This window comes from Abrus precatorius, unplaced genomic scaffold, assembly GCF_003935025.1.
Source record: "Abrus precatorius isolate BTA unplaced genomic scaffold, Abrus_2018 Scaffold5, whole genome shotgun sequence".
Lineage (NCBI taxonomy): Eukaryota > Viridiplantae > Streptophyta > Magnoliopsida > Fabales > Fabaceae > Abrus > Abrus precatorius.
The window spans coordinates 3,021,843-3,166,021 of record NW_020874395.1 but is presented as its reverse complement, the minus strand read 5'-3'; the positions used below and the strand labels follow the sequence as shown (position 1 = coordinate 3,166,021).

The 144,179-nt window shown below is 31.1% G+C and overlaps 12 protein-coding genes, 1 non-coding gene and 1 pseudogene across 18 annotated transcripts; 6 read left to right on the top strand and 8 right to left on the bottom strand.

Annotated features, from left to right (window-relative positions):
- Nucleotides 1-13,133: 13,133 nt before the first annotated feature.
- Nucleotides 13,134-13,240, bottom strand: LOC113868222. The gene has a single exon (XR_003505248.1). It is a non-coding gene; the product is annotated as a small nucleolar RNA R71 (small nucleolar RNA).
- A 6,280-nt stretch (nucleotides 13,241-19,520) lies between these two features.
- LOC113867747 (receptor-like protein EIX1) lies at nucleotides 19,521-29,649 on the bottom strand. Its single transcript, XM_027503199.1, has 4 exons — nucleotides 26,514-29,649; nucleotides 26,316-26,366; nucleotides 25,908-26,076; nucleotides 19,521-20,069 (listed from the first exon to the last, which is right to left on the bottom strand). The coding sequence occupies exon 1, from the start codon at nucleotides 29,633-29,635 to the stop codon at nucleotides 27,074-27,076; it is 2,562 nt and encodes an 853-aa protein (XP_027359000.1). The 5' UTR covers nucleotides 29,636-29,649; the 3' UTR covers nucleotides 19,521-20,069; nucleotides 25,908-26,076; nucleotides 26,316-26,366; nucleotides 26,514-27,073.
- Nucleotides 26,517-27,071, bottom strand: LOC113867749 (receptor-like protein EIX2; the record flags this gene model as incomplete). Its single annotated transcript, XM_027503200.1, has 1 exon — nucleotides 26,517-27,071. A coding segment is annotated over one exon (555 nt), but the record flags the coding sequence as incomplete, so codon positions are not given.
- Nucleotides 29,650-47,160: 17,511 nt separating the features above from the next.
- Nucleotides 47,161-47,885, top strand: LOC113867667 (stress-induced protein KIN2-like). The gene is made up of 3 exons (XM_027503083.1): nucleotides 47,161-47,214; nucleotides 47,298-47,366; nucleotides 47,814-47,885. Exons 1-3 carry the CDS (start codon nucleotides 47,161-47,163, stop codon nucleotides 47,883-47,885), a joined length of 195 nt encoding a protein of 64 aa, XP_027358884.1.
- Nucleotides 47,886-55,233: 7,348 nt separating this feature from the next.
- Nucleotides 55,234-57,290, top strand: LOC113867666 (annotated as a pseudogene).
- A 15,099-nt stretch (nucleotides 57,291-72,389) lies between these two features.
- Nucleotides 72,390-73,625, bottom strand: LOC113868148 (receptor-like protein EIX2). The gene is made up of 3 exons (XM_027503716.1): nucleotides 73,397-73,625; nucleotides 72,804-73,327; nucleotides 72,390-72,749 (listed from the first exon to the last, which is right to left on the bottom strand). Exons 1-3 carry the CDS (start codon nucleotides 73,623-73,625, stop codon nucleotides 72,390-72,392), a joined length of 1,113 nt encoding a protein of 370 aa, XP_027359517.1.
- Nucleotide 73,626: 1 nt separating this feature from the next.
- LOC113867664 (receptor-like protein EIX1) lies at nucleotides 73,627-74,632 on the bottom strand. Its single transcript, XM_027503077.1, has 3 exons — nucleotides 74,491-74,632; nucleotides 73,693-74,368; nucleotides 73,627-73,654 (listed from the first exon to the last, which is right to left on the bottom strand). The coding sequence occupies exons 1-3, from the start codon at nucleotides 74,630-74,632 to the stop codon at nucleotides 73,627-73,629; spliced, it is 846 nt and encodes a 281-aa protein (XP_027358878.1).
- A 9,387-nt stretch (nucleotides 74,633-84,019) lies between these two features.
- Nucleotides 84,020-84,792, top strand: LOC113867947 (stress-induced protein KIN2-like). The gene is made up of 3 exons (XM_027503462.1): nucleotides 84,020-84,073; nucleotides 84,157-84,225; nucleotides 84,721-84,792. Exons 1-3 carry the CDS (start codon nucleotides 84,020-84,022, stop codon nucleotides 84,790-84,792), a joined length of 195 nt encoding a protein of 64 aa, XP_027359263.1.
- A 4,712-nt stretch (nucleotides 84,793-89,504) lies between these two features.
- On the top strand, nucleotides 89,505-90,330 carry LOC113867661 (stress-induced protein KIN2-like). Its single transcript, XM_027503074.1, has 3 exons — nucleotides 89,505-89,558; nucleotides 89,642-89,710; nucleotides 90,259-90,330. Exons 1-3 carry the CDS (start codon nucleotides 89,505-89,507, stop codon nucleotides 90,328-90,330), a joined length of 195 nt encoding a protein of 64 aa, XP_027358875.1.
- An 8,238-nt stretch (nucleotides 90,331-98,568) lies between these two features.
- On the top strand, nucleotides 98,569-101,059 carry LOC113867659 (putative disease resistance protein RGA3). Its single transcript, XM_027503071.1, is given in 7 exon segments — nucleotides 98,569-98,943; nucleotides 98,946-99,069; nucleotides 99,072-99,653; nucleotides 99,656-100,188; nucleotides 100,190-100,628; nucleotides 100,631-100,983; nucleotides 100,985-101,059. Coding segments are annotated over 7 exon segments (2,481 nt in total).
- A 1,690-nt stretch (nucleotides 101,060-102,749) lies between these two features.
- Nucleotides 102,750-105,780, bottom strand: LOC113867658 (receptor-like protein EIX2). The gene is made up of 3 exons (XM_027503070.1): nucleotides 104,211-105,780; nucleotides 103,201-104,141; nucleotides 102,750-102,781 (listed from the first exon to the last, which is right to left on the bottom strand). The coding sequence occupies exons 1-2, from the start codon at nucleotides 105,778-105,780 to the stop codon at nucleotides 103,204-103,206; spliced, it is 2,508 nt and encodes an 835-aa protein (XP_027358871.1). The 3' UTR covers nucleotides 102,750-102,781; nucleotides 103,201-103,203.
- Nucleotides 105,781-111,048: 5,268 nt separating this feature from the next.
- Nucleotides 111,049-116,491, bottom strand: LOC113867459. Of its 6 annotated transcripts, XM_027502807.1 has the most exons (8): nucleotides 116,422-116,491; nucleotides 116,083-116,177; nucleotides 114,041-114,177; nucleotides 113,257-113,330; nucleotides 113,066-113,169; nucleotides 112,855-112,920; nucleotides 111,343-111,642; nucleotides 111,183-111,309 (listed from the first exon to the last, which is right to left on the bottom strand). In XM_027502807.1, exons 3-7 carry the CDS (start codon nucleotides 114,103-114,105, stop codon nucleotides 111,379-111,381), a joined length of 573 nt encoding a protein of 190 aa, XP_027358608.1. In that variant the 5' UTR covers nucleotides 114,106-114,177; nucleotides 116,083-116,177; nucleotides 116,422-116,491; the 3' UTR covers nucleotides 111,183-111,309; nucleotides 111,343-111,378. The 6 variants fall into 6 exon arrangements, with proteins under 6 accessions (XP_027358611.1, XP_027358608.1, XP_027358607.1 ...); XM_027502806.1 differs by lacking the exon at nucleotides 116,083-116,177 and having other exon boundaries at nucleotides 116,422-116,485; XM_027502809.1 differs by lacking the exon at nucleotides 116,083-116,177 and having other exon boundaries at nucleotides 114,041-114,147; nucleotides 116,422-116,484.
- Nucleotides 116,492-117,628: 1,137 nt separating this feature from the next.
- On the bottom strand, nucleotides 117,629-121,139 carry LOC113867576 (alpha/beta hydrolase domain-containing protein 17B-like). Its single transcript, XM_027502970.1, has 6 exons — nucleotides 120,650-121,139; nucleotides 119,757-119,793; nucleotides 119,318-119,554; nucleotides 119,178-119,225; nucleotides 118,083-118,525; nucleotides 117,629-117,995 (listed from the first exon to the last, which is right to left on the bottom strand). The coding sequence occupies exons 1-6, from the start codon at nucleotides 120,952-120,954 to the stop codon at nucleotides 117,923-117,925; spliced, it is 1,143 nt and encodes a 380-aa protein (XP_027358771.1). The 5' UTR covers nucleotides 120,955-121,139; the 3' UTR covers nucleotides 117,629-117,922.
- Nucleotides 121,140-134,265: 13,126 nt separating this feature from the next.
- Nucleotides 134,266-143,509, top strand: LOC113867657 (calcium/calmodulin-regulated receptor-like kinase 2). The gene is made up of 8 exons (XM_027503069.1): nucleotides 134,266-134,688; nucleotides 135,815-136,210; nucleotides 136,554-136,707; nucleotides 137,090-137,216; nucleotides 141,907-141,989; nucleotides 142,067-142,138; nucleotides 142,913-143,116; nucleotides 143,201-143,509. Exons 2-8 carry the CDS (start codon nucleotides 135,882-135,884, stop codon nucleotides 143,507-143,509), a joined length of 1,278 nt encoding a protein of 425 aa, XP_027358870.1. The 5' UTR covers nucleotides 134,266-134,688; nucleotides 135,815-135,881.
- Nucleotides 143,510-144,179: the final 670 nt, after the last annotated feature.

The window sequence follows — 144,179 nt, the reverse complement described above, 5'->3', positions numbered from 1 at the left end:
AAATAGATGATTTATTAATTTTTCTCATTCTATTGATCAACATTTCAAACATGTAAATGTTTTCATTAATGTTGTCAAACAAAATGACCTTGCAGTCTCTAAATCAAAAATCAATCTTTTCCAAACTAACATTAGATTCCTTGGTCACAATATTTACCAGGGGACTATCATCCCTATTAGCAGATCTATTGATTTTGCTAATAAATTTCTACATAGAATCCTTGACAAAACTCAATTACAAAGGTTTTTAGGATGTCTCAACTATGTAGGAGATTTTGTTCCTCATCTTAATAATATTATTAAGCCTTTACATGATCGGGTTAGAAAGAATCCTTCTTCCTAGACCGATGTTCATACTAATGTCGTTAGGGAAATCAAAACCAAGGTAAAAGAGATAAAATGTCTCTATCTTCCTATTCCTCAAGCCTTCAAAATTGTCAAAACTAATGCCTCTGACATAGGTTATGGTGACATTCTCAAACAAAGAGTCGACTCTCATGATTATATCATTGCATATACTTCAAAGCATTGGAATTCCACACAACAAAATTACTCAACTGTTAGAAAAGAAGTTTTGGCTATTGTTTTATGCATTTCAAAATTCCAATTAGATTTACTAAACCAAAATTTTTTTATTAGAGTAGACTGTAAGTCTGCTAAAGAAATTTGACAAAAGGATGTTAAAAACCTTGCCTCCAAACAAATTTTTGCAAGATGGCAAGCAATATTAAGTATTTTTTATTTTGAAATTGAATATCTTAAAGGCACATCAAATTCCCTTCCTGATTACCTTACCCATGAATTCTTATAGGACAAATAACATGCCTATAAAGGCCACAGCCCCTTCAAGGGGTGGAGGATCTTCAAGAGGAAGAGTTAGGTTAGCCCTGACTCTTAATAAAGCAAAAACAAAGTCTACTTCTGCAAACTCTCAATCAGATTCTTCAGGATCATCCACTCTGACTGGGTCATCAACCCAGAAAGCTATCCAAATTGTTGAGTCATTTACCCAAAAATCTAGGACTCTTAAAAAGAAATCAACCAATAAGGTCGATTCTTCCTAATCAAAAATATCCAAACAAACAAAAGAAGATTATGCTCTACCTATTAGTACACTCTTAGCTATCCAACAAGGAAGTCTGAGTAGTCTACCTAAAAAATCCTAGGCAGATATTGCCTCTGAAGACGAAATAGAGTTAGACTTAACAAGCCTAAATACCATTGTCCAATCCTTAACCCAAACAGTTAACTTTTCTATAGAGACCAGTAAAGTTGTTTCTCTCCAAAAGGATAAACAGATTGAAACCTCTAAAAAAATCCCTCACATTATATTGCCAAGGGAAAATTTTCCTCAGTATTACAAATGGAGCCTAAATTTTGGGACAAAAATCCTTACAAAGCTATTTCTAAAGCTTTTCCTCCTGGTTTTCATTTCAGACCATATGCTTTGAATAAAACCAGACAATTTTATTAATTTATCTTAGTAGATTCAGATTATATTTCCATTAAACATTACAAAGATCAAAAAGATCTTTCAATCATTACACATTCAACCATCCAAATTCTCAAAGTATTAAGTCCAAAAAATTTTGGGAAAAATTTAAACTCTTACAAAAAATTCTGCTAACCCTTTGACCCAATAGGATATAGTTATTGGGATTATATTGATGCTTGGACCAGAATTTTTTGGTTTCAAAATAAGCTTAACCAACACTCTTGGTTAATCTACTTCAAAAAGAAGACAAATTATGATTTTTCAAATTGGTTCTTACAATGGTGGGACTTCTTTGGACCAATAGAAGAGATTTTTCCTTCTTCGGTAAAAGAAGGACACACTCAATTCAAGTGTAGATATTTGCAGGAGTCAAGAATCCCTGTGGATCTTAAATATTTCTCTATCTTTGCTCTAGCATGGGTATTCTCATGGCAATAAAAATACAACAAAATAGAAAAAGAAGAAGTTCTCCTCTTTCTTCACAGGTATTCCGTCATGAAATGGTGGAATCAATTTAAGGTAGACCATGCTAGACCTTCAAAAGTTAATGAGTTTTTTGGAGCTAATCCCAAATTGTTAAAACTTGCTCCAACAACATTCCAATTTCTAAATTAGGAATCAAGAATTGTAGCCTTACTATTAGGATGTGATTCAACAGAGAAGTTGAAAGACAATTTTAAAGATGTTCTTCTTCTCCTTCAAAGTCAAGATGAAGCTGAATCTTCTACAAAGAAAGATTCTCAATCCAAAATTACTGAAGACTATTATTAGAATGAGGATGATTGCTTCGGAATAAATATTAAAAAATTGTAACTGGTATTATAGCTAATAGTTCCTGTTAATAACCGGAACTGTAGAAATAGTATTTTAATTTTCTATATAAGGAGTCCTTGACCATGTTGTGAGGCACCTTTTCATTACTCAGTCTTAAAAAGATACTTTAGAGAAAAGTGCTTTGAGACACGATCTTTGTAAGCTTTTTTTTTTAAGTTTCAATAAAATCTTGTTTCTTGTATTTTCCTCTCTCTCTCTCTCTTTGCCGGTTCTATTCGGATGTTTTAAATTCAGTTATTTCATTTATGCATTTCATTTTCATTTAGTAGTCTTACTACTACCTAATTTCCTTTCAGTCTTTTAACTTCAGGGTTATCTGGTATATATATATATATATATATATATATATATATATATATATATATATATATCAGTTAAGCCTTTTACGAGGATATAGTATTGTTTTTAATTATATTGGTACCTATTAGATAAGATATAAATTTAATAAGTATTCTTATCCGTAATTATTTATATAACTAGTTTCCAACATTTGTTGCTTTAATTATTCAAATAGGAGATTCACAAGGAAATAATAAAGAGAAAGAAAACCATGAAGCTTGGATCAAGGAGGATTTCAATGAATTGTTACAGCTGATAATTGATGTTATAAAAAGTGGACTGCGTGATGCTAATGGGTCAATTAGCAAAATAAATCTGGAGAGAGTCATCCTTCCTCGTCTCAGTGCTAAAATTAAATTCCCTAAAATGTATAATCATTACTTAAGTAGAATAAAGTGATTTAAGAAACAATATAACAATATGTCAACACTTATGCGCAACAACTCTATCTTTGGGGGAGACCGAATTACAAAGGCATTCACTGCTAGTGATGAAGTATGGAAAGAGTACCTAAAGGTGAGATTACTTTGTAATCTTTTAAAAATATTAAAAGTTTACAAGTTTAGTATATTATATTATTTTCAAAATATTAATAATGGATTTCTTTTTCTAGTCTCACCCAAGTCACAAAAATCTTTGAGAAAAAGTATGGTTAAATATGAGGATTTAGAGATTGTTATTGGGGGTGGAACTGCTAGTGGGGACACTTCCATGTCATTAGACCTAATGAATGATACTGATGCTACAAATTTTGGAGAAGAAAATGTTGATTTTAGGATGGAAAACTTTTCATATGATCTTAACAATGATATATTCATAGCACAAAATCACTATGAACCACCTTACCAGCATCCATCACGTCGCCCAAGTATTTCACCACCTCAACCCCCTTTAGGCTCAGAGGTTCGAGTATTGAGGGAGTTCTAACTCAGTTGAGAACAACAGTCAAGTCAAAGTTCTAGAAAATCTATCTGTTAGCATTGAGACTATAGCCATCAATTTTGAAAAAATGTCTAACTTGATGGAGAAAAGAGAAAGATACAAAGAGACAAAGGAAAACATTTGAAGTGCTATAAAAGAGATCCCAAATTTAGATGATCGAACTCGCTACATGGCGGTTGATTTTCTTGATACTAATGCAAAAGAAGAGTTTTTTTTTTTTTTATGATGTCAATAGAAGAACGTTCAGATTAGATAAAGTACAAGCTAGGATGAACAATATTGTTTTGGTGTTATTTTGGTTACACTTGATTGGAGTATTTTCTTTATAATTTGGTTGTGTATGAACACATGTTGGATTTGTCAAACTATATTGTTTTGATATTATTGTGGTTGTACTTGATTGAAGTGTTTGCTTTATATTTTGGTTGTGTATGAACATATTTTTGAATGATATAATTATATTGTTTTGGTGTTATTTTGGTCGTACTTGATTGAAATATTTTAACATGTTTTATTTTTTATTATATTATTATTTTTAGTTATATTGTTTTATATAGGTAAAATGTCACATTCGAGCATGTATGAAGGTAGTGACATAAATGAAGAAGAAATGGGTGATGAAGAGATAGATGATGAAGAATTTTATAAAGCTAAGTACACATGTGTAATGGCAATTCATACATTAGTGCATGTATTGATTCAGTTTCTAGAACAAATTGAGCGTACATTAAATTGACAACGAATTACTAACATGGAAAATGACTATATACACCAAGCCTTAAACAATGATCCTGCAATATTTTGACTGTCACAATCCCTTTTTTTAAGGGATCAAGAACATTATTTCCACACCACTTACTTATTTAAAATGGATAACTAATGGAGAATATAAGTATAAAATTCACTTTTCATTCAAAATAAACAAAGTTACTTACAACAATATTCAACAAAGCAACATAATATTACATTTAGTTCGTAATGCTTAAAATACACAAAAATTATACTAAATAACTTCCTCTATATGAGGTCTCAAAATATAAAGAAAAGGACTTTATTGCAAAATTACTCGACTTCAGCTTTCTAACACTTCTCCACTGGCCCCTAAGCCTGTGAAGTAAATGCAACATCTGCTACATCTGCTCACGTATCATCGTACGATCATCGCAGTACACACGCATACAATAGCATAGACAGAAATGTAAGGGTGAACTTACAAAAGAAAAATCATATATATAGAGCAAAATATTCCTTACAGCAACATCCCTATGCATTCCCAGCCCATCTAATGCACAACATGAAAACGATTTTCAACTAGTTTCACAGCCTAAGTATTTTAGAAGGAACCGAGCCAGTCCAGAAGTAACCTATTCTGGTATCTGGATTCAGACATCACAGCATAACACAACTCAGTCTGCTCTATCGTTACACGTCTATCCACATAAACGTGTAACTCGACTTTATAATGATGCAAGACATATATCTTAGTATAATACAGCACAGACAAAATCATATTCTCAACAGCTCAGCTAACACAATTCATAATATCTCAATCAAATCTCAGCATTTTAAATCAATTAACAGCAATTACAGCATGAAAAATAGCTTTTATCCAAGAGATCTGACAAAATCTTCTCAAAACTTCTTGTAATATCATATCAAATTGTTTCAAACATCGTTTAATAGTTAAAGTAAGCTCCCCTTACCTTAGAACAACATCAGATCTACTAAATATGACTTGTTTTAAGGCAAGATTCACCGAAGATTTAGCTCTACAACGAAGTTTCTCCTAAGATATCATCAACTATCTATAAGAAAGAGAAGAAGAAGAGAAAAGAACGGTAAATCTAACTTCAAAGTTATAGAAACTTACTTCAAATTCTTCAGAATAGACGTAGAATCTCAGATCTAATAAGAAATCTAAGTTTATGAGGATTTAGTATGAGAGAAAATGGTGGTATATGGCCTTGGGTCTCTTTAGAACCTTTGAGAAGTGTAAAGAAATGAAAATTTCGTGCAAGGCCCCCTATTTATACGCAAAATTCCAAAAAAATATTTTGGTACTGTTCACATCAACTTTATTGCTCATGCTGAATTTACTGTTTACACTGACTTACTGTTCATACCGACTTACTGTTCATCTTTTTAAAAAAATTAATAATTTCAAACTCCATTTAAATTTATTTCAATACCAAATAATCCTTCAATTAACATTTAACAAGTACAAAATATTACTGATCACTTAATAATAAATTGCAGGTTTGACATCAACAAGTATATAGGATGTATCTAGATGTATTTCGAAAGTTATGTGCAATTCTTAGAGAAAAAACACCTCTAGAGGATACACGATATATTTATGTTGAAGAAATGCTTACATCATTCCTACAAATTGTTGGTCAAAATACTAGATATTGTGTAATTCGTAACACATTTGGCTAATCATAATTTGCTACAAGTGAAAATTTTCATAAGATTTTGAAGACTTTGAATACGATAGCACCTAATTTGATGGCTAAACCAGGATCAAATGTGCCATCTAAAATTAGAGAAAGCACAAGGTTCTCCCTTTCTTCAAGGGATGTACTAATTACCTTACAATAAAAAATATAATTAAATTTGGCACCACTATATTTATATTTTTCATACGATAAAGTGTTATATATGCTAAATTTTAGGATTCCATTAGAGTTATTGATAGGACACATATTCCAGCAATGGTGAAAGGGTGAGATGTAAGCAATTATCATAAACGTCGTGAAAAGATATCACAAAATGTATTAGTTGCTTGTAATTTTGATTTTGAGTTCATGTACGTTCTTAGTAAGTAGGAGGGTTTGGCTCATAATTCTAAGCAACTGAATAATGCTATAACAAGGGGGAATAGACTTAAAGTGATTCAAGGTAAGTGCTTATTTTTTAAATAATAATAATAATAATAATAATAATTATTATTATTATTATTATACTAATATTATATATATTGCATATGCAATTAGGTAAATATTTCTTGGTGGATTGTGGATTTCCTAACCAACACCAATTTTTAGCTCCATTTCGAGGTGTAAGATATCATCTACAAGATTTTGCAAGTCAGGTTAATAACCCTAAAAATGAGAAAGAATTGTTCAATCTTCATCATGTGTCTTTAAGAAATGTGATCGGGAGAATATTCACTACTAGAAAAGCGCTATTTACAGATGGAGAAAAATTCATCTAAAATACAGATGGATTTACAAACAAATTTTGGATTTTTATTTTTTTAAAATTTTCTGAAAAATTTGTCTGTAATAGCCATCTGTAATTTGAAAATGGGAGGGAAATTTGGAGCGGGAGTTTTCCCGTCTATAAATATTGCCATTTTTTACTGACTTTTCATCTGGCAATTTATAGACAGATTTTTTCGTCTATAACTTTAATTGACGAATTTAACCTTTAAAACGCATCATTTCATTAAAACATTTACAGACAAATTTTTTTGTCTATAATATGTGAAACACATAAAACTGTGCCTCCTTCTTCTTCTTCCTCATTTTGCATAATTTCCTCTCTCTTTCTCTCTCTTTGTCTCTCTCTTGGAGCTTCAGTTTTTTGGCCTTTGCGAGTGATTAGAGCATTCATTTGAAAGATAATTTGCATCATTGTGTTCTTGGTATGATACTCTAACTTTTCATCAGTTTAGTTTTTTATTTTTAATTTATTTTAGAGACTTAAAATTTCTAAGATAGAGTTGTAGGATTAAAGATTGTATGACTGGGGAGAAGAGCGTAGAGGTCCTTCTTCGAACCTGATTATTGTGTACTGTGGGATTGTTTGTGTTTGTGGAGTTTGTAGAATATGCATGTTGTGGAGTTACAAGGGGATGTGCTTTAGAACGGTTTAGGACTGTGATATGTTTGTGTTTTATGCATTGATTAATATATTGTTATATAATATATTAGTTATGTGTGGTGAAAATTTTGATTTTTGTAAAAAAGTGATAAACAAATGTAAGGAAATTGACATGTATTAGCAGAGATTATGCCAAAATTTATATTTGAAATTTGTGTAATGTATAATAAAAGGTTGATACAACATTGTGTATTTGTATTAGGTTTATATAGTTCTTGATCCAAATATTTCTCAGAAATTGACAGTGGATGTATGATAGGTTACACCCAAGTCGGGGGGAATAAAACTTGAATTTTTTGAGGGTGTAGAGGAATTCATATGTGTTTGTTGTAATTCGTAACAATTCATCACTGACCAAAAAGTTAGGTGTCCATGTTCTAAATGCAAGTGTAGAAAGTTTTTGGATATTGATTCAATTAGGTATAATTTGTATAAGTTTGGATTTAAACATGATTATTGGATATGGACTGATTATGGGGAAGTAGTTAATGTGTAAAATCAAGTAGGCAATTCAAATATAATGCAATCAGGTGAGGGTGTAGGTAATGTAAGTTGGGAAGAAAGCAATAGTCGTTATCAAGAAATGATTTATGATGTTGTTAGTCCTAAATTTGAAATTTTTCATGATTTTGAAGCTGAACAAGAACCTAATGGAGAGGCTAGAAAGTTTTATAATGTTTTAGAGGCAACAAACAAGCCTTTATGGGATGGGTGTGCACATTTAGAGTTATCTTTAGCAGTAACAATGTTAAGCATAAAGTCAGAAGGCAATCAAAGTTATAGTTCATTTGATCAATGGGCTACATTAATTAGTGAGCTTAGTCCCCAACCTGACGCAATCCCAAAAGACTTATACCAAGCAAAAAAAATTAGTTTCCAAACTTTGATTAAAAGAAGTCAAAATTGATTGTTGTTTGAAAGGCTGCATGCTGTATTACAAAGATGATGCTCTTTTGACTTATTGCAAATTCGGTGGAGAGCCTAAGTTTAAACTAAGAAGAGGTGGTAAACATAAAGATGTACCGCAAACTAGAATGCATTATTTTCCTTTAATTCCTAGGTTAGAAGGTTGTATGCGTCTATGAGTTTAGCTCCTTATATGACGTGGCATGCTGAAAATTAAAAGAGTGATGGGATAATGACTCATCCATCTCATGGTCAGGCTTGGCAACATTTTGATCAAATGTATCTTGAGTTTGTATCTGATCCTAGAAATGTAAGGTTAGGGTTATGTGCTGATAGTTCACTCTAAACAATCAATTTAATAAACCATATTCTTGTTGGTCTATTATGGTTACACCTTTTAATCTTCCTCCCGAAATGAGCATGAAAAATTCATATTTGTTCTTGACTTGTGTAATTCCTAGTCCAGAAAATCCAAAGGCTAAAATTGATGTATATCTTCAACCTTTGATTGATGAGTTGAAAGAATTATGGTATAAGGGTGTAGTAACTTATGACCTATCAAGGAAGCAAAATTTTAATACGAAAGCAGTACTGATGTGGACAATAAATGATTTTCCTACTTATGGAATATTGTCTGGATGGATAACTCAAGGGAAATTAGCATGCCCAATTTGTATGGAGGATACAAAGGCAATTACTTTGAAACATGGAGGGAAAAATTCATGGTTTCATTGCCATAGGAGATTTTTAGATATGGAATATCCTTATAGGCATCAAGCCTAAAAATTTAGAAAAGCAACTCTTAAGAATGAGGACCCTTCCATCCGTTTAAATGGTCATCAAGTATGGGATAGAGTTAGCCACTTGCCAAAAATAATAGAAGTAGGAAAATCCATTAGGTTACCTAGTTATGAGATGACACATAATTGGACCAAACAAAGTATATTATGGGAGCTCCTATATTGGAAGGATAACTTAGTTAGCCATTGTTTAGATATGATGCATGTGGAAAAAAATGTATTTGACAATATCATGAATACTATAATAGACACTGATCGAACTAAAGATAATGTAAATGCAAGGCAAGATTTAAAAGAATATTGTAGGCGTCTAGAATTGAGGTTACAACAACTTGTAGATAGTCGATGGTCAAAGCCAAAGGCAAGTTACACTCTGACTTTACCACAAAGACAAGATATGTGTAAGTGGGTGAAGGACTTAAAAATGCCTGACAGTTATGCTTCAAACCTCGATTGTTGTGTGAATGTTGAACAAGGAAGATTTTTTGGGATGAAAAGTCATGAGTACCACATATTCATGGAGTGTCTTCTACTTGCTGCATTTAGAGAACTACCTGACCATGTTTGGAAGCCATTGACTGAGTTAAGTAAGTACTTTAGGGACCTATGTTCACCTACTCTTAGGGTTGAAGGCCTATTAGTGATGGAGAATAATATTCCTGTGATTTTGTGTAAATTAGAGAGAATACTTCCCCCTGGTTTCTTTGACTCCATGGAGCACTTGCCTATACCCTTAGCATATGAAGCACGCGTATGTGGACCAGTACAATACAGGTGGATGTATCTGTTTGAACGAGAAATCGGAGGGTTCAAAAGGACTATGAAAAATAGAGCTCAAGTGGAAGGATCCATATGCCAGGCATATATATCAAAGGAGACATAAAATTTTTGCACATACTATTTTGAACCTTATGTTCAATCTAGGAGGACTCGGGTTGGTCAAAATAATGATGGGGGAGAAAGCAGTAATGAGTCAACTCTATCTATGTTCAACTAACCAGGTCGTGTATTTGGGAAATGCAAAGAACGATGGATCTTAAGTGATGAATCAAATGCTGCACACTTGCACACCTTATTAAATTGTGATGAAATTCAACCATTCAAAACGAAAGTGACTTATTGATTGCTTTAATGACTTTTCCTGATCATGGTTATTCAAATATAATTAATGATGTTGCAATGTTTATAGATATTTTGAACAATTATATGGTCACGAGGCTTAATCAATTTTCATCATGGTTCAAAAGTTATGTACGTCATGGAGTTTTCCTAACATTTTAGTTTATCAACTTTTTAATATTATTCTTATTCAATCAATTGACACATTTAATGGTATGTGTAGGTGCATGATCCCAGCAATAGTATCACAAATATTGACCTATATAAACTGTTAAGAAGTCCAAAAAATAAAGCATATTACTGGCCAATTTACTATGTCAACGGGTATAAACTTCAAACCATTGAATCATGTAAAGGGAGAAAAATAGATAATAGTAGGCTTAGTGTGAGAGAAAATTCAAGTAATGGTGACTATGATTAGTATGAAAAACTTAATGAAATAGTTGAGCTTTAATATGCTAGTGAAACCATAAAAAAGATTGTGTTATTCAAGTGTGAATAGTTTGATCCAACACGCCCAACAAGGACACGTAAACATAACTATTACAATATAATTGAGATTAACCATACCAAAAGATACAAAGGCTTTGACCCCCTTCATCATTGCACAAAATGCAAGACAAGTATATTTCTTATCTTACCCTGAAAAATGTAATAAAAGTTGGAATTTTGTAATAAAAACTAAACCAAGGGGTCGAATTGAAAGTGATGAAGTAGATGATGAAGATGCATATCAAATTGATGACTCAATCCTTTCATGTGTAGTAATAGACACTGATAAATGCTTTCTATACTTGATCCTACATTGTAATTCATGAATAATAATTGAGAGTTTTAAGCTATTCATTGAGAAAATTTACTATTATTAATTTCATTTTATTTATATTTCAGGAAAAAGGATAAAGAAGTGAAAGCTTTAAAAGATATTGGGAATTGAAACACACAAAGAACCAGAGATATACACGGGGAAAGTACACGACCGTGTATATGAGTGTGTATCTCACTGGTTGCATGAATCAAGAATACAATGAAACCAGACATGTACACGGCTAAAGTACATGGCCGTGTACATGGGCGTGTACTTTTCAAGAAAGCTGTGATGTGCAATTATTAGAGACCAGAGATGTACACAGCCAAAGTACATAGTCGTGTACTTTTATGAAAAGCTTTGAAGGGCGTCTTTTAGAAACCAGAGATGCACACAGCCAAAGTACATGGCCGTGTACTTGGGCATGTACTTTTAACGTATATCAGAATTTAAATTTCTGTGAGAAGATGAGCCCTTGGGCCACTCATATAAAAGGGAACTTGGCACAGAAACCTAGGGGAGATGGTTTTGAAGGGAAGAAAGACTCAGAGACGGCTGGGAGGATGGGATCAAGCATTTAATTTCATCTCTTTTGTAATTTTAATTTGAAGATGTTTAGGTTCTAATTTTCCTTTTAGTATCTAGATGTAATGAATCCTAATTGACCAAATTTTTTAGAATTCTTCTAATGCTATTTCATGTTTTTTTCTCTTGGGTTTAATTGAGTAGTATCAATTTTCTTCCATCTTGTTTTCTTGTTTGAATTTGAGTAAAATTCCTACATGAAATTAACATTACTCAATTAAAAAGACTTGAATGTATTTCTAGAGATAGAAAGATGTAAGTTTTCTGTATTAAGATTAACCTTAATTATGGAATTCATAATGAACTTAATGCAACCTAGGGGTATTAATTAAGGAAGAGATTCCGATTGATCAACCGAGGGTTAGGAATCATTATCCTTGAGAAAGATATTTATTTAATTCAGAATTTCCTGCAGCGATAAGGGTTTGGAACTAAGTAGTTGAAGAAGAATTTCAGTTACTTGGACACTTAGGAGGATTTACAGTCTAGATACTTGCCTATTTCCCTTGAATACCTTTAGTCATACTTTTCTATAATTTATTATTATAAGAAATCTTTTCCTTTCAATTTATTATTCTGTTATTTTTAGCAATTTTATCAACAAAATTTATTTTTCATATTCATTAACAATTGTGCAATTAAGGAAGTAATTCTTAACAACAGTCTCTGTGGATACGACACTTGGTACTCTATTTTTCATAATATTACTCTGACAACGGGTACACTTGCCCAGTAATCGATTTTTACACACCAAGTTTTTGGCGCCGTTGCCGGGGACTGATTAATTAGGATTCCCTTAATTACGTATTTACTAATTTTCTTTATTTCTTTAGTCTTGAATTAACTTTTCTATTTTGTTCTCATTCTTTTTAGGAGCTGATTCTTCTGGTGTATGATCAAAACTCGTTCTGCTGCACTTTTTGAAACATTATTTGAATTTGACCCAGAGATCAAAAGAAATTTGTGAAAGATTCAGAAAGAGAGGCGACTGCTAATACAAAGGGAAATCGCACAAACCCACATGGAAGGAATGACAAACAATGAAGAGCAACCAAAGACTATGTCTGATTATACTCGTCCATCATTAACGGGGACAGAGTCTAGCATTGTCCGTCCGGATGTGCAGGAAAATTTTGAAATAAAGCCCAATGTTATTCAAATGATTCAGCAGTTTGTCCAGTTTGATGGGTTGCAAGACGAAGACCCCAATGCTCACATTGCAAATTTCCTGGAAATTTATGATACTTTCAAGATCAATGGAGCTATTGATGATGCAATTCGCTTAAGGCTATTCCCATTTTCTCTCAAGAGCAGAGCAAAGCAATGGTTGAATTCTCTCCCACAAGGATCTATTACTTCATAGAAGGCTACGGCAGAAAAATTCTTGGCGAAATATTTTCCTCCCACTAAAACTGCCAAGATGAGGAATGATATCTCTTCTTTCTACCAGTTAGAGTCAGAGACTTTATACGATACGTGGGAGAGGTTTAAGGAATTACTGCGGAAGTGCCCACATCATGGGATTCCGGACTGGCTTCAAGTGCAAACCTTCTACAATGGTTTGAACCCAGCCATAAGACAAATGATAGATGTTGCAGCGGCGGGCACTTTGAATAGCAAGATACCAAAGGCTGCACAAAAATTGTTCGAAGAAATGGCAATGAATAGCTAGCTATCAATGGAGCTCCACTTGATCCAAACCTGCGAAATCTACGAGGATCTATAGTCTTGATGCAGTAACATCTTTGGCAATGCAAGTGGAAGCCTTAGGGAAGAAGATTGATGGTCTATCTGTTAACCATCAAGTTGCTCTAGTAATGAGATGTGATATTTGCGGAGGAGGCCACCCTAATCATGAGTGTCGAGCTACTCAGGAAGAACATGCTAATGTGATAGGAAACATACCACCTTACCAAAATTATAATGGCATGAATAATCTGGGCTGGAGGAACTATGCAAACTAACCATGGAACAACAACCAACAGCCAATGCGGAACAACACACTCACAGGATTTCAACAAGCTTCACATCCACCACCACCCCCAGCTGAAAAGAAGTCAAACCTTGAGGAGTTGATGACCAAATTCATTCAAACTTCAGAATCTCGGTTCCAATACACCGAAACAACACTAAGAAATAAACAAGCCTCTATCCATAATCTAGAAATTTAATTGGGTCAAATTTCTAGACTCCTCTCAGAAAGACCTCAAGGAAGCTTGTCTGGCAATACTGAGACTAATCCTAGGGAACAGGTCAATGCAGTAACATTAAGGAGTGGCAGAACATTACAAGAGAAGGGGAAGTAAGAAATAGAAAAAGATGCAGTTGAAGAGGAGGATAAATGTCAAGAGGAGACTGTGGAAAAGCCCCCTGTACTGAAAAAATTCATACCCCCACTTCCCTACCCAACAAGATTGAAGAAAGACAAGGATGATAAACAATTTGGTAAATTTCTGTCCTTATTTCGTCAACTTCATATTAATTTACCGTTTGTTGATGCCTTGGCACAAATTCCCAAGTACGCCAAATTTCTGAAGGATCTACTGTCCAACAAGAAGAAACTGGAGGAGTTGGCCACAGTAACTCTAAATGAAGAATGCTCGGCAATCCTGCAAAACAAGATGCCCGAATAATTAAAGGATCCAAGGAGTTTTACTCTTCCTTGTCTCATTAGTAGATTGATAGTTGATAGGGCTTTAGCTGATTTAGGTGCTAGCATTAATTTGATGCCATATTCTGTTTTTAAGAAATTGGGTTTAAGGGAACCGAGGCCAACTAGGATAAGTATTCAACTAACTGATAGGTCAATTAAATATCCTAGGGGTATCATTGAGGATATGCTTGTAAAAGTGGACAAATTTATTTTTCCTGTTGATTTTGTGATTCTTGATATGGACGAAGACACTGATGTCCCCTGATCTTAGGTCGTCCATTTTTAGCTACTACAGGGGCTATAATTGATGTGAGGGATGGAAAGTTAGCTTTGAGAGTTGGAAATGAAAAAGTCACTTTCAAAATTCCTGATGTAATAAAAGTCTTTGAAACAAGATGATTCTTGCTACTTTATTAATGTAATTGATGATTGTGTTTCTGATTGTGCACATGAATTCTTAATTTTAAACTCATTGGAAAGAAGCTTAGTTCATGAAGGAGGAAAATATGATATGAGCTTGCTAACTCAAGAACAGTGGTGTCATTTAGAAGCCACTAAGCCATTATGGTGAAAAAGGGACTTCAAAGTTTTGGAGTGGAAATCAGAGAAGCAACCCAACCCATCCATCAATGAACCACCAAATGTAGAATTGAAGGTCTACCATGATAAAAAATTCAAAGGAGGTAAACTATTTCAAAAAGGTGATTTAGTACTGTTGTATAATTCTCGCCTCAAATTATTTCCAGGTAAACTCAAATCCTGTTGGTTCGACTTTGTTTTCTCTCTCCTATGAAACAGGTAATTTAAGCAGAAAAACAAGCGTTTGATTAGTACCAGAAACTAAAAATCTGCATAACTATGAATCAGAAATTAAATCTAGTAACTCAAGATAAAAAAAAATTATATTCTAATTGAATGCAATCACTGAATTACAGGCTTCCTTTCCAACCACAAGCTCAGAGAACCAAACCAATTACAAGTTCTTATCAAAAGAAAGAAATACACACATGTGATTTAGAAATGAACGCACAAATTAACTAAAAATCATTTCAAGAAATCTCATCAGGATTACAATGTGAATAGTAAGAAGAAGAATCATAAATCAACACATCAAAAAGCTTAATTCTCATTAGCTTAATACAGAGCAATTGCAAGGATTAAGTAGAAAAACATGATTTATACTATTTCTACGTAATATTGAAGTCACACTGATTCTATAAAAATTCTCAACAAATCTACATACTTCCAAAGACTTCTTCAAGTGCCAAGTCTTCTACTTCCTCCAAGTAATCGTAGTATTCTTTTAAAGATGAGAAATCATGTTCACGTTTATTTTATCTATAAATTTACAATTGAAGTAGCATAATTAGACAATTAAATGAATTTTATATAACATGACCCTAGACAGTGAGAACTGAAATGCTAAAATAAAACCATGATCACCATACATTTTTTCTTTTTAAAATGTTTGTAATAAATGCCTTCAAAGTAATGACAAAATCCATATTCTTAATATATCTTTTCAATTATGTACTCAAAAAAAAGTTTATTTTATGACTGGGAGGCTTAGATCTTGGAAGAAAGACAAATTATATACAGATATTTAAATAAAGGGTCACAATAAGTATTATTCAAAGTTTCTATCTATACTCTTGAATTAAGAGCTAGCTCAGAGATTTTACTGTCACAATGAAAAGAAGCTCAGTAGTTTTGTTAGACCAAGAAAAAATGATATGTTTTAAATATAAAAAGCAATCAACTTAAAAAAAAAAAAGTTATGTATTGTACTTGTAACCTATTGCAAAGGATAAAAGAAAGAAATAATTGCGTTTCATAGTTGTAATTTTCCCTAAATATAAAAGAAGCTGAATCTACAAATTAATTAAACATTAGAAATTTTTTCTTTATAAACTACATTTGTTCTCTTGGGAGTGAAAACTGACTGTCGTTGACTTTTGTTAATATTCATTTCAAAACACAAACGAATAGGAAATTGGATAGACGTCACTTTATCAATCATGCTCATTAGTTCAAGTCAGCTAATCCTATAAACGGGCCAAGACTTGTGTGCTACAAAGCAACGTGTGATGTACATTAATTCAAAGTCAAGAAAAATATCAGCATAAAAGTACATGAAAAAATATGACAGGAAATTCACACTTACACAAAACACTTCAGTTTCATTTCTTTATGTGAAATATGGCAGTAAAGTGCAGTCATGTGATAAACTCCATTGACCATACTAAACACACAAAAAGAAAAAGAAAGAAATAACTAATGAAATACTACACACTAATTATCTATTATTTTTCCTAAAAAATAACAGGTAATTTATTACACGGATTATTGTAGCATAAATTAAAAGCATCTGTATTATTCTTTTATTACAAGTTGAGAATAAGAGAGATATATCATGCACATGCAAGGAAGATACAATATGAAAAGAGGGAAAATAGTTACATGCTAGCAATCCTCCTTCTGATGGCTATCTCCTTATTGTGAGCATTGGTACTGGAGACTACCATTTTACTGCTATCAACTTCTCCTTCCCTCTTTGCTTCTTCTCACAAGAATTTTAAGCATTACAAGAGTTACAACTGAAATAAGAAATACTTTTTTTCTGTTTATGAATCGTGAAGCTCAGTGATGTATAAATGCAACGAAAGCATACTCAAGAAAATAATATATAATAAATCTTAACTCTAAGTAGAAAAGATCCTAGCTACTTAAGAAAAAAGAGAGTGCAATTCACCAATAATTAAATCTGGCCACACAATCCCAAACAATGCCCCAATTCCCATGGATTCTATTGCCTTCTAAAAGCAAATTTGAAATGTTCAAAAGCTGAAGAGGAAATCTTTGGAATTGAGATAATCAAATTCACATGAGAATGAGGATAAGAGAGAGGATAGAAGAATTACCTTTTAAGGGGAGGACATATTTACAAATATTTAAATTAAAAGGATCAAAGTTAATGAAAAATGTTGAATAATGACTTTTTATTTTGTTTTATTTATTTATTTGTTAATGTAAATCTTTATTATAATAATTTTATTTGTTTTCAATTTTTTAAAAATAGTTTTTTTAAAATAAAATAAAATAAAATAAAATAAAATTTATTTGTAACATAAGTTTTATTTTCATTTTTTCTTAAAAACAATTTTTTAAAATTGTTTTAAAATATAATTTCTAAAAATTAAAAGAAAACCATAAACGAACAAGCCCATATATAAAGTGAATATGTGAAAAATAAAATTTTGGAAGAGAATTCTTTTTCCTTCTTTATCTGCTAATGTTATCCCATAAGTGAAGTTTTTACTAATTTTTTCGTAACAATTTTTTTTACTAATTATTTTACCAACTTAATTTCGTCACTCAAATTTAAAGTATAAATACCAAGTCTGTAAATATGTATATACGTTGGAAGGAAGAGAAGAAATAGAAGGAAAAATAAAGACTAAAAGTAAACATAAAACGAGCTATATTAAAAATGCCAATAAATTTAGATTTTATAATGAAAAAAAAAATTGGCAAAAAATTGAGATTAATTTGGTGCATGAAATTTCAATTGTCATTTAGAATTTTAGTTTTAAATATTACAATTAGAATCATAATTTTTATGTTTAAATTGCATAATAATTAGTGTAAATTATAATTTTAAACTAAATTTTCATTTCATTTTAATATCTTGGATTAAGGATATACATTCCATAAAATTAAACATTAGACTTGTAATTTTAATTCAAAAAAAAAAACTTACGAATACCATCATTAAAATTCTAAAGTTTAATTCCAATATCATACCTCAATTGCATGCAAAGGACATTTTTAATATGAAAATATCAACAGCTGTAAATTCACTATTTTTCTCACGGCTACATTAAGTTATTGAAGTTTAAAATATGCTATTTCTGTAACAATTCTTTATAACAAAACATAATAATAATTTTTTCTCTCTTTCTCTTTACTATATTACCCATTTAATCATTCCCTTCTTTGTCTTATCTTTCTATCTCTCTCTTTTGTAAGAACAAAACAATAATTTTGCTTTAATAATAAATAACATTATTCTTAAATTTTTATTTTAATCTTATGTGGTTTATATTATTTATAAGTATCATTGATTAATTTTAAAATTCGGTCTAATTATCATCTTAATATCTAAGTAGAATCAACTAGAATGCTTAGTATATTTAATATTTAATTTATTAATAGTCATTATAAATTATTAATTTCATATTACCATGACATTCTTCAAAATATTTTTTTCATATATACATTATGTTGTAAGTGAAAACAAATTTAAAGTATTTAGAGTGGAAAAGTTTACGCATTTTGAATATTTTCTAATTTAATTGGTAAGTTTTAGAATGTGTTTAAATGAAATATTTCAAGTGAGTAATTTATTTTTTGAAATAATTTATAATTTTATGGGTTAAATCAGTTTAGAATCATAATTTTTATTTTTAGATTGTGTAAATAATTACCGTAAGGACCTCTTGGTAGTCTATTTAGTGGTACATGAATACATTATCTATATGGGCGTACCAATGCAAATAAAATTCTGTATCTATAATTACAAGCGCAGCAAAATTCTGAATTGGTATTCTAGTCAAAAGATCTCTAGTTTATAAGGTCATGTTTTAGCTAAAATTGTCACCTATTTGCTGAGACTCAAGCCATTAGGAAATTAAATCTTTAGCAAATGAAAATTGACAAATATTTTTAGTAAGAATATACAAGCTAAGGCTTCAACCTCCTGTTTCAGCCCATAGTTGTTCTGTTTCCTCATCATCACCGTTGAATGCCAGCATGTAAAAGTTCTTAAAGAAATAACTAGGCTTCAAGTAAAAGTTTTGTGGGTTCTTATAGCATTTGATAAGAGAGGCTTCAAAGACCAACATTCGATAGAAGGCAACCTCTTCAGCCATAGACTACTACTTTTTGGCATTCCATCTGCTGCAAAATCCTCCTATACTTCACTTCCATTCTTAACATCCTAGATCTAGATAAGTAATGATAATATCAGTTCATTTTGTCTTTCTTATCCACATTGTTATCTTTTTTGTTTTCATAATAAAAAATCTAATTTTATATATTTATTTATCTGGGATTGGAAAGATTTATATTTTTTCTCCTGTCAACATAGAAAGCCAAAAGAATTCCCATATATTTAGGGATAAACAAATAATGATTTCACATATGAAATCAAGAAAATAGTTGTATAAAGAAAATGTAAACAATATTAAAATATAGATCAAGCTCATTTAACCTCTCACTGACAACTAAGAATATTAAAAATATTCTTACAAACATAATAGCAACCATAACTGCACACAATACCCTATGACAGTAACTAAGCATATGGTCCTATATGTTCCATGATTAGACCTGTCAGCAACGAAACAGCATGTTCTTTGCAAACTTCCTCTTTGTTAGCATTGCTTCATTTAGTTTCGAGTTGTGCCACTTCCTACACCCTTTCCTACTTGAATGGAAAACATTTAAGTAATTTGTAAGTTAATTATGAGCATTTTGATTTTTTGCTTCGACAGTCTCATCCTTGTTCTAATTTGTTGGTGTAGCAAACAGCTGCTAAACAGAGTGAACCTTTTTATTCACCAAAATTGTCCTGTTCAATTTTTACTCTTCCTCTAACTCTTCAAGACTCCTAGGTGATCCAGAGCATGAGATTCCCACCTAATGGGATCAAGAGAGCATAAATATACATAGAATTACCCTATCATGTTAGGATCAGAGTACCAGTATAATAACACACAACTAAAATAAAGATGAGAAAAATAAGAGCCAATAAAAACAATATAAAATTATCACAGAAGAAAATTACATTACTCATTCTCTATTAAAATTCACTCTTCAAAATAAGAAACTACCACTACTAAATACAAGTTAGTGTAGTACAAGAGTGAAAGGAAGAGAAGATTTGGGAATGATATGAATTGGTGGACCCCTAGCCCTTATATAGACAAAGAAGGGGTCCTACCTTTGAAGTTCCCACCTATGTGGGACTTCTTACATAACAATTCTCCCACTTGAAGATTATGATTAAGTTAATCATATCTTCACACATTACAGTTATATTCTAATAGGCCATACAAGGATCGACACCATGTAAACTTGTCAATGTTGACTGGCTTTGTCATTATGTCTGCTATGTTGTCTTTGGTATGAATCTTCTACATATCCACTCTTCCTTCCTCTACTACTTCACGAATAAAATGATATTGTATGTCTATGTGCTTTGTTCTGGAATGAAAGGCTAGATTCTTTGCAATATGCAAAGCACTTTGACTGTCACAATACACAGTAGTAGTCTGCTGTTTGTGCCCAAGTTCCTCCAATAGCCTTTAAATCCAGATTGCTTCCTTGCATGCCTCAGTAGCTGTCATGTATTCAGCTTCTGTAGTAGACAAAGTCACAACAGTCTGCAACTTAGATAACCAGCTTACTGTCCCTCCAGCAAGTGTAAACACATAACCAGTAGTAGATTTCCTTTTATCCAGATCTCCTGCAAAATCTGAATCAACATAGACTTTCACAATAAATTCTTATCCTTCAAAACATAATGCAACATTAGAGGTTCCTTTTATGTATCTAAGGATCCTCTTTGCAATATTCCAATGCTCTCTACCAGGATCTGCCATAAACCTACTGACTGCTCCCACTGCTTGTGCAATGTCTGGTCTAGTACAAATCATGGCATACATAAGACTTCCCACTGCTGATGCATACGACACTCGAGACATTTCCATCCTCTCTGCTTCATTACTAGGCTTCATACTTGAGGATAATTTGCAATTGACAAGAAGTGGGATATAAATTAGCTTACAGTCTTGCATGTTGAAGTACAGCAAGACTTTTAGTAAATAATTCTTCTGAGAAAGCCAAATCTTCCTATATTTTCTGTCTCGGTTAATTTGCATCCCTAAAATCTTGTTTGTTGATCCCAAATCCTTCATATCAAACTCCCTAGCCAATTGTGCCTTTAATTCTTAGATCTAATCTTTATTGGGGCCTATCACCAACATGTCATCCATATACAACAACAAAATGATGAAATCATTTTCATCAAACCTATTGTAATACATACAATGGTCTGACTTTAGTCTGTTGTAACCAAGGCTAATAATGAAGGAATCAAATCTCTTGTACCAACATCTCGACGCCTGTTTTAAACCGTACAGAGATTTGGTCAATCTGCAAACTAAGTTTTCTTTTCCTTGTTCTTTAAAACCTTTTGGTTGGAGCATATATATTTCCTCTTCAAGTTCTCCATGGAGAAAAGCAGTTTTTACATCAAGTTGCTCAAGATGTAAATCAAATGCAGTAGACATTGCGAGAACAATTCTGATTGTGGTTAATCGGACTACTGGAGAGAATATCTCATTAAAATCAATGCCTTCTTTCTGAGCATATCCTTTAACCACTAATCTTGCACGATACCGCTCCACTTGATCATTACCATCTCGTTTGATTTTGTAGACCCATTTACAACCAATGGCTTTTCGATCTTTTGGAAGCTCAACAAGTTCCCATGTCTTGTTTTTATGTAAGGTCTCAATTTTTTTCTGCATTGCTGTCATCCATAAAGAAGCATCTGAACTCGTCAAAGCCTCATGAAAGGTTGACGGTTCATCCTCTTCATTTAGAAGACAATATGCATCATAGCTTGTCATAACATAGTCTGAGTGCCAAGATGGTCTCCTTATCTCACGTCTTGTTTGTTGAGCTTCTCCATCATTGGTATCATTTGGTTCTTGTTCTCCGTGCTCTTGTTCTACTTCAGAGGTGTCATCTTCTTTAGACTTCCTTTCTATCACTACTGAAGTAGTGTCTTTGGTAGTACTGTCATTTTTCTGCTCCGTTTGCAGTTCATTTTCTTCAAAGACTACATCTCTGCTAACAACAACCTTGCGGGCAGTGGGATCCCACAAGCGATACCCCTTAACATTGTCAGCATAACCCAAGAATATACATTTTTTGGATTTTGGATCCAATTTTGTTCTTTCTTGGGAATTGTACATCACGTATACAGGACATCCAAACACATGTAATGAAGAATAATTAGGTGGCTTTCCATTCCATACCTCCATTGGGGTCTTCAAACCAATTGTTGTTGATGGTGATCGGTTTATCACATAACAGGAAATTTTCACTGCTTCTGCCAAGAAAGATTTGGCCACTCCTGCTGTTCCTAGCATAGTTCTTGTTCTTTCTAGAAGAGTTCTGTTAATCCGCTCTGCTACACCATTCTGCTAAGTTGTATAAGGCACTGTGAATTGCCTTGAAATACCCTCTTGCTTACAGAATGCCAGAAAATCACCATCTACATATTCTCCTCCATTGTCTGTCCTTAAGCACTTAATTCTTTTCCCAATTTCAAGTTCTACTAGTGCTTTGAATTCCTTGAACACTGGAAACACATCTGACTTCTTCTTGATTGGGTACACCCACAATCTCCTTGAGTGATCATCAATAAATGATACAAAATATTTTGCTCCTCCAATAGATACTTCCGGTGATTCCTATACATCAGAATGAATCAACTCCAGTATGTGTCTGCTTCTTGTAGTTACTTTGGCAAACTTTAATCTATGCTGCTTACTTGTCACACAGTGCTCACAAAATGGTAAGGTTAACATTTTGAGCCCTGGTAAGAGATTACGTTCTGCTAGAATTTTCAGGCCTCGTTCTGACATATGACCAAGTCTACAATGCCACATCATTGTTTCTTCTTCTTGACTAATTGCAACTGATGCATCTGCTTCTTGCAATGTATCTCCCAAAAGCATGTATAAATTAGTTGTGATCTTTTCTGCTTTTATCACCACCAAGTTGCCTTTAACCACTTTCAAGATTCCACCTTCAATGTGGATCTTACAATTGAGGTCATCCAATTGCCCAACGGACAATAGATTCTTTTTCAAGCCCTTCACATGTCATACTCCTTGAATTGTACGAACAGTACCATCATGCATTTTCAATTTGATAGTACCAATTCTAGCAATTTCTAGGGCATGATCATTTCCTATGAACACGGATCCTCCCGAGATTGATTCATAATTGTAAAACCAGTCTCGACATGGAGTCATGTGCCAGGTTGCACCTGAATCCAATATCCAACATTCATAGAGTTATCTTCCACCTCTAGAATTTATTACTGCTTCACTATATAAGATTTTACCATCATCTGAGGTACATGCAACACAACCTTGAGAGGTTGATGCTTCAGTATTCTTCCCTCCTCCACTCTTCTTGTTCCAACAATTTTTCTTCACGTGCCCTCTCTTGCCACAATTGTAGCATTTGAGGTTCTTCCTTCTCTGAGATTTTGATCTACCATGATTCTGAGTCCCACTGGAACCACGTTCCATTAATCTTCCTCTCATCATCGTTAATGCTTCTGCTTGTTTAGAATTTTCCAGTCTATCTTCCTTATTCTTTCGCTTGGATTCTTCTTCAAGAACTGCTCCAACAACATCATCAAAGGATAGACGACCGATAATGTTGTTGTTTGTTATATTGATGATAAGTTGATCATATGAATCTGGTAGACTTTGGAGTAGAAGCTTCGCACGTTCATTTTCTACTATGTTGAAATCTGCGGCTGTAAGTTGAGCAAACAGCGTATTCAGATTGTTGATGTGGTACGTTACTAATGTGGACTCACTCATTCGAAGAGTGTAGAGTTTCCTCTTCAAGAATATTCTAGTGTGAAGTGACTTGACCTCATACAACTTGATCAGTGTGTCCCAAATCTTTTTTGCAGTCTTCTTTTTTGCAACACTGGAAAACACTGAATCTGCCAAGCCAAGTGCAAATTGGCAACAGTATTGTTATCCGTTTCTCTCAATTTTTCTTTTGAAATATCTGCAAGTCTACCTTCAATTGCATCAAGACAATTGTCTTTCCTCAAAATTGCTCTTATCTTCAATTTCCACAAGGAGAAATTACTCCCATGAAATTTCTCTATCTTATACTTTGCTGCCATAATTTCTCTCTTAATTATACTGACTTATGTAACTTTCACTGTGAATAGTACTACCTACTGGAACAATAATAATGGTAGACTGTGAATAAGTACACACTATATCTACACTTTTACACTACCAAAATTGTATGCCCAGTAACAAGAATAATTCTTTTCTGATGTGGCAGATCAGACAATACTGAATAATTCTTTTCTGATGTGGCAGATCAAACAATACTTCAACCACAAAGCATACTAAGAATTTTCTCTAACACTATACTAATGTACACTACAGCAGAATAATATAAAACTTAGAAGTTCTGATACCACTGTTAGGACAAAATACTAGTATAATAACACACAACTAAAATAAAGATGAGAAAAATAAAAGCCAATAAAGATAATATAAAATTATCACAAAAGAAAAATTACATTACTCCTTTTCTATTAAAATTCACTCTTCAAAATAAAAAAAACTACTACTACTAAATACAAGTTAGTGTAGTACAAGAGTGAAAAGGAGAGAAGATTTGGGAATGATATGAATTGGTGGGCCCCTAGCCCTTATATAGACAAAGAAGGGGGGTCCTACCTTTGAAGTTCCCACCGATGTGGGACTTCTTACTTAACATATCATGTGGAGAGGCTATTTCCAATATTTGAACCCTTGACCTCCTAGTCACAATGTAGAGTAGTGTGGTTCCTCAAGACTTAATTTTGCAAATAAATTTCAAATAGATGAAGAAACAATGGAGACTTATGGTTGTGCTTACTTACAATATAGCGTTATAGCAAAAACCATAAAACTGTGGCATGCCATGCTGGAACCAAATCAAATTATCCCAGAATTTCACATCAAATGTTATTCCTATCTTATATATCTTGTAAAATATATTATTCGTGCTAAACAAGTAATATCATATTAAAGATATAAACAAATAATATAATCAATCTCCTTTGGCAGTACTTAATTATATGAAATTTTTTTATTGCTTTATTTGTTTATTACATATCGACTGTTTCTATTCCTCTAAAATACTTTTACCTGAGATAGACATAACTAATTACTCCGTTATCGCTAAAAAAATGACACCATTCTTATCTTCTTCTTTTTTTTCTTTAATTTCATTTCACGATTTGTGCAATTTAAATTACGCATAATGAATACACAGTTCAGTTGATGCAGGTTATTCTAACTTAAATAGGTGTCTAGCAACGTCTAAAACACAAAAGGGAAGTTTTTTCACCTAAAATTGTATTTTCTAGCATGGTTCAGATTAGTTAGATGACAATGTGTAGTATTTGGATACTGGTAGCACTGTACCAAAAAAAATAATTCACAATCTCCTCAATTTTAGCTAATACACTTTAATATATTTTCTTTTTTACATTTTAGCTAAACATAGAAAACTCGTGCAATATATTTAATAATGAAACACAAATTACAAAGAAACATTTAGGCTAATCTTTTTACTTTTTATCAAAAAGGCAATTTCAAAAAGATCAAGAAAACACAAAGGACTACAAGTGGAAGTGGAGTAACATACATCTAACTTGTAAGATGAACCATCAGCACAGTCTTCCATCCTTCTCAAGAACCAGGAACCATTATTACTCTCTATGTAAATTAAAAAAATCTGAAATTCTGAAATTTATTGCTCAGCTCTAATAGTTTCTCAACGAACCAACTAATAGATTTTAACAAAGTGCTTCCTTCTGCAAAATAATAATCATACCTCAGCGTCACTTTCTATTTTGCATGTAAGCTAATATTGAAAATTTGAGCAATTTACATGTTAATAATAAATAAATAAATATAAATAAACTTTTGATATTATATTTATGAAAAAAATCAAATAAAATAATAAAAAATAACTCAAAAAATTATATTACATGTGAGTAAAAAAATATAAACGATGCCTGGAGAGAAAAAAAAATAGCACAAAATCACTCACCAAATTAATCAAGGCATTACAACGTATCACTTTCTGAAATGGAGCTTCTCCCTACAAAATATTGAAGAAGGAAAGACATCATCTCCACTAGCATTATTGTGTGCAAGTTATTAATTGACATTAATTTTATATAGACAAATTTGCATGGTAAATCATAATTGATATTGGTGCAAACAGGCAATGAATGAAATGCTTTACCGTTTAGTCTTGAACTTGGAATCTCCTTTTCATTCGAGCCATAAAGACAATGAGTGTCACACATATCCAGTCATTCATGTTGTTGAAAAACTGAAAATAGGCATGTCTCCATGAACTTTTTATAATTAAAGTTCCACACACACCCCAGGATCCAACGCAAAATCCAAATCCGAGAGAGATGTAAAACCCAACGCTTATGAGTTCATCTTCTCCATCTTTTTCAGCACTGTTTTTGTCGGTGCTTACATTTGGCGAAACAGCATCCCCTGGGCAATGATTTGGGAGTGGTGGGCTACAAAGCCCAGTATTCCCTTTATATACAGAGGCATCAAAGGTTTGTAATTGAGTGCTTTGTAGAATTTTCCCTGACAAGTTGTTGAAAGACAAGTTCATGTAACTGATAAAAGTCAAATTTGAGAAGCTTGCGGGCATTCTACCGTAAAGATGGTTTCTTGACAAGTCAAGTGATTCCAACATTTTCATATGACCAATGTTGTAGGGAATAAATCCTGTGAGATTATTTCTTGAGAGATTCAAGCCAGCTAATGCTGCAAGTGTTGTTATTGTGGAATTTTCCCAGTAATATTATTTTCAGAGAGATCCAATACTTGAAGATATAAAAGATTACATAGACTCGTAGGTATGTTTCCATGGAATTTATTTGCCTCTAGACTCAACACCGTCAATTTGCGCAAGTTATGACCTATCCATGCTGGCAAGGTGCCTTGGAGATTGTTTTTCCCGAAATCAATTAGTCGTAATTCAGTACAAAAGGTCAAAGATGGAATTTCCCCAGAAAAGTTGTTACTATTTAAATTAATCGACACAATTTGTTGTAAAGTGCCAAATGACTTGGGTATGCTACCTGATAAATTATTTTTTGCCAGATTTAGAACACTTAATCTTTCAAATTTCCTCCCACAGTCTGAAAGTGTGCCCGACAGTAGGTTACTAGACAAGTCGAGAACAGTTAATCTCCTTGGTGACGTTGCGCAAAAAGAAGTAATGGACCCTGAGAACATATTATTCGAAAGAATCAGAGCATCTAGTTCTGGAAAAGGAGGCAATGGACCGGACAAATTGTTGAAACTAAAATCCCATGCATTATAGTATTTTCCCTTTGTACTTGGTAACAATAGTGGCAATGCTCCACTAATTTTGTTATGTGAAACATTCAAGTACAGCCATCTAGAAGGCAGGTTCCAAAACCAATTAGGAAATGAATCTGAAATGCCACTATTAGAGATCTGCAAGTACCTAAGTTTTCTTTGCTGTTTGAGCCATGTTGGAAATTTAGGACCCAAAATGCATGATGATGCAGCTAATTCATCGAGTTGGAATGGTGGAACCCAATTCGAATTAAAGTTGAATGCAAGTGCATTCTGAGCTACATTCAAATATTGCAATTGAGACAGATTTGATAGATGTGATTCTTTGACGACACCATTAAACTTGTTTGAGTTGAGATACAGTCTTTTAAGACTACAAAGTTGCCCAATAGTAGAAGGAAATGTCCCATTTAACTGATTATTGGAAAGATACAATTCCTCAAGCGAGACAAGTTTACTAATCTCAAGCAATGGTTGTGATCCACTTAACTGATTATTCATAAGATCAAGAAATGATAAGTTTGACGCATGCAATTCACGGATGACATCTACACCGTTCAACTTGTTTGAAGAGAGAAGTAATGTCCGAAGACTAGAAAGTTGCCAAACAGTAGAAGGAAGTGTCCCATTTAACTGATTATCGGAAAGATCCAATTCCTCTAGCGAGGCAAGTTTACTAATCTCAAACAACGGTTGTGATCCACTTAGTTGGTTATCACGGAGATCTAGATGTGATAGATTTGACAGATGCGCTTCACGAATGACATCGACACCATTCAACTCATTTGAAGAGAGAACCAACGTCCGAAGACTAGAAAGTTGCCAAACAATCGAAGGAAGTGTCCCATTCAATGAATTATTGGAAAGAACCAATTCCTCTAGCGAGACAAGTTTACTAACCGACTGTGGTAACGACCCAACAATATTGGCACCACGAAGTGATAATGCCTTCAAGGATGAAAGACATGAAAAATCAGGAAGTGGTGCACTGCTAAATGGGTTATTGCCGAGATACAAAACCTCTAATCCATATCGTGCAGAGCAAAACTGTCTTATGTAGTCAACGGGTTTGCCAGACAATTTGTTTTGATCCAATCGCAACTCTTTAAGCTGAATCAGAGTGTGAATATATTTTAGTATGTTACCCTCGAGCTCGTTACCCGAGAGATTTAGATATCGTAGATGGGAAAGCGAAACCATGTTTACAAATCCATCTGGAGTATTATGTTGCAAAGAGTTATAGGAGAGATCAAGATATGTGAGGACTTTGCTGGCTTTCAGAACCAGTGACAGAGTTGAAGAGTTTAACTGATTCTGTGAAAGACTGAGAGTTTTGAGAGAAGTGGAAGAATTAATATGGGGAATAGATTTAGGAATGACTTGACTAATCACACAATCATCTAAACGAAGCTCCAATAGAGATGGGATTTTGCTAATTGATGATAGCCAATTAGCACTTTGACTAAGATTCACATGCGAAAGATCGAGGTATTTCATAGTAGAAAGATGAGAAACCCACTCAAGGTCATTCGCAAGCAAATGATTACCGTGAAGGTCAAGAGTTTGCAAGTTGGAAAGGTTACCCAGAGTTGGAGGAATGTCACCAACCAGATCATTCCTCGCAAGATTCAACTCTATCAATTGAGCAAGTGAACCGATGCACTTTGGGATCACTCCTTCTACTTCATTAAGACTGATATCAAAGAAAGTGAGATGTTTCAGTTCACATATTGAAGAATCCATCTTACCTCTGAGCCAGGAATCCCATAGATTCAAGGTTGTTACATGAGCAGTTAAATTATCGCATGAAATTCCTTCCCATTCGCAGCAATCTTCACCTTTCCACGAGTCAAGAGAGTTCCGTTCATCAATGAAACCGTCTTTCAATTTAAGAAGAGCTTGCCTGTCCGTCTCAGCACACTTGTTTGCATGGGAACTTCCAACGTAGAAACAAATGCAGAGAAAGGTCACCAGAGAAAAGAGAGAGATCTTGCTGCTAAGCATGGTGATCATCTCAATCTCAAACTCTGAATGTTTTTGGATATTGAAACTGAGGAATGTGTAAGAAATGTGTGTAGTCAATTGTGAACTCAAAACCATGTTAGGTCCATAATTAATAGACAACAATTAAAACATTAAATTTCTCCGTGGACTTGTAGTCAACTGAGACATTCTATTACATAATTCCATAAAACAGATTTTGGACACCAAAAGTATTTCTTTGGTTACAGTAGCGCGTGTCCCATGCCATGGGTTTACAGGAGGATTCTTTGGTTACTTCTTTATTAAAAAAATGTGTTATTTATTTTTAATATTTAGAAAAAAATAAACATCTATTAATAATAAACAGAAATCAAATAAATACTATTTTGTGTTAATACAATAATCATAAGAATATTTTTTACATTCACACCGTGTAAGCATCAACATTTCCTGCAATAGTTTTGCAAGACCAAGAAAAAAATACATTTTAAACATAAAAAGCAATGAAGTAAATAAAATGTTATGTATTCTACTATAACCTATTGCAACGGATAATAAATAAATAATTATGTTTCATAGTTACAATTTTCCCCAAATAGAAAAGAAATTGAATCTACAAATTGATTAAACATCAGAAAAATTTTCTTTATAAACTACTACATTTGTTGTCTGGGTGTGAAAACGGGTTGGAAGGACAAGCATGATAAGTGACTGTCGTTGACTTATGTTAATAAAACACAAACTATGTTAGCCATTGACGAAAATCCCATGTGCATAGATGTCTCTTTATCAACCATGCTCAATAGTTCAAGTCATCTGAACGTAAAAATGGGTCAAGACTTGTGTGCTACAAAGAAATGTGTGGTGTACGTTAATTCAAAGTCAACTAAACTTGAGCAAAGGGCAAGACTTGTATGCAACAAACCAACTTTTGATAAATCACGTACTATAAGCTACTTCCCTTGACATGAATAAAAAGTCTTCCCAGTGTCACTTTGTGGTAAAGTACTTAAGTTTGTAGCGGCATATGTACGTACTACAATTATACAAGTGATGCCACATGAATTTTTGCCCCATTTTAAATGATTTAGTAAATGTTTACATCAAGAAAGATGCTAAATCTACCTTTAGCAATTCATATACTTGAGACAGAATTAAGGCAAATATATCATATATACATAATGACCCATTTGTGCACATAGACATTTTGAACACTACAAAAGATAATGCATGTCCCATCCTCTACACGTAAATAGCTTAGCTTCAATAATAATTTCGTTCCAAAAATAAGGAAAATATGTAACTTGACGAGAAAAACATATTTTTAGATTTAAAAAAAGAAATTAATTATAAATTAATTACAGTATATCACTATAAACCATTGATGGTTGTCCTTTGGAAATAGATGCCTCATCAACAATCTTGTTCAATATGTCAACTAAACTTATGTGAAGGGCAAGACTTTGAGCAAATAAAAAAATGTGTGGAGCACCACAGCTCCTAGTCAACTAAACTTGAATGTTGGGCAAGACTTGTGTGCAATAAGGTACTGTGTGATGTACCATTTTATGTTTCTCTTTTTATCTAGCATAAAGATAAAAATGCATTTCAAGTTCAAATTCAATAAAATTGATAGTTCATAACAGAATGAAGTAGTTTAGATTAATCAGAATTACCAATACAATATAATAAGAGTGATAAAAAAGGCAAAACCAATATAAGAAGTCGTGGAAGATCAAGCAATTGGTTCAGTATTCGATTTGAATTTTTCACCTTTTCTAAATGCAGATCAATCAAGATTGGTAAATAATAAGGATTCAATATGAATTTTTCACCTTTTCTAAATGTTTATCTTGTAAAGTAAAATTTGTACATTTTGGTTTTGTTCGAAGATTGCACTCTTAAATTGCACTCTTAATAACAAAGTCACACGTTTATCAAGCATAGAGACCACACCTTCATATTCAACAATTTGCTCCTCGATTTTATTTGGGGGAAGTGTAACATGCCCTTTGAACAATGGCATTAGGGATATGCAATGTAATGATTGATTTGTGTACATATTTGCAACACCTAAAGACACTGCAAAGTCTATTTTTTACACATGAAATGTTAGAATTTTTTTTTTATCCATTATGTAATTTCTATTATGCAATGACTATTATGAAATTACCTTTTCCCTTCGAGATCTTAAATTAAGTTGCCCTCACAACACAATATATGGTTCTCATACAATTAAGGATTTAAAGAGCACTAACCTAAATTTATTGTTCTTTGATGTTACTTCTCTCTTTGATATCGCTGATTCTTGCGTTTACTGTGAAAGTTCCTTGATATATTTGTCGTTGAATTAAGTTCCTTGATGTTCCTTTCTTGCGTTTACCGTGAACTCACTCAAAGACTCAAAGACCGTGAAAGTGAAAGAATGTTTGAGTAAAAGTGAAAGAATAGAAAATACCGTAACCTCTATTTAGTAACCGCTCTTTTATTTATATGAAGGGAGAATGGAGGGTTTCCTTATAATTGTATTTATAATTATACCTTCAATGACTCTATATTTTATATTTAACCATCATCACATTAAATCATTAATTAGAATCATGCTATAAGTTACATAGACCACTATAATAAAATTATTAAAATAATCTAAGACGAAAAACATGGTTTTGATCTTATAATTTGATTCAGGATATCTAAGATTTATGATTTGGTTATGCAACGGATTTGACATGGGGATTTTGCTATGATAACACATGACAACCAAAATTAAATAAAAAAAAAAGGGTAAAATATAAGGAGAATGGAAAGGGAAAATAGAATAGGAGCATCTACTGACAGTTGATTGGTAAACTTGAAAACTTACATAATTTTATAACTTCTTATATAATATGAAAATGATGAATCCAATCATTAGTTTAATAATTTTTATTAAGTAAATAAATTTTATAAAATTTTATAAAAAAATAAAATTAATAAGTACTTCATTGCATACTTCATTTTAAGGTGTCTTGTATTTTAAAATATAAGTAAATATCAAATTTCAGATGATATACTTATTAATGTTTAAATTATTTAAAATTTGATATAAATAATTATAAAGATAATATAACATGATTTAATAATTGAATTAGTTAATCTTATATTTTATGAGAAGTTACTAAGCAGTGCAATAATCTATGTTTGACACTCATGTCAATGGATATGAATTCATTTGAGTTTTAAAAAAATATTAAATTAATTTACTTTCTGAATCTAAGACCACAAGGTCCCAGAGCCATATTATTAGAGGATAACGTTAGGCTGAAATTCAATCCATTAGCAAATTGCATTCAAGAAAAGAAGAGAGAAATATACTGTTGAAAAAGAAAAATGAGACAAATCTCCTTGCTATAAAATATACATTGGAATATCCATGAAAAAATAGGCTGTGAAATTGAAATTTGCACGTCCTTAAAAATGATCTTAACACATGAATATTCTCGACAAAGCCAAATGCTTCCAAAGGCTTATTAAAGAGCTCATTTCTGACTTATATCAAGACTCTATCCTCTAGTCCTTGCTCCTCCCTTAGCTCTTAGCCTCATTGTTTCCTCATCAGCTGCATAGCAGTGGATCTCACCCCCCTCCTACTGGTATCAAGCTTGAGAGCCTTGGCTGAGGAACACCACCAAAATAATCCTTGTAAATCACTATTGTTGGGGTATCAACGCAATGCGAAAGACTGGATCGAATTTAATTGGAAATAAAGAGAAGTAAGAGAATAATGGAGACAAAATTTTAACGTGGGAAAAACTCTAAATCGGAGAAAAAAACCCACGGACAACGACGAGCAAAATAATTCCACTATGTAAAAGGGAGAGTACAAAAAGTCCTCTAAAATTATGAGGACAAAGAGTAATAAATTACTCTATTTTTTCTCTCAATAAATATTCTCTCAAAATGGAATAAGAGCTACAAAATAACACTCTTAAATTTCTTGTTCTGATCAGTGAATGATCGTTTTCTGGTGTGTCATTCAATCGTTCCTACACTGAGTATTTATAGGCAAAGTTTTGTGAAGATTTTCAATATTGCTACAGTAAATTACTGTAGCAATTTTGACAAAATATGATCGGTGCCTACCAAATGCAAAAATCAAAATCGGTGCCTAACTTTGCAGGAAGGAACGAAAACTGAGACACCCTTTTTGACTAACAATCTCCACCTTGGATCAGTTTTGATAAATTGCTCAACGTCATTTTTTCCCGAAGGGTGTTCAAGTGCTGTAGAGACCAACCAAGTCCAAAAAATGTTGGAACTTGGCCTTTGGAAGAGGCTTAGTAAGCATATCAGCTGGATTCTCAGATGTATGAATCTTCTGAACAACGACTTCACCCTTAGCAACAATTTCTCAGATAAAATGATGTCTCACATCAATATGTTTTGTCCTGTCATGGTAGCGGTTATTCTTGGTCAAGTAAATAGCACTCTGACTATCACAAAACACAGTAAGAACATCCTGTGTAAGACCAAGTTCATTAATCAGACCTTTAAGCCAAAGAGCCTCTTTCACACCCTCTGTTGCTACAACATATTCAGCTTTAGTCGTAGATAATGATGGAAGAGACTGAAGCTGAGCTTTCCAACTAATAGCACAGTTACAGAGAGTAAATATGTAACTAGAAAGAGATCTTCTTTTGTCAAGATCGCCACCATTATCTAAATCAACAAAACCTGTAACTTTAGTTGTTGCATGATTTCTATTGAATACCAAGCCAATATCATAAGTACCTTTGAGATACCGAAAAATCCACTTTACACCACTCCAATGATCCTTTCCAGGATTATGCATATACCGACTCACCATGTTAACGGCATATGCTAAATCAGGTCTAGTGCATACCATAGCATACATAAGACTGCCAACAGCACTAGCATAAGGAACGCGTGACATACACTCCATGTCTTCCTCTGTCTCAGGACAAAGGTCAGATGATAACTTGAAATGTGCAGCAAGTGGAGTAGAAACAGGTTTGCAATTAGACATATTAAACCTGTCAAGCACTTTCTCAACGTATTTTTGTTGAGATAGGAACAATTTACCAGCTTAACGATCCCTGCAAATCTCCATACCAAGAATCTTCTTAGCTGCACCCAATTCTTTCATCTCAAACTCATTATTGAGTTGAGTTTTTAATTTTCTGATCAGAGACTTGTCACGTGATGCAATCAACATATCATCAACATATAGTAACAAGTATATGTAAGATTCATCAGGAAGTTTTTGAAAATAAATACAGTCGTCATATTGACTTCTGCAATAACCTTGCCCAATCATAAAGGAATCAAACCTTTTATACCATTGTATCGGAGCTTGTTTGAGTCCATATAAAGATTTCTTCAATCGGCAGATAAGATGCTCCTTACCAGGAACAATAAATCCCTCAGGTTGCTCCATATAAATTTCCTCTTCCAGCTCTCCATGCAGAAAAGCTGTCTTAACATCAAGTTGCTCCAATTCCAAGTCAAATAAAGCAACAAAAGCAAGCAAAACACGTATGGAGGTATGACGAACAACAGGTGAGAAAATTTCATTAAAGTCAACACCTTCCTTTTGGCTGAAGCCTTTAACAACCAATCGTGCCTTGCATCTAGGATCTTCAACCCCGGGAATGTCGTCTTTCTTCTTATAGACCCATTTGCATTTCAAAGGCCGTTTGCCCTTGGGAAGTTCTGTTAAACTCCAAGTACCATTCTTATGAAGACTTTTAATTTCTTCATTCATAGCCATTAGCCATTTTGAAGAATCAGCACAAGAAACAGCATCAGTATAACTGGCTGGTTCAATGTCATTATTTATTTCTTGTGCAACAGATAATGCATATGCAATTAAATTATCATCATAAGCATAATTTGCATATCTAGCTGGCTTAGTAATCGTCCTTCTTGGTCTGTTTTGAGTAATGGAATACTCCTCTTCCTGCGGCTGAATTGGAGAAGTGGTAATCTCATCAACATCATCATCACCACAAATATCAGCGCTAGACTCATTGATAGAAGAAGATGGAACATCAACATTAGGAGTTGTAGATTTCAACTCCAGCTCCAACTCCACCTTCTCGTTAGTACCCTGCAGATTATTAGTACTAGTAGAAGAAATCACAGAAGTTTGTTTTCCAGAAGATAATAAAGCATCCTCATTAAAAGTCACATCTCTACTGAGAATTAATTTTTGTGACTTAGGATTCCATAAACGATATCCTTTAGATTCAGATGCATAACCAAGAAATATGCACTTGACAGCTCTTGGAGCTAATTTGCCATCATTGACATGTGCATAAACAGGACATCCAAAGATTCTCAAATTGGAATAATTAACAGGATTACCTGACCAAATTTCTTCTGGAATTTTGAAATTAAGTGACGAGTGTGGAGAACGATTGACCAAGTAACAAGCAGTTGATACTGCCTCGGCCCAAAATTCACGTCGATGCCATAACCCAGCATTTGAGAGCATACAACGAGCTCTCTCAAGTAGAGTCCTGTTCATTCGTTCTGCAACACCATTTTGCTGGGGTGTTCTTGGAATGGTTTTATGTCTAGCAATTCCATGATTTGCGCAAAACTCATTAAATTCACCGTCACAAAACTCCAATCCATTATTCGTTCTGAGCTTCTTGATTTTTCTCCCTGTCTGGGTTTCAACAAGAGTTTTTCACTTCTTAAAAGTGGGGAAGGTCTCATTTTTATACCTGAGAAAATAAACCTAAACTTTGCGATAAAAATCATCAATAATAGTCATCATATAACGGCGTCCTCCATAAGAGGAAACTTTAGAAGGCCCCCAGAGATCAGAATGAATATAATCAAAAATACCCTTTGTACGGTGAGTTACAGTAGAGAAACTTACTTTTTTCTGTTTCCCAAAGACACAATGTTCACAAAACTCCAACTTACTGATACCTTGATTACCAAGGAGACCTTGCTTGCTCAAAAGATGCATGCCTTTTTCACTCATATGGCCCAAGCGCATGTGCCATAATTTGGTGACATCATTATCAAGCATAGAAGAAGATACAGTTGCTGAACCTTTCACAACAGAACCTTGCAAGAAATATAAAGTACCAACTCGGTTACCTTTCAACAAAACAAGGGCACCTTTTGATACCTTTAAGACTCCACCTTCAGATGAAAATTTGCACCCAAGAGATTCAAAGGTGCCAAGAGAGATAAGATTCCGCTTTAATTCAGGAATAAAACGAACATTAGTCAGAGTCCTGACAACACCATCATGAGCCTTAATCTGAATAGTACCTATTCCTTCAACTTTGCATTGGGTATCATTAGGCATTAAGACAATACCACCATTAATTGGTTCAAAAGTGGTAAATAGATCCCTATAAGCACACATGTGGTATGTGCATGCAGAGTCAAGAAGCCATTTATCTTTACTTCTCTTGTCAGAAGAGACAACAGATGTCATAACATCTCCATCAGAATCAGTCTCAATATTAGCAGCTTCAACAGGTTGTTTACCTTTTTCTTTCTTTTGTTTATTTTCTTCTTTTTTCTTTAAGATAAAACAATCAGAAATATCATGCCCATATTTTTTGCAATAACGACAGGTAGTGTTGGATTTTCGTCCCCTAGATTTGGATCTACTCTTTTTGTGACTAGTACTCCCTTTGACTTGAGTTCTACCTCTAACACTTAGACCCTCACCCTTGTCCTCAGAATGAATTTCAAGATCAAATTTTTCTTTAGACAATAAATTAGATTTAACATCTTCAAAGGATAAGGTGTCATTATTACCATACAACATAATTTCTTTGAAGTGTTTGTAGGTAGAAGGTAAAGTGACAACCAACAAAACAGATTTATCTTCATCATCGATTTTAATATCGATATTTTGTAGATCCATAATAATAGAATTAAACTCATCAAGATGAGATTGAATGGGAGTACCTTATATCATACGGAACGTATATAATCGCTCCTTGAGATGAAGCTTGTTGGCGAGGCTTTTAGTCATATACAAAGTTTCCAACCTTAACCACAATTCCGCAGCGGTGGTTACGTCGGCCACTTCACGTAGAACCTCCTTGGACAAGCAAAGTTGGATTGCTGAAAGCGCCTTTTCATCCAACTCATCCCATTGCTCATCGGTCATGGAAGCCGGTTTTTTTAACTTTCCATCTAAAGCTTTCTTTAATCCGTTCTGAGTACGAACGGCTCTCATTTGGACTTTCCAAATAGAAAAGCTAATCTTGCCATCAAACTTCTCAATGTCAAATTTTGTAACAGTAGACATTTCCAATTAAATAACAGCTCTGATACCACTTGTTGGGGTATCAACGCAATGCGGAAGACTGGATCGAATTTAATTGGAAATAAAGAGAAGTAAGAGAATAATGGAGACAATTTTAACGTGGGAAAAACTCCAAATCGGAGAAAAAAACCTACGAACAACGACGAGCAAAATAATTCCACTATGTAAAAGGGAGAGTACAAAAAGTCCTCTAAAATTATGAGGACAAAGAGTAATAAATTACTCTATTTTTTCTCTCAATAAATACTCTCTCAGAATGGAATAAGAGCTACAAAATAACACTATCAAATTTCTTGTTCTGATCAGTGAATCGTTTTCTGGTGTGTCATTCAATCGTTCTTACACTGAGTATTTATAGGCAAAGTTTTGTGAAGATTTTCAATATTGCTACAGTAAATTACTGTAGCAATTTTGACAAAATATGATCGGTGCCTACCAAATGCAAAAATCAAAATCGGTGCCTAACTTTGCAGGAAGGAACGAAAACTGAGACACCCTTTTTGACTAACAACTATGTCCCACTTTTTCTCATTTAAAGTGTCCCTGCTAGTAGTATAAGCTATTTCCCTTGACAGATTTATTTACTAGTTTTCCCCCCACTTTTTCTGCAATTCTTGCTTATTTTTCTTAAAGAATGAAAATATGATGAATGAAAAATCTTCCCAGTGTCACTTTGTGGTAAAAGTTTGCAGTGGCATTCGTATTATACAAGTGAATAAAATTATGATTTTTAAGTATACGAAATAAACAAAATTTGAACTCTCTGCATCATAATATACACAGGCGTGAACTATTAATAGTAAGTTTATAAAACTTCAATTTAACTCATTATATGATCAAATTTAAGTTAAACTTATTTAGTTTATAAATAATATTGATCAAACATTTACCAATCTAAGTGAAATAACTCAAAAAAAAATTTAATTTATCTACACCCTTAATTCTTATGATTCACACCAAATAATGATTTCAATGTTATTTTTCACTATTGAAGTTTTGTTATAAAAAATAATTTTTAAGAGAAAACCATGGTTTATTCTACATCTTTCAAGGGTCTCAAATAAACACACATAAAAACTTTTATACCAGTAAATCAATTTATACAAAGCATTTTTACTTTTGTCAATCAAGTTTCAAATTTATTTATTTTTTGGTAATGCAATTAAGTTTTATTCTTGTTATTACATTTTCCAACACGGTTTTCTATTGGGCATATGTTAAGAAACCTTTCACGTAAGTAAAGAATAATATATCAATAGTTTTATTTGGAACATATTTCAAATAGGATCAAAATTTATTCTATCAAAATTAATTTTACTATATTTTAAAAAATACGGGTTCACAATTTATTTTTACAATTACATTGTTTGAGCATAAAAAGACAATATCTTAAATATGTGAAAATAATTACCTAATAAAATATTATATATATATATATATATATAAGGCATATAAAATTATACTCTAAAATTAAAAGAATAATTTATTTTATTTTATTTTATAAAGAAAAAAAATATTTTTCTATCCTTATAATCTTTAACAAATCAGAACCCCCTAAAGGTTATTTGTATGTCATGTATAGGCCGGGCAGCAATTGAAGGCTAAAGCACAAAGAGCTGCTGATGCTGTAAAGAATGCAACAGTCTTAAGAATATGGCAAATGAGACGTTGTGTAAAAAGAATGAAAGTCTTAAGAATTTAAAATACCTTCAACGGTCTTTAGAATATCTTTTATCCATTAATTAGTTCCTGACATTATTCATAATTAGAGAAGAGTGATAAATGTTATTAAATGACATGTAAAAAAAGAAATTGTGTAACACAAACATTCTAATTATTTTTCACATTGTCCAATATGAATTCCCCATCTCTTGTCAAATTCTTCTTAAGAAATTGAATTCATTTCAAAAAATATTACTTTAAAAATTCGTTTCACCTCAATATTACTAATCCATTGGAATTATCTCTATCCACCGCTCTCTTGCCAACCTTTCCCCTATGCAAAATTTCACTCCTAAGTTCACAAATAGAATGAGACATTGAAGTTGCAATTTTAGTTGAGGTCCGTGAATGAAACTCTAAATCAAATTAAATATGATGGTTATTATGAAAATTTTGAAAGATAAAAAATGGGAAAGTTTTGAAGTTGGTAAAGCTAAATTGATTCATTGAATTCTCTCAATGATAACATAATTTCTACATGTTTTAATTTATTGACAATGTAAAAAATTTTATACAAATAATATATCAAAATTAAATTCATTTTATAATCATATATATATATATATATATATATATATATATTAAGAAATCAATAAATAAAAAAGCGTAAAAAAAATTACCACATAAATAACTGTTACATCTAAGCATTTATAGCGACTTTGCTTTCTATCCTTCGATATCAGCTCTTCTTATTATTGTTTAAGTTTTTATTAAAAATTATAGTATTTTAATGTTATTAATTCATTAAATTAATTAACATCATGTGACTTCACTATGCATGTACTTGTATTGACATACTTTAAAAAAAGTTATATTTTACATAAATGACCATAATTTTTTTAAAAATTAAACAAACTATAAACAAGATAATAAATCTAACCAAATCTATGAAATTTTTAATTGAAGTCAAACTCAAGCTTTAATTTTTATTCATTTAAATAAATGACTTGGTTAAAAGTCTTTCTTTTTTAAATCTGAGGTTGAAATTCAAATAATAGATTGAATTTGCCTCATTTACATCTCTAAATGCTACTTATTTTGTACTGTTAATTTGACAGTAGCACGTACTCATGCTTCTATGATATACCTTGGATAGATTAATTTACACTACATGGTTCATTCATAATCTTCACACGTGTACTGCAACAAAGATTTCAGCCATAACATCAATCAAAATTGCTCTATTATTAGAAAAAAAATATATAAGATACCATCTAAGCTAATCTTAGCCACTTTCCAAGAATGGCATGACATGTGTCCTTGAAAACGGACGTGAAGGAGAAAACGTGAATCGAAATTTGTGAAGCTAAACATGAGAAAAATGTCAGATTACTTATACTCCATCATATAACATGTAACATTTACGATACATCTTACGGATCTTAGAATTTATCATTCCCACAAAATTCAATGACAAGAGAGACATACATTTGTCCATTAAGTCCAATGAGAGTAAATCTTATGTTCCCAGTACTCAATCTATCTCTTTGCCAATTTTAATTCTTTCTTTCTCACACACTCGATGGTTAACAAAAATGAGAGACATTCTTAGCAGAGACAGGACCTCTTTATATATTTTGTTCAACCTCCATCAAGTTGATAACCGTAAGTAACTTCCCATAATAACCAATAAGCTCTTTTATAGGCCCATAATGATATTTCATATGAGTCACATTATTTAATTAATTTATTTATTTTTCTAACATTCTCCCACTTGACTCATGTGATGCCATAACATGTCATGATTTAATAATTACATAAATCACAATGCGCATTAAAAGACCTTGAATAAATTGGTTATGTCATTAATCATAATTAAAGATACGGAAATAATAAGAGTCATGGCGGTTACATGTCATTTAATCAACATGTTGCCTTCCATGTACTACTATATTATCCTTCTCTTTAATATGACTTTAAAATGAGAAATCTATAATGGGTTCAAACATAAGGTCATTTTCATTAACAATAACATGATTTGTTTTCCACATCATAACTTTCATGCATATACATAAAGGTAGAAAACAGAAATTTCAGAAACTTGTACTTTAATGAGCTCAGAATGTCAAATAGGCATTAATAATAATATTAACATTCAATATTCACTAGTAAACATAATGCCCATATTCTTTACATGGCCAGCAAATATCTTGGGCGGTAACCCTTTTGTTAAAGGGTCAGCTATCATGAGATTAGTGCTAACATGTTATATTGACACTCTATATTTCTGAACTTCTTCTTTAACGGCAAAGTATTTCAATTCCATATGCTTAGCACCTTTGGAATACTTGTCGTTTTTAGAACAGAAGACAGCTGCAGAATTATCACAATAAATTTTCAACGGCTTGGCAATACTGTCAACTATTCCAAGTCCTGAAATAAAATTTCGCAACCAATTAGCCTGAACTGTGGCCTCAAAACATGCCACAAATTCAGCCTCCATAGTCGATGCAGCAATGACTGACTGCTTCACACTTTTCCATGAAATCGCTCCTCCGGCTAAAAGATACACATAACCAAATGTAGACTTTCTTGTATCCATACAACCAGCAAAGTCTGAATCTGTATATCCAATCACCTCAAGATAATCAGATCTCCTATAAGTAAGCATGTGATTCTTTATTCCTTGCAAGTATCTTAAGACTTTATTTGCAGCTTTCCAATGATCCAATCCTGGATTACTCTGGTATCTACCAAGCATACCAACTGCAAAGCTAATATCTGGCCTCGTACAAGTTTGAGCATACATCAAACTCTCAACAACAGATGCATAAGGGATATTTTTCATCTGTTTCCGTTCCAGATCATTCTTTGGACATTGTGTGAGACTAAATTTGTCTTCTTTTTGTATTGGAACGGGAGATGTTGAACACTTATCCATTCTAAATCTCTCTAAAACTTTGTCAATATATGCTTTCTGAGACAAGCCTAAAATTCATTGTGATCTATCACAGAATATTTCTATTCCTATCACATAGCCTGCCTCACCCATATCTTTCATTTCAAAGTTGTTAGAGAGAAACTTCTTAGTCTCACTTAATAGACCAAGATCATTAGTTGCAAGCAAGATGTCATCAACATACCGAATCAGAAATATAAACTTGCTCCCACTGACCTTCAGATATATACACCGATCAATAGTGTTTTCTTTAAACCCAAAAGACATAATAGTATCATTGAACTTAAGATATCATTGCTGGGAAGCCTGTTTAAGTCCGTATATTGATTTCTTAAGTTTACACACCATGTGTTCCTTTCCTTCTTCAAAGAACCCCACCGGTTGGTCCATATAAACATCCTTTTCTAAATTCCCATTCAGAAAGGCAGTTTTAACATCCATTTGATGCAACTCCATATCATAATGAGCTACAAGAGCCATGATAATTCTGAAAGAATCTTTCCTTGAAACTGGAGAAAAAGTTTCCTTGTAGTCAATGCCATCTTTTTTAGTAAAACCTTTGGCAACAAGTCGAGCCTTGTAACGTTCGATATTGCCATGAGAGTCACGTTTAGTCTTAAAGACCCATTTACATCCAACTCTCTTGCTTCCTTCTGGAAATTCCACAAGGTCCCAAACATCATTTTGTGCCATTGATTTAAGCTCATCTTTCATGGCATCTAACCACTTATCAGAATTATCACCATTAATGGCTTCTGAAAATGAAACTGGATCATTATCAATGCCTAAGTCATTTTCTAACTCTTGTAGATAAACCACATAATCATTTAAAATAACAGATTTTCTTTCTCTTTGCGATATTCTCAATGCTATTTCTTGTGGTTGTTCTACTGCATGTTCATTATTGACCTCGGGATCATTAATTTGTTGTTCTTCTTGATTGTTGTATGGTTCAACAACATGAGGAACAACAGTTCTTGAAGTAAAAGCTAGTTAAGGGAACTTGTACTCTGACTTCCTAAATCTCCACATTTCGTGAAGCTTCACTCCCATTAGTTTCACCATTTTCAATGAACCGGGCATTTCCTGTTTCAACAATTCGTGTACTATGGATAAGACAGTAAAATATATACCCTTTTGATTTTTCTGGATAACCAATGAAATATCCACTGATTGTTCTTGCATCCAGTTTCTTTTCTTGCGGATTGTATATTCTAACTTCTGCCTGACAACCCCAAACATGCAGGTGTCTCAAACTGGGTTTCCTACCTGTCCACAGCTCAAAATGTGTCTTTTGAACTGCCTTACTAGGAACCCTATTCAACAAATACATAGCAGTTTTTAAAGCATACATCCACAATGATACAGGTAAAGATGAATTACTTAACATACTCCTAACCATATCCATTAAGGTCCGATTACACCTTTCTGACACACCATTTTGTTATGGTGTACCTGGCATTGTGTATTGAGCACAAATACCACGTCTCTCAAGGAACTTAGCAAATGGACCAGGATGTTGTCCACTTTCATCGTATCTTCCATAATACTCACCACCTCTATCTGACCTAACAATTTTCACCTTTCTGTCTAATTGCCTTTCCACTTCATTTATATAAATTTCTAAGGCATTCACTGCTTTAGACTTGTCATGCAGTAAGTAGACATATCCATAACGTGAAAAATCGTCAATAAAAGTGATAAAGTACTTTTCTTTATTGAAAGAATTTACATCAAAAGGTCCACATATATCAGTATGTATAATTCCAAGAAGCTAAGTGCTTCTTGTGGCTCCTTTCTTTGTGTGTTTTGTTTGTTTGCCTTTAATACAATCCACACATATATTTAGATCAGTAAAATCTAAATCCAGAAGGATTTCATTCTTCACTAACCTTTGCATCCTTTTTTTGGAAATGTGTCCAAACGCTTATGCCACAAGTAAGCAGAACATTCATTCACTAAGCTACGTTTAGTACCAATATTATGATGCAAGGTCATAAGAGTTTCAGCATATAAATTTTCAAGATTCAATTTATATAAACCATCATAAAGTGTACCAGATCCAATCATACAAGTACGCTTAAACAAACTGAAACAACCATTCCCAAACCTAAAAAAGTATCCAGCAACATTAAGTTTAGACAAAGAAACCAAATTCCTAGAAATATTAGGTACATAAAAAGTATCAAATAAGTCTAAATGAAATCCAGTGTCAAGGATTAAACGGTAAGTCCCGACGACTTTCACTGGAACCTTCACTCTATTCCCCATGAAGACAAACTTCTCATTTGGGTTTATGGTTCGGGTTGTAAGGAATCCCTGCATCATATTAGAAACATGAGTTGTACATCCAGAATCAATCCACCAAGTATTATGGGAAACTTCAGTTAAATTTGATTCAAAACATACATAAGCATTATGCTCACCTTTCTTTTCGAACCAAGCTTTACGTTTTGGGCAATCCTTTTGGAAATGTCCAGACTTTCCACAAAAATGACATTTGTCATTTTTCTTCTGGATTTTAGTAGAGGACTCACCAATCTTTAATGGTCCACTTCCCTTTCCATGTTTCTTATCAGCTTTCTTTCCAGCTCCCTGATTATTCACATAATGAATAGAGTGATTTCCTTGATTCTTAAGTCCAGTTTCCTCTTGAACTAACATATTGTGCAATTCATGCACATTCCATTTGTCTTTCATGGTATTATAGTTCATTTGGAAAGGACCATACTTAGACGGTAATGAGTTCAAAATGAACTGCATAAGGAAACTATCATCCACTGCCATTCCAAGAGATTTAAGTCTTACTGCAATATTTGTCATTTCAATGACATGTTCATGCATAGTACGAGACCCATCAAACTTCATAGTGGTTAAAGTACTCATTAATGTCCCAGCAAGAGACTTATCAGCAGTTTGGGAGCGTTTTTCCACATTTTTCATAAATTCTATTGCAACATCAGTTTTAGGAAGAGCTGATTTGATGTTACTTGCTACACTCATTCGCATAAACATCAGGCTAAGTCTGTTCGACCTTTCCCAAGCCTTAAAATGGGCTTTCTCTTCATTACTACTAGTAGCTGTAATATCAGTAGGTCTTTCAACTTGAAGAGCCAAATCAAGATCCACAACACCTAAGTGAAATTGGACTTGTTCGTTCCAATCAGAGAAATTCAACCCATTAAAGACTGGAACAGACGTAGCAAGCGAGTGTAAAGATATAGGAACAGATACTGCAATTAACACATGCCTAACATTAACACTTTGAGTCATAAATTAAACATATAGTACAAATTCAAACAACAAACAATCATTCTATGCATATCAATGTTCTCCTTTGGGTGATACATTAATACACAAAATATAATGATGCTAGTAATATTAACATTATTTGGTAAGATTTATGCATTAATTAGAAACACTTATTATCTTTGGATATATAAATAAAGCTAATAATGCATACTGACTACCAACGCTTATACCCATTAATTATAAGAACAACTAATCAACCTTTGGGTGATTCATAAATGTCTTATAATAATAGATTTCAATTAACCCATAAACAAATTATTTATAATTTAGCATCCATCCTATGGGTAATTGAAATAAAGTTCATCATTAATTTTAGAATTAAATAAAATTACAGACTTGATCACTTTGGTGATTAACAAATCTATCATACATTTAATCCCAAAATTATAAGCATTCGTAAAACAATTCACATTTTTTTATACATAATTTGCATTACTTTCAGAATAATTCTATAAAAAAAAAAATATAATGATGAAATCTAAAACCGTGCCCAAAAGTTACACATTACGTAGGCAATTCTCTTTATCCCTGTTCAGAAGGCAGTATATACATATAATGTAATACGGTTCTCACCAAAATTCAATTTGAAATTGACATGACGGGAAGATATCCAACCACAGGGAAAGTATTCGGCATGTGATTTTATATGAATTTAATGTTTCTAATTGAAACACATAGCACGAATTCACTCATATCATGGGCAACTAGGGTTCATAAAATTGGGAAAATTCATTCACGGAGAATCACAAATTCAAAAACCTGGCTCTAATACCACATGTCAGATTACTTATAGTGCATCATATAACATGTAACATTTACGGTATATCATACGAATCTTAAAATTTATCATTCCCACAAAATTCAATGACAAGAGAGACATACCTTTGTCCATTAAGTCCAATGAGAGTAAATCTTATGTTCCCAGTACTCAATCTATCTCTTTGCCAATTTTGGTTCTTTCTTTCTCACACGCTCGATGGTTAACAAAATTGAGAGACATTCTTGGCAGAGACAGAATCTCTTTATATATTTTGTTCAACCTCCATCAAGTTGATAATCGTAAGTAACTTTCCATAATAACCAATAAGTCCTTTTATAGGCCCATAATGATATTTTATATGAGTCACATTATTTAATTAATTAATTTATTTTTCCAAAAAAAAAACACCTTTTGAATGATGTAGTGTATCAAGAAACTATATAAGTTATGACAGAAAGTGAGAAATATGAATCAGAAAAACTAAAGCAACACTTCATTTTCACAACATTTGGTTTGGTTTGGTTTCATTGCAAAAGTTTAACAGAAGAATAAAGATGGACTTCCAAAACATGAGCTACCAAGTAGGACAAGCCAAGGGCCAAGCTCAGGTCTTTGACATAACTTTCTCTTTGCTATGGTCTCTTCATTTGCTCAATTTTAAAAACTCAACCAAGTTTTTGCGCCAATGCAGGAAAAGGCTAACAACTTGATGGACAAGGCTAGCAAAGCTGCTCAATCCGCACAAGACTCCATGCAAGAGGTTTTTACTTTTATTTCTCAATATTTCTCCTAATCAATGAATAATATAATTACTAATCAAGACACAAGAAAACATGCATGTTCTGTGTCTGGTTTGCTAACAGTTAAAAAACCAATTCTTATACTTTTTAACAAATTACAGGTTATAATATCAATATTTGGTAAGAATTTTTTCTATCAAAATTAATTTTACTGTATTTTAAAAAATACGGGTTCGCAATTTATTTTTACAATTCCATTGAGCATAAAAAGACAATATCTTAAATATGTGAAAATAATTATCTAATAAAAATATTATATATATATAAGGCATATAAAATTATACTCTAAAATCAAAAGAATAATTTTTTGTTATTTTATTTTTTAGAGAAAAAAATATTTTTCTATCTTACAATCCGTAATAAATCAGAATCCCCAAAAGTAAAGGTTATTTGTATGTCATGCATAGGCTGGGCAACAATTGAAGGCTAAAGCACAAGGAGCTGCTGATGCTGTAAAGAGTGCAACAGGGAACAATTAGAGTAGCTAAATATTGGATCATTGTGCTAGATACTGCTTTCCATGAAATAAACTATGTTTTGCTAATTGATGTATTTTGCAGAAGCATATGTTTCATTTTATTTCAAGTGTAACCGTTTCAATATTCCATCGTAAGTTTAGCAAAACCAAATGCAATAATGAGTTGATTTAAATTTGAAACAAATATTCCAGATCATGTCATATTTGATGTATGTCCACATTTTTATAACTTTTCATTAGAACGAAATTAATTTAACAAGTCAACTTAATAGTATGGTAAAATAAATTAACTCTACACAAATTTCACACATTGGAAATATTAATTTAATTATACTTCACCTGATTATATTTTACCATATTATATAGTATTTAAATATAATTAAATTTTTATTATTGGATTAAATATCTACAAATATTTAAATTATATAAAAATTTAAATATATGATATTCAAGATGATATTATAATAACAAACGGTTAAAAAAAATTCATGATAAGTTATGAACTTTTTTTTAGGGATCTTAAGTTGGTCACCCTTAAGTCTTTTCATTACATTTGAATTGATGGAAACTCAAGTAATCTCTAAACCTTGTTTTGAATATTCAGTTTCATTTTCATTCCTTTGCTGTTTTGCTTTCTAGCATTAAACCTTGTTTGTAAAATGTAAACAATATTAAAAATATTAAAATATAGATCAAGCTCATTTAATCTCTGACTGACGACTAAGAATATGAAAAATATTCTTAAAACATAATAGCAACCATAACTACACACAATACCCTATGACAGGAAGTAAGCATATGGTCCTATATGTTCCATGATTAGACCTGTCAGCAACGAAACAGCATGTTCTTTGCAAACTTCCCCTTTATTAGCATTTGCTTCATTTAGTTTTGAGTTTTGCCACTTCCTACACCCTTTCCTACTTCTTGAATGGAAAACATTTAAGCAATTTGTAAGTTAATTATGAGCATTTTGATTTTTGGCTTCAACAGTCTCATCCTTGTTCTAATTTGTTGGTGTAGCAAGCAGCTGCTAAACAGAGTAACCTAATGGGATCAAGGGAGCATAAATATACATAGAATTACCTTATCATGTGGAGAGGCTATTTCCAATATTTGAACCTTTGACCTCCCAGTCACATTGTAGAACATCTCACAATTGCACTAAAGCTAGTCTGGTTCCCCAAGACTTCATTTTGCAAATAAATTTCAAATGGATGAAGAAACAATGGAGACTAATGGTTGTGCTTACTTACAATACAATATAGTGTTATACAATATAGTGTTATAGCAAAAACCATAAAACTATGGCATGCCATGCTAGAACCAAATCAAAATTATCCCAAAATTTCACATCAAATGTTTATTTAGTCAGGTAGGATTATGATTCCTATGTCATATATCTTGTAAAATATATTTTCATGCTGAACAAGTAATGTCATATTAAAGATATAAACAAATAATATAATCAGTCTCTTTGGTAGTACTTTAATTATATGAAAATTATTTTTTATCGCTTTATTTGTTTATTACATATCGACTGCATCTATTCCACTGAAATACTTTTACTTGAGATAGACATAACTAATTACTCCGTTATCGCTAAAAGAATAACACCATTCTTATCTCTCTTTTTTTTCATTAATTTCATTTCACGCTTTGTGCAATTTAAATTACGCATAATAAATACATAGTTCAGTTGATGCAGGTTATTCTAACTTAAATAGGTGTCTAGCAACGTCTAAAACACAGAAGGGGAGTTTTTTCACCTAAAATTGTTATTTCTAGCATGACTCAGATTAGTTAGATGCCCAATGTATAGTATTTGAATACTGGTAGCACTATACGAAAAGAAATCATTCACAATCTCCTCAACTTTTTTTTTTTTTTTAATTTAAAATGGGGCTAGAAACCCAAAACAAACAAACTAAGCACTAGGCCTTTGCCACAAAGTACCTAATGCATCAAGTCTAAGGAAAGGCAACAGAAAAATAGGAGCCCTATAAAAAATAGAGGCTTGCAACTCATGATCAAGGCCAGCTCTAACTAAACAATCAGCGCACTGATTTACCTCTCTAAAGACATGACTAAGCCTAACAAACTTGATATTTTTAAGAAGATCCCTAATATTACTAATAATAGGATAAAAGGGATGATTATAGTTTTGGATATTAGCAACAAGCATTAAAGCATCTTTAGAGTCACATTCTATCCAAACAGAATGGATACTCTTAGAAATAACTAACTTCAAACCCCACAATATACCTCAAAGTTCAGCTGCTGTCGGATGACAATAATCCAAAAACTGATGGAAACCAGCAATGAAATCTCCCTTGTGATTTCTGATAAGACCCCTACAGCTAGCCATCCTCACATCCTAAGAAACTGACCCATCAACATTAAGCTTGAATTGGCTCTCCAAGGGCGGCTGTCATTTCACCTCACGATTGCAACCACCAAAAACAGAATAAGACTGATTAACAGGCCTACAAGTAAAGAGAAAATAATCAATATCCACCAAGATTTTATACAGCAGACCTTTATTATTCAGAGTATCATCTTGGAAGATGGCCTTATTTCTATTATTCCAAAGATTCTAGACAACATAACCAAAAACTATATGCCAAATAGGGTACTTTGGAAATTTCTGTTTAGATAAATTAAAAATCAGGCATCTATCCAAACCCAAACTAAAAAAGGAAGACCACATATCAAAGAAGGGAGAATTTGATTCCAAATATCATTCGTAGCCTAGCAGTCCCTAAGAACATGAACAATAAATTCAGGGGCTTCCATACAACGGGAACAAAGAGGAGAAGCTGTCATATTCCTATGAAATCTTTCCTCAATACTTCTAATTTGTCTTCTACTAATAACAGCCCTATGAAAAAAAGTAGTATTTCTATCCCCTTGATTTATCCAACTAGATTTATATTGGTGAAACCAGTAATTTTTCTCCTGGTCCAGAATTTCCTAATATTCCATCCATAATGATTTCATAAGCTTACTGAGAAAAGGATTATCCTTATACTCAATCTTGCCATAAATGCCCCTAATTCTGTTTAAAATTCTCTGTTTTCTTTTAAAGATATTTCCAAAAATCATTGCATTCCATTAAGAGATATTATTTTGAAAATTAGAAACATTCTCAACCCAAGTTTTAGAGCTGACCCAAGACTTAGTGACCTAATTACTAAAATCCTCATGAGATAACCAAGAGGAGAGAAATTTGAAATTTTTATTTCTGGGTTTAAAACTATCTTCATTCCTAATTTTAAGCCATAACCCCACATGGTCAGACTTCATAAGAGGAATATGAATCACTAAACTATTTTGGAAAGTCATTTTCCAAAGGTCATTAACCACTACTCTGTCTATCCTTTCTCTAATGTTTCCCCTTTGCCAAGTAAAAAGGTTCCCTTTACACGCCAAATCTTGTAAGCCACAAGCATTCAGACAATCAGCAAATTGATTCATTAAGGAAATATTGGCAGGTCTCCCACCCAATTTTTCTTTTCAAATAAAATAGAATTAAAATCACCAACAACACACCAGGGATCCTTAATAGTTAAACTAAATTCAACTAGTAATTTCCATACATCAGCTCTATTATTTTCTTGAGGGCTAGCATATATAGATGAGAAGAACCACACTTTCTGGCCATTATTAATTTTAAGATGTATCATAAATTTATTCTTATCTATAATAGAGACCTGAACTTTCTTAGAATTCTAGCAACACTAAATTCCTCCAGAAAATCCTATAGCATCAACTCTAACAGTTTTATCAAAGTTAAATCTTTTAGTGACCATACTCAAAGATGTAGAGTATGTAAAGGATACTCAGCAAAATCTGTCCTAATAAGGCTATGCTCAGGAGAGATTATGTTCTTTATACCAGTTTTATCTACCTCTATTAATAAAGGTGGGTCTGGAGGTTTTTCTAAATGGGGTTGGAGAGATTCTTTCTAAATCTGCCAATTAATATCAGGGTTAAGCCCTATAATATCAAGTATATTATGATTCCTTTTACAATTTTCTTGAATGCTTTTCTGAATAATAGACATAAGTCTTAAGGTTTCCATATTTTCTTGGGAGGATCTATTAACATTTTCATTGAGTATTAGAAGAATTACTAAGGCTATCTACCTTAATACTAGCATCTTTTTCCTTCACTGAAATAGGCAATTTATTAACAGACTTGGATTTGGGAAATTTCGTGCCATTATTACTTAATTTGGAACTGTTTGGAATTTTCCTATCCATGTTATACTTAAGGCCCTTATTACTAACCTTATTACTTACAGTTTGTTCATTGACCCTTAAGTCATTTGCTTCTACAACTTGGTCTACTTCCTTATTTTTTTTATTTCTTAACATTTCTCCTAATTAATTAATTAATAATGTGATTAATAATCAAAACAAAATGAAAACATGCATGTTCTGCTTCTGTTTGGCTTACAATTAAAAAACCAATTCTTATAGGTTTTAACAAATTACAGGTTATAATATCAACATTTGGTTAAAATTATTTTTAACATAGTCTAAATATGTTTAACAATGGTTCAAAATTTATTCTATCAAAATTACTTTTACTATATTTTAATAAATACGGGTCCACAATTTATTTTTACAATTATGTTTGAGCCTAAAAAGATAATATCTTAAATATTTGAAAATAATTATTTAGAAAAAATCTTAATTGTTTATATATATATTATGCATATAAATCATACTCTAAAATCAAAAGACTATTTTTTTATTTTATTTCTTCAGATAAAAAAATATTTTTTATATTTATAATCTTTAATAAATCAGAACCACCAAAAGTAAAGGTTATTTGTTTGTCATGTATAGGCTGGACAGCAATTGAAGGCTAAAGCACAATGAGCTGCTGTGCTGTAAAGAATACAACAGGAAACAATTAGAGTAGCTAAATGGATTATTGTGCTTAGAGCCAGCAAAATGGGCTGGCCTGATAGATTGGATCCAAAAAACTCGTTAAATGGGCGGGTTTGAGCTATAAAAACTAAGGCTCGAAATTACTTTGGGCCATTTTGGTCCGGTCCGAATAAGCTCGGTACCCAATAAGGCTTTAATCGAGTTAGCCCATGCGGGTTCAGGCAGCCCGTATATATATTGAGATTAAACCCTGAGTTTTAGGGAGTTCGAAAGCAAATATATTTTAGTTTCAAAACTCTAAAATTACAAGTCTAAATTATATACTTTTGAATCGCTACAAAAACAATAGAAAAAAGAAACCAGTGGCCTTTTACAACTTAAATAAATAAATAGTATAATACAAAAATTAGATATAAAAAACAAGTGGTCTATTAAGTTCTTGCAAAAATAGTTTAACATAGTATATTACAAACACTAAAAATAGCAATAAAAATAATGATTTGTTGTTATAAAAATAGTAAAAAAAAATGACATATTACAAAAATAAGAAAAAAAATATATTTAAGTTGTCGGACCAGCCCGCAGAAGCCCGTAGCCCACATAGGGTAAGGCTTGGGCAGTAAAAATATAAGCCTATTTTTACCTTGAGCTAATTAAGTTTGACCCGTTTGAACCCGCTACCATATCAAGCCGAACCAGGTCAGGCCGGGCTGCCCGTTTTGACAGCTCTAATTATGCTAGATACTGCTTTCCATGAAATAGAATACGAAAAAGAAATATTCTATAGAATAAAGAAAGAATATTAAATTAAATTCAAAAATAGAATTAAAAATATAAAGTATAATAATATTAAAGAATAATATGTATATAAAGAAAAAAAATAATATATATGCATATAATAAATACTAGAATCAAATAAAAAGAAAATATTCTAAAAATGGAAAATTTAAAATGCGAGATCTAAAAATATATCTTTTCCATGGCACCAATAATAATTAATGTTATTATTGTATTTGCACAAACATGTGTTTCATTTTATTTCAAGTGTAACCATTTAGCAAAACTAAATCCAATAATGATTTCATTAAAGTTTCAAATTTGAGTGTTGAAATATCCATTTCTCATTGCTTATATTAATTATTAAATTATGTGCTTTGAAATTTTATTGTATGTCAGACTTACTAGAATGATATTTTTATAACATTTCATTAAAAAAAATTTTAATAACCCAACTATTGAACTTAATATTGTTATAAAATAAATTAACCCTACATAAATTTTATACATTATAAATATTAATTAAAACCTCACTGACTTATTATACTTTACTATGCTATATACTATTTAAATATAACTAAATGTTATTATTGTACTAAAATTGAAAAATATTTAATTTTTTAAAAAATTTTAAATATATAATATTCATGATAATATTATAATAATAAATTGTTGGATTAATAATTTTTTAAATAATCAATATTAATTTAAGTTGGGATCTTTTGAGTCAAATAGTCAGTGTTGAACGTATGTATCACTATTGGCCTCTTTCTTTCTCTAGGCTTTGCCTCTTCCTAATAGACCCCAGAAGCTGACAAAAGAAAACAAAAATTTAGACCCAAAAAATAGAAATTGCCTCTTTTCTTTCTCTTATTTTTGGAGGGCATGTTTGGTATAAATATTTCTTGGTTAAGCTAAGTAAGTTTCATATTAGCTCAGCGGTCGTTCATGTGAGTTGTGACCGTATAGTAGAGCTACTTTTGATTCTATTATATTTTGTTCATTAATTACTTTGGATTCTGTAATTTCCATGTAAAGATCATTTCTTTCGTGAATACGCTCACTTACTCCACTAAATACGGATACACTTCCATTTGGCAATGTTATTAATGAATTTCATAATGAGCACTGTTCATTAATTACTGAATTTTTTCATTTCCATGTAAAGATTATTTCTCTCAGGCAGCCAAATACGAATACACCTCTATAAGCTTTTGGCAATGTTATTGATCAATTCCATAACGAGTACCGTTTTACTTACACCAGCTACACCGAAAAGTCCTATTTTTCCACCACGGTAGTACGTTGTAAATTCGTCCTAGAGTTGCTCCGCGCAGACTGTAACACTTAAACGAGCTCCCGTCAATCACTTCCGTGGGAGAAAAATTGTTCTGGCCCCCTTCCAGTCTCTTGAACACGCAACCCCTGGTTGGTTCTCACTTCTCAAAGATCGAATCAGAATAATCTTTAGGGGATGTCAACCAGCGTGGAGCATTCAAGAAAGCAGAAAGCTGTCCAACAACATGACGGTTCTGAAGAAATGCAACATTGCCCTCTACCTGTGAGCAACTTTAGTTTGTCCCTTCTTTTTCATATTTAAGAATAATGGTGTGAATTGAAATGCGAAAAAGCTATGTAAAGGGAAAAAAACTAAATGGGATGAGTAAGAATATGAAAAAGAAGAGATCTTTGAACCTGAAGTTGCTCGACAGGTAGAGGGCCATGTTGCATCGGGTATAGCCTAATGCTTAATCACAATGTCAGACCTCGGTATAAATATTTCTTGGTTAATCACAATTATTATTTTAGGGGAAAAATCCCTTTTTGTGTTTTCTGTGGCATCGGATATAGCCAGGATGTTAAAAAGCTTAAAGATGCTGGTATTTGCACGGTTGAATCTGTTGCCTACACTCTTAGGAAAGACTTTTTACAAAATAAAGGAATCAGTGAAGCTGAAGTTGACAAGATTATTGAAGCAGGTATTATTCACCTTAGTTTTTGTTTCCCTTGGCTATTTCTTTTGATTGTTACGAAGGTCTTGTGATGTTTGCTTTATTTTCTTTATTGACAGCCTCTAAGCTTGTGGGTTTTACTAGAGCTAGTGAATTCCATACCCATCGCAAGGCAATCACTCAGATAACTACAGGATCAAGAGAGCTTGACAAGATATTGGAAGGTAAGAATCAGAAACAATAACACCTTGTTTAATGTCTCTGTGTGGAATTTACTGTTAAAGTGTTTTAAACTTGATACTGCTGTTTATGCCAAGGGGAATTGAGACAGGTTCTATCCCCGAGTTACATGGTGGATTTGGAACTGGGAAGACTCAATTGTGTCTCACTCTCTGCGTCACTTGACAGGTAAATGGTTTCTTTACGGCAGTCAGAATACATTCATGCCGAATAAGTTGTTGTAGTGTATTCAGTTTTAAACTCATCTTGTCATATGTTATACCTTTGCCTAATGTTTCAATTTATTGTTGATGTTGTAGTTGCCACTAGACAAAGGAGGTGCTGCGGGGAAAGCTATGTACATAGATGCAGGGGACACATTTAGGCCTCAACGACTCTTACAGATAGCAGATAGGTATAATGATTCTTGATATTATGACTTTGCTTGCATGTGTCTTTGATATGTTGGTATGTCCATTCAATATTTATGTTTCTTTTTGCTACACGTTTGGATTGGATGGGCCTGATGTATTGAAAAATGTCGCTTATGCTAGAGTGTGTTACACTGATCATCAATCATGGCTTCTGGGGGAAGCAGCTTCAATGATGGTGAAAACAAGGTGTGACTTTTGATGGTTCCCTTTGCTCACTTTTGTTTAGATCTGCCAAAATCAACATAATATGCCTTGTAAATACGCATAATGATACACAAGTGCATTATGCTCATCTTGATTTATCATATGCTAGCATTATTACTAGATGAAGTGGCTGTGTTTTATTCCTTTGTGTTTTTTTTTCTTGGGCCCAGACCAAGAGTTGTTAGATTTCCTTAAATAGAGATATTTGATTCTGCAAGTGAGAAAGCTCTTGTTGTTTGGGTGGCAAAACATGCTCTTGAGGCTTAAATTTTGATTGATATACACAGGTTTGCTGCAGTGATAGTAGACAGTGCTATTGCCCTCTATAGAACAGATTTCTCTGGAAGGCAAGAGCTTTCAGCTCGGCAAATGCATCTAGACAAGTTTTTGAGGAGCCTTCAGAAATTAGCAGATGAGGTAAAACTCATTGTTGGGCTGGCAGTGCACCTAACCTTCTCGGTCAAACTAATCCAAGATTCTGGCTTAGGATATTAAACTATAGAACATAGTATGTTTGACTTTCTTGATAAATATACATCATCAGTTTGGAGCTAATAATTTGTTCTGATTCTTTAATTGTAGTTTGGTGTGGCTGTTGTAATAACAAATCAAGTAGTTTCACAAGTAGACGGTTCTGCAGTCTTTGGTGGACCTCAAATCAAGCCTATTGGAGGCAACATTATGGCTCATGCTACAACAAGGTCAAATCTGAACTGCAGAATATGAAATGTTTCTTTTTTATTTCTTCTCAAAGCCTGTTTTGACCCTGGATGTTAACTAATTTCTTGATGACAGGCTAGCTCTTAGGGAAGGAAGAGGGGAAGATCAAATCTGTAAAGATATAAGTTCTCCTTGTTTGGCCAAAGCTGAAGCAAGATTTCAGATGTTTGCTGAAGGAGTTGTAGATGTTAAAGACTGACCAACTTTAGCATGCCTGATATAATGAAATTTATTTTTTTACCTTTGCTTGAGTCCTTTTGTAAATGTCACTTCTTCTCTTGTGACATTAATTGATATTAATCAATTTTATATACTAATGATTGCAGAGCTTTACTATGAACTTCACTTTAAAGTTTTACACTGTCTGGATAGAATTAATCTAAGGGAAAAAAAAAAAGAGGAAATAATGAAATGAAAATAGATGAAAAGGAGGGAAAGTGAAAAGAATTATGAAGGAAATAATACTCACCAAACAAGCCTGTTCAAACAGAGCAACTTGTTTTTAAGCTCAAAACCACGCACAATCTCAAAATTGTTTTGGCTTTACAATTAAAATGTTAAATAAGTTGAATTTATTTAAAACTTTAATGTAAAATTAAACTCTGTTTGTTTATATGTAATTTAATTAGATAGTATGAAGAAAATATTCACTCTTTAAAAGTTATTTTCTCTTTAAAATAATATTTATTTTATGAACAATATTAACATTAATTTTCAAAGCTAATTATTAAAAGTGGTGGGATTTTATTAAACAAAATAAATATTATTACATTCAAAATATTAAATTATAAACAATATTTTTTAATTAAAAAGTCTATTTTTGTATATTTAAATTTAAAATTAATTTAAGGACCAGTGTTAATAAAAATATTTTGTTATAAACTTAATTAAGTTTGTAAAAGATAAAATCTTGTAATGCATTAGTTTAGCCATATAGACATGCTTATGTAGTGTAATTTTACTAAACTAAATCTAGTATCAATCTTAATTTATTAGCCTTTACATTACACGAGTTTGTTTTATTTTTATTAAATAAATTTATTTTAAAATAAAAATATATAATTTAAATTTAATATATATATATAATAAAAAATTATTATATTAAATATAATTACATTGAGAAAAATTATGAAATACTTTATCCATAATATTTTTTGTATATCCTATATATTTGTCATTATTTTTAATAATAAAATTTTTTATTTCTTTTATTGACGTTGCTCTAGACAATGCAACATATAACTGATTATAATTAAATAGAAGTTTTGACAAATATAGTTTAATATAATTTAATAATTATCTTTTACTTTTATTTATTGTCATTGCTCAATATGTAGTATCTGGATACTAGTAGCACTATACATAAAGAAATCACAATCTCCTCAATTTTAGCTAATACACTTTAATATATTTTCTTTTCTGCATTTTAGCTAAACATGAAAAACTCTGCAATATACTTAATAATGAAAGACAAATTACAAATAAAGGACAACAAGGAGAAGTGAAGGAGCATCCATCTAACTTGTAAGATGATCCATCAACACATTTTTCGCATCCCTGTCAATAACCAGATACTATAAAAACATAAGAATTTAACGTGATTCGACACACAATATATGTACCTATATCTACGGCTACATTAGAGAAATATTTTATTCAACGAATGATTCTTAAAATTTTTCAAGCATTACTTATGTAGTAATAGTAAAACAGAAGTCGCTCAAGAGTAAGCAATGTGGGACTAAATAAGACTATACATCTCGAGTCTCGACATCTAAGAAAATCTGAAATTCTAAAATTTATTGCTTGGCTCTAATAGTTTCTCAACGACCAACCAACCTTCCATTTTGCAAGTACGCTAATATTGAAAATTTGAGCAATTTATGTATTTATAAAAAATTAAATAAATATAAATGAACCTTTGATATTATATTGGTGAAAAAAATCAAATAAATATAATAAAAAATCACTAACAAAATTATATTATATGTTAATAAAAAAAAAATATAAACAATGCTTCAAGAGAAAAAATTAATAACACAAAATCATAATTGACATTAATTTTATATAGACAAAGTAGCATCGTAAATCATAGTTGACATTGGTGCAAACAGGCAATGAATCAAATGCTTTACTTTTCAGTCTTGAAGAGAGTGTCACATATATCCAGTCATTCATGTTATTGAAGAACTGAAAATAGGCATGTCTCCATGAACTTTTTATGATTAAAGTTCCACAAACACTCTAGAATCCAACACAAAATCCAAACCCCAGGATTATGTAAAAACCAATGGTTATGAGTTCATCTTTGTCTCCATCTTCTTCAAACCGGCGACATTCATACGTATTCACAAGTGATTCCATATGAATTTTCACCCATTTTAAATGATTTAGTAAATACGCAGATCAAGCAAAATTGTAAATCTTGCTTTAACAATTCATATACTTGAGACAGAATTGAGGTAAATATATGATAAACACATAGATATTCAAATTAAGGGACACAATAAGTATTATCCAAAGGTGGAGTCAAGTTGGATTTGAAGCTAACTACACATGGCAGAATTTACAATCTAATTGTTAAATCATGCCTTACACAATGCATACGAATTTGTATGCTCAAAATTTAATGTCACTATGAATAAAAAAAAAAACATAACATAATAATAACATTCTGAGAACCCCAACAAATACTGCATTTCCCATCTTCTAAATGTAAATAGCTTAGCTTCAATAATAATTTCATTCAAGAAATAGGAAAACAGTTACTCCATGAGAAAAATATATTTTCAGATTTAAAAGAAGAAAGAAATTTATTATAAACTAATTAGTGTATAGCACGGTAAACCATTGATGGATATCCCTTTGGAATAGATGCCTCCTAAACAATCATGTTTCAACTAAACTTATGCGAAGGGCAAGACTTTGAGCAAAGCAGCACAGCAACTTAATTTGGATGTTGGGGGCAAGCCTTGTGTTGTGTGCAATAAGGACTGTGTGATGTACCACATTGTGTCTCTTCTTCTCCATCTAAATGATAAAAACGTATTTCAAGTTCACATTTCAATTAAACAGCTAGTTCATGACAATATGAAGTGGTTTAAATTAATAAGAATTACCAGTACATCACAATAAGGGGGCAAAAATAGAAAATCCAGGCATATAATATTATAGCCAATATAAAAAGTCGTAGAAGATGAGAAAATTGATTCAATATGAATTTTACACCTTTTATAAATGCAAATCAATCAAGGTTGGTAAATAAGGATTTCAGCAAACTTGAGATTGAGAAATATGGTAAATGTTTGCCTTGAAAAGTTAAGTTTGTACATTTTGGTTAAGTACAGAGATTGCACTCTTAATTCCAACACAGTCACATATTAATGAAGCATAGAGAGAGAACACAGCTTCATATTCAACAACTTTCTCCTTTATTAATTATGGGAAAACTGTAAAATGAATCTTGAAAGATAGCATTAGGGGCATGCAGTGTAATAATTGATTTGTCTACTGACTATCTGGCAACATCTAAAAACACTTCATGTCTAATCTTCTACCCACGAGGAGCATGGTCTCGATCTTACAATTTGATTCAGGATACTTAAAATTTAGGAGATTATGCAAGGAATTCGACATGGGAATTTCGCTATAACAGGTTAACACATGACAATCCAAATTAAAAGAAAAAGGTAAGAATATAAGGAGAAAAGAAAGGGACAATAGAGTAGCAGCATCTTGTAAGCCCAATATCTTGGATTAAGGACATACATTCCATAAAATTAAACATCAGAGTTGTAATTTTAATTCTAAAAAAATTTACGAATACCATCGTTAAAATTATAAGTTTTAATTCCAATATCATACCTCAATTGCATGCAAAGGACATTTTTAATATGAAAATATCAACAACTATAAATTTACTGTTTTTCTCACTAGAATTTTAAGCATTACAACAGTTACAACTGAAATAAGAAATACTTTTTTCCTGTTTATGAATTGTGAAGCTTAATGATGTATAAATACAACGGAAATATAATCAAGAAAATAATATATAATAAATCTTAACTCTAAGTAGAAAAGATCGCAGCTACTTAAGAAAAAGGAGAGTGCAATTCGCCAATGATTAAATCTGGCCACACAATCCCAATCAACCCCCAACTCCCATGTATTTTATTGCCTTCTAAAAGCAAATTTGAAATGTTTAAAAGCTCAAGAAAAACTCTTTGGAATTGAGATAATAAAATTCACAAGTATAGTAAGTATGACTGGCAAAAAGTCTTCTATATGACCACAACTAAGTTTTGAAACAATCCTGTGTCGCAAACTCTCTTCTCTTGTCAAAATAGAGCACAACTAAAAAGGTTTTAGCAAAGAACTAGTTATGAACTTGTTAAAACAGGGCATGGACATTTACGAGCCATGGGCTAGCATACAAGTCTAGCTCTCATTCCTTCTTTTCAAAACTCTACACACACACACGTAACTAACTGCAAAAGAGAAATAAGAGACATAAACAAGGTTATGCAAAAGAAATTGGAAAAAGAACTGAGGAGAGTGGGAATTGCAAAATTAAAATGAAAATGAAGAAAAATGAAAAATGTGGGAATATAGTTATTAATTTTATTGGATTACGAGAGGACTATTGGTGATTGTTGAGACATGAGAATGATGAGATGATAGAAATAAAGATCCACTAAAACAAGAGAGAGGATAGAAGAATTATCTTTTAAGGGGAGGACCTTTTTACAAATATTTAAGTTAAAAGGATAAAAATTAATGAAAAATGTTGAATAATGACTTTTTATTTTGTTTTATTTATTTATTTGTTAATGCAAATCTTTATTTCATAACAATTTTATTTGTTTTCTATTTTTAAAAATGTTTTTTATTTTTAAAATAAAATAAAATAAAATAATTTATTAACATAAGTTTTATTTTCATTTTTTCTTAAAACAATTTTTCAAAATTGTTTTAAAATATAATTTTAAAAAATTAAAAGTAAAACATAAACGAACAAGCCCATATATAAAGTGATTATGTGAGAAATAAAATTTAGGAAGAGAATTCCTTTTTCTTCTTTATCTGCTAATGGTATCCCATAAGTGAAGTTTTTACTAATTTTTTCGTTACAATTTTTTTTCCTAATTTTTTTCCAACTTTTCATTGTAACTTTAAATATTTTATATGAATCGGATGCACTTAATTTCATCACTTAATATCTTAACAAATTGTTGCTATAACAAATTGTTGTTAACAAGGCTTAACAAACAGCTTGTTATTTAAATTCAAGCTGCTATAGGAGTTGTTATTTTAGATTTATTATTTTTTAAACATATCTGTTAGAATTGTTAAATTTTCAAGCAACAACTTCATGTATTTATACAGCATATTATTGAGAAATACAACATCGCAGAAAACTATTTTACATGGTATCAGAGCGTGGCCGAAAACCTTGAGACCTGCACATGGAAACCCCAACAAATGGTGGTGAGAGTGCTGCGACATCTTCAGCAATTGAAGATGCTCAAAGAAAGAAAACTTCCCCTTATGATCTCAACTCCAGTGACAATCCTGGAAACATAATTGCTCAGGTGCAATTGAAAGGTGATAACTATGATGAATAGGCTAGAGCTATGAAGAGGTCATTGAGAGCCAGAAGAAAGTAGAGTTTCATTGACGGAACCATAGCAGAACCCAAAGAAGGATCCCCACATTTTGAAGATTGGTGCACTGTCCAAGCCATGTTGGTTTCATGGATCTTGAATACAGTAGAACCAAAACTGAGAACTTCCATATCATACTTGGAAACAGCCAAGGAGGTGTGGGATGACATTAAAGAAAGATTTTTCATTGTGAATGGACCCCGTATTAACCAGTTGAAATTAGAACTAGCACAATGTAAGCAAGAAGGGATGACCATAATAGCCTATTATGGAAAACTGAAAGCACTGTGGGATGATCTCGCAACTCATGAACCGATTATCATCTGCACTTGCAGCGGGTGTACCTATGGAGTTGCTGCGAAACTTGAGAAACGCAAGGAAGAAGAAAGATGTCACACTTTTTTAATGGGTCTTGACGACGCAACATATGGACCGATTTGTTCCAATTTGCTTGCGTCTGATCCATTGCCTTCATTGAATAAAATGTATGCCATTCTTATTCAAGAAGAACGTGTGCGCAACATTACCCAAGAAAGAGATGTACGACCCGACGCTATGGCTCTCGCCGTTCAAGCAAATGTGAAGGCGAGGGGTCGTGACAACAGCAAGGTGACTTGCACTCACTGTAACCGAAGTGGTCATGAGGCAGCAGGCTGCTTTCTGCTCATTGGATACCCAGAATGGTGGGGGGATCGTCCCCGCAATGGAGATCGCACTGCTGCGCCCCGACGCCCACAAAATGGCAATGATGGAACTGGCTCTCGCACTCCTAAAGGCCCTGTCCGTGCCAACTTAGCTCAGAATATAGGGTCTAATCTTGGTAATAATAATGTGAAACTTGGAGGTTTGAGCAACGAACAGTGGAAAACTTTGGTAGAAATGCTCAATTCATCCAAAGTCTCTCCAAATGAAAGCATGGCTGGTAAGTCTAACAATGATGCATGGATTCTTGATAGTGGGGCCTCAAATTACATGACAGGTAACTTACATCATTTGCACAATGTGAGAGACGTCTCTGGATGTCCTGTTGGGCTCCCTAATGGGCAATGTGCTCGCTCTACTAAGGAAGGAACAATAAAGTTTACTGAAAATTTACACCTTCAGCATGTCCTTTATGTCCCTCAATTAAACTGCAATTTGATTTCTATTTCTTAATTATCCGATGAGTTAAATTGTAATGGATTCTTCACTGGAAACATATGTGCCATACAGGACCAAACCTCGAAGATGCTGATTGGAGTGGGTGAACGACGGGATGGACTCTATTTCTTTCAACCAACCCCTAAGAAGACAATATGCAAGGTTGAAGGAATGCATGAACTAGAAGTGTGGCACATGAGGTTGGGACATCCTTCATCGAAAACTACTCAGTTTATTTCAAAGGACAGCAGTGTTAGCAATTTTAATAAAGTTTGTGATACATGTCAAAGGGCAAAGCAAACTAGAGACACATTTCCCTTGAGTACTAATCAAGCTTATAATATATTTGATTTGATTCATTGCGATTTATGGGGTCCATATAGAACTCGCTCATCTTGTGGTGCTTCTTATTTTCTGACTATTGTTGATGATTGTTCGCGTGCAGTGTGGATATTTTTGTTAACTGATAAGAAACAAGTCACGAAAACGTTGACAAAAATTTTTTCTATGGTAGAAAGGCAATTTGAAAAAAGGGTTAAAACTGTGCGCAGTGACAACGGAACAGAATTTATCTGTATGAAAAATTATTTTTTGGACCATGGAATTGTTTTTCAAACTTCATGTATAAGCACACCTCAACAAAATGGGCGAGTCGAACGCAAACATCGTCACATTCTAAATGTTGCACATGCTTTACGATTCCAAGGAAATTTGCCAATTAAATTTTGGGGCGAGTGTGTTTTAACAGCCGGTTATTTGATCAATCGAACTCCAACCACAACACTAAAAGGCAAGGCCCCATATGAAGTGTTAAATGGACAAGAGCCTTCCTATACACATCTACGTGTTCTTGGCTCTCTCTGTTATGCTCACAATCATAATACTCGTGGTGACAAATTTACAAGTCGAAGTAGGCGATGTGTATTTATGGGATATCCCTATGGGCAGAAGGGTTGGAGACTTTATGATTTAGAAACTCATGAGTTCTTTGTATCAAGAGATATTCAGTTTTTTGAAAATCAATTCCCCTTCACATATTCAGAAAACGACACTAGTTCTTCTCTTCTCATACCTACTGAGCCCATAGTCTTCGATGATGAAGAGGACTTGCGAGTTAGGGGGGGCACAAGTCGTTCTATAATGGACGTTCCTGCTGCTACATCAACATCTCCTGCAGCACACATCAGGGACGTTGCTGTCTCTTCTTCTGCTGCTACTATAACTGAACCTGTAGCTTCCTCCACTACTGTCGCTGAGTCCTCTCTTGTTGTTGCAAGCACTGATGATTCTGCCCAGGACCTAGAGGTGCCAGAAACTCTGAATTCCTCTCATGATACACCTCCCTCTTCACTTCTTGGACGTGGACATCGCGTCAAACAAAAATCCACCAGATTACAGGGGTTCGTCACTAATACTGCACAAATATTGAGTCCATTCCCGTTTTCATCAGCTCCATCATCGTCTTCAGGTACTCCATATCCTATTGCTCACTATGTTAATTGTGACCGATTTTCTGTGCCCCATAGGCAATTCCTTGCAGCACTTACAACAGAGAGAGAACCTTTGTACTTTCATGAGGCAGTACAAGATCCTCGGTGGCGACAGGCTATGCAGGATGAGATTGATGCTCTCGAACGAAACGATACCTGGACCATACAACAATTGCCTCCTGGTAAGAAAGCTCTTGGATGCAAATGGGTGTATCGTATCAAATACAATTCTGATGGTACCATTGAGCGTTTTAAAGCTCGCTTAGTAGTTCTTGGAAATCATCAGAAGGAAGGCATAAATTATACAGAGACCTTTGCCCCAGTTGCCAAAATGGTAACTGTACGCACTCTTCTTGCCATAGCAGCAGCCAAACTCCATCAAATGGATGTACATAATGCGTTTCTCCACGGGGATCTCCATGATGAGGTGTTCATCCGCATGCCTCCTGGTTTTACCGTTTCTTCACCTCACAAGGTGTGCAAATTACGCAAATCTTTATATGGCTTGAAGCAGGCTCCGCGTTATTGGTTCACTAAGCTGTCTCATGCTCTTGTTTCCTATGGCTTTCAGCAATCATGTCTTGATTATTCTCTCTTCACTTTGCATCACGATAGCATTCAGCTTGCTATTTTAGTTTATGTTGATGATCTCATTATTGCGGGAAATGACTCTTCCGCCATCCAAAGATTTAAAACATATCTTAGTGACTGCTTCCACATGAAAGATCTTGGCACATTGAAGTATTTTCTGGGCATTGAGGTTGCTCGTAGTCCTACGGGAATTTTCCTTTGTCAGCGCAAATATGCGCTTGATATTATCTCTGAGGCTGGTCTTCTTGGCGCCAAACCAACTAGCACTCCATTAGAGCAAAATCACCATTTGTCCTCAGACTCTGGGCCACTTCTTGATAACCCAGAGCGTTATCGTCGCTTGATTGGGCGCCTGATCTATCTTTGCTTCACCCGTCCTGAGCTATGTTTTAGTGTGCACACTTTATCTCAGTTTATGCAGCAACCTCATACTGTGCACTGGGACGTTGCTCTCCGGGTGGTTCACTTTCTCAAAGGCAATCCAGGACAAGGTATATTACTTTCAAGTAGCTGTGATCTCCAGCTTCACAGGTGGTGTGATTTTGACTGGGCTAGTTGTCCTCTTACCCGTCGCTCCGTGACTAGTTGGCTTGTCCAACTGGGCCAATATCCTATTTTGTGGAAAACCAAGAAACAACATACTGTCTCACGCTCTTCAGCTGAAGATGAATATCGCTCCATGGCCACAGCTACTTGTGAGCTCAAATGGTTAAAAGGGATTCTTTCTGATCTTGGCATTGCTCACCCCAAACCTATGGTCCTTCATTGTGATAGTCAAGCGGCATTGCACATTGCCAAAAATCCGGTGTTTCATGAACGCACCAAACATATTGAAGTTGACTGTCATTTTGTCCGCAATGAGGTTCTACAACAGAATATCCTTCCCACTTATGTCTCTACAACAGTACAGCTCGCAGACATCTTCACCAAGGCGTTGGGCAAACCTCAGTTCGAGTTCTTGATGAGCAAGTTGGGCATTCTGAATCTTCATGCTCCTACTTGAAGGGGGGTAATATCGTAACAAATTGTTGCTATAACAAATTGTTATTAACAAAGCTTAACAAACAGTTTGTTATTTAAATTCAAGCTGCTATAGGAGTTGTTATTTTAGATTTATTATTTTTTAAATATATCTGTTAGAATTGTTAAATTTTCCAGCAACAACTTCATGTATTTATACAACATATTATTGAGAAATACAACATCGCAGAAAACTATTTTACATCACTCAAATTAAATACCAAGTAATATATATAGGAAGGAAAGAAGAAATAGAAGGAAAAATAAAGACTAAAAGTAAACATAAAACGAGCTATATTAAAAATGCCCATAAATTTAGATTTTATAATAAAAACAAAATTGGCAAAACATTGAGATCAATTCGGTGCATGAAATTTCAGTTATCATTTAGAATTTTAGTTTTAAATATTACAATTAGAATCAGTTTAGAATCATAATTTTTATGTTTAAATTGCGTAAGTAATTAGTGTAAATTGTAATTTTAAGTTAAATTTTAATTTCATTTTAATATCTTGGATTAAGGATTTACATTCCATAAAATTAAACATTAGACTTGTAATTTTAATTCTAAGAAAGCTTACGAACACCATTAAAATTCGAAAGTTTTATTCCAATATCATACCTCAATTGCATGCAAAGGACAATTTTAATATGAAAATATCAACACCTATAAATTCATTATTTTTCTCACGGCTACATTAAGTTATTGAAGTTTAAAATATGTTATTTCTATAACAATTCTTTATAACGAAACATAATAATAATTTTCTCTCTCTTTCTCTACCATATTACCCATTTAATTATTCCCTTCTATCTCTTATCTTTCTATCTCTCTCATTTGTAAGAACAAAACAATAATTTTGCTTTAATAATAACATTTTTCTTAAATTTTTATTTTAATGTTATGTGATTTATATTATTTATAGGCATGATTGGTCAATTTTAAAATTCGGTCTAATTATCATCTTAATATCTAAATATTTAAGTAGAATCAACTAGAATGCTTAGTATATTTAATATTTAATTTATTAAATGTCATTATATTTTATTAATTTGAATTACCATGACATTCTTCATACATTATGTTGTAAGTGATATTACAATGAAAACAAAGTTAAAGTATTTAGTGTGGAAAAGTTTATGCATTTTAAATATTTTCTAATTTAATTGTTAATTTTTAGAATGTGTTTGGACAAAATATTTTAAATGAGTGATTCAGTTTTTGAAATAGTTTACAATTTAATTACTTTATAAAAAAAATCTGAAGTGAAGAAAATTTAATTATTTTATCCAAACAAAATATTTTAAAATAAAAAAATTAAATAATGTAATTTAATTTTTTTAAATTTTAAAATCTTTTAAAAAAATTAATTTACCTATCCAAACACAACCCTAATTTTATTGAGATGATAATTAGTAATGATGTAAGAAAATATTACTGGAACTCGGTATATACCTAGAGAGTGATGCAATGGTCGCGAAAGGAGAACCAAGAACAAAGGAAGAAGAACATTAAGTTGAAGTTGAAAATGGTGATGACAAAAATGAAGAAGCTTAGATTTCACCTCACCCAACGTTAAAGCTACATGCGCATCTCACATTGTACTTAACCTGCATGCCTCATCAGCATTTTCATCAGCCTATTAACCGATTAGCCATTTCAGAAAAGAGAGAGATCTTGCTGCTAAGCATGGTGATCATCTCAAACTCTAATGTTTTTGGATATTGGAAATGAGGAATGTGTAAGAAATGTGTGCAGTCAATTGTGAACTCAATACTATTTTGTGTTAATACAATAATCATAAGAATATTTTTTACATTCACTAATAATTTTGTTCCAAAAATAATGATAATATGTAACTTGATGAGAAAATATATTTTTAGATTTCAGAAAAAGGAAATTCATTATAAATTAATTACTGTATATCATTGTAAACCATTGATGGTTATCCCTTGGGAATAGATGCCTCACAAACAATCAATATGTTAACTAAACTTATGTGAAAGACAAGATTTTGAGCAAATAAGCAATGTGTGGAGCACAACAGCTCCAAGTCAACTAAACTTAAATGTTGGAGCAAGACTTGTCTGCAATAAGCTAGGTACTGTGTGATGTACCATTTTATGTCTCTCTTTTTATCTATCGTAAAGATTAAAATACATTTCATGTTCAAGTGGCACGTTACATTTTTATTTGGCAAAAAGTGTAACATGCCACTTGAACGATGGCATTAGGAATATACAATGTAACGATTGATTTGTGTACGTACTTGTAACACCTAAAAATACTGCAAGTATAATCTTTACATACTAAGAACATGGTTTCGATATTATAATTTGATTCAGGATATCTAAGATTTATGATTTGGTTATGCAACGGATTCAACATGGGGATTTTGCTATAATAAAATAACACATGACAACCAAAATTAAATAAAAAAAGGGCTAAAATATAAGGAAAACGGAAAGGGATAATAGAATAGGAGCATCTAAATTTGAGTAGAGTTAAGATATAATGACATCCGATTGGTAAACTTGAAAACTTACATAATTTTATAACTTCTTATATAATGTGAAAGTGATGAATCCAATCATTAGTTTAATATTTTTTATTAAGTAAACAAACTTTATAAAATTTTATAAAAAAGAATAAAATTAATAAATACTTCGTTGCATACTTTATTTTAAGTGGTGTTGTATTTTAAAATGTACGTTAATATAAAACTTCGGATAACCTGTTAATGTTCAAAGCACGATTATCTAGAAACTCAATCGGTGACACCATAATCTCATATACAAAAAATCTAATATTTCAGAGTTGCTGCCCAAACTCAATCACTGATTTGTAACATTTATTTCAGTCAAATATAGATTAAAAAAATACGACAAACATAATGCTGATTTAAGAAAAATAAATAATAATTTACACACATGAACCAAAAGAGCTAGTTATATCAATAATCCAGGTAAAATATATATTCTAATAGAGGAAGTAAGATGATAAAAAATAAGTCAACACGTATTCTGTAAATTTGTACGGATTTTCTGTTATGATTGATAAAATTATTTGAAATTTCTTTATGTGAAATATGACAGTGAAGAAGTGCAGTCATGTGATAAACTGCATTTACTATACTAAACACACAAAAAGAAAAATAAAGGAACAACAGAAATAACTAAGGAAATACTACACACCAAAAATGACACTATACTAATGCACTTTATATCAATTTTGCCTAAAAAATAACAGATAATTTAGTTTGAAATTATTTCAGTATAATTAAATGAATTTGTATTATTCTTTTACTACTGCTATCCTATGTTACATGATAGCAATCCTCCTCCCAAAGGCAATCTTATGGTACACCATTCTACTGCTATCAGCTTTTCCTCATTTTACACGTCAGATATACGAAGCAAACAAGCAAGGTATGGTGTAATAGAAATGTTTTTCTACATGTTTATGGTGAACACCCGTTTTTTATGCGAATTAAGAAAGAGAGATGGAGATAATGCAAATATATATATATATATATAACTTATGATTCATTTTTTTATTTTTATCTGTCTTTTATTATAAGTAGAAACATTATACAGATACTTTATTATATGACTATTTTCTTTCTTTTTTCTTTATTTTTTTGTTTTTTTTGTTTGCGTGCTTTCTATTGCTTTTCTCTTCCTTCTTTGATTTTCTTTTCTTTTTGTCCTATGCATAAAATTCTCTATTTTTTATTATCTAATAAATCACTTAATGAAAGTAGATTCTGTTTTCATTCATTTCAAAATGTCTATGATCTCTTCCTCCTGAACCAAAGATGAATTTTTGGATTTATTTGACTCTCATACTCAATCACTTATGTTATAAGAAATTTTCTTATATTTTTTTTATGTAACGAGCCTATCCTCCTTGCTTCTCTATTTATATTAATAAAAAGGATTGAAAAATATTTAAAATGATTACCCATATATACAAGATCAAACTGACTTTTTTCAATTAAACATTCCAATTATTGATTTTTTAAAAGTAAAATATACAAATTAATTTTTTTAAATCCATAAAAAAATAAAAAAAAATGTTTTTTTAGTAAAAATATAAAAAATAATTTTTTAAATTTTGTTAAGTTGTTAAATCTTTCAAAAAATAAAATGTAAAAATTTTAGCATGTTAAATCACTTCTCAAAATAAAGTCCATCCTCTATTTTTGTAAAAGTCAGTTTTAGATGTTAAATCTGTTTTTAAAAGAACAAAAAATATATAAAATAATTAATATAATAAATAAATAAACATTTTTTTAGGTGATTACTCTTTTTTTTTCAAAATAAAATATAAAAAATATGTTTTCAAGTTATTAAGTTTTATTAGCTTTCAAATAAAAAAATAAAACATAAAAAATTATTTTTATAAAATTGCTTTGTTTTCAAAATAAAATATGATTTGTGATTAATGATTCATTTAAAATTTCAAATCTTATTTTTGTTTATGAGGATAACAACTTATACATGAGACTTATTTAAAAAATAATAAAAAATTAAAAAATTAAAAATAAAAATAAATATTTTAAGTTTATATTTAAAATTATTTGCACTATTTAATCTTAAGATAACATTCGTTCATCTGAAATGATAACGATACTCATACCTTCTTTATTAGTAATTGATTTTTGAACTTGAGACTATAAAGACTTTTCCAATATTTTGTCTTTATTCAAAATAAATAAAATTTTGGCAATCACAATTTTTTCAAATTAAAATCCTGATGTTTAAAGGCGCTATTTTTTACACCCACGAAGCAACATTTATAAAATCACGGGAGTTTAGCAAGGTAAAGAAGATATACTAAATGTAGGCAAAAATGACCTCAATTTTGAATGGAAAACTAGAGTGCCATTCATCAGCTGTTTGAATCAGGCCACATAATACCAAAACTTCCCCTCCCCCCACCAATGTATTCTATAGCCTTATAAAAACAGATTTGAAATGTTTAGAAGGTCATGAACAACTCTTAGGAATTGTGAAAATTATACAGGTAAAATTAACAAGGTTAGTACATGTATTTGTCATATGATACCCTTTGGCAAACAGATATTTGGACTATGGCCTGGGAAAATCCAAGTAGATTTACAAGCGTCTTGTTGTGCCAAATCGAACAAATATCTCTGTCAAATTCAACAACATGAAGCGGCAAATCAATATCACCAAAGGAGATTTACCTACCAACTATTGAGAAGAGAAAGACATCATCTCAACTAGTATTGAGTGGGTGCAAATTACTAGATTTTCGTTTTTTCAGTAAATTAAACTTTAAGTCATAATATTAACATACATTTATCAACATGAAGAGATGAATCATTTAATTGCTACTACAACAAAAAAAGTTGTTTACTTTACCTTTTAGTCTTGGGCTTGGAATCTCTTTTTCATTCGAGCCCTAAGAACAACTAGTCCTACACATATCCAGTCATTCATGTTGTGGAAGAATCGAAAATAGGCATGCCTCCATGAACTTTTTATAACCAAAGTTCCACAAACAGCCCAGAATCCAGCACAAAATCCTAATGACATGCTGACATAAAACCCAAGTGTTATGAATTCATCTTCATCTTTGTCATTTCTTTCAGTGCTTCTAGTCGGTGAAACACCATCCTCGGGGCATTGGTTTTGGAGCGGTGGAGCACAGAGCCCATTATTCCCAACATAAGTTGAAGAATCAAAGGACTGTAGTTGAGTACTTTCTGGAATTTTCCCTGACAAGTTGTTGAAAGACAGGTTCATGTAACTAAGGAAACTCAAATTTGAAAAGCTAATTGGCATTCTACCATAAAGATGGTTGAATGACAAATCAAGTGATTCCAACATTTGCATGTCACCGATGTTGTTGGGAATAAATCCTGTGATATTATTTGTAGAAAGATTTAAGCCAGCTAATCCCACAAGTGTTGTAATACTGTTGGGTATCTCTCCTGATAAGTGATTGCAAGAAAGATCAATAATTGTCATAAGTCCAAGAATTTTCCCATACTCTCTATTTTTTCCTTTCCATGCTAATATTGCTTCATCAATGAACAAGCGTGTTTGACCACTATCAAAGCCAACAGGTGCACTTGTGGAATAGAAAATTGTTTTTCTTGGAAACTTCAAATTTGACAAAGCAATTATGCAACTCAGGCATTGTGGTATTTTTCCTGTAATATTGTTTTTAAAGAGATCCAACACTTGAAGAAATGTCAGATTACACAGACTTGTAGGTATGCTTCCATGGAATTTATTTTCCCGCAGACGCAAAATAACCAATTGATGCAGGTTATGGCCTACCCATGCTGGTAATGTTCCTTGGAAATTGTTATCCCCAAAATCAATGACTTTCAAGCTGGTACAATTTATCAAAGATGGCATCTCACCGGAGAAGTTTTTGTTATTTAAATGAAGGGACTCAATTTGTCGTAAATTGCCAAGTGACTTGGGTAATCTCCCAGATAAATTATTTTTTGCCAAATTCAAGACTTGTAAGCTTTTAAATTTTTCCCAACAATCCGGAAGTGGTCCAGTTAATAAGTTACTAGACAAGTCAAGATAAGTTAAATACAACGGTGACAGTGAGCAAAGAGAAGACACAGAGCCAGTAAACATATTATTTGATAGAAAGAGGGAATATAGATCTGGAAAAAGAGGCAATGGACCAGACAAATTGTTGAACCTTAAATCCCATACACTCCAGGGTCTTGTTTTCATATGTAGCAATGATTTTGATAAGGTTCCAATAAGTTGGTTGTGTGAAACATTCAAGTATAGCAAACTTAAAGATAGGTTCCAAAACCATTCGGGAAATGAATCTGAAATACCACTATTGGATATTTGCAATGCAGTAAGTTCCCTTTGATGCTTTATCCACGCTGGAAATTTGGGACCCAAAATGCATGATGTTGTGTATAAGTAAGTCAGTTGGAAAGGTGGAACCCAATTGGAACTAAAGTCAAATGAAAGCGAATTTTGGGACACTTGCAAATATTCCAGTTTAGACAAGTTTGATAGATGAGACTCATTAATGACACCATTCAATTTGTTTGAAGTGATAGACAAACGTACAAGATTAGAAAGTTGTCCAATATTAATTGGAAGTGTCCCATTCAACTGATTGTTGGAAAGATCTAATTCTTGTAATGAAGCAAGTTTACCAACATCGAATGATGGCATTGATCCACTCAATTGGTTAAAACTGAGATCCAAAGCTTCAAGATGATCCGGCAAGTGACCAAATGATAATTCCCCAACAATATTGGTATTTGCAAGTGATAATGTATTCAAGGATGAAAGGCTTGAAAAATCAGGAAGTGACCCCCTACTGAATGGGTTAGAACTGAGATCCAACAACTCTAAACCATTTTGGGCAGAACACAGTTGTTGTACGTAGTCACTGAGTTGGCCAGACAAATGTTATAATCTAGGGACAAATCTTCAAGTTGACACAAAATTGGAAATTATTTTAGCATGCTACCATCCAACTCATTAAACGAGAGATGTAGATATTGAAGATGAGAAATCATGTTTGCAAAGCCATCTGGAATACTATGTTGCAAAGAATTATATGACAGATCAAGATGTGTCACAACTTTACTGACATTAAGAACCCATGACATAGTTGAAGCGTTTAAATCATTGTATGTAAGTTCTAGAATTCTGAGAGAAGTTGAATAGTTAATGTGGGGAATAAATTTAGGATTGACTTGACCAAGCCCACAGTCATCTAAATAAAGCTCTGACAAAGAAGGGATTTTGCTTATTGATGATAGTCAATTAACAGTTTGACTAAGATCAATATTTGACAAATCAAGGTATCTCAAATTAGAAAGATGAGAAACCCATTCAAGGTCATTTGCAACCAAATTATTAAGGCGAAGGCTAAGAGTTTGCAAATTTGAAAGGTTCCCCAAGGTATAAGGAACGATGCCAGCAAGATCATTTTGTGCGAGTTTCAACTCTATCAATTGACTTAGTGAATCAATGCACTTTGGGATTGTTCCTCTTAACTCATTCAAAGTGAGATCTAACAAAGTCAGATGTTGCAGTTTACATACGGAAGAATCGATCTTACCTCCAAGTGATAAATCTTGGAGATCCAACTTGGTTACATGGCCTGTCAAATTATTGCATGAAATTCCCTCCCATTTGCAACAATCTTCACCTTTCCATGAGTTAAGAAAGTTCCTTTCATCAATGAAACCATCTTTTAACTTGAGAAGAGCTTCCCTGTCTGGTGTGGCACACACTTCTTCGTAAAGGAGCTTTCAACACAGCAGAGAATGCTCACCAGAAAAACGATACACAACCTGCAGCAAAGCATGGTGATCAACTCGGACTCTTTTGGGAATGTTTTTGAATTTTAGAAATGAAAAACGTATAGGCAATGTGTCAACTGAATTATGAACACAAAATGTAGGTCATTTATAGACACGATGAATTGAAAGAAGCTAAATCATTATTGGTGATGTCCCTTGTGAATAGATGATTCCTTTCAATTATACTCAATAGATTCACTTGAGTCAACCAAACGAGAGTGAGTCAGTGAGGGGCATGACTTTTTTGGTAAAGTTGACAATTGTTTGATGAACTTTATGAACTTCCAACTAAACATGAGAGATGGAAAGACTTTCGAGCAACATGAGAACGGTTTGATGAACATTATTAACTTCAAGTCAACCAAATGTGAGAGATGACAAGACTTTCATGTAACAAGAAAACTGTTTGATGAACATTATTAACTTCAAGTCAACTAAATATGAGCAACGGCAAGACTTTTGTGCAACAAGGCAGTTGGGTGATGAACATCATGCATTCACAAGATGACACCTACAATCCCCTGTTCAGTCATATCTCAGAAAAGTGAAAATGGATAACATTGTGTAATGAAAGGAAACCTTAATCCTGTTGGCTGAATAAGGTGCAATTCAAAGGAAAAGACAACAAAAATCAACAAAACAATGAATGAGTTACATGATTGGTCCAACCTAATTCATTATGGGATATTACATTCGGCACCACCCTTTTTTATATTTGTACTGCTCTTTTTATTGTCACTTCTAGAATTTAAATTCTTAAATTGTCTTTCATATTTTTTGAAAATTAAATATGTAAGTTATTTACAAATCACTTTTAAAATTTAATTTCTTGAAGTGATATACAAATGACTACAAGAATTTATTTTTCAGAGGGTATCAAATTAATTTCAGAAATTAAATTTTGAAAGTCATTTATAAATCACTTCTAAAAATTTAATTTATTAATTAAAATTTGAGAAATTAAATTCCAAAAATGACAATAAAAGGAGCAGTGTCAATAACAAAATAGGGTAGCGTAAAAAGTAATATCTTTTCATTAATAAATTTATATTTTGGTCATAACCACGTTAAATTTAGAGTAAACTCTCAATTTTAGTTAAGCTGGCAAAGGTTTGCAGAATTTTCCTGTATCCACATATCTCTACAAATGAACTGGGTTTGATGCTTATTCAAATAAATATTCGTATAAAACTGCACGTTGAGTACTGTTATGTTGACATCAGAATGGGTTTAAATGCAAAACCACTTCTTTATAATCTTGCTCAATTAATTATGAGCTCTTGTTCTTAAACGAGAGAATCTTAAGAAGCTGTGTTAACTGAGAGCATTTTTAAGAGTTATTTTCTTTCTCGTTCATGTGAATTCTCTTGTATTTAGTAATTAGTTTTTTTTTTAATTCAGTATTCATTTAAATTTTAAATATACTTTTGCATATTAAATGTGAGTGATCATTCTTAAACGAGTGTGTTTTTAAGAACTTTCTTAAATGAGACTGTTTATAGGAGTTGTTCTCTTTCTCATTATGTCATGCGGAGGTTCTACTGCATCCAATATTTATTTCTTAATTTAAAAAATTCCCATCCCTTGAATTTTATATTCCAATTCAATGCAATCACTGAATCACAGGCTTCCTTTCTAACCACATGCTCAGAGAACCAAACCAATTACAAGTTCTCATCAAAAGAAAGAAATACACACATTAACAAGGTGATTTAGAAATGAACGCATAAATTAACAAAAAATCATTTCAATAAATCTCACAAAAAAGAAGTGCAGTCATGTGATAAAGTTCATTGACCATACTAAACACACAAAAAGGAAAAGAAAGAAATAACTGATGAAATACTACACACCAAAAATGACACTATACTAATGCACCTTATATCAATATTGCCCAAAAAATAACAGATAATTTAGCACACAAATTCTGCAGGATTATTTTAGCATAAATTAAATGCATCTGTATTATTCTTTTATTACAAGTTGAGACATATCATGCACATGCATGGAGGATACAATGTGAATGGTACAGGAGACCGCCATTCTACTGCTATCAACTTCTCCTTTGCTCTTTGCTTCGTCTCACCAGAATTTTAAGTATTACAACAGTTACAACTGAAATAAGAAATACATTTTTTTCTGTTTATGAATCGTGAAGCTTAGTGATGTATAAATGCAACGGAAACATAATCAAGAAAATAATATATAATAAATCTTAACTCTAAGTAGGAAAGATCACAGCTACTTAAGAAAAAGTAGAGTGCAATTCACCAATGATTAAATCTGGCCACACAATCCCAAATAACCTCCCAACTCCCATGTATTCTATTGCCTTCTAAAAGAAAATTTGAAATGTTCAAAAGCTCAAGAAGAACTCTTCGGAATTGAGATAATTAAATTCACAAGTATAGTAAGTATGACTGGCAAAAAGTCCTCTATATGACCACAACTAAGTTTTGAAACAATCCTTTATTAGCAAACTCTCTTCTCTTGTCAAAATAGAGCACAATTAAAAAGATTTTAGCAAGGAACTAGTTACGAACTTGTTGAAACAGAGAACAGAGCATGGACATTTACGAGCATTCCATGAGCTAGCAATACAAGTGTAGCTTCCCTTCCTTCATTTCAAAACTCTACACACATGTAAACTGCAAAAGAGAAATAAGAGACATGAAACAAGGTTATGCAAAAGAAATTAGAAAAAGAACTAAGGAGAGTGGGAATTACAAAATAAAAATGAAAATGAAGAAAAATGAGAAATGTGGAAATATAGTTATTAATTTGATTGGATTACGAGAGTAGTATTGACGATTGTTGAGACATGAGAATGATGAGATGATAGAAACAAAGATTCACTGAAACGAGAGAGGATAGAAGGATTACCTTTTAGGGGGAGGACCTGTTTACAAATATTTAAGTTAAAAGGATCAAAATTAATGAAAAATGTTGAATAATGACTTTTTATTTTGTTTTATTTATTTATTTGTTAATGAAAATCTTTATTTCATAATAATTTTATTTGTTTTCTATTTTTAGAAATAGTTTTTACTTTATAAACAAAATAAAACAAAAGTTATTTATTAACATAAGTTTTATTTTCATTTTTTCTTAAAAACAATTTTTTAAAATTATTTTAAAATATAATTTTTAAAATTTAAAAAGAAAAATAGAAACAAACAAGCTCATATATATAAAGTGAATATGTAAAAAATAAAATTCAGAAGAGAATTGATTTTCCTTCTTTATCTGTTAATGTTATCTAGTTTTTACTAATTTGTTGTTACTATTTTTTTTTCTAAGTTTTTAATAACTTTTTATTGTAACTTTAAATATTTTATATAAATCGGAATGCCATTAAACTGATAAATACTATATATATATAAAGTAGGACTTTAGGCTTCTAATTCTTTTTTAATTTTAATATATTTTTAAAAATTAAAAAAAATAAATTTAAAAATAATTTTTAATTTAAATATTTTAAGTAATTATTAACTTTTTATTGATATTAAAAATAATATTTAATGAGCCGTCACTCTTAACTAATAGATAATAAATGTTTTTTAGTTTATTTTTTTAAAAAAATATTTGAATAAAAAAATTAAATAATTTTTTACTTTTTTATTTAATTGCAACTTCTTTCTTCTTCTTTTCTTTAACTATTCTTTTTCTTTTTTTCTTGTTCAATTTTACTTTAATTTGTATTTTTTTACTAACAACAACCTCAGGAAGGAATAAAAAGAGAATATTCATAATGCAAGTGGAGGAAATAGCAAATCTTCTATTTTTCTAACGCAGAGATACTCATACGAAGCCTTCTATATTTCCAACATACAAGCACTGGTACAAGAGTCTTCCCTCCACGACTCAACCTCCATTATTCATATCTACCAAACAGTATTTCACAGTTTCTCTGTAAAACTGTCACTTTTGGAGGCGAAGTTTATTTTCTCGACAATCAGATTTTATTGTTTTAATTTAGTCTTATTTTATATATTTATATTTCATACTTTTTTTACTAGAATATTTCGTACTTTATATATTATAATTTTTAAATTCATATAAAAATATAAATGTCAACCAGAAAATATGAATCAAGCCATTCAAAACTTCAGAAAAAGAGAAGAGTTAAGGCTTTAATTGAATCACAAAAAGCAACTATGAATAAATTTATAAAAATAAACAAGAAAAACGAATTAGAAAACACGTGCGGATGCTATTTGAATGAACAAGATAACAATAAAGATATAGGTGAAAACAACAATAGAAAAATCGGTAGTGAAAAGGATAATTTTGATTCTCAAACTCATGATAACGAGGAGGAAATTAAAAGATTAGATTATTTTACTCTTACAAATATATATGATCCAAATCAATGGACGAATATTAGTACAAATTTGAGAGACTTATTATTAGAAAAAGACCCTATTAAAGTTATTGGTATAGATTTTTCAAAGGATAAATATTCTAGACATTTTTCTTCATCAAATTACATTCAAAAATTACCTAATAGAGAGAAACATGAAAGAAGATGGCTAATTTATTCCATAGATTTAGATAGAGTATTTTGTTTCTTGTACAAGTAAACTAGCTAAAAAAGGTAGTAGAGATTGGAGAAATCTTAGTGCTAATTTGAAGAGTCGTGAAATAACTAATGAACATATCACTAACATGAATGCATGGATTGATTTGGATATGAGATTGTCGAAAAATAAAACAATAGACAATCATGTTCAAGAACAAATAAATAGAGATAGAGAACATTGGAGAAATGTGTTATTAAGAATTATTGTAGTTGTTAAAACTCTTGGTAAAAATAACTTAGCCTTCTGTGAAAAAAATGAAAAGATATATCAAGAAGGTAATAGAAACTTTTTAAGTCTAATTGAAATGATTGCATAATTTGATCCAATTATGCAAGAACATATTCATTGAATTAAAAATGATGAAATTCATAATCATTACCTTGGGCATAATATACAAAATGAGTTGATAAATTTGTTAGCAAGTGAAATTAAAACAAAAAGTATAAAAAAAAATTATGGATGCAAAATATTATTCAATTATACTTGACTGTACTCCAATATAAGTCACCAAGAACAAATATCTTTTGTATTACGATGCGTGGATATTTCATCAACTCCGATACAAGTTAATGCGAATTTTTTTAGAATTTTTAAAAGTAGATGATACAAGTAGAAAAGGTCTTTTTGATGTTATTATTGATGAATTAAAAATTGTTGGACTTGATATTAATGACCTTAGGGACAAAGATATGATAATGGGTCTAATATGAAAGGCAAACATCAAGGTATGCAAAAAAGACTTCTAGATATTAATTCTAGATCATTTTATATTCCATGTGGTTGTCATAGTCTAAACTTAGTACTTTGTGATATGGATAATTCTTGTCCTAAAGCTATATCATTTTTTGGTGTGTTACAACGTATATATACTTTATTTTATTCTTCTACAAAAAGATGAAAAATTTTACAAGATCATATACATAACTTAACTCTTAAATTATTGTCACAAACACGTTGGGAAAGTCGTATTGAAAGTGTGAAAGATGTAAGATTTAAAACTTCACAAATAAGAGAAGCTTTATTAAAATTGACTGAATTTAGTGATGATCTTAAAATAAAAAGTAAAGTTGATTGTTTAACAACTTACTAGCTTGAAAATTTTAAAATTTTGTTAAGAATTGTAATTTGGTATGACATACTATTTGGAGTTAACTCAATTAGTAAAAATTTACAATCAAAAGATATGTTCATTGATGAAGCCATTGAACAATGAAAATATCTTCTTTCGTTTTTTGAAAAGTATAGAGAAAATAGATTTAAAAATGCATGGACTTCTGCCAAAGAAATTGCTTTTGAAATAGATATAGAGCCTAAGTGTCATAAAAAACATATTAGTTGTTGAAAGAAACAATTTGATGAAAGTGTTGAGAATAAAATTGTAAAATCTCCTCAAGAATTATTTAGAATTGATTATTTTATATATTGTAGATAAAGCAATTGTTGCACTTCAAAGTAGATTTGAACAATTTAAAATATATGAAGATATTTTTGGCTTTTTATTTAGTGTTAAAAAATTAAAGTCACTAGATAGTATAATTTTAAAAGAAAAATACCTAAACCTTGAAAAATCTTTGAAACATAATAATTTTTTGGATATTAATGGATTAAATTTATTTTCAAAATTAAATATCTTAAAAGAAATTATAAAATTGAAAAATGATAAACCAATTGAAATTCTTAATTATATAAAAAAATATATTCTTTTTCAAATACATATATAGCTTACACAATAATGTTAATAATTTTGAAATCAGTTGCTTTAGCTGAAATAAATTTTTTTAAATTAAAATTAATAAATACTTACTTAAGATCAGTAATGTCTCAACAAAAATTAAACGGATTAGTCTTATTATCTATTAAAAAGAAAATATTAAATGAAATTAATTACAACAATTTTATAAATAATTTTACATCACAAAAAGTTTAAAAAATAAAATTATAATAATTTTAAAAAAAATTATTTTATTAATAAAAAAGCTTTATTTTTAAATTTATTTTAAACCCTAAAAATTCTTGAGGCGCCACTGATTAGAAGGTGTGTAATAAAAGGTTGCATATGATTTCACATGTACACATGGATGATAAACTAATTAACAACTATAGAGGGACTTTGGATTAGTTGGTTCAAATAGCCATTTTTTATTTTTTTTTACAAAAATGACATAGTATTCTGCATTCAATAAACAATAAAATAAAACTAAATCAAAACAAAATTGCATTGTGTACTTAAAAATGAGAGAGAATTTGGAATTATTAATTCAGGCAACAAGTCATGGAGCTACTCTAAACTAATGACTCCTCCACTTATGCTAACATAGTATTTAATTACCGGAATTGTGTTAAACTCCATAGTATGGGTTAAAGATAAATAATTAATAACAATATTAAAATTGTTAATAAAAAATTATTTATTGTATGTTTATGATTTTAATATATTAAATATATACATATTTTTTTATAAAAAACTTTTCATTTATAATATTTAAACTCAACTTTAAGAATAAATTTAACAAAAGCATAGTATATATATATATATATATATATATATATTAATGTATTTTTTTAATGTACTAAAAATGTTAGTGATTAGTTATCAGTTGTCAATTTATTTTAAGACAAATGTATTGTTTAAATAAATATAATTTTCATCTCAGTCAATATATTCAAAACACTTAATTATATATTAATTATTATTATAAATTATTATATAAGTAAATATCCATATTCATAACTTATCATATTTTGTGTAACTTATAATTTTATATATGTTTTGTTTAAATCTTATTTAAAAAAATAAGATTCTCTAGTTATAGATTTAGGCCTATAAAAGTATTTTATTTGTATTGATGCGATGTAAAGTGAAATGAAATTGAGATTTTTTCTTTCTCTGTATATTATTTTCTCTATTTTCTTTCTTATTTTTTATAATTTTACATTTATTTTATAATAATTATGATGAAATTATAAATAAATACAACTATAAAATATTATATAAGAATATAATTAGAATACAAAGATATCATAAATATTTTTTATATTATCATTTAATAATTAATTAATTAATTATATTTTTAAATTTCTTTATAAATTTGTTAATGGTTCATGAGTTTTCCCTTCATCTATCAATTTAATTTTATAGGCAATTCACTATTAAAAATCTATTACAAAATACTAAAATATTACATTGATATTATAATTAATTATATGACAAATGAGACGTTGTGTAAAAAGAATGAAAGTCTTAAAATTTAAAATACCTTCAACGGTCTTTAGACTATCTTTTATCCATTAATTTAGTTCCTGACATTATTCATAATTAAAGCAGAGTGATAAAATGTTATTAAATGACATGAAAAAAGAAATTGTGTAAAACAAACATTCTAATTATTTTTTACATTGTCCAATATGGATTCTCCATCTCTTATCAAATTCTTCTTAGGAAATTGAATTCATTTCAAGAAATATTACTTTAAAAATTCGTTTCACCTAAATATTACTAATCCATTGGTATTATCTCTGTCCACTGCTCTCTTGGCAACCTTTCCCCTATGCAAGATTTCACGCCTAAGTTCACAAATAGAATGAGACATTGAAGTAGTTGCAATTTTAGTTGAGGTCTGTGAATGAAAGTCTAAATCAAATTAAATATGATGCTTATTGTAAAAATTTTGAAAGATTAAAAAAAAAAGGATGGTTTTCAAGTTGGTAAAGCTGAATTGATTTATTGAATTCTCTCAACAGTAACATAATTTCTACATGGTTCATTCATAATCTCCACACGTGTACTGCAACAAAGATTTCAGTCATAACATCAATCAAAATTGCTCTGTTATTAGAAAAAAAATAATAAGATCCCATCTAAGCTAATGTTAGCCACTTTCCAAGAATGGCATGACATGTGTCCTTGAAAACGGACGTGAAGGAGAAAACGTGAATCGAAATTGTGAAGCAAAACATGAGAAAAAACACCTTTTGAATGATGTAGTGTATCAAAGAACTATATAAGTTATGACAAAAAGTGAGAAATATGAATCAGAAAAACTAAAGCAACACTTCATTTTCACATCATTTGGTTTAATTCCAACAATTTAAGGGAGGAATAAAGATGGATTCCCAAAACATGAGCTACCAAGTAGGACAAGCCAAGGGCCAAGCTCAGGTCTTTGACATAACTTTCTCTTTGTTATGGTCTCTTCATTTGCTCAATTTTGATAACTCAATCAAGCTTTTGTGCCAATGCAGGAAAAGGCTAGCAACTTGATGGACAAGGCTAGCAATGCTGCTCAATCTGCACAAGACTCCATGCAAGAGGTTCTTACTTTTATTTCTCAATATTTCTCCTAATCAATTAATAATGTAATTACTAATCAAGACACAAGAAAACATGCATGTTCTGTGTCTGGTTTGCTTACAGTTAAAAAAACCAATTCTTATACTTTTTAACAAATTACACGTTATAATATCAATATTTGGTTAAAATTATTTTTAACACATTCCAAATATGTTCAATAATGGATCAAAATTTATTCTATCAAAATTAATTTTACTGTATTTTAAAAAATACGGGTTCACAATTTATTTTTACAATTACATTGTTTGAGCATAAAAGACAATATCTTAAATATGTGAAAATAATTACCTAGTAAAAAAATATTATATATATAAGGCATATAAAATTATACTCTAAAATCAAAAGAATAATTTTTTGTTATTTTATTTTTTAGAGAAAAAAATAATTTTCTATCTTTATAATCCTTAATAAATCAGAATCCCCAAAAGTAAAGATTATTTGTATGTCATGCATAGGCTGGGCAACAATTGAAGGCTAAAGCACAAGGAGCTGCTGATGCTGTAAAGAATGCAACGGGGAACAATTAGAGCAGCTAAATGGATCATTGTGCTAGATACTGCTTTCCATGAAATAAACTATGTTTTGCTAATTGATGTATTTTGCAGAAGCATATGTTTCATTTTATTTCAAGTGTAACCGTTTCAATATTCCATCGTAAGTTTAGCAAAACCAAATGCAATAATGAGTTGATTTAAATTTGAAACAAATATTCCAGATCATGTGATATGTGATGTATGTCCACATTTTTATAACTTTTCATTAGAACGAAATTAATTTAAAAAGTCAACTTAATAGTATGGTAAAATAAATTAACTCTACACAAATTTCACACATTGGAAATATTAATTTAATTAAAATTCACCTGATTATATTTTACCATATTATTTAGTATTTAAATATAATTAAATTGTTATTATTGGATTAAATATCTACAAATATTTAAATTATATAAAAATTTAAATATATGATATTCATGATGATATTATAATAACAAACGGTTAAAATAAAATTAGTAGCTGAGTTATGAACTCTTTTTTGAGGTCTTAAATTGGTCACCCTTGAACATTTTCATTACATCTGGATTGAAGGAAATTCTAAGGAAGCTCTAAACCTTGTTTTGAATGTTCAGTTCCATTTCCATCCCTTAGCTGTTCTTCTTTCTAGCATTAAATCTTTATTAAATCATATTAAATTTGTTGAATTTAGTCATGTTTATAGAGACGTTAATTAACAATGTACTTATTGGCTTGCTAAGCTTAAGGATAAGAGTTGTGCCCTCTTTATTTTTGTTCCTCTATCTAGATGCCTCTAGTATTTGGACTAGTAGGGGCTAGTTGTGTCTCACTTGGACTTTTAGCCCTCTTTATTAAAAAGAAAAAAATTTGTTTTTTTCAAAAATATAAATTTTAATTAACCAGTTTTTTTTTTTTTTTTTTACCAAAATGACATTGTATTATACAGTCAACAATAAAATAAAATCTAACAAGTTTGAGTTTATTGGTTCCCGTAAGTATCCATTTTAATCAAAACACAATCGCATTGTATACATAAAATTGAAAGAGAATTTGAATTTATTAATTCAGGTAACAAGTTCAAACCAAATTAACTAAATAAAAGAAGTTTCAGTTTCATTAATTTCATTCAGTTGAAACCCGAATATATAAATCCAATCTAAACCAAATTAACTTAATTAGTTTAGTTTGATCTTTTAAGTTTATTAAGCTAGTCTAAACTAATGGACTCTTCTACTTATGCTAACATATTATTATTTATCAAAATATTTTAATTTGTTAGAATTTAAAATGTCTTTATTGGTCTTTAGATTTAGATTGTCCTTCATTTATCAAATCAATTCTAGAAACAATTTATCATTAAGAAACTATGATAAAATAGTAAAATATTGTCAATGATTAATTATACTATAAAAATATATTGTGTAATAAAAGTGAAATTCTAAGAATTTAAAATGCCTTGAATGATCCTTAAAATGTCTTTTATTCATTAATCTAGTTATTGATATTATTCACATTTAGGGAATAGTGACAAAATGTTATTAAGTGACATGTAGAAAAAAATGTATAACACACATTCTAATTGTTACAGATCTCCAATCACCCAAACCCAATGCTTTTGTCATTGTTGAATATGGATCATCCATCTCCCTTATCAAATTCTTCTTGAAAAATTGAATTCATTTTAAGAAACATTACTTTAGAAAATTATTTTACCTCAATATCATTAATCCATTGGTATTATCTCTAGCCACTAATTACACTTTGCCAACCTTTCCTATGCGAAATTCCATTGTTAAAGGAAAAAAAAAAAAGATACTTTTCAAGTTGATAAAGTTGAATTGATTCATTGAATTCTCTCAACAATAAGTGATAAATGTATAAAATGGGTAACTTTAGATGATGACTTAAACACTTTTCATGTTAAATGTTTGGATTTTTTGGTTAAATTTTCCCTAAACTTGAATTTTTACAATTACTTGTATATTTGAGTAGAAGAATGCAAATATAAGTGTTTTGATTCCTTTTCGATATATTTTGTAGTTAGAATCAGAAGATAAATATCACTCAAAGTTGAAAAATTTTGAAAAATTAAGCAAAAGGCATAAAAAGCATGAAGTTGCAGAAAAGACAGTTTCTTGAGGTTTCTCATTGTAGCTAGATACTCTCACTACAGCTAGAATTCCTAATTTTAAAAGGGTAATTTTGTGCTCCTCTTGCTACAGTGAGACATTCCTCACTGTAGCGAGAGTTCCTTCTCTCGTTGTAGCGAGACTTATATCGCTGCAACGAGAGGCAAGCAGAATAACCTAATTTTGCCTCCATGTCTCGCTACAGTGAGGTGGTGTTACTGTAGCAAGAGAAACTTCATCCATAATGGTATAAAATGCAACTTTTGTGCAGCTGAAAGAGGTACTGCTCCATTTCATTATTTTAGAGAGTGAGAGCGGCGGAGGGCTGGAAGAAAGAGTAGAAATACTCAATTTTTGATGTTTTATACCATTTGTATCTTATTTTTTCTTACTATGGTTGCAATGAGTAGTTAAATCTCTAGTGGGATTGAATGTAAATCTTCAAACTTGATGTATGCTCAGTAATTTATATAAATATAGTTGTTTCTTCTTCATTTTCATTGATTTGGTGATTTCAATTCATGTTAATACTTGAATCTATCTAACTGATAGCTTTTTGAACTCAGATCTGAGTTATATTAGGAAAAGTATTACTCAGATCCAGATCTGATTGAGATTACTTGATAACTGGTTACTTTAGGAATACTGGATAGTTTTTAACTGCTTGAGGAATTAAGATTTAAGAAATTATCTTAGAAATGTATTTTCAAGGAATTGAAATATATGATTTTTTGTATTTTGCATCAAATTCATTAGAAATGATGGCTATGTTTGTCACTAAATTACTAAAATATAGAGAGAGATAGATGAAATTCAATTTCAGTTTCTCTAATTTGAATTCTACTACAATCTACATTATTATTATACATTATAATTATTACTCAAATTTTATAAAAATCATCAATCAATTTCATTGTATATAAGCTCAATCAATTTTATCTTAACAATTAATACAATTTGAATTGTTCTCCGAGGATGATATCCTGATACTAGTTATTATTTACAACATACTCAGTACACTTGCTGTGTTTTAAGGAAAAATCTCAATAATAATATAATTTGGGTTGTTCACAATGGTTAGAGGATGATTTATTTTTATTGGATTCTCACAATTGTTTGCAATTGTTGATTATTTCTTACCAATAAAATAGATGGACAATAGATACCCTAATAAACCCTTGAGAAATTTTAAAATATATGAGACTAAAATCTATAATCCTAACAATCTCACGGACTAACTTGATGGTTTACATTTTTTAAATGATGTCATTTTTATTAAGTAATTAATTATACATATTTTAAGGTGAATAATTAATTTTTATAATAATTAATTTAAATTTTATCTTTATATGTTTTAATTTATTGACAAAGTAAAAAAATTAAATTCATTTTATAATCAAAGATATTTTTACATATATATAGTTAGAATCCATCAATATCAAATATTAAACTTGGATATTTATATATCTTAATAATGTTTCATAAAATATAAGATTAACAAATTCAATTGTTAAATCATTTTATACTATTTTCATGATCACATATATTAAATTTTATACAATTTAAATATTGTAGATATATTATCTAAAATTTAATATTTACTTATATTTTACAAACAAAATATCCATTAAAATAAAATAAATTATAATGAAATACCTATCAATTTTGTTATCATATAAAATTTTATAAAACTGATTTCTTAAATAAAAAACTTTAAATAAATAATTGATTTGGTAAATTTCACAATCTATAGAAAGTTTTTATGAAGTAAATGTCTATTTGTCAGTATCAATAGATTTTAATTCTCTCTCTCTTTTATATATAATTAGTAAGTTTTTATTGAAATGTATAGCCTTTAATATTATTAATGCATTGAATTCAATAATATCAAGTGACTTTCAATAAAAACTTGTTATGTATAGGTTTTTATTGTATGGACTTAGACACACTTTAGCAAAATTATATTTTAGGTAAATAACCATATATTTTAAAAATTAAACAAACTATAAACAAACAAAAAAACTACAATTTCAACATTTTTAATCTAAGTGAAACTTGAGCTTTAATTTTTACTCATTTAAATAAATGACTCAGGTTAAAGTATTTTTTTCTTTTAGAAATCAAGGATCAATTTCAAATAATTAATCAATTTGCTTCATTTTCATTTACTTAATTTGACAGTAGCACTCATGCTTATATGATATACCTTGGATAGATTAATTAACGCTAAATAGTTCACTCATAATATGCTCACACGTACGTGTGTAGATTTTTGCAACGAATATTTCATGCATAAAATCAAATCAAAATTGCTCTATTATTAGAAGAAGAAAAAAATAAGATCTCATCTACACTAAGATTAACCATTTTCTAAGAATGGCATGACATGTGCCCTTGAAAACGCCTGTGAAGGAGAAAATGTGAATCGAAATTTGTGTAGCAAAACATGAGAAAAAACACGTGTTGAATGTTGTAGTGTATTGAGAAATTATATAAGTTGCAACAAAAGTGAGAAATATGCATCAGAAAAACTAAAGTAACACCTGATTTTCATAACATTTGGTTTGATTGCAAAAGTTTAACAGAAGAATAAAGATGGACTCCCAAAACATGAGCTACCAAGCAGGACAAGCCAAGGGCCAAGCTCAGGTCTATGACACAACTTTCTCTTTACTATGGTCTCTTCATTTGCTCAATTTTGATAGCTCAATCAAGTTTTTGTGCCAATGCAGGAAAAGGCTAGCAACTTGATGGACAAGGCCAGCAATGCTGCTCAATCTGCACAAGACTCCATGCAAGAGGTTTTTACTTTTATTTATTAACATTTATCCTAATTAATTAATAATGTGATTAGTAATCAAGACAAAGTGAAAACATGCATGTTCTGCGTATGTTTGGCTTACAATTAAAAAATCAATTCTTATACGTTTTAACAAATTACAGGTTATAATATCAATATTTGGTTAAAATTATTTTTAACATAGTCTAAATATGTTTAATAATGGTTCAAAATTTATTCTATCAAAATTAATTTTACTATATTTTAATAAATACGGGCCCACAATTTATTTTTACAATTATATTTGAACCTAAAAGACAATATCTTAAATATTTGAAAATAATTATTTAAAAAAAGACTTAATTGTTGTTGTTATATTATATTGTATTATATTAAATTATTATTTTATATATATATATATATATATATTATGCATATAAAATTATATTCTAAAATCAAAAGAACATTTTTTTATTTTATTTCTTTAGATAAAAAAACAATTTTCTATATTTATAATTTTTAATAAATTAGAACCACCAAAAGTAAAGGTTATTTGTTTGTCATGTATAGGCTGGACAACAATTGAAGGCTAAAGCACAAGGAGCTGCTGATGCTGTAAAGAATGCAACGGAAAACAATTAGAGCAGCTAAATGGATCATTGTGCTAGATACTGCTTTCCATGAAATAAATCATGTTTTGCTAATTGATGTATTTGCACAAACATGTGTTTCATTTTATTTTAAGTGTAACCATTTAGCAAAACCAAATACAATAATGATTTCATTAAAGTTTCAAATTTGAGTGTTGAAATACCCATTTCTTATTACTTATATTACTTATTAAATTATGTGGTCCAGATCATGTGAAATTTCATTGTATGTCAGACTTGGTAGAATGATATTTTTATAACATTTCATTAAAAGATAATTTTAATAACCTAACTATTGAACTTAATATTATTGTAAAATAAATTAACCCTACACAAATTTCACACGTTGTAAATATTAATTAATACCTCACCACCTGATTATATTTTACCATGTTATATACTATTTAAATATAACTAAATCTTATTATTGGACTAAAATAGACAGATATTTAAGTTTTGTAAAAATTTTAAATATATGATATTCATGATAATATTATGATAATAAATTGTTGAATCAATAATTTTTAAATAATCAATATTAATTTAAGTTGGGATCTTTTATCATATTTTAAATTTTAAAATTAAATTTTATTTAATATAATACAATATTTATCATTAAGAATTAAAATTTTTACTTTTTTAGTTTATAACATTTATTAAATTTTAAAATATTATATTTAACTATTAAAAAAATATTTAATTTAACAATATGCGACAGAAACAGGTTGTTCTATCTTCTAATTTAAAACATATATTTTTTTAAAGATCTTTGATTATGTGTGGTTGCAAAGCTTCTTTTCCTTCTTCTTTGATTGAAGGGGAATTTTTTTTTAGAAGTTAATAAAGGTAAATTGAGTTAGATTCTATTAGTGATAATCGTAACCGTTAAAGGATTAATATTCTTTATTGGATTCTCATGATTATTTATAATTTTTTAGCCATTATTTTTTAACGATGAATAAGGATAGAAATATGTTAGGTTAAGCTAGGCTTTGCATGAATATGTTAGATCTGTCTAATAATTTTGAAACCTAAACTTGACCTATTATCTGTCATAAACTTTTTATTAAGCTTAACTTTGCTTTTTTAAAAGTTTGATTTGGCCTATTAGCTTTTTTGATGACCTACTTCGAGACATTCAACAGGTCATTAAGTTTCTTTATAAATAGACTATTAATCTATCTAAACATATATGTCTTTTAAAAGTCATAAGGCTTATATCTAAATAAACTATTAAAAAATGATATAATAACAAGTGCGCAAGATTGTAAGAAGATAATGAATGAGACAAGATAAACTAGCGATAGACGTAATCGAGAAAGTATAATGTAAATCAGTATTATGTATATAAAACATCCAAAAAAACTTCAGGGCTCTCTCTCTTAAAGAGTATGTCTTAGATACATTCTTCAACTCTAACAAAAATTATTAAGATTTTTAATTTAAGATTTTATTATTTTAAAATATAATTGATTTAATATATTATTATATTATAATTTTTATATAAAATTATTTAATATATTATTATAAATTTTAAATAAGTTATTTTAATAGGCCTAATAGACTTTTTCTTGAATTCATGCTTGTCTTATTTAATTAATTAAGCTTTTAAAAAAGTTTAAATTAATCTTATTAATTACATAGGCTAAGCTTTAAAAAGACTAGGCCGTCTCTGTTGAATAACTTGACCTATTTCTATCTCTAATAATAAACGATGTCAAAGACTATATTGATGTACAATAAATAATCTAAGAGAACTGTGAAAGTATTTTAAAATATAATAAACTAAAATGTTTAACTCTAACAATCTCAAGAACCAATTTAAGAGTTAACATCTATTGATATTAAGTATTAAACTTGACCATTTATGTATCTTAATAACATTCCATAAAATGAAAAATTAATTAATCTAATTGTTAATTTATTTTATATTAATTTTATGATTATGTATATCAAATTTTATATAATTTAAATATTTATAAATATGTTATCCAAAATTTAATATTTATTTATATTTTAAAAACATAAAAATTATTAAAATAAAATAATACAATAAAATATCTATAAATTTTATTTTTATATGAACTTTTATGAAGTTGAATTATTTGATAAGAATTTTTAAACAAACGGTTAAACTAGTAAATTTCATATTATGTTAAAAAATTTAAAATATAAATATCAAAATATGATAATTGGAATCAACAAACTCTTAGTCTTTCTCTATCATATTTTAAATATATATATATATATATATGTATATATATATATATATATATATATAAAGTGTATCCAATAATAAATGATAAAAAATTAATAATAAATATATTTTAAAATTTTTGAATAAATTAGACACATATTTGAATAAATTATATTCTAAATAAATGATTATAATTTTTTTAAAACTAAACAAATTGGAAACAAAATAATAAACCAAACTAAAATTTCAAAAAATTTAATCTAATGAAGGTTAAGATTTAATTTTTACACATTTAAATAAATGACTCACGTTAAGGTTTTTTTTTTTTTTTTTACAAACCTTCGATTTTAAATAAAGTTTGCCCCATTTTCATCTCTAATTACTACCATTTTTTACTGTTAATGACGGTAGCATTCATGCTTATATGATATAACTTAGATAGTTAAGGTTCACTTATAATATCCAATACACACGTGTGAACACTTTTGCAACAAATATTTCAGCCATAACATCAAATCAAAATTGTCCTATTATTACAAAAAAAGATAAGATCCCATCTAATCTAAGGTTAGCAACTTTCCAAGAATGGCATGACACGTGTCCTTGAAAACGCTTGTGAAGGAGCAAACTGTGAATTGGAATTGGTGTAAGAAAACATGAGAAAAATCACGTGTTGAATGCTACACTGCATTAAAAAATTATATAAGTTACAATACGAAGTAAGAAATATGCATCAGATAAACTTAACACGGTTTTCAAAACACTTGAAATAAAATGAAAGATATGTTTATGAAAAATACCAATTAGCATAACATGATCTAGGAGTGTAGGAACCGTGCAAATACCAGCATCTTTAAGCTTTTTAACATTTGTTGAGGCTATACCGATGCCTGACATTGTGTTTAAGCATTACGGTATCAACAGAAAACACAAGGGGATTTTTGCCCTAAAATAATGATGGGTGTGAATTGAAATGCGAAAAAGGTATATAAAGGGAATAAAACTAAATGGGGTGAGAAGTGATGGATGGCAGAGGGAAGAACGAAGCAGGCGTTGTACCAAACATGCCCTCCAAGAATAAGAGAGAGAAAGGAGGCAATTTCTTTTTTTTTTTTTTAGGTCTAATTTTTGTTTTCTTTTGTCAGCTTATGGGTTCTATTAGGAAGAGGCAAAGCATAGAGAAAGAAAGAGGCTAATCTATTCTTTGATTGGCCCAATTCACATATGGATGACCTTCCTTTGTATATTTACTGTTTTGGAAAGATAATGAAAGACACCTCTTAATAAATACTACTTTATTAGGTGTAGAAAACACTATAAAGAAAATGATAGGATAAAAAAGTCTAACATCTTATGAAGTTTATACCTTGATAGTGTAAAAAAGAGTATAAGTATCCTTAAAATAATACTTTTTTCGTCTCATTTAAATGTTAGTCAGTACTAAAACATCTTAGATAAATAATAATAATAAAATATAAGCTTACTAAAACATCAAGTATCAAGTATCTTTGCTATTTTTCATCACTAAATACAATGTATATCACTATTTTAATAACTAGTCATTTTAGTGTTGTTATGAATTACAAATAGTAATATGTTAGTCGTAATTGCAACAATGTAATATGAAGCATCAATAATTAATATTAAAGATATTAAAATTAAAATCTTTACTCAACTCATTAATGAAATAGGTTTGGCTAAACTTACAATGGAATTAAAATAATTACACTTGTAATAATAATAAGTCAATGAGAAAAACATGGATTATTTCATAGGAAACTTTTTAACACCATCATTCGTTTAGCTACTAATTGTTCATCCCTGTTGCGTTCTTCACGGCATCAACTGCTCCTTGTGTTTTAGCCTTCATTTGTTGCACGGCCTATACATAACAAAATATAAGCTTAGCTTTTTAGGGTTAAAGAATATAAAAAATATTTTCAATTGGGTGTATTTTAAATGCATAAACACAAAATATAAAAAGGAAATGAAAAATAAAGATAATTATATATGCTATTATTAAAAAAAAATATGTTCAACTAATGTAACTGTAAAAATAAATTAAGGATCCATTTATCTTAAAATTAAATAAAATAGACTTTAATATAATAAATTGTGAACGGTTAAATGTAATTGAAATATGTCATTAACTTTAACCGTACATTTTTATGAAAATGTATACTTTTCATTGAAAGTAAGAGAATTGAATTTTCAACTTATTTGAAAGTGTTTATATATCATCCAACAATTTCATATACATATATAGCAACATTTTATTGAAAATAAATTTTATTAAACCAACTATTGATGATTAAACTAGATATTTATACTATTTAATAACATTTAAAAAAATATAAGATTAATACAACTGTATTTAAAGTTTCTTATCAAGTAGATTAATTTTTAAAAATAAAATTATTTGTTATTTCACTGCATTATTTTATTTTATCAAATAATACGTACATTTAGAGTTCAAGCAATGAACTTTCTGAAAAGTTAAATTAAACAATTGGACAATTGAATTAAGAAGATTAATTTTTCATAAAACCCTAAACCCTAAAGCCTACCTGAGTTGGTTGTTAACAAAATAATGAGAAAGAAGAATGAGTAAAGCTCCTCCCTCCCCCCCTCTCCTCCCAAACCAAAAATAAAACGAACCTGGGAAAATTAAGGATACTTGGAATGACTATACTGTCATGCACCCAAAGTAAAATCCCAAATATTGATGATAATTCTCATTGTCGAGTACTTTTATCAGTTTGTGGACTCTCACTCGTACTCTCCACCTTGGAACATTTTAAAAGTATTTGTTTCTCAAAACTTAAGTTTACCGGTAAAGTCCATATTCTGCCATGTTGTGTGATGAACAAGCTCTTAATGTAAATGTAGTGACCTTGCCAATGGCATCTCCATCATGTTTAGGATTCATTTCAGAATAAATATTTTAATTAATATACAACACAGATGAATATTTGTCAATTATATTTTCGCCATTCTCTTCTGCTTTCCATGTGATGCTGTGTGCCAATCTCTTTGTAACTTGTGATTCTGCAGCTGCATTGCGAGTACTGTCATACTTGCCACTACCTTACTCTACTTTAAGCTCACTCTGGGTGATTCCAACTCCACTCAGGGATGCTGTCTATGATTATGTGGCAAAACAAAGATATGAATGGTTTGGTAAGGCTGAAGAATGTTTGGTTTTGAAAGAGAAAGAGCTACTCAAGCGTTTCATATATAGGGAAGAAATTTTGAGTCAACGTCAAGATTTTCGTAGTTTTTTAGCTGCTACCTAGTAGCAGTAATTTTCACTTACAGTTCAGCTTCTTCATTTCTGTTATCTTGCTCTTCTACAGCGCTACATTGTAGATATGTCATTCCTCATAACTGCCGTTTTTTAGATCAAATTGATACAAATGATGTTCTCCATCAAATTACAATTTTTTCAGTATATTTTGGAATGCCATTCTTGTGAATTACATAAATGGCAATATGGAGTGTAGATATGTTATTCTTCATAACTGCAGCTTTTTAGATGATGTGTCACAAATTGATACAAATGATGTTATTCATATAACACATTTTAATGGTTCATTTTACACCTTTTGCTTCAGGGAGGAAAAAGGAGAGAGAATGTTGTAACTTGTACCGCACCAAAAGGGTCATAGTTGTAGAATTTGATGTTTGTAGTATGAACAGCATTACTCTCTATTTTATCCAAATGCAAAATTGCAGCGAAAGCAATCTGCATCAAGAACAAGACGCTTTTTTGAAGGAGTTATGGTGTCAAACTAAATGATGCACCGGGTAAGTTTGATCCTTCATTTCACGTATTTTCAACCAACATTATAAGCCGTTATTTTACGTGTTGTTTCATATAAAATATGGAAAAAGTAATTGAAATATAGTTTTCATTATTACAAAAAATAACTTATAACATTTTTAATAATTGATATACAAAGATTAAGCAAATATGGATAGGAGAGATCGGAGAAGAAATAAACTGTTACAAATCTATTTCTATTTACAACATATAAAAATTAGAACGTGGGCTATAATATTGACATATCTGCTCAATGAACATGCCTAATCACATGAACATTTTGATTCCCTTGTTATATTTTGGTTAAATCCTTCATTCATCTTCTTCCACTTCAACCTATTGTCTATTTGGTTTCTTCAATCATAATAAACTGTCAACATAATTCTACATAAGATAGCAGAATTTGGGGAATAAGTTACTTTATTCCAAAGGAAAACAGAAAGTCCATTGTGAGCGACCAAATTATTTAAGATAGCTGAATTTTGGGAGCAGAAGAACACAAAGCAAGAAACTCAAAGTGATGCTAACTCCTATAACTTCAAAAGACTCTATACAAGACATCTATCTCCTATTCTATATTATCATATATTAGAGTGTGTTAAATTTATCAATTTTTTAATATTTTTAATTTATTAAGTTTTTTTCTCAATAATGTTAAATAATTCATCAAATTTCAAGTTAGTAAACTAATCTACCATAGTATATGAGCACCATTTCAGCAAGGTAAATAAATAAAATCCAGGAGAAAAATGTATAAATTATTATATTTCATCTCATGATATTTTCTTAACAAGGTGCAATGGCATGCTATTGCACGTTGGGAACATTTGCATTGTAAAAGTCCAACCGAGCAAAAAAGCTGCCATAACTAGCAATAGAAATCTTAAACAAGACAGCAATTGTAGAAGTCAGAGTTTACTTGGAACATGCATTTCTATACATCGCAAAATTTGTTTCCAACGCAAAACTACGTGCAGTTCACGAATGATCGTACTAAACACCAACTATAATCAAAATCAAATATTTCTCACCAGAGTTTCAGTGACACTCAAATATTAATTATTGAAGAATTGAAGTATTGAAGTATATCCTTAAAATGAACATAAATTTTAAGATACTATATTGTTATTATTTTATTTCTTTATTTTGTTACATCTCATCAAATAATATTTTTTCTTAATATTATAAATGAATTGGAATGGGAATTATTAAGAAAATAAGAAACATAAATATTAGTTTTAGTGTTTCTCTTTCTGTTCGCTCAACTTGCTTGATTGTTACAAGAAAATAAAATTCTTAGCAGATCATGAAAAGACTTGATAACAAAAACAAAAGTACTAAAATTGACTACTGGGGTACCATCACTACAAAGTGTCGAGACTTTAAGAATAAAGGAGCTAAATAAGGAATATCACAGAAATATTAATCGAGAATAAGGAGGATAAGTAAGGAATAATATAACAATAGTTGTGTCTTTTTCTTCTTTTTTACAGTATTGTTGAGACCCTAATTTGAGTGACTTCTGTGCAAGTTATTTTTTTTCCTCTGTTTCTTTGTACACCTAAATTATGCAAGACTTTATAATCTTGTTTATTTCTCTTTTTTATATTGATATTTTCTTTTACATGCCAAACATAGTATTATTATTTTATATTGTAATGAAACATTGATTTATACCCTTTTATATGTTTAAAATTATGTCCTATATAAATATGTGCAATGCAAGGGTTGATTGAATTAAAAATTATAAGATTATGTTTCTGGGATGGTTGGAATATATGGAGTGATTTAAATTAAGGAACTGATTATTAGTATTAAATTATTGAAATATTAATTTACTTCAGCAAACCTCCAATGATTCATTGGTTCATTGTTGACTTCTCATTTCCAAGTCTAAGTATGTTTTTATTATTTGTTAGGATTCATACACATTCAAATAATATCGATATTTATTATTTTTTCTATTTATACGTGTAGACCTCCACAGAACATTTTTCTTTCACTCTAAGCTCCGAAGGCGTGTATGGGTCCCTGCAAGCAGCTGTACACGACAATTCTAACATTTATACCAGGCAACTTTTTGACTTGAGAAGTCTATGCAAATTACTAAACGTCTACTTTCCTTGCTAATAATCTTGTTACTCTATTCTACTAACACTGCATTTGTAACCGTGAAGCCTCTGTTGCTTGATACCACTAGAAGGAGGAGGATGGCTGAGGCTGTCCTCGACATTGTGCTTGAGAATATCAGCTCTCTCATTCAGAAAAAACTGGGACTCTTTCTGGGTTTCCAACAAGACTTGGAAAGGCTTGCCAGCTTGCTCTCTACCATCAAGGCTACACTTGAAGACGCTGAGGAGAAACAATACTCAAATAGAGCCATCAAAGATTGGCTGCGGAAGCTAAAAGATGCAGCTTATGTGCTTGATGACATCTTGGACGAGTGTGCCACTGAAGCATTGCAGTTGGAGTATCATGGAGTCACGTGTGGACTATTAGACACGGTACAAACCTCTTGCTTATCCTCATTTCATCCCAAGCATGTTGTTTCCCGTTACACGATTGCTAAGAAAATGAAGAGAATAAGAGAGAAAGATTAGATGAAATTGCCGAAGAAAGGACTAAGTTTCATTTGACTGAGATGGTTCGAGAGAGAAAAACTGAAGTCATTGATTGGCGTCAAACAACCTCAATTATTTCTCAACCTCAAGTTTTGGAAGAGAAGAAGATAAGGATAAAATTGTAGACTTTTTGGTTGTCCATGCTTCTCATTTTCAGGATTTATCTGTCTACCCAATTGTGGGTCTTGGTGGACTTGGAAAAACGACACTTGCTCAACTCATTTTCAATCATGAGAGGGTGGTCAACCACTTTGAGCTGAGAATTTGGGTATGTGTTTCTGAAGATTTCAGCTTGAAGAGAATGACAAAAGCTATCATAGAAGCAGCATCTGGGCATGCCTGTGAGGATTTGGATCTAGAGCCGTTGCAGAAAAGACTTCAAGATCTGCTTCAAAGGAAAAGATATTTGCTTGTTTTGGACGATGTGTGGGATGATGATCAAGAAAATTGGCATAGGTTGAAATCGGTATTGGCTTGTGGAGCAAAGGGTGCTTCAATTCTTGTCACTTCTCGTCTTCAAATGGTTGCATCAATTATGGGAACAACATCTCCTCATGATTTATCAAAGCTATCTGACAATGACTGTTGGGAGTTGTTTAAACAACGAGCTTTTGAACCGAATGCAGCAGAAAGGGCAGAGCTGCTTGTGATAGAGAAGGAGATAGTAAATAAGTGTGGGGATTGCCTCTTGCAGCAATTGCACTTGGAAGTCTTTTGCGTTTCAAAAAAGAGGAAAAAGAATGGCTCTATGTCAAGGAAAGCAAGCTATGGAATATACAGGATGGGAATTTGGTCATGCCTGCATTGCGATTAAGTTACTTGAACTTGCCTGTAAAATTAAGACAATGTTTTGCCTTCTGCGCAATATTTCCCAAAGATGAAATAATAAGCAAGCAACATCTAATTGAACTTTGGACGGCTAATGGATTCATTTCCTCTAATGAAATCTTGGACGCTGAAGATGTTGGTGATGAAGCATGGAATGAATTATACTGGAGATCCTTTTTTCAAGATATTCAGAGAGATCAATTTGGCAAAGTTACAAGTTTCAAGATGCATGATCTTGTTCATGATCTTGCTCAATCTATTTCGGAAGAGGTTTGTTGCATTAATGACGACAACGGTATAACTACTCAGGTTGAAAGAATCCGACATCTCTTAATTTACAGGCTAAAGTTATCTGATGAGGCCAAGTCAATTCAGTTGAACCAATTTTAAGTCTTTGAAAACCTATACAATGCCGAAGTACTATTATGATTACCAGCTTCCAGTTGACATATTAAAATGTTATTCTTTGAGGGTGCTTCAGAGGGAGGGACTAAACAGTTTGCTGCCTAAAATTGGTCAACTAAAATATCTAAGATACTTGAATATTTCTCATGGTGATTTTAGAACTCTTCCAGAATCCCTATGTGAATTGTTGAATATGGAAATTTTGAAATTAGACTATTGCAGTGATCTTCAAAGGTTGCCGATTAATTTGGCACGCTTAAGAGCTCTACAACATCTATCTTTGAGGTTTTGCCACAGACTGTCAATCTTGGCACGTCAGATGGGGATGATGACTTCCCTAAGGACATTAAGCATGTATATCATTGGCAACAATAGAGGGTTCCTTTTGACAGAACTGGGTCGACTAAACCTTAAAGGAGCATCAAGCACTTGGAGAGGGTCAAAAGAGTTGGGGATGCTCAAGAAGCCAATATGTCAACTAAGCACCTAAATTCATTGTGGTTGTCATGGGACAGAAATGAAGAGTCTGAATTACAAGAAAATGATGAGCAGATTCTTGAAGTGTTTCAACCTCGTACCCAACAACTTCAGACTTTGGGTGTGGAAGGATATAAAGGTTCCCGTTTTCCACGATGGATGTCTAGTCCTTCTCTCACACATTTAAATCGTTTAGAGTTGGAGGATTGCAATGATTGTTTACAACTTCCGCAACTGGGGAAACTACCCTCTCTAAAGAGTCTATATGTATGTAAAATGATTCATATAATACAATCTATACGAAGAGTCCTACGATGGTGGAGCAGTTTTCATGGCTCTAGAATTTCTGTTACTTCACTTCCATTCTTAACATCCTAGATCTAGATAAGTAATAATAATATCAGTTCATTTTGTCTTTCTTATCCACACAGTTATCTTTTGTTTTCATGATAAAAAATCTAATTTTATATATTTATTTATCTGGGATTGGAAAGATTTATATTTTTCCTCCTGTCAAACGTGGACATAGAAAGCCAAAAGAATTCCCATATATTTATGGATAAACAAATAATGATTTCACATGTGAAACCAAGAAAATAGTCCTATAAAGAACCGGCTGCATGTTTGTAAAATGTAAACAATATTAAAAATATTAAAAGATCGATCAAGCTCATTTAACCTCTAACTGACAACTAAGAATATTAAAAATATTCTTAAAGCATAATAACAACCATAACATAAATACACACAATACCCTATGACAGTAACTAAGCATATGGTCCGATATGTTCCATGATTAGACCTGTCAGCAACGAAACAGCATGTTCTTTGCAAACTTCCTCTTTGTTAGCATTTGCTTCATTTAGTTTTGAGTTTTGCCACTTCCTACACCCTTTCCTTCTTCTTGAATGGAAAACATTTAAGCAATTTGTAAGTTATGAGCATTTTGATTTTTTGCTTCAACAGTCTCATCCTTGTTCTAATTTGTTGGTGTAGCAAGCAGCTGCTAAACAGAGTAACCTAGTGGGATCAAGGGAGCATAAATATACATAGAATTACTATCAAGGGAGCATAAATATACATAGAATTACCCTGTCACGTGGAGAGGCTATTTCCAATATTTGAACCTTTGACCTCCTAGTCACAATGTAGCCATCTCACAATTGCACTAAAGCGAGTCGGGTTACTCAAGACTTAATTTTGCAAATAAATTTCAAATGGGTGAAGAAACAATGGAGACTTATGGTTGTGCTTACTTACAATATAGCATTATAGCAAAAACCATAAAACTATGGCATGCCATGCTGGAAACAAATCAAAATTATCCCAGAATTTCACATCAAATGTTTATTTAGTCAGGTAGGGTTATGATTCCTATGTCATATATCTTGTAAAATATATTATTCATGCTGAACACGTAATATCATATTAAAGATATAAACAAATAATATAATCAATCTCCTTTGGCAGTACTTTAATTATATGAAAATTATTTTTTATCGCTTTATTTGTTTATTACATATCGACTGTATCTATTCTCCTAAAATACTTTTACCTGAGATAGACATAACTAATTACTCTGTTATCGCTAAAAGAATAACACCATTCTTATCTCTTTTTTTTCCCTTAATTGCATTTCACGCTTTGTGCAGTTAAATTACGCATAATGAATACATAGTTCAGTTGATGCAGGTTATTCTAACTTAAATAAGTGTCTAGCAACGTCTAAAACACAAAAGAGGACTTTTTTCACCTAAAATTATTCTTTCTAGCATGACTCAGATTAGTTAGATGCCCGATGATGGTATTTGGATACTGGTAGCATTATACGAAAAGAAATCATGCACAATCTCCTCAACTTTAGCTAATACTCTGCATTTAGCTAAACATGAAAAACTCGTGCAATATACTCAATAATGAAACACAAATTACAAACATATAGGCTAATCTTTTTACTTTTTATCAAAAAGGCAATTTCAAAAAGATCAACAAACACAAAGGACAACAAAGGGAAGTGGAGGAACATCCATCTAACTTGCAAGAACCAGGCACCATTATTACTCTCTCTGGGAACCTAAGATAATCTGAAATCCTGAGATTTATTGCTTAGCTCTAATAGTTTCTCAACGACCAAGCAGTAGATTTCAACAAAGTGCTTCCTTCTGCAAATAGTAATCATACCTGAGCGTCACTTTCCATTCTGCATGCAGGCTAATATTGAAAATTTGAGTAATTTACTTATTAATAAAAAAAATATAGACGATGACTCAAGAGAACAAAAAAATCAGCACAAAATCACTCAGAAGTGATGCATCTGCCAAACGAAACAATTGTCTCTACCAAATTAATCAAAGCTTACTACAAATCACTTTCTGAGATGGAGCTTCACATACAAAAAATTGAAGAAGAAAAGACATCATATCCACCAGCATTGTTGTGTGTTTAGACAAAGTTGCACTGTAAATCATAATTGACATGAGTGCACCAGAGGCAACGAATCAAATGCTTTACCTTTTAGTCTTGAACTTGAAATCTCCTTTTCATTCGAGCCATAAAGACAACGAGTGTCACATATATCCAGTCATTCATGTTGTTGAAGAACTGAAAATATGCATGTCTCCATGAACTTTTTATAATTAAAGTTCCACAAACACCCCAGAATCCAACAAAAAATCCAAACCCCAAGGTGACGTAAAAACCAATGGTTATGAGTTCATTTTCGTCTCCATCTTCTTCAACATTATTTGTATCTACGCTTCCATTTGGCGAAACAGCATCCCCTGGGCAATGATTTGGGAGTGGTGGACCACAAAGCCCAGTATTTCCTTTATATACAGAGGCATCAAAGGTTTGTAACTGAGTGCTTTGTGGAATTTTACCTGACAAGTTGTTGAAAGACAAGTCCATGTAACTGAGAAAAGTCAAATTTGAAAAGCTTGCTGGCATTCTTCCATAAAGATGGTTTCTTGACAAGTCAAGTGATTCCAACCATTGCATATGACCAATGTTGTCGGGAATGAATCCTGTAAGATTATTTCTTGAGAGATTCAAGACAGCTAATGCCGCAAGTGTTGTTATACTTTTTGGTATCTCTCCTGTTAATTGGTTGCAAGAAAGATCAATGATTGTCATATGTTTTAGATTTTCCTTGAATTCTCTGTTTTGTCCTTTCCATTCCAACATTGCTTTGTCAATGAATCTGGAATTATCTGGCCCATCAGGGAGTACTCCATATACCAAGGTTGGTCCTGAAAACGACGTATTTGACAAAACAATTATGCGACTGAGACATTGTGGAATTTTCCCCGTAATATTATTGTTAGAGAGATCCAACACTCGAAGAGATAAAAGATTACAGAGGCTTGTAGGTATGCTTCCATTGAATTTATTTGCCTCTAAACTCAACACGTTCAATTGGCTCAAGTTATGGCCTATCCATGCCGGTAATGATCCTTGGAGATTGTTATTCCCAAAATCAATAAATTGTAATTGGCTGCAGGAGGACAAGGATGGAATTTCACCAGAGAAGTTGTTGCTATTTAAATTAATAGACCCAATATTTTGTAAAGTGGCAAATGACTTGGGTATCCTCCCTGATAAATTATTTTGTGCCAGATTTAGATGACCTAAAAATTGAAATCTCCCCCAACAATCTGGAAGTGTCCCCGCTAGTAAGTTACTAGACAAGTCGAGAACAATTAACGCCTCTGATGACGTTGCACAAAAAGAAGTAATGGACCCTGAAAACCTATTATTCGAGAGAAACAGAGCATCTAGTTCTGGGAATGGAGGCAATGGACCCGACAAATCGTTGAAACTTAAATCCCATACATTATGGTAGGTTTGTTTTTTCCTTGGTAACGACAGTGGCAATGCTCCACTAATTTTGTTATGTGAAACATTCAAGTGTGAAATACCTGAAGACAGGTTCCCAAACCAATTAGGAAATGAATCTGAAATACCACTGTTAGAGATATCCAAGTTACCGAGTTCTATTTGGTTTCTGAGCCATGTTGGAAATTTAGGACCCAAAATGCATGATGCTGCAGAAAATGAATAGAGTTGGAACGGTGGAACCCAATTTGAATTAAAATTGAATGTAAGTGCATTCCCAGCTATATTCAAGTATCTCAATTGAGACAGGTTTGATAGATATGATTCATTAACGACACCGTTCAACTGATTTCTGGAAAGATCCAGCGTTTCTAATGAGGCAATTTTACTGATCTCTAACAACAGTTGTGATCCACTTAATTGGTTATCTGCGATGAAAAGTTCTGATAGATTTGACAGATGCACATCACGAATGACATCCACATCATTGAACTCGTTCGAAGAGAGATCCAATGTCCTTAGACTAGAAAGTTGCCAAACAGTAGCAGGAAGTGTCCCATTCAACTGATTATCGGAAAGATACAATTTCTCTAACGAGGCAAGTTTACTAATCTCGAATAATTGTTGTGATCCACTCAATTGGTTATCTGCAATGTCAAGTTCTGATAAGTTTGACAAATGCCCCTCACGAATGATATCTACACCAGTCAAGTTGTTTGAATAGAGCACCAACATCCGAAGAGTAGAAAGTTGCCAAATAGTAGAAGGAAGGGTCCCATTCAAATGATTATGGGAAAGATCAAGAGTTTGCAAGTTGGAAAGGTTCCCCAGAGTTGGAGGAATGCCACCAACCAGATTATTCCCCGCAAGATTCAAGACTATCAATTGAGCAAGTGAGCCGATGCACTTTGGGATCACTTCTTCTATTTCATTACCACTGAGATCAAAGAAAGTAAGATGTTTCAGTTCACATATTGAAGAATCCATCTTACCTCTGAGCGAGCAATCACGGAGATACAATTCGGTTACACTAGCAGTTAAATTATCGCATGAAATTCCGTCCCACTCGCAGCAATCTTCACCTTTCCATGAGTCAAGAGAGTTGAATTCATCAATGAAACCGTCTTTCAATTTAAGAAGAGCTTGCCTGTCCGTCTCAGCACACTTATTTGCATGGGAACTTCCAACGTAGAAACAAATGCAGAGAAAGATGACCAGAGAAAAGAGAGAGAGATTGCTGCTAAGCATGGTGATCATCTCAAACTCTCTGGGAATGTTTTTGGATATTGAAACTGAGGAATGTGTAAGAAATGTGCCTAGTCAATTATGAACTCAACCATGTTAGGTCCATAATTTATAGACAACAATTAAAACGTTAAATTTGGGACATTCTATGACATAATTTTCCATAAAACAGATTTTGGACACCAAAAGCATTTCTTTATATATTTAGTTTATTATTATTGTAGCGTGTGTCCCATGACATGCGTTTCCAGGAGGATTCTTTGGTTATTTAGTTATTAAAAAAATGTGTTATTTATTTTTAATATTTAGAAAAAAATAAATATCTATTAATAATAAACAGGAATCAAATAAATACTATTTAGTGTTAATACAATAATGTTCATAATAATATTTTTTACATTCACACCGTGTAAGTTTTGTAAGACCAAGAAAAAAAAAACATTTTAAACATAAAAAGCAATAATGTAAAAACAAACTTATGTATTCTACCTATAACCTATTGCAAATGATAAGAAATAAATAATTATGTTTCAGTCACAATTTTCCCTAAATTAATCAAATATTGGAAAAAAAATTATTCTGTCCACAGGTGAAAACTGGTCTTGGATGGAAGAGGCCAGCATGAAATAGTTACTATCCTTGACTTTTGTTAATAGACATTGCAAAACACAAACGTATAGGAAATTGCCTCTGTCGATGTTGGCAATTGACTTGGAGTTACTGTACATAACACATTGCAAGACTTGTATGCAACAAACCAATTTGTGATGTACATTAATTCAAAGTCAACTAAACTCGAGTCCATGTCAGCTAAACCTATAAAAGGGGCAAGACTTGTATGCAACATGATAAGTCTGGTGAATAAAAAGTCTTCCCAATGTCACTTTGTAGTAACGTACTTAAGTTTTTAGCGGCACATGTACGTACTACAATTACACAAGTGATACCACATGAATTTTTGCCCCATTTTAAATGATTTAGTAAATATTTACATCGTAAATCTACCTTTAGCAATTCATATACTTGAGACAGAATTAAGGCATATATATATATGGTAGAATTTGCATGGTTACTTGTAAATAAAGATCGACAATAATCGTTAAAAAAATACGAACTTGCACCCATAGAATTTAATGTCACTATCTAGAAAAAAAAAAATAACACTTGAATAATTTTTATGATGTATGTACATAATGATCCATTTTGAGAACCCCAAAAGATAAGGCATGTCCCATCCTCGACACATAAATAGCTTAGCTTCAATAATAATTTCATTCCAAAAATAAGAAAAATAGGAAAATATGTAACTTGATGAGAAAAATATATTCTTAGATTTAAAAAAAAAAATTCATTATAAATTAATTACTGTATATCACGGTAAACCATTGATGGTTATCCCCTGGGAATAGATGTCTCATAAACAATCAATATGTTAACTGAACTTATGTGAAGGGCAAGACTTTGAGCAAATAAGCAATGTGTGGAGCACAACAGCTCCAAGTCAACTAAACTTGAATGTGGGGAGGTGGGGTGGAAGACTCCTATGCAATAAGGTACTGTGTGATGTACCATTTTATATCTTTCTTTTTATCTATCATAAAGATTAAAATGCATTTCAGGTTCAAATTTCAATAAAATTGATAGTTCATAATGAAATAGTTTAGATTAATCAGAATTACCGGTACAATATAATAAGAGTGAAAAAAAAAAGGGAAAACCAATATAAGAAGTCGTGGAAGATCAGGTAATTGAATCAATATTCAATATGAATTTTTCACATTTTCTAAATGCATGCAGATCAATCAAGATTGGTAAATAACAAGGATTCAACAAACTTGAGACTGAGAACATGGTAAATGTTTATCCTGTAAAGTAAAATTTGTACATTTTGATTTTGTTCAATATTACACTCTTAATAACAAATTCGCATATTTATCAAGCATAGAGACCACAGCTTCATATTCAACAACTTGCTCCTCTATTTTATTTGGCGAAAAGTGTAACATGCCACTTGAACGATGGCATTAGGGATATGCAATGTAATGATTGATTTGTGTACATACATGCAACACCTAAAAACACTGCAAGTCTAATCTTTACACACGAAGAACATGGTTTCGATCTTATAATTTGATGCAGGATATTTAAGATTTATGATTTGGTTATCCAACGGATTCAACATGGGGATTCTCCATGATAGAATAACACATGACAACCAAACTTAAACAAAAAAGGGGTAAAATATAAGGAGAACGGATAGGGATGATAGAATAGGAGCATCTAAATTTGAGTAGAGTTAAGATCTAATGAAACCCGATTGGTAAACTTGAAAACTTACATAATTTTATAACTTTTTATATAATATGAAATAGATGAATCTAATAATTAGTTTAATAGTTTTTATTAAATAAATAAACTTTATAAAATTTTATAAAAAAATAAAATTAGTAAGTACTTCATTGCATACTTTATTTTAAGTGGTCTTGTATTTTAAAATGTAAATAAATATCAAATTTCGAATAACATATCTATTAATGTTCAAATTATTTAAAATTTGATATAAATAATTATAAAAATAATATAAAATATTCAATAATTAAATTAGTTAATCTTATATTTTATGAAAAGTTATTAAGAGGTGTAATAATCTAAGTTTGACACTTATGTCAATGGGTGTGAACTCGTTTGAGTATTAAAAAAATATTAAATTAATTTACTTTCGGAATCTAAGACAACAAGGTCCCAGAGCCATATTATTTCAGGACAACATTATGCTGAAGTTCAATCCATTAGCAAATTGCATTCAAGAAAAAAAGAGAAAGAGAAATATACTGTTGAAAAAGAAAAATGAAACAATTCTCCTTGCTATAAAATTTACATTAAACATAATCTTAATACCATTTTGAACAAGTATAACAAGCACGAATATTCTCGACAAAGCCAAATGCTTCCAAAGCATGAACGATTTTCTTGCTGTGTTTAAAAGATTTGTCGCAAATCCTCGTCAAAATTTAAACAAAATAATGTAGTACTAGGGTTACCCTAGATTGTCTCCCGTAAACATTGGCTATTAATCTTCATTAAACATGTTGAAGGCATTAATTAAACAAGCAATTAAAATAGGGGGTTTGGTGGTTTCAAATCAATAAAAAGAGTAGCAAGCAAACAAGTTTAATTAATTCAAACAATAGAAAGCAGCAATCCTTAGTTCATCCACATAGATTCTATCCTCATTCCACTCAAGATTTAACACTCATCCTATTTCCCATGAATTAGGTTAATTTAACAAACAAAAATCAACCTTATAGTCCTAACGAAATTACGCAATTTGTTAGGCTCTAATCCCTCATCCCAAGGTTACGCAACCTTAGAATTAAACCTAGGATTAAGCAATCCCTAGTTTAGAATCTTCTTAAAAGAATTAAGGTTAATTAAGCAATATCTCCCTCATTCACCATTAATTCAATTCAAGAAGCAAGGAAGAAGTAATTCATGAAAAGAAAGGAATTATATTATCATTAAAATCAAGGAACTCAAGAATCCATGTGAACTCATCAAGGATTACACAAAATTTAGCCCTCCATGGCAATAGGGGTCAAAAACGTAAGTTGGAAATGCAGAAAACTTAATGACATTAATGTAAAAATAAGAAAAATGAGAAACCAAACTCTAGGTTGGACCCTTAGCTGTCACCCAAAGTTGCCCTAAGCTCTGAAAAATCGTCCTAATTTAGTAAAGAAGAGAAAAGGTATTGAAAATGTAAGAAGTCTCTACTCTAATTTGGTAAAAATCTATTTATACTAAAGTAGGCGCCCTCCAAAGTAATTACTTTCATTCTTCAAAGTAAACACGCGTAGCATCAGTGGATTCTGAGCTCTCTAGAGTGTTCACTATCAACTTTAATAGTGAACACGCGCAGCACTTTCAATTTTCGCACACTCTGGAGTGTCCACTATCAACTTTGAAAGTGAACACGCACATTCTGCACACTCTCTGGAGTGATCACTATGAACTTTGAAAGTGATCACTTTAGTCCCTTTGCTGAAAGTAGCTTGCTATAGTGGTTATTATCAATCTTGAAAGTAGTTACTTTCACTTTAAATTCCTCAAAATCCAATAATTCTTCAAAATAAGGTTGGGAATTCCTGCCACATTATTCAAATGATTAAATCATGTAAAATAAACTATCTAAATCAATGTAAATTAACCAAAAACTAAGAAACCTATATTATTTAGCCTAATTGGAATATTCATCTTATTTACACTATCTAAGTTTATTCTTTTCTATAAGTAAGAAATGATATATAAAAATTTAGTAAAATGTGGATTTATCAGCCTCATTGTTTCCTCATCAGCTGCATAGTAGTGGATCTCACCCCCTCCTAGTGGTATCAAGCTTGAGAGCCTTGGCTGGAAATGTATATTGTCCCTGAGGAACACCACCAAAATAATCCTTGTAAATTACTATGTCCCACTTTTTCTCATTTAAAGTGTCCCTACCAGTAGCATAAGCTATTTCCCTTGACAGATTTTTTATTAGTTTTTCCCTCACTTTTTCTGCAATTCTTGCTTATTTTTCTTAAAGAATGAAAATATGGTGAATGAGAAGTCTTCCCAGTGTCACTTTGTGGTAAAAGTTTCCAGCGGCATTCGTACGTACTACAATTATACAAGTGATTCCATATGAATTTTCTCCCATTTTAAATGATTTAGTAAATACGTAGATCAAGCAAAATTGTAAATCTAGCTTTTACAATTCATATAATTCATATACTTGAGACCAAATTGAGGTAAATATATGATATACACATAGATATTCAAATAAAGGGACACAATAAGTATTATTCAAATTGGAAAAGTGTAACATGAATCTTGAACAATAGCATTAGGGGTATGCAGTGTAATAATTGATTTGTCTAATGACTATCTGGCATCATCTAAAAACACTGCATGTCAAATTATCTACACACGAAGAGCATGGTCTCGATCTTATAATTTGATTCAGGATACTTAGGATTATGCAAGAAATTCGACATGGGAATTTCGCTATAATAGGTTAACACATGACAATCCAAATTAAAAGAAAAAGGTAAAAATATAAGTGAGAAAGGAAAGGGACAACAGAGCAGCAGAATCTTGTACCTTGGGATGATGTCATCCCAGATAAATATGCCGAGTCCTTTTTTTTTCCCTTATAGATCTAAATTTGAGTAATCCAAAATTCTTATTAAATTAATTCATTTTCTATATCTAGAAGAGCACGAGAGCCATGTTACTAGAGTACAACATTTTGCTGAAATTCAATTCATTGGCAAATTACATTTTCAAGGAAAAAGAGCTTAATATAATGTTGAAAAAAATAAAGAGGAGACAAAGCCTCTTGCAAGGGATTCAACATGGGGATTTCGCTATGATAGATTAACACATGATAATCCAAGAAAGGGTAAAATATCAGGAGAAAGGAAAACAAAAATGCAACAAAACTTACATTCTAACATTTACATTAGAGTATCCACACAAAAATGGGTTGTGACATTGATATTTGCATGTCCTTAGAAATGGTCTTAACACCATTTTAAACAAGCATATGATCGGCCTGCATGAATATTCTCAACAAATCCAAATACTTCCAAAAGCTTCTTCAAGTGCCCGTTTCCTACTTATTTCTAGACTCCACCCTCCAGCCCTTGCTCCCCTCTCAGCTCTTAGCCTCATTGTTTCCTCATCATCTGCATAGCCCAGCATGTCACTCCCTCCTAGTGGTAAAGGTTGTGGGGCCATGCCTGCAGGCCTTGGCTGTCCTCCTGGAAATGTAGGTGCATATTGTCCTTGAGGAACACCACCAAATCCCACTTGAGAGTTTTGGTTTGCAGTCTGCCTCAAGAGAACAGATAAAGTTAATCTGGCATAAATTTTACTTAACAAATCTGCTCGATAACTCGGCAGCACAAAATGGATATTTGAGCAAAACACAGAAACCCTTTAAGGTGACCAGAAATTGGCTAAGGTTGTGTTTGGATGAGAAAATTAAAATTTTTAGAGAATTTAAAATTTTAAGAAATTTAAATTACATAATTTAAGTTTCTCTTATTTTAAAATATTTTGTTTGGATAGAATAATTGAATTTCCTTCCTTTCAAATATTTTTGACAAAATTAATTAAAAGCATGAAATTAAAATTATTAAATTAACCATAACTAAATAAAAATATGATTTGAATCATAATAAATGAAAAAAAGAAATTTCACATTCTCACTCTTTTGTTATAATTTAGAATTCTTTGATTAAAATCTTTTAAAAACCTCACTAAAATTCTTATATTTTTAAATTCTTTAAAATTAAATATCCAAACAAATTTTACCCCATAGAATTGTAAATTCATTCAAAAAATGAATTACTCACTTGAAATATCTCACCAATCACACTCTAAGGCAGAACATAGTTAAATCCCATTCTGCTGAAAGAAGAAACAAGGCTTCAAGCAAAAGCTTTGTTCATATTAAAGGCTTCAACGATCGAAATTTTAACCTCGCTAGTTATAGAAGTTTCAAGTTCAAATTCTCACAGCTGGTATCACAAATAACATTACCGATACAAATTTTGGCGATACACTCGCAAGAACGAACAAACACACATGACAAATTACATTGATCCATCTCACAATCTGATTCAAGTTGCACTTTCATAATGAGAAATGAAAAAAACCAGTAAGGGCAACCCAAAGCAGAACCATCTAGAAACTCAATCTGTGACACCATAATATCATATACAATGAAAATTTTCAGACTCGCTGCCCAAAGTCAATCACTGATTTATTATGTATACACACATTTTTCCAAGTCAAATATAGATCAAAATACCACAAATGCTGCTGATTAAAAAGAAAATAAATAATTATTTACACACAAAAAACAAAGGAGCTAGTTATATCAATAATCAGCTTGTGCAGGTAAAGTATATATGCTAATAGAGGAAGTAACATGATAAAACAAAATAAGCTCAATCTCCAATAACAGCCCAAGATCAACTAAGGTCAAATACTGTGCCAACAAAGTAAAATTTATAAAAATGGATATCTAATGCTCACCACATCATTATCAGTTTGTGCAGGTTGACCCTTACATGCTGCTAGGGCTGCAGCTAATTCTTCAGCCTGTTTAATTAGTATCAGCATAAAAATACATGAAAAAATGACAGCTAATTCGCTTGCGCAAAAAACTTCAATTTCATTCTTTTTGTGATTGAGGAGAGGCATATATGAAAGAGACAAACAATGGAAAGTCCATCCTCAGAAGTACCTTACGAGCTCGATTAATCATTATTTGTTCTGCATTTTCTTCCTGGTATTTGGCAATTTTTGCTTCAATATCAGAAACATCTATTCCTTCAATCAAGTTAAATGCTGCAATAGGGAAAAAAATCATCAAAACAAAGCAAAAGTCATAAAGTGAAACAGTTGTAAATATTAAACAAGATAATAGAAGCTCACTCATGTCTTCCACTTCCTCCAAGTAATCATTGTATTCTCTCAAAGATGGGAAATCATCTTCACGTTTATTAAATCTATAAATTTACAGTTAAAGAAGCATAATTAGATACTTGAATGAATTTGATATAACATGGCCCTACACACTGAGAATTGAAATTCTAATATAGTGCAATGGCCATTATACTTTTTCTTTTCTATAAAATATTCGTAATAAAGGCCTTCAAAGTGATGACAAAACCCATATTTTTAATATATCTATTCTCATTCATGAACTAAAAATATAGTCGATTTTAAGATTAGGAGGCTTAGCTCTTGGAAGAGAGAGAGAGAAATTATATATATCATGCCAATTTCCCAGCCACTTAACTAACCAAAGTAACTAAGTAGATGGTCCTATGTGTTCAATGATTAGACCCTTCAGGAATAAGTCCATAGGTATTCTGTAAATTTGTACAGATTTTTCAGTTATAATTGATGAAATTGGCAGTGAAGAAGTGAAGTAATGTAATAAACTCCACTGACTATATTATACACACAAAGAAAAAGAAAGAAACAAAAGCAATAACTAATGAAATACTACCCACCAAAAATGACACTATACTAAATGCACCTTATATCAATATTGCCCAAAAAATAACAGATAATTTAGCATGCAAATTCTGCAGGATTATTTTCGCATAAATTAAATGCATCCATGTTATTCTTTCATTACAAGTTTAAAACAAGAGAAACATATCATCCACATGCAAGGAGGATACAATGAGAAAAGGGGGGAAATAGTTACATGCTAGCAATCCTCCTCCGGATGGCTATCTCCTTATTGTGGGGATTGGTACTGGAGACCACCATTCTACTGCTATCAACTTCTCCTTCCCTCTTTTGTTCTTCTTACCTGAATTTTAAGCATTACAACAGTTACAACTGAAATAAGAAATACTTTTTTTCCTGTTTAAGAATCATGAAGCTTAAGTGATATATAAATGCAAAGGAAACATAATCAAGAAAACAATATATAATAAATCTTAACTCTGTTGAAAAGACCCCAACTACTTGAGAAAAAGGAGAGTGCAATTCATCACTGATTAAATCAGGCCACACAATCCCAAGCAACCCCCCTACTCCCATGTATTCTATACCCTTCTAAAAACAAATTTGAAATGTTCAAAAGCTCAAGAAGAACTCTTTAGAACTAAGAAAATTATATAGGATAATTAAATTCACAAGTTTAGTAAACTTTTTTGTCTTCAGAGTACAACTAGCAAAAAAATCCATGCACTAAAGCCAGAACATCTGAATATCACATCTGTCAGATGTTGGGCAGAGTAAAATAGTGTGTGCTTAGTACCAACAAAATTAGCACATCATTACAGTGCAGACATTCTAATTTCCAAGATAATATTCAGAAAGATCTCCTTTCATTGTTCTTTGATTGGAATATTTTCAAATTGAGAAAAATGATAGACTGGTTCTGAAAATACACTTCACTAGCAATTTTAGTCTTTAATTTATTCAAAGGTATAATTTAGTCTTTCAATTCAACTATTAAAAGCCAGTATATGTTAGAAAGTGATAAAAAAAAAAGAAGTAACATGAAACAGTATACCTCAAAAGGCTCAAACAAAGCCATCATTGGTTCTTCTGATAACAAAAAGCAGCAAAAAGTAATAATAATTTACTATATGGGAACACAACAAACATATACCCTTCTCATTCTCATGATAATGACCAAAATTTGTTCATTTGTTCAGTTGGTACAAAGTTTCAAGATGAACCAAAACTAAACTAACTAACTAACCAGTCAGATTCACTTGATAATCAAACATTCATCCCATTCTCAATCTATCTTAACCTCTAAGAATCAGATCCACACATGCAGACTAGAAATCATATGGTGTTGCTATGGGAGGGTATGGGAGAGAGCTGAAAGTTATTAATCCAATTTCTTTCTCAATTAATCTCTCTTTTCAGTACCAAGTTCCTTCCATAAGATAGGCAATTCAAAGAAAGCGGACAGATCTATATTCTATATTAAGATGATGGAGTACAAGCAATAAACCACAGATAAGAAATCTGACTCCAGTTTAAGCATTTGAAAGTATTCAGTATGAGCATTTGAATTAAACTAGAAAACCTGTGAGGTTCTATGGACTGAAGCAGTATTTTCATTTTAAGGTTCCACCTTAAAACCAAAACAAACCTAGGTCTATAGCTTCTGAATTTCATGTCTAACTTTGTCCACTACAAAGTTGCTTCTGAATTTCATGTCTAACTTTGTCCACTACAAAGTTTTGTATGAATCCTCTATTCGTAAAATCTCTTCTCCGGTCCTTATAGAGCACAACTAAACAGATTTTAGCAAGGAACTCGTTATGAACTTGTTAAAACAGAAAACAGAGCATGGACTTTTACAAGCATTCCGTGAGGTAGCATTACAAGTCTAGTTCACATTCCTTCATTTCAAAACTATACACACACACACACACAACCTGCAATGACATACCAAAATTTTGAGCAAGGTCCTGATCACATATAAGTGTAGACATTGCCACAATGCCACATTCAATCCAAGATTCGACATGACAGTAAATATGAACTGAACAAATAATTACTCCAACTAACACCCAAAACATGCAAGATGAAAAAGAAATTTTTTCCACGAGTTCTTGAAATCCAACCCACGCAACCTAACTCGATTCTATTCTCTAACATAACAGGAAATCTAACCCTTTCACAATAGATTCAATTGCAAATGCTTATAACTCATCAAAATATTAGCACGTGAGCAAAGTCCATGACAATAGGTAGCCAGAATTTAAGATGTCCAACCTAAGAATCCATGTACAAGGTGTGCAGAAACTAGGGTCCGAGACAATGCAAGTAAGGTAAATACTTTCAGCAAACAGTTGGTGTGCAAACATAACCTTATCAAAAGAGAAAACACAAACATGAAACAAGGTTTATGCAAAACTATCAGAAATTGAAAAATGAACTGAGGAGAGTGGGAATTACATAATCAAAATGAAAATGAAGAAAAATGAGGAATGTAGGAATATATTCATTAATTTAATTTGATTATGAGAGGAGTATTGTTGATTGCTGAGATATGAGACGATAGAAACAAAGATTCACAGAGATTGAAATAAGAGAGAGGAAATAAGGGATTACCTTTAGAAGCTGAAGGAGGAAGAGTCTGCTGCAGATGCCCGATGCAGAGCCAGAGAGGGACAACCAGAGGTTAAAAAGGTAAATAGCACAAGAAAAACGTCATCGTAATAATTTACAAAAATTAATTTAAAACCAAAACAATTAATAAAAAAATTAAGAGCTTATTTTTTTTATTTTTAAAAATATTTTAAAAACAAAATATAATTTATTTTTAACATAAATTTTATTTTTATTTTCTTCTTATTTTTTAAAATTATTTTAAAATATAATTTTTAAAAAATAAAATAAAAGCAAACAAATCGTAAGTGTTTCAAATGTAAGAAAAAAAAGATTTTATTTTATTTGTTTTCTACTGTAGGATGAATAGAGTGAAAGTGTAAAAACTAAAATTTATAATGAACACTCCTTTTCCTTCTATTCCTGGTAGTGCAATCCCAACTCATAAGTGAACGTTTTACTAATTTTCCATTGTAACGTTAAATTTTTTATACGATTCCTAATATAATTAATTTCATCTCCCCAATTTAACGGATACACAGATATTGGAAAGGAAAAGAATAAATAGAAGGAAAAATAAAAACTAAACTAAACATAAAATGAGCCACATAAAAAATAACAGCAAATTTAACTTTTTTTAATAAAAACAAAATTATCAAAACGTTGAGATTAATTTAACTTTTTTAATAAAAACAAAAAATTTCTCAAATTTTTTAAAATTTAAAAAAAGAAAAAGATAAAATTTTAAAATTTTAGATAAACAAATTTTTTGACTTAAACAAAAATTATTATTTTATTAAATTTGCTTAAGTAAATTTTTTTAATTTAAATTAAAATTACTTTTTATTAAATTTATTTAAACAAATTTTATTTCATTTAAGCGAATTTAAATTGCAGGCTACATTTTCCTTCAAAACTGCTAAAAAAATCTGGATATTAAGAGTTCTTATGACTATTTTTTAACATGAGAATTATTTTAATGAGTCATTAAAACAATGCAGATTAATACCATAGTTTCATAAATCTAATATTGGTATTAGATTAGGCCCCAATTGAAAATGGGCAATGCTCGTTCCGTAGTTAGCTTCGCGAATATAATACAATACTTCGCCCAAGGACCTCTTGGTAATAGGAAAGAAATATATTACCATGTAGTACGGTCATACCCCGAGAATAGAATCAAACTAAATGCAAATATGTTAGCATGTCAAAAAATAAAGAGGTTAGATTATTAACTTGTATTGAATTTAGTGGTACATGAATACATGATGATCTACACGGTTAAATCACTTTCCTATCTATTTCTTTTAAAACACACAAACAAGGCACAATGAAACATTTACCTATCATATATATATATATAATTTTTGGTTAAAAAGAGTTGAAGGCAAGAAAGTAGGCTACCTCATTCCGAGGCCAGGGCATGGCACAGGCCTCAGCAAGGGCAACCAATGAAATAATTAATGAAAAAAAATACAAGCTCCGCTTATCAGCTTTGTCATCTTTATGCATGGGTTGCTGTGGGCCTGAAACAATCAATATTGCACAATCCAACTGATCTCACCATCTCCCCAAAACTGCAACCACAAAACACAAAAATCAAGTCAAACACAGCATTACTGCATCATTTTAACTAACTACATTGGGCATGGTTTATAACTAACCGGTCAATGCTATTTCTAGCTTTTTCAGGTATATCTGTTCCATTATATGCCTTCTCAGGGCGATCTATACTCTTCCTTGATTTATCTCTCTTGTCTATGCTAAATCTTGACTTCTCTTTATGTTCTGTGCTTGCACTTGGCTTTTCTTTGTAATCGATACTTCTCAAATTCTCCCTTAGATCCATGCTGGGTCTTGATTTCTCTCTAAAGTCTAGGCTGTTCCTCGGTTTGTCCAGTTGATCAGGAATAGAACCAGATCCGGGTTTTGGATGTGATGACTTCTCCATGGCCATAATAAATTTCTTGAGGTGCTTTATGTATTGAGGGTGAAGCTCCAGATCGCAGTGATTTCCTCCTTTAATCCATAAGGGCTCGTACTTTTGTTTACAATGTTCCCAAAGTTGTTTCCCATGGGAGCAATTCACTACATCATCAGCAGTTCCCTAAAAGATAAATGGCACAAAGATCCATCTCACCATAAAAGCGTGGTTGAAAGTAGAAACACAACCTTAGATCATGCAATCCATATGCTCACATACAACAGTTGACCGATGAAAGAAACATTCAAACCCATAAACATGTTCCCAGATATCTAATATCTGCCTATATGTGGATCAATAAGTTATTTAAATAATGATTTTAGCATATTGGTTGGAAGAATATGAAAAATTTGAGACAGACACACTGTGTTTGAAAAATACATATAGGAAGTTCGATCAGGCATCAGCAATGACAGGTCAAGAAACGGCAATTGACAGCCAAACTCAAACCAGAATAACTCCAAAAAACATTAACAAGTTCATATGGTTCAATGAATTTATTGATGGGAATGATAATATTATGTACAAAAACCAAAGGAATATAAGTTAGGGACAACTAGGAGAAGGTGACCCAGTGCATGAGGCTCCCGCTTAGGGGGATTTGCGGAGGGTACATGTTCACATAATACATGCTAACCAATGAAATATTTAACAGGCAAAAATGGGAAATACACCATCATGACCATATAATTAATCCAATATAGCAGCCTCTTCTATGCAATGGTATATATATCTAATTTCTAACTATAATAATATAAGAGATAGCTATACTCACATGAATCACAAAAACCGGACAATTCACTAGGGGAATTTTATCAATGTTCTGCATCAAAAGAAAGACAACGATGTTAAAATGGATCAAAATTGAACATTATGAGTTATGTTTCACCAATTTAGAATTGATAGAGGTAAAACCTTATAAATATCAAACCAGTATGTGCGCTTCACAGGATACATGACCCTAAGTCCAGATAAGATGGGACTGTGGAGAATCACAGCCCTAAGGTTTGGTAAACGCGTTGCCAAATCTATAGTGGGTCCACTACCAACAGACTGCCCATATAGAACAATATCTTCCTCTTTTGCTCCATACTTCTCCCGCAGGCATTTATAAACAGCTTCTATATCTGCATAAGTGTTCTGCTCACTAGGCTGTCCAAAAACAATGTAAACAGTTAAGCTCAAAAAAAGAAGAAATTGCACAACTATCTATATCGCTGATTTTCTGTCATCTTTTTCCCTTCTATCTTTATTAATTTGTTTGATAAAAAGTAAAAATCTGAGGAAAAGTCTCTGTGAAAATACAATAACTTAATGCGTTTATTTAAATAAAAGTCTCTTTAGAGATGCATACCTTCCCAGAGGACTGCCCATATCCAGAATAGTCATAACTACAGGGAAAAAAAGAAAAAAACCAGACATAAATAGAGTAAAGTAAATTTAGTCCTTTTTAAAGGATGCTTGAGAGTTGAATTTTAAAGAAAGAGGAACAGAGGGAGAAATCTTTTATTTCTAATAAATATTCTCTATTTCATAAATTTTTAAAATAAAATAATAAATAATATAAATTTAATATATTAATTTTTTTTATTTTTCAAAATATCATATAACTCTTTTAATCTTAAAAAAAATAATTATCTTCATCTTCCTTTTCCATCGAAAATCTAACTTCTAAATATATAGCATTAGTTTACGAATGGTATAACATCAATCACATTAATCCCTAAGAAATGAAAATTAGGTTCCTGAAATATATATTTTTGTCCGTGAAATTAATCTCTAACTCCATCAATTTAAGGTCTATTTTGATAAACAGAAAACACGTTTAAGGGTTCCGTATGTGATAATTTTTACTTTTTGGGGAAAATTAATATGATAATGCTATATCTTTCAATAATTAATTTTACTATATAGTCCCAGTACTTGTTTGGGGAGCATTTGGAATCAATTTCGCATGTTATGAGACAGGTTCATCGTAAAATTTATGATAAAAATTATTTTATTCACACATTTTAAACATATTTAACGACCCAAAATCAATTTAAACCAAACACAGACTTAAGTAATTATCTGGTCTATTTGCTATTTTAGCAAAGAAGACTAACACGAAACAAATTTGAATAATTCAAAGACTCACTGACTAATAAAAATAAAGCACTATTTAAACATTAAAAAAAAGTAAATTTGAAACAACCAAAATATACTATTTTATTAGATAAAAATAGTAATAAGAATTGAGAAACTGACCCCATGAGATTAACTCGGAGGTGGATACTGAGTTGCCTGAACAACTCGTACATCTGACCCAGATCAGCGGCGTTTCCGTGCGAGTAAAGCAAAGTCAACGACGCCGTTGGGTTCTTTATATACATCGCCACCACGCTGTTCCCTCTCTCCGTTTGCACCTTCAATACGTCGACGTTATCTCTCGTCGCCACCTCCACCATCCTCACCTTCCCCTCCTCTTCCTCCTCCTCTACCACCGTGTACGACGGCGGATCCGGCGGAAAAAACGCAAACCTCGCCGCCATCGACGACGTCACCGCTCCCATTTCTCGAAAAGAAAAAACAAAAGAAAGAATAATACTAAAATAACACGAAATTCAAAAATCGTGAAAGTGGAAACTTCCGAAGTTTGGGTTGAATATATTCCTGTCGTGATTTTGGTTTAAGGGAGTGTTTGGTTGGAGCAGAATTGTGAGAAACGCAAAAGGAAAGTTCGAGTAAATATGTTTTTTAATCATTCAAATTTTAAACGGTTTTATTTTAGTCTTTATATTTTTAAAAAATATTTATTTTAATGTGTAGTTGTTTATCTTAATTATTGATATAACATAATAATAAAAAATAAAATAGAAAATAAGAAAAGTAAATTTTAAAACATTAAATATAGAATGATATTTATTTAAAGTTAAAACCTAACTTGAAACCTAACATGAGTGATGGTTGCAATTTTAACGACTAAAAAAAATATTTATTTGTTTTTATTCACATTTTATTTTTATTTTAAAATTTATACTTCAAATTAATAATTTTTAAAATAAAATATATAGTAAACATTAACATAAGTTAAATATATTTATTATCTTAAATTATATATAATTTTCTGAATTTAAAATTAGAAAATACATCAGTTTTTGTTTCTTTAAAAATTCTCTCTTAAAAATAATTTTAAGGAATTTTTTTATTTTTACAGTTGATTGAGCTGGTTGGAGTGAGACGGGGGTTTTGAGAGGAGAGAGCGAGAGAGAGAGAGAGAGAGAGAGAGGGATTTCCGGCACGTGGAAGAGGAAGATGGCACGTGCGAAAGAAGGGAATGATTGGGTGTGACGGCGATGTTTTAGAGACAAATCCGTGACAGTTCCCTTATTGTCGCCACGTGTCCGTTTAGATTCTCTTCTGGATTGTAGTGTCTTTCCATCATTTCTGAACGTTCGTTCTAATTATAATTTATAAAAAATTTGAATCATTATTTGTCCCACAAAATTATATAAAAATATTTTATTTACAGTTAATATTATAGTAATTAATAAACTTTAAAGCTATATAACTGTATTCTTATTTAAAAGATAGGTTTTATGACTTAAATAAAATTTAATAATATATTAATTACGTTAAATCCCTATTTTAAAATTAAAATTTGTAAAAAATATTTATTAATTAATATGGTAATTAGAAAGAATGAATTAAAAATAAAACTATACATAAATGATTGGCGTGTGATATTAATTTCATTTTAATATATATATATATATATATATATATATATGAATAGACTAAAATAGATACATATAATAGAGTAAATTGTTGGTTAATAATAAAGTAGAATTGGTTATTAGTTCAATAGTCAATCAAATGGTATGCACTTGTTTGATAATTTTGGAAAATAAATTGTTTTCAAGTTGAAAATTAATCTTTTTTCACTTACGAAATATGTATAATTTAAAATAAAATAAAAATGTATAGAATATTATAATTAATAATTTGTTTACTGTAACTAGTGTAAATGTCCAAGAATAATAGAAATATAATCATACTTATGTTTACATTGAAATTTTTCAGTGGTCGGTTTTTAAATGAAAATGCAATTTTCTAAAAGAAATAGTAAATAATGAAATTTTGTTTTCTAATTCAAGCAAAACTAACATGCTATTTTGTTAACCCAACTTTGTTTTATTCGTTTTCCAGCTTTAATAATTAAATTAATGGTTTTATTAATATTAGTTTATAAGATTGATTTTAAACATTTAAAATTATTAAAACATTTTTTAAAATTTAAAATATAACAAAAATTTTTAAAATTTATTAATTTTAAATATTTAAAGTTAATTTTAAAATTTATTGATAACATTTTCTTTTAATAAATTTCATTATTTTTGTTGTTGCAGAATCTGCGTTGGGTTGTCATCTGCTGTGCCGACACGTCCCAAGTGCAATTTGAAACGACAACTGTGATTCACGATCCCTAAAAATATAATACATTTTAGTTAATTTTCTTACCTCGTTTAAGATTATAATATATAAACTAAAAGAAATAATGAATTAATTAGAGTCCTTATAATTTAGCAAAAAAATTAGAGTCCTTATAATGTAAAGATATTTTATTTTAAACTTAAAATATATGTTCATATAAAAATTATTAGATTTTAAATTAGTTTTTTAAAAAAATTAGTTCGGTTTCTTTAATAAATTAAGCGAATAAACAATTAATTCCTTTCGCTACTATCAATATGATAAGTATAGAGTTTCAATTCAACGTTATTACGTGTAGACATAGGTTCTTATCTTAATCAGTATATAAAATTATTATAAAATAAAAAAATTAAATTAAATTTTGATTTTCATAGAAGTTTTAATGATTAGAATTCATCTCTAATATTGAAACGTTATGTTAACGTTGTAGACACTGTTAAAATAATATTACCCATCTTTAATAAAAGTTATTAAATTTGGTTTTTAATAAAATATGTGAATAAAAAATTAATTGTCTTTAACTACCTTTTTTATATTGAGTTAACTAATAGAATTTAATTTTATTCATTTTTTTATATCATTTTTCTCCCTTTACATGGACTTGTCCATAAATTTACTTTAAAAAAGTCTAAAATATTTTACAATAAAGAGAAAAAAAGTTACAAAAAGAAAGAAAAAAAAAGGTCAAATACTTCTGGTGGATTATTGCATCCTCCCTATCCTTTCAATAAGAATTTTACAATGAGCACAGAGAATGATAACTTGTGACCGTTAAATAGTACAGAAAAATGAGAAGTTAGGATTTAATAGGTTTTAAGTAAATATTTTAGTTAATAATATGTTGCAGAAGGATATGATGTGAATGTAACAATTTGTTAATGAAAGATAAAAATGTAAATATTATGAATACCTTGATCCTTGACTTATTGAAATCTATCGAGAAGCTCTATAATGGAATTTTGTTTTGTGTTGCTCATAATTCTGCTCCAACCAAACGCTCCCTTAAACCAAAATCATGAAAGAAATATATTCAACCCAAACTTCAAAATCTTCCATTTTCATAAATGCACTTCAATGACTCAAAATTAAGTTTTTTTTTCCCCTTCATTTTAAGAAATGGGAGCAATTAAATCGTTGATGGTGGAAAGGTTGTTGTCTTACAAGGTGGTGGAGGAAGATGAAATAGAAAGAAAGGTGAGGATGTGATAGACCTGTTCTTAACCTTTTTGAACTTTAGGCAAAACAGTAAATTGGGGCTTCTTCAAAAAAATAGAATATTTATAAGAAGGCTTATGATTCAGTGGAGTGAAAATATTTTTTGTTTATATTACATAGCTTTTGATTTTCAGAAAAATAGATCAGTTGGATGGAAGCTTGTGTGTGTGGGGTAGCTTATCAGCTTTGATTAATGGTTGTCCTATATTGGAGGTTCATATTGAGCGGGGCCTAAAACAAGAGATCCTCTTACCCCCCCCCTTTTTTTTTTGTGGCAGCGGAATGGTTAGAAGTTCTTATGCGGAAGGCAGTGGCTTGTGAGTTGTTCTCTGATGTGAAGATTGGAGTAGCAGGACCAGATATTTCTTTGCTGTAGTTTGCAGATGACACATTGATTATGACAGAGGCTTCAGTGCAAAATTTGTGGACTTTAAAAGTAGTATTGTGTAGCTTTGAATTAATGTTAGGTATGAAAATTAACTTCCATAAATCTTGTGTATTGGGGATTAACACCGGTGATGACTTTGAAAACTTGGTTACGAAGTTCCTACATTGTAAGATTGGTAGTTTTCTATTAAAGTATCTCGGGTTATAGTTAGGTGTTAACTCGAGAAAGCCTAGTGCATGGAAAAGTGTGTTAGAGGCTCTTAAAAAGAGGTTAGCATCATGGAAGCATAAGTATTTATCGATTGGAGGCAGGATGACTTTGATTAATGTCGTTCTTAATTCTATGTCATTGCACTCTTTATCCTTTTTTAAGGTGTCGAAGTCGGTGATAAAAGAGATTGTCACTATCCAACGAAATTTTTTATGGAAGGGTGTTAAGGATGGATCTAAAATTTTTTGGGTGAAATGGGAAACGATATGTAGATCGCGAAAGAATGGTAGCTTGGGCATTAGGAATGTCCAGTGGTTTAATTGAGCGCGTCTTGGTAAATGGTTGTAGTAAGGTATTAACTATTCTAGTTCATTGTGGGTGCGGGTGTTGGAATCTAAATATGGAAGATTAGTTTCTTCTGTTCAGTGTTCATCAATTCACAACAGATGTTCTTTATGGTGGCAAGATTTGCTGGAGGTTATTCATCAAGAGAATTCATGACTGGATGAGAAATTTGATAGGAGTGTGAGTGCAGGTTTACACATTCTTTTTTGGAGAGATAAGTGGGTAGGCAGGGTACGATTATGTGAAGTATTTCTGCGATTGTTTGCGGTGGCGAGAAATGCTGAATCATATGTACTGGAGAATAGTTTTCATGATGGCACGAAGTGGGTTTGGGATGTTAGTTGGCGAAGAAGACTCTTTCAATATGAGATCTCAAGCTTTAATCTTTTGTTAGAGCTTGTGGATGGAGTTTCTATTAAGTTACTACAAGAAGATAAATGGGTATGGATGACAGATTTTCAGGTTGTTATTTAGTACAATCTGCGTATTCATGGCTATTTGAACTTTTTTATGGTCCTAATAGTGTAAATCAGTGTACGGCAGATGCTTTGCAAAGGCTATGGAGAGAGAAGGTCTCTCTTAAGTGTCAAGTATTTTCTTGGTAATTGTTGCTGAATGTACTTCCTTGTAAAGGTTTGCTAATTATTCGTGGTGTTTAAATTGATGATATAACTTGTTGCTTCTGTCATGCTTTGGAGGAACTTCTAACTCATTTATTTTTAACGTGCTTAGTTTTGATCTTAAATCTGGTACTGTACTGCGCGTTGGCTTGGATTCTCACTAATTTTACCTTCAGATTTATCAACTCACTTACTTTCTTGCGTTGATGTTGGCTGTAGTAAAAGAGAAGGGATATGCTTATTAATTATTTGGATAAGTACAGTGTGGTCTTTGTGGTTACATAGAAATAGAATTGTGTTTGTCAATGGTATTTTGAATGAGAAGGAGGTCCTAGATTCTATTATTCTGAGGTCGACTATCACTTGTTAGTAAATGCGAAGCTATTATGTTAACTAATTGGTATTTAAACCCACAAAATTGCATAGTCATGTCGTGCTATTTGTTGAGCATGACTCTATTTTTTATCTCACAAAAAAATACAAATAATATATTGATAACTTCTTTATAAATTATAATAAATAATAAATAAATAAATACAAAATTCTTATAAATAATGGTCAAATACATAAAAATTAAATATAAAAACATAAGACTTATCAAGAGGGACAAGCTGCGAGGAAAAGAGTTCATTTTACTAACATCATCAAGATTTCTTTGCTCACACGGAAAAGCTGCTGATCTGGGTCAGATGTGCGAGTTGTCCAATGAACTTAGTATCCAACCTCCCAGATAATGTCATGGGGGTCAACTTCTCAGTGGTGAATGCTACAGTGCCTTAAAATTTGAGAGGGTTTAATAAACCTCTCCACGATGGTTCAGTGTTTAATGCCACGTATTCACATGCATCGAGTTTAATCTCTTGAACTCTTTCCTTGAGGAGATTACTTTTAACGTTCTCACCCTCCACCATAATCAACCTCACCATACTAGTTATCTCTTCTCTCTCCACCACGTTCTTTGACGGTAACACCTTGGATCGCACCGGTACCGCCACACCAAGCTCCTCCACTAACAGTATCACATTCATCCTCTATACCGCATATAGCGACCACGCAATCATGGGCACGCTGTTGATAATACTCTCTAAGACAGAATCCCTTGTGGGGCCCAATGTTGGACCAAAAGGCCCATTTTGTTGGTACTTGCGCATATTGAATTCTCGGGCTATGGGGGCAAAGCCTCAATTTCGAATATGTCAACAATGAAAACCGAGGGACGGAGGGTCGTGCTGGACTGTGAAGTTTGAGAAGTGACGACAAGGACTGTGATGACTTTGACGTTGTGGCAACGAAAGCAATTTTCGAGTTCGACCATAGGATAACATGGTCGAGGCTTGGGTTGGAAAGGAGCAAGATGTGGTGCGTTGTGCATCTCCATGATGATAGCAAATGGAAGGAGGAGAATTCGAGAAGGATGATTCTTTCACAGTTATAGTATACGTAGAGAATGATGGGAAGTATTAGTTGTATAATAAAGTCTTTAACAAAGTTTATAACAAAGCATTCACCTTTCTCAACCCCTTTATCTTTTATTACTTGCATTTATGGTTTCTAGTCATTTAATTTAGCTGTCAGGTTAAAAACACATTAAGCATAGGTGATAACAGCTTTTGGAGAAATCATTCTCTAAAGCCTTCTAAAAAATTAGAGAGAATGTTAGAATCCACCGATATTTCTTAAATATTATTGACTCAATAATCAGGCCATAGCCACTTTTTATGGATATGATTCTTCAAAGTTGTCTTCTACCTCTTGAAGTTTTTTTTAATATAGAAAATAGAATCACAAAATTTATTAGCTCGTCACACAAATAGGATCAACTTTATTTTTTTCTCTTCCAGCCATATAAATTATTAAACGCTCTCAAACCAAATAAATATTGAGTCAGGAAGACACACACCCATGTATATATAAGAAAATAGAGAAAGATATGACCACATAGAGAGGTTAAAAAATATAAAAAGAAAATCCTTAAAGAACTATGATCATGTATCAGAGTTGATCAAGATAATTTAGATCACGGTCTTGGAATAGATGAATAGATATGAATTTTCTTGACTGTGTCAAAGAACCCATCATTTGTCTTTTGTTTATACTGTTATGTCTTATCTTTGATTTGGCATCTTGTAGAAGGATTGGGATACCCATTGTGCCCAATTTTAATATATTCCTTTACTGTTCAAAAATTAAAAAGAAAAGCAATTCAACCGTGTATATGCTTACAAGTGTGGTTCCAGACTCTGGCAGAATTCCACATGCATGCACCAGATGCAAAATTGATTCCAGTCAACGATGGACGACTCGTCATGGACCCAAGTACGGGGGAGGATATGGCAATCAAAGATATTCAGCTGATCAATATCAAAAGGAAAAGCTCTTGCTTCATATTAATGTCAACTAAAATTCTTTTATCATCTTCGGAGGATATTTCAAAATTTTTAAATAAGTCTCATATTCTGCTTCATATTTTTAACTCTAACTTTATGTCTTAATTCATTTTTATACGAGTATTATTTCTAATATTTTTATCTCTAATATTACTACTTGTATACTTCATAATATTCTTATTATAATCATCATCTCTTCTCTTATTATTTTTATTTCAATGTCTCGAATATCGATCATGTTCCTCTAAAGAATGTTCAAAGTCAAGAACTTTCTTCTTTTATATTTTTGGTACATTTGTAAAAAAAATTATTAATCACTCTTTAAATCATCATTATCATGAAAATATATACTAGACGTGACATGCTTATATAAAAATGAATCAAGACATGAATTTTTATTGAGATTGTTCTTAAATTAAAAATAAAGAGATATTAACTTATATAGTGAAGCTCAACATCATAAGTTGAAAATGCATATATGAAACAAAATATAAAATTTCTTTAAAATATTCATTATACTTATCTAAATATTATGAAAAAATGTTACTTGACACTTAAATAAAAATATCACCACAATAATAAGAATGATAGAGATAAAATTAAAATAAAATTAAAAAATACATATTAAAATGATATTATAATAATAGAGATAAAATTAAACCTAATAACCATTATCTATTTAGAAAATACATATTATAATGATGTTACTTATCTAAAATACATATTAAACCTAATAACCATTATCTATTTAGAAAAAAGAGCTAACGTCATAATGTATTATAATGATAGAGATAAAATTAAAATAAAATTTTTATAGAAATTGATATACAATTTTTTTTACTTATAAGAATTAAATTAAAAAAAATTTATATATGAACTAAAAGTTTATTTATTCCTTAAAATAAATAACTTAATATTAAAACACTAATAATAAAAGTGATATATTAGAACGATTGAAAATGTAGCAGAAGTATAAAAAGAAAAAGTAAGATTTTAGAAATTGAATGACTAAAAAAGAATTATATGAAAAAAATAAGGATAAGAATGACAAAATCATTTTCAACTAGTAGTTTAAGATAAAAAAATGTTTGCATGAATAGCGTTAAAAATATTCTAGCAGCTACCCACTTCAGCTATACGTCAAACAGTAATATTTTTACTAAACAAGTTTTCAAATAGAAAATAAGCTTTTAATTAGCTGAAACATTTTGTCAATAAATTTTAAGTATAAAATTTAATAAAATAATATTTTTAATTATTTTTTTATAAGAAATAAATTTTATCAATTTAACTATTTAAAATTAAAGTTTTTGTAAAATCTATGAAGTTTATAAATTTATAAACTATTTAAATATTAAGTAATATTTTATTATCACCTTATATTTTGAGGAATGATATATTATTTAAAACACAAATAAATAGTTAAAATTCAATTATGTATTTTTGAATTTTAAATAAGTTTAATTTTATTACATTGTTAGTCTAAAATGTTTTAGACTGTCGACTAATTAAACTAACTGAAATACATAGTAATAGTAATTTTTATATTAATTATTATAAAAATTAACGATCATAACTAACATGATAATTCATAATTTAAATTATGAATAAAATGTTTATATTATCAATATGTTTAAAATAATCGTTGAAATGGCTTGATTTTATACATAACTCAATTATTGATCTATTATCTTTTGAATTGTATAGTTGTTATTAATTTAATGAGTTGCAATGGGAGATGAATTATTAGAGTGAGTTATGAGTTGTTATGTACATAATCTTTAAAAGGTGAAAGACACATTTGTGTGATGCAACAAAAGATTGTAATGTATACAAATATCATAGTAAATAAAAATGAATGTAGGTCATATTGATTGATTCACGTTATATTTTTTGTTATTCTTCTTTCTAATTGAGAATTTGTGATTGATCCAAGTGAGGGGACTAGTCTTGCTAACAATGTAGAAGTTAGGCGACATGCCCCATTGATGAGTTAATGGTGGTTTGAAAAAAGAATTAACAAGTAAGGCTTGATTGCTAACTATAGTTGCGGGTGGTGGTTGTAGAACTTGTATCACCAAAAATACTAGTGGTTAAAAATGTCTAATAGTTAAAAGATGTGAAGGGGGACAATATGCAATCTAGTCATCTAAAGAAAGGAGTCTCTTGTTGTTAGATAGATGATGCAAGTTTGATGATTTAATGAAGTGAACAAAGACATGCAATCTAAAAAACTTAAGCTAATGATCTTTAGTTCTAACATGGATGATACAGATAGAAAAGCATGAAAAGAGAAAGTAATATCAAGATGAAATATTTTTGTCATAAGGAGAGTTGTTCATGATTTCTATTGATTTGAAAAAATTCTAATCAAAGAAGAGAATTATTAATATGACTTGAATTTGTGTATAACTTGATTATTCTATTATCTCTTGAAGTTTAGTCGTTATTGATTTTGCAAAGGAGAGTTATGAACTATTATATATAATAGTTTTAAAAGTTAAAAATGTACATTTTTCTGAAGCAGTAAAAGGTAACAGTGTATACATAAATTATACTAAATAAAAATATCTCAATTTGGCCAAGTAAATCTGATTGACTACATTATAATATATTTTGTATTCTTTTCTCTATTGCTTCTTTTCATTTCTATTGTAACAATAATTTTTTAAAATTGTATAGAATAGTTTGTACATAAACTTTATAATAATATGACAAGAATTAATAATTAGATTAATAAAGTTTATTGTAAATAAAAATTATTAGATGTATTATTTTACTACATATAAACATATTCAATATCATTTGTCTTTGAAAATGTATATTGTTTTCAATAAAATTGAGACATGATTATGGGTTTTTCAGTTCTATTACTCCAATTATTAAGAATTGATATCATATATTATATACTATGTATTGTTGTTATTTTTATTTCACTTAGTTTTTTTAATTCTTTTTATTTAAATTTACGTTAAATATATATCTTAAATATAACACCTTGAGATCGATCATATCCCTCAGAATGTAAGTATCTGCACACACAGAGAGAGAGAGAGAGAGAGAGGTGCCTGGTTTTAAGGTTACTGTTACTTTAAAGGGAGGTTGGGAGCTTAGATATATATACACGAAATCTTTGGAGATTTGTGAGAATTAGCAGTGGGTTTCAAAATTGGAAGATGTTAACGTATACGTTTGAGAGGTATCCCAATGTAATAAACTTTTACTGTAATTTATTCAAACGCAAGTCAAGAGAACATAGCTGGGAAGATAAATAACTATGCCATGCAATCTCTTATCTTAAGCAATCCTCACCAACACCCAAACACCCTATTTAGAATTGTGCTTCCTTATCCAATTATTACAACAAAAAAATGTGTGCAAATATTGCTCAAACAAATCATCAAATTGAGGCATGGATAATTTGACTCTTTAAAGGGATCAACCAGTGTAAGCTTTAACCAACATTCTCCTTTATTGTAATTCAAATAGTTGTTTTAATATATCTAACTAAAGTAAAGTTTTAATTAATCTAAATATTGTGTCAAACTCATTTTAAGGAAATCAATCACTTTTAATATTTATTTCTTTGCTATTTAGAAGAATGGAAAAGTGACTTCTCTCAAAAGATTTTTTAAACATTAATTATTAACATTGCACTTCAAATATTACTTTTTTTTTCCTATTTATAAAACAATAAATAACAAAAAAATAAAAAATAAAAAAAGTAATATAAACAACTTTTTATAATAGTTTTAAAAATAAATCTAACTTTAAAAATATAAACTTTTATTATATATATTTTCTTAATATAAAATAATAATTTTATTTTTAAACAATAAAATAAAATAAAAACCCCCTGAAAATTTATTTTTCACTTAACTTTTAAAATATTTTTATGAATAATTTATAAAAAATAAACAATTTATGATTCTCATATATTATTATAAACTATGATTTAAAAATAAATTGTGTATTTAAAAGTATCCTTAATTATTTTATTCGGGAAAGGTACAAAGTAGACAACAAAATTTTGAGTTATTTTATTGAAGTCAATTTTCCACATACAAAAAAAAAAAATAGAATAAAATTGAATAAGTTAAAAGTCACCTCACTTATATTAAAGTGAACATTAAACTAAAGAAAAAGAAGAAAAGATGGAAGTGCAGGCATGAAGAGGCAGAAGCATAGATGAAAAGGCGGAAAAGACTAAGTTTGAGGAAAATGAGTCACACACAAGACATAACAGAGACATCCAATACTATGTTACCGGCTTTGTGCTTTATTTAAATCAAATCTTAATCTTGCTGTGAAATCAGATATTTTCTTATTAATAACATTTCAATATATTGATAAATGATGTCATAATTTAAAACAGATCATTTTTTAACTTGAAGTACACGGGACATGCATTATCTTTACTTTAATTTGTCTTTTTTAAAAGGAAAAAAGTTACAAAATAGGTAAGATCATTTAAAGGGTGAAATAAATCTTTTTTATTAATTAGGGAGTTAATAATCTTTTTAACCACATAACATATAAGCATGTACAAGAAAGTTAATTTGTATGGAATGATAAACATTCAGCATAATTAAACACACTTCAACAGCGATCAATCTTAATTTTTTTAAAAATAAGATTCATATTCTTTTTAAGCAATTAAATTTTAAAATTATCGTATGATAATTTTTTAATTTAATCAAGTAAAAACTTAATTTTTTTTTAAATTAGCACAAAAAAATAACCATTTACCTCAACAATCTTGTATAATACCATCACATCTTATATGATTCATCATGCAATTATCATCCACATTAATTTTATAGTACTTCAGAAGATAGTAAATTTTATAAAATTTCTTAAAAAATGTGAATTTGAAAGTTAACTTGTTTAAAATTAGTAGACAATAATCCTTCTTAAATTGATTAATAAAATTCAAAACATGATAAATACTTTATTTTTTCTCATCAAAGAGCATGTTATTCCTCCTATGCTAAAGAATTAAATAGAAAATACAATTTTTATGTCAAGTTAAGAGTTAAGATAACAATCAAGTTAGAGTACGATCATATAAAAATTAAATAGAAAAATGATACTCTCAAGCAAAATCAAAATTCTTTAAAGTAATAATAATTTCTCACATAATAGTTAATATTTTTAAGCTCACGATAACACTTTGAGCAAAATTTTGAAAAAGAAAACACTGAATGATGATGCAAAGTATTGATGAATAAATATTTATAATAAATAAGACAAATAAAATATTTAACTTTTTGCGTTACTAACAACTTTTTAATCCAATCAAAATATGAAAATGGTACATGAATGGATTTTAATTTATGTCAAACATAAGTTAATTTTTTATAATATATTTCTTTTATACCTTTTAAATGACGTTGGTCTTCAAAATTTTTATTTGTTGGTTCAAGAATATGTATATAAACTTCAAGGTGTTGCAAGATATTAGTAACAAGTACAAATTACTAACTTTGAGATATATTTATATGTGAAGAAAATAAACTAAGTTAACAATTAAGCTAACCTTAATAAATTACATATTTATAAAAATTAATGATATAAATTAAACTATAAAATTTATTAAAAATAAATTAAACTTTTCATAAAATACGAATTATTTTTTCGAGCCATCTGTATATAAGTTTTTCTAAATATCTTTTTTTATCTTATTTTACTTTACTAATCATTTTAATTGTACATATCATTATCTTTTCCTACTTTATTTATATTTTTATGATATAATTAAAGTAAAAATTGAAAAAAATTGATTTAACACTGAACAAATATAGGACGTCTATAAAAAGAATTTGTTTATTTTAAAAGAAAAATACATTTTAAACAATTATAAAATTTTATTCATTATAAAAATAATGATTTAAACTAAAATAAAATATATGTATGTAATAGATTATTAAATCAATAACATTTTTTTAATTGAATTTTCAATCAATAATTGTACCTTAAAAGACTCTCTATTATTAATTAAATTTACAACAACTCATTTAAATATTTTGTTCTCTTTATTTTACAATGTTTAACAAATTTCATTATCTAAAAAGATATAGTTCTGACAGTACTCTCATATAACTGTACACTTTCACCTTTGTGTATGTGTTTTTTTTTTTTTTTTTTAAAAAGAGAGGTTCAGTTTATAATATACATATGTTCTTTAGAGGGCATTACTAACACTGAGAAGCTTCAGAACCCGAAAAAACAGAAAACAAACATCGCCCAAATGACCAATTATTCCGAATCTCACACCCATTTTCCTAAGTTTTTAAAACCTTAAAACCCACTGTCACTTCAACTCAACCACACTTAAACGCCACAGCCTAGACCCACCAACTCCACACTCTTCTTTTTATTTCCATTCACCTCTTCCAACTCACTTCATAGAGAGAGAGAGAGAGAGAGAGAGACAGACAGAGAGACAGAGAGTTTCTCTTTCGTTGTCTCCCCTTAACAGTTTCTGGTTGTTCCATTCCGTGTCATTGACTATGCACCCTAAAGTCACCTAAAATATGGTCAATTTCAGAATCATGCTTCAGACTTCACAGACCCACGAACAAGAACAATAATAAAAAAAAAAAAAATCTGATTTTTCCACCATGGGGCTATTCTTCTACTGATTAGGTATGTAAGTTTTTCATGGAAGCTCCCGTTGTGATTTTTCTGCTTTGGTTTCGAAAGATCAGAATGGTTGTGATCATCTTTTACTCTTTTGGATTTGGCTTGGTGTCTTTGTTTTGGGGAGAATTTTGTCGCTGATTTGTGTGTTTTCAGTGTTTGAAGAGGGCAGTGGGAAGTTGACATCTTTTTCTATTTGTTCGTGTTTGATAAATAGTACAAAATTATGAACAATTGATTGATGTTGATGGGTTTGTGAATAGCACTCTATGTCTCAAACCCTGCTGCAATAACTGTTATTTGGACATAATGAAATGGAAAAATGGATATATTTTGGTTACATGTTTTTGTTGATTTTGCCAGTTTTGTTTTGATGTATGATCTATCTTCAGGGAAACTACTTATATGACGCAGTTCTTTTTTAATTTACCTTAAAAGTGATCAATGGTAAAAATAAAAATGAAAATCATTAGCCCATTTTTGTTTCAACTTATTTTCAAGGAATAAAGTAATTTCAACTTGCATTTAGTCATTGTTCTCAAAACTAAGGTGTCAATGTTATGGATTTTTGCTTTTGCCACACTTTTAGTTCTTATATTCAAAGAGATCACTAGGTTGTGTTTCAATACTGATATTTGGTATGCATGCTTGCTGAGATTTCACCTTTACCTTTTTCTCAATTGTGTTTCAAACTTTCAATATTGATATTTGGTATGCATGTTTGCAGAGATTGCATTTGTAGCTTTAGTCCAATAAAAAGAGGTAGAGAGAGACCAATAAGAATTTTAGAGGAAGTTATTAAAAGAGATCTTTTAATTAATAATATTTCTGAAAATTTAATTTTTGAGTTAGCTCAATGGTGTTGTATGATCCACATAGTTGGCTTTACCTAGAGGGATAAAGCTTGGTTGCTGTTGTATAACTCTTTCATCCATGAATTTAACATCATAAATTTGAAAATTGTGTTGCATTTGAGTAGTTAATTTGAATAATCTTTTATCTCTCCTCATGCCCAAAGAAAGCAAAAATTAAAGAAAATTTGAATTGCTTAATATCTTGAAGTTCAAGTTATGCCAGTTAGATTCTGGATGAAGTATTGAATTAACATAAAATTGTCCCAACTTTGTGACAGTGGGTCACTGTATTACTAGTCTTCTGCAAGATGATTTCATTGTTTGAATATCAAGAGAGATCAAAGAATGGTTCGTCAAGCTGATTTAGTTATCATTGGTGTCTCTGTTGGTTTGGCCCTTGGAATTCTGATATCTTGCATCATATTTTTCGGCATAAGGTGGTACAAGAAAAGTGTTCGTCTTAGACAATCTGCAAATGAGTCTAGTGTAACAAGTACTCTTCCAATACGAACAAATGGACTGGGAACAAGTACTGACTTTAGTGCATCTCTCACTAGTTCAATAGCCACGTCAAGGTCAGAAAATTTAAAGAAAAATTCTCATTTTAGTTGGTGGAATCATCAAAACAAAGATCAGTTTGCTTCAGCATCAGGCATTCTAAAGTATTCATACAAGTATGTACATTTCTCTCTTGAGCATGAAGTTGACTCTCCCTTTTTCCTAATTATTCTGGTTACGAATAACTAATGTTAATGTGGTCTTTTTTGTGATTGTTCCGGTAATGAATAACTATTGATATTAAACTTTGTTGATTTAGTTAGTGTAATTGGGAATTTTATATAAGCCTTGTATAAAGAAGTTCCATCATAAATCAGAGAACTGCTTTGCAAAATTTTATTTATGCTGCACCTTATTTGTGAAGACAAAACAAAAAGAAGAAAGTAGGAAATGTAATTATTAATAAAAATACTACTTGAGTAATATTAGCATTTATATCTGATATTTTACATGGTACAGAGAAATTCAGAAAGCCACACAAAGTTTCACGACTACCTTGGGACAAGGATCATTTGGCACAGTTTATAAAGCGACAATGCCTACAGGAGAGGTGGTAGCTGCAAAGGTGCTTGCGCCCAATTCCAAACAAGGGGAAAAAGAATTCCAAACAGAGGTATAGCAAAATAAATAGCTATTTTGTCACTTGGTTTGTGGAATGCTGTTATATATATATATATATTTTAAAGTGTTTTGCCTTTGGAACATCACCATTATGAATAACCTAGAAATTTAGAATTATTAGTTTGTATTTTTCATTTTGTACAATGACTATCATCATTGAAATGAAAAGCTTGTGAAGGCAATGGTTTTCTTTATTTTGCAAGGCAGAATGCATTACTATTTAAAATGGGTGGGGACAATCATTTACTTCCACTAGGTTATATGCAATTGGCAACATTAGTTCTAATTTGAGCAACTCAAAGGACTAAGATGCTAATATAACATCAACTTCCAACTAGGTTTGTTGAACTTTTATATTTAACATGTTGCTTCAGGTGTTTCTACTTGGAAGACTGCATCACCGGAATCTTGTGAATTTGGTTGGATATTGTGTGGATAAAGGACAGCGCATACTGGTTTATCAGTACATGAGTAATGGGAGTTTAGCAAATCTGTTATATGGTAAGAGGAGGATCTTTCCAGTTCAGCTCTTTTTTCTTTTCTTTTCTTTTTTTCTTTACATGACAGCTGTTTGTTGAGTATTGCATAATTATATATTTGTGTTGGAGTTTTAAAAGAAATGAAAGAATAAATCAGTTTCGTAAGACGTAAATAAGAAAGAAATTTTTTGTGTAAAGTCTGTATTCTTATTGGGCTGGTGAAGACTTTAAATACAGCTGAAACTCAAACTGAAAAACAAGAAAATAGGAACTACACATGGGACACAATTCCATGTTTACAAATTCCTAAAAACAACTGAAACTACTGCTGACTAAGTTATTTGAAACAGTCAAACAACTTTAACTGAAAAATAAAAAATAAAACAGCAAAAAACTGAATGAAGAAACGGTAGCAACTGAAGTACAACTTCAACACTCCTCCTTGCTTTGGTTGCTGCAAATTTCAAGTTTTTCTCTATGAAACTCAAACTTGCTTCTTGGTAAATGCTTGGTAAATATATCAGCAAGTTGCAATTCAGATTTGCAATAAGTCAAGCTAACTGTACCTTCCTTTTGCACTTCTCGGAGAAAAAATAATTTAATGTTGAAGTGTTTGGTTTTTCCATGAAAAATAGGATTGTTTGAAATAGAAATAGCAGCTTGATTATCAACAAATATTTCACTGCATCTCTCTTGCTCCATATTCAAATCTACTAACAATTTTCTTAACCATAAAGCTTGATTTACAGCAGCACTAGCTGCAGTGAATTCAGCTTCTGCCATAGACTGCGCCACCGTATTTTGCTTTTTGCAACACCATGAGAACGCCTTGATCCAAACAAGAACCAGTAGCCTGAAGTGCTCTTCAGGTCATCAAAAGAACCTCCCTAGTCACTCTCGAATATCCTTGCAATACATAATCCTGACTTGAGCAAAATTTGATTCCAAAATTTAATGTCCCTTTCATATACCTCAGGACTCTTTCTTTTAGCAGCAGTAAGATGTGTTTCAGTTGCACAATTGGTAAATCTAGATAATAGACTTATTGAATGTAAGATATTAGGTCTAGTAGCCATTAAGTACATTAAGCAACCAACAAGACTTCTGTAAAAAGTTTTATCAACTGGTTCAGCTTCATCTTTTTCCCTCAACTTCTCCTTCTAGCACATTGGAGTATCTATGCTCTTGCATTCATCCATTTTGAATTTTTTTAGAATTTCTTTAACATACTTCTTTTGACAGATGAATACTTCTCCATTTTTCTGATTTATTTCCATTCCTAGAAAATAAGCCATTTCTCCCAAATCTATCATCTCAAAAATTTGCTTCATATCTTCTTTGAACTTTCTCACAAACTCTTCATTGTTTCTTGTAACTAGCAAATCATCCACATATAATGAGGCAACAACGAAATTGATTTCATCGCCTTTAATGTAAAGGGTAGCTTCATTAAGACTTTTTTTGAAACCCAATTTTATCAAGTACTCATCAATTTTGCTGTACCATCCTCTTGGGGCCTATTTCAGGCCATACAAGGCCTTCTTGAGCAAGTACACATTATCTTCTTGCCCTTTCACAGCAAAGTCTTCAGGTTGCTCGACATAAATCTTCTCCTCTAAGAAACCATTTAAGAATGCTGACTTAACATCAAGTTGGTGAACTTTCCAACCCTTTTGTACAGCTATTGCAAGCAGCAGTCTGATTGTGTCTAATCTAGCAACAGGAGCAAAAGTGTCAAAAAAATCAACACCAAAAATTTGAGCACACCTTTTTTTAACAAGCCTAGCTTTATGCTTGTTGATTGAGCCGTCAGGATTCAACTTGGTTCTAAATACTCACTTCACACCAATTACTTTTCTATTTGTGGGTCTTCTCACCAATTTCCATGTTTCATTAAGAGCTTTTCTTTCATTGCTGCAGTCCATTTTGGATCCTTTTCTGCTTCCCAGATATATGTTGGTTCAAGTACAGCAACATTACATCTTTGGTAAATATCAGAAAGTGATCTTATACCTCTAACTGGAATGTCATCAACCAGCTCATTTTCATCAAGTTGAGATTTTGAAACTTGATCAGGAAGTTCAACTACTTGTTTTCCATCCCAATCCCACTCATCATTCTCCATAAAATGCACATCTCTACTTATCAAAATTTTTTTGATGTTCGGTTGAAAAATTCTGTGAGCTTTAGAGATTTAATCGTACCCAACAAAGATCTCAACTTCTGCCTTTTTGTCCAACTTATCTCGTTTTGTCTGAGGAACATAAACAAAACACAAGCAACAAAATACTTTGAGATTTTTCAAAGAGGGTTTAAAATCATACCAGGCTTCATATGGAGTTTTTTTTATGACAGCTTTTGTAGGAAGCCTGTTAAGAAGGAAGACTGCAATATGTGCGGCTTCTGCCCAATACTCTTTTGAAAATTTTTTTCTCAATCATCAAACATCTAGCCATCTCCATAATGGTGCAATTCTTTCTTTTGCTAACTCCATTTTGTTGTGGAGTGTACAGTGCAGTGAGTTGATGTTCAATCCCTGCTTCTTCATAAAAATAATTAAATTGATTGGGGGTGTACTCCTTGTTGTTGTCAGATCTCAATGCTTGTATTTTATGACCACTTTGTGTTTCAATCCATTGCTTGAATTGCCAAAAGAACACTAGCAACTTTTGACTTGAATCTAAGAAAACATATCCAATACATTTTGGAGTAGTCATGAATAAAAATAAAAAAGTACCTACTACTATTGAGAGATGGAGTTCTGTGAGGACCAACCACATCTATGTGTATCAATTGTAGCTTTTCAGTAGCTTTCCAAGTTGATTGCTTGAATGGAAGTCTTGATTGCTTTTCTTGTTGACAAACTATATAGTCTGGAATTTTAGATTCAACATAGGGGAGACCTTGAACCAATTCCATTCTTTGCAAATTCACAACAGCTGTATGATTGAAGTGTCCAAGCCTCTTGTGCCAAACTTCAGTGTGGACATTTGTTGCAAATAATGCTGTTTGCTCCTCCTTCATTGGATCAAGCACAAAGCTTTTTCCTTTCATTTTTACTGTGAATACCTCGTTGTCATTTGCATCTTTGATCAAACACTGATCACTTTCAAAGATAACTTTGAAACCTTTTTGAATCAACTGGCCAACACTCAACAAATTTTGACTAAGGTTAGGTATAAATAACACATCTTTGATAAGTTTTGTACCTAAAATACTTTCAATTGCTACTGTGCCTTTTCCTCTGACTGCAATGTATTCTTCATTTCCAATCTTCACTTTGAAAACTACAGAAGTATCCAATTCCTTAAAGAGGTCACGATCAAATGTCATATGATTAGTGCAACCACTGTCAATTAGCTACCTCTCGCTTGAATTGGAGATGGCAAAGCAAGTGGCCACAAAAAGCTGCTTCTCTTCTTCATCAGCAACTTGAGCAACAATCTTTTATTGCACATTCTCTTGTGTGGCTGTCGTTTACTGATTGTTACTTTTGCAAATTCTTTTATGATGCTCCATCTTCAAGCATTTTTCACATTTCTGGTCTGGCTTCCTCCAACACTTTGAAGGTGGATGATTTTTTCTTCCACAATGTTTACAAGGAGAGAAATCAGAAAAATATTTTTTTCCTTTTCTCCCATAACTTGAGCTAGCCTTCGCAGCCAGTGCACCTTCAACAGATCCTTCAGACCTCGTAAGCCTTCTCTGTTCTTGTGCCTGCAACGCATTCATCATTTTTGCCAAACCAAGGAAGAAATGGTAGCTTCAAACCTTTCAGCAATAATTACAAGAATTTTTTGTACTATTCTAGAATCAACAAATTTAGAACCAAATAATTTTGCTTTGTTTGCGATTCTGAGTAGTTTGTCAAAGTACTCCTTCACAGTCTTAGATTCGTTCATCTTCTGGAACTCAAACTCCCTGATCAGGTTTAGAATTTTCATTCCTTTAATCCTTTCATCTCCTTTATACTCCTTTTTCAAGAAATTTCAAACTTCAAAAGCTGATTTTATCGTCATGATTCTGAGAAAGATTTCAGGAGAGATAGTAGCAAATAACGAAGCTTATGCCTTCAATTTTCTTGATCTTTTCTCCTTATGAGTCTTGATCTGTGCCATTGTTGGGTTTGCACTTTGTAGGCAATGGAAGAACTTCATAGTCCTCCTCCTCAGCTTCGCAGAGATCATTTGCCTCAAGATGAGCTTCTATCCTTGCTGCCTAGACATGATAACCTTCACCATAAAAAAATAGTGGTGCCAATGCCGTGAATGGCGTTTCTAATACTAGTTTGTTGGAGTTTTAAAAGAAATGAAAGAATAAATCAATTTCGTAAGACGTAAATAAGAAAAAAAATTTGTGTGTAAAGTCTGTATTTTTATTGAACTGGTGAAGACTTTAGATACAGCTGAAACTCAAACTGGAAAACAAGAAAATAGGAACTACACATGGGACACGATTCCATGTTTAACAACTTCCTAAAAAAAACTAAAACTACTGCTGACTAAGTTATTTGAAATAGTCAAACAACTTTAACTAAAATATAAAAAATAAAACACCTAAAAACTGAATGAAGAAATGGCAGCAACTGAAGTACAATTTCAACAGTTTGTGTCATTAAATAGACAGGCAAATCTTACTTTTTTTCCATGTTTTTTGTTGTCACATTACAAACTTAGTTGTCTCAATTGAGAATAGTCTGTGAATGATTCTAGGTGAAGAAAAGGTATTGAGTTGGGATGAAAGGCTACAAGTTGCTCTTGATATTTCACATGGAATAGAATATCTTCATGAAGGAGTATGTATGCTCACTGATGCATTTTCTCTTATACTTATGCGATAATGCGTTGGTTAATATGAATATTCATGAAACAGGCAATCCCACCCGTCATACATCGTGATTTGAAGTCTGCCAACATATTGCTAGATCACTCAATGAGAGCTAAGGTAATATTGTTCTCTTCAGCTCTTTTTAATAGTCCGATGCCAATTCATTTTCCTAAATTTGCATAAGATATTAAATAAAACAATGTTATCTCTCCCTGGTTATGTTGTGGTTGTTGTCCAAAAGAAATTTGTGAATGAATACATAATCAGAGGTAAGTTTCAATATAAATAGTTTTGGGGATTCTATCAATAACACAAATCTTTTCAAATAGTTGCAAAATACAGAATATTTTTACTGTTCATGTGTCTGCATGTAACGTTGATTATCCTCTATTAGCATGCACTTTATACATTCCATCGATGTCCCTTTCCCTTCACATTGACGAAGAAATTACAAGAGAGAACTAATTTGATGTTTAATTTTTTAATGAGCTGTTGGGTGATAATTAGTCCTACTGCTAGGTTGCTGATTCCAGCAACAAAATAACTGATGAAATCAATGTGAAACTTATTCCAACCTTAAACTATGAAGTCCTTGTCTCAGAGACTCCTAATAGATTGGTTCTTCATAATATTCTGTTGCTATAGATTTTTTACTAAATGACTTCTCAACATTATACTTCCATTGTAGAGTCAGTTTCAGGGACATCCATTCATAAAAGCCAAAATTTGTCTGTCAGAACTCAAATGTTTTCATTGTTGGAATTTGCGCAATGAAAGTTCTACTACCACGAAAACAAAATTTCTTGTCTAACTTTGAGCATTGGCATATATTTGGCATTTATGGCGATGATAATATTCTATTCAAATATAAATCATCTTTGAAATTTACAGGTTGCTGATTTTGGGCTCTCAAAGGAAGAGATCTTTGATGGCCGGAATTCTGGTCTTAAAGGTACATACGGTTACATGGATCCCGCATACATTTCCACAAGCAAGTTAACAACAAAGAGTGACATATACAGTTTCGGTATCATAATATTTGAGCTCATCACTGCCATCCACCCACATCAAAATTTGATGGAGTATATTAACCTTGTAAGTTACTTTTGCTTTTGAAAAGAGGTTCTTTACAAACTCAAAGGATTTCTTTCTGATTTGCTTACTCATCTTTTAATGAAGGCCACGATGGATCACGATGGTGTAGATGAGATACTTGACAAGCAACTTGTGGGAAAATGCAATCTTGAAGAAGTGAGGCAGCTTGCTAAAATTGGACACAAATGCTTGCACAAGTCACCTAAGAAACGCCCGTCTATAGGTGAGGTTTCGCAGGGTATATCTAGGATAAAGCAAAGGCGACAGCGCTGTGTAACGGAAGATAATTTATCATTTGCAAGCAACAACTTTTCACGAGCTGTGAGTCGATTAGAAGATCAACAGGTTGAACTAAGTAGGATGTCCACCATGAATCTGACAGAAACTGTATGAACATGATTACTTATAATACAGGGTGAGTTAAAAATCAAATCTCTTTAGTCCACTCCAAAGAAGTTTGCAACTAATCTAATGAAACAACAACTGCTGCAAAATTTCAAAATCAATGTCCTAATTTTTGGCAAATATAGTTATTTGTTGGCAGTTTTAACTGATGATTGAGTAGAGCGCAAATTCACCCTTTGAACCTTTGACAATGCTGATAGAAGAAAGAAACTTGGTGGATTCCTAAATGTTTCTCTGAAACAAGATAAATACCCCAGATACCTTTTTATTATTCAAACTATTACATAGCATACCAAATGGACAAAATCATCATTTCTTCATTCTTTAATACTTTGCCCCATTTGACAGCTTAGTTAGTAGAGCTCTGGAACATATTATAAAGAATGCGTGAGTTAATCTCAAAATGCACTACCCCTCCTTAACTTTAAGGATAAGTCACCAATAACCAAAAGATAGTTAATTGTGTATACGCAGCCAATAGATAGGGAAGGCAATTGGTATAAGCATGTGCACTACTTGGAATACAAATTCACCAAAGGGGAAAAGGAAAGTTTAGTATCTCCAAAAAAAACTACATTGATGCACACAATTATGATTTAATTTTGGCACTGCCTTAACAGATTTATTGAATATTCTAACCTGTGGAAAAATATGTACA

Excerpts from the sequence above, each read along its gene's own strand:
- LOC113867747 (XM_027503199.1), bottom strand. The coding sequence starts at position 29,635 with ATGATCACCATGCTTAGCAGCAAGATCTCTCTCTTTTCTCTGGTGACC.
- LOC113868148 (XM_027503716.1), bottom strand. The coding sequence starts at position 73,625 with ATGTTTACTGGCTCTGTGTCTTCTCTTTGCTCACTGTCACCGTTGTAT. Across the intron at positions 73,328-73,396 it reads AAATAACAAAAACTTCTCCG|GAACATTACCAGCATGGGTA; the intron begins GTGAGATGCCAT and ends ACAATTTCCAAG. Across the intron at positions 72,750-72,803 it reads ATCTTTATGGTAGAATGCCA|TTGTCAGGGAAAATTCCAGA; the intron begins ATTAGCTTTTCA and ends TCTTTCAACAAC.
- LOC113867664 (XM_027503077.1), bottom strand. The coding sequence starts at position 74,632 with ATGTCATGGGTTCTTAATGTCAGTAAAGTTGTGACACATCTTGATCTG. Across the intron at positions 74,369-74,490 it reads CTCGTTTAATGAGTTGGATG|AGTTGTTGGATCTCAGTTCT; the intron begins GTAGCATGCTAA and ends AAAATGGTTTAG. Across the intron at positions 73,655-73,692 it reads TGGAGTGTATGGGATTTAAG|ATCTATATTCCCTCTTTCTA; the intron begins GTTCAACAATTT and ends CTCTTTTTCCAG.
- LOC113867661 (XM_027503074.1), top strand. The coding sequence starts at position 89,505 with ATGGACTCCCAAAACATGAGCTACCAAGCAGGACAAGCCAAGGGCCAA. Across the intron at positions 89,559-89,641 it reads AAGCCAAGGGCCAAGCTCAG|GAAAAGGCTAGCAACTTGAT; the intron begins GTCTATGACACA and ends GTGCCAATGCAG. Across the intron at positions 89,711-90,258 it reads CACAAGACTCCATGCAAGAG|GCTGGACAACAATTGAAGGC; the intron begins GTTTTTACTTTT and ends TGTCATGTATAG.
- LOC113867657 (XM_027503069.1), top strand. The coding sequence starts at position 135,882 with ATGGTTCGTCAAGCTGATTTAGTTATCATTGGTGTCTCTGTTGGTTTG. Across the intron at positions 136,708-137,089 it reads AAAAAGAATTCCAAACAGAG|GTGTTTCTACTTGGAAGACT; the intron begins GTATAGCAAAAT and ends ATGTTGCTTCAG. Across the intron at positions 137,217-141,906 it reads TTTAGCAAATCTGTTATATG|GTGAAGAAAAGGTATTGAGT; the intron begins GTAAGAGGAGGA and ends GAATGATTCTAG.
- LOC113867459 (XM_027502807.1), bottom strand. The coding sequence starts at position 114,105 with ATGGTGGTCTCCAGTACCAATCCCCACAATAAGGAGATAGCCATCCGG. Across the intron at positions 113,170-113,256 it reads GGAGGAAGTGGAAGACATGA|CATTTAACTTGATTGAAGGA; the intron begins GTGAGCTTCTAT and ends TCCCTATTGCAG. Across the intron at positions 112,921-113,065 it reads TGATTAATCGAGCTCGTAAG|GCTGAAGAATTAGCTGCAGC; the intron begins GTACTTCTGAGG and ends CTAATTAAACAG.
- LOC113867667 (XM_027503083.1), top strand. The coding sequence starts at position 47,161 with ATGGACTTCCAAAACATGAGCTACCAAGTAGGACAAGCCAAGGGCCAA. Across the intron at positions 47,215-47,297 it reads AAGCCAAGGGCCAAGCTCAG|GAAAAGGCTAACAACTTGAT; the intron begins GTCTTTGACATA and ends GCGCCAATGCAG. Across the intron at positions 47,367-47,813 it reads CACAAGACTCCATGCAAGAG|GCTGGGCAACAATTGAAGGC; the intron begins GTTTTTACTTTT and ends TGTCATGCATAG.
- LOC113867658 (XM_027503070.1), bottom strand. The coding sequence starts at position 105,780 with ATGATCACCATGCTTAGCAGCAATCTCTCTCTCTTTTCTCTGGTCATC. Across the intron at positions 104,142-104,210 it reads AAATAGCAACAACTTCTCTG|GATCATTACCGGCATGGATA; the intron begins GTGAAATTCCAT and ends ACAATCTCCAAG.
- LOC113867947 (XM_027503462.1), top strand. The coding sequence starts at position 84,020 with ATGGATTCCCAAAACATGAGCTACCAAGTAGGACAAGCCAAGGGCCAA. Across the intron at positions 84,074-84,156 it reads AAGCCAAGGGCCAAGCTCAG|GAAAAGGCTAGCAACTTGAT; the intron begins GTCTTTGACATA and ends GTGCCAATGCAG. Across the intron at positions 84,226-84,720 it reads CACAAGACTCCATGCAAGAG|GCTGGGCAACAATTGAAGGC; the intron begins GTTCTTACTTTT and ends TGTCATGCATAG.
- LOC113867576 (XM_027502970.1), bottom strand. The coding sequence starts at position 120,954 with ATGGGAGCGGTGACGTCGTCGATGGCGGCGAGGTTTGCGTTTTTTCCG. Across the intron at positions 119,555-119,756 it reads ATGGGCAGTCCTCTGGGAAG|CCTAGTGAGCAGAACACTTA; the intron begins GTATGCATCTCT and ends GTTTTTGGACAG. Across the intron at positions 118,526-119,177 it reads GTCCGGTTTTTGTGATTCAT|GGAACTGCTGATGATGTAGT; the intron begins GTGAGTATAGCT and ends TTTATCTTTTAG.